The sequence below is a fragment of the Eleginops maclovinus genome, chromosome 1, assembly GCF_036324505.1.
Source record: "Eleginops maclovinus isolate JMC-PN-2008 ecotype Puerto Natales chromosome 1, JC_Emac_rtc_rv5, whole genome shotgun sequence".
Classification (NCBI taxonomy): Eukaryota; Metazoa; Chordata; class Actinopteri; order Perciformes; family Eleginopidae; genus Eleginops; species Eleginops maclovinus.
This window is the reverse complement of record NC_086349.1, coordinates 26,386,510-26,513,125: the sequence shown is the minus strand read 5'-3', so window position 1 is coordinate 26,513,125 and position 126,616 is coordinate 26,386,510. Positions and strand designations below refer to the sequence as shown.

At 41.7% G+C, this 126,616-nt stretch overlaps 9 protein-coding genes across 14 annotated transcripts in view; 5 read left to right on the top strand and 4 right to left on the bottom strand.

The window, feature by feature from the left end:
- Positions 1–16,460: 16,460 nt before the first annotated feature.
- csrnp2 (cysteine-serine-rich nuclear protein 2) lies at positions 16,461–25,642 on the bottom strand. Its single transcript, XM_063895182.1, has 5 exons — positions 25,154–25,642; positions 20,976–21,148; positions 20,555–20,817; positions 19,976–20,272; positions 16,461–19,855 (listed from the first exon to the last, which is right to left on the bottom strand). The coding sequence occupies exons 2-5, from the start codon at positions 21,133–21,135 to the stop codon at positions 19,127–19,129; spliced, it is 1,449 nt and encodes a 482-aa protein (XP_063751252.1). The 5' UTR covers positions 21,136–21,148; positions 25,154–25,642; the 3' UTR covers positions 16,461–19,126.
- A 1,072-nt stretch (positions 25,643–26,714) lies between these two features.
- Positions 26,715–38,251, bottom strand: tfcp2 (transcription factor CP2). Its single transcript, XM_063886911.1, is given in 17 exon segments — positions 26,715–29,052; positions 29,142–29,193; positions 29,857–29,999; positions 30,650–30,756; positions 30,908–30,998; positions 31,421–31,514; positions 32,340–32,415; positions 32,648–32,727; positions 33,515–33,625; positions 33,760–33,912; positions 34,579–34,685; positions 34,799–34,904; positions 35,204–35,280; positions 35,432–35,551; positions 35,554–35,582; positions 36,923–37,111; positions 37,959–38,251. Coding segments are annotated over 16 exon segments (1,506 nt in total). The 5' UTR covers positions 37,045–37,111; positions 37,959–38,251; the 3' UTR covers positions 26,715–29,014.
- A 642-nt stretch (positions 38,252–38,893) lies between these two features.
- pou6f1 (POU class 6 homeobox 1) lies at positions 38,894–51,045 on the bottom strand. 3 transcript variants are annotated; one of them, XM_063895604.1, is made up of 12 exons: positions 50,691–51,045; positions 48,440–48,532; positions 47,999–48,084; positions 47,185–47,377; positions 46,489–46,619; positions 45,970–46,195; positions 45,523–45,734; positions 45,213–45,341; positions 44,090–44,473; positions 43,248–43,377; positions 42,997–43,165; positions 38,894–42,215 (listed from the first exon to the last, which is right to left on the bottom strand). In XM_063895604.1, the coding sequence occupies exons 4-12, from the start codon at positions 47,366–47,368 to the stop codon at positions 41,870–41,872; spliced, it is 1,911 nt and encodes a 636-aa protein (XP_063751674.1). In that variant the 5' UTR covers positions 47,369–47,377; positions 47,999–48,084; positions 48,440–48,532; positions 50,691–51,045; the 3' UTR covers positions 38,894–41,869. The 3 variants fall into 3 exon arrangements, with proteins under 3 accessions (XP_063751674.1, XP_063751510.1, XP_063751593.1); XM_063895440.1 differs by lacking the exon at positions 47,999–48,084; XM_063895523.1 differs by lacking the exon at positions 47,999–48,084 and having other exon boundaries at positions 45,523–45,731.
- Positions 51,046–51,879: 834 nt separating this feature from the next.
- Positions 51,880–54,366, top strand: uxt (ubiquitously-expressed, prefoldin-like chaperone). The gene is made up of 6 exons (XM_063888068.1): positions 51,880–52,168; positions 52,309–52,390; positions 52,596–52,663; positions 52,783–52,890; positions 53,070–53,133; positions 53,751–54,366. Exons 1-6 carry the CDS (start codon positions 52,071–52,073, stop codon positions 53,811–53,813), a joined length of 483 nt encoding a protein of 160 aa, XP_063744138.1. The 5' UTR covers positions 51,880–52,070; the 3' UTR covers positions 53,814–54,366.
- A 2,277-nt stretch (positions 54,367–56,643) lies between these two features.
- Positions 56,644–75,983, top strand: elk1 (ETS transcription factor ELK1). Its single transcript, XM_063886390.1, has 11 exons — positions 56,644–57,552; positions 63,088–63,296; positions 63,376–63,558; positions 63,651–63,818; positions 63,942–64,073; positions 64,276–64,701; positions 65,233–65,365; positions 65,455–65,594; positions 65,678–65,761; positions 65,977–66,084; positions 69,508–75,983. Exons 1-11 carry the CDS (start codon positions 57,528–57,530, stop codon positions 69,604–69,606), a joined length of 1,707 nt encoding a protein of 568 aa, XP_063742460.1. The 5' UTR covers positions 56,644–57,527; the 3' UTR covers positions 69,607–75,983.
- A 3,195-nt stretch (positions 75,984–79,178) lies between these two features.
- Positions 79,179–95,705, top strand: si:ch211-180f4.1 (uncharacterized protein LOC100144405 homolog). The gene is made up of 13 exons (XM_063898704.1): positions 79,179–79,369; positions 87,563–87,722; positions 87,806–87,951; positions 88,032–88,133; positions 88,424–88,608; positions 88,871–89,113; positions 89,843–89,965; positions 90,082–90,204; positions 90,520–90,946; positions 91,116–91,248; positions 91,327–91,496; positions 91,589–91,747; positions 91,821–95,705. Exons 2-13 carry the CDS (start codon positions 87,641–87,643, stop codon positions 92,307–92,309), a joined length of 2,382 nt encoding a protein of 793 aa, XP_063754774.1. The 5' UTR covers positions 79,179–79,369; positions 87,563–87,640; the 3' UTR covers positions 92,310–95,705.
- A 366-nt stretch (positions 95,706–96,071) lies between these two features.
- Positions 96,072–105,584, bottom strand: LOC134868283 (IgGFc-binding protein-like). Its single transcript, XM_063889306.1, has 14 exons — positions 105,528–105,584; positions 103,068–103,128; positions 102,588–102,814; positions 101,823–101,979; positions 101,631–101,712; positions 101,471–101,533; positions 101,091–101,293; positions 100,276–100,401; positions 99,573–99,760; positions 99,115–99,266; positions 98,310–98,543; positions 97,813–97,972; positions 97,290–97,404; positions 96,072–97,193 (listed from the first exon to the last, which is right to left on the bottom strand). Exons 2-13 carry the CDS (start codon positions 103,111–103,113, stop codon positions 97,315–97,317), a joined length of 1,728 nt encoding a protein of 575 aa, XP_063745376.1. The 5' UTR covers positions 103,114–103,128; positions 105,528–105,584; the 3' UTR covers positions 96,072–97,193; positions 97,290–97,314.
- Positions 105,585–106,999: 1,415 nt separating this feature from the next.
- On the top strand, positions 107,000–124,621 carry otud5a (OTU deubiquitinase 5a). Of its 4 annotated transcripts, none has more exons than XM_063889969.1 (9): positions 107,000–107,806; positions 111,644–111,734; positions 117,465–117,529; positions 117,606–117,762; positions 117,983–118,167; positions 118,674–118,859; positions 119,086–119,305; positions 119,456–119,527; positions 123,183–124,621. In XM_063889969.1, the coding sequence occupies exons 1-9, from the start codon at positions 107,294–107,296 to the stop codon at positions 123,317–123,319; spliced, it is 1,626 nt and encodes a 541-aa protein (XP_063746039.1). In that variant the 5' UTR covers positions 107,000–107,293; the 3' UTR covers positions 123,320–124,621. The 4 variants fall into 4 exon arrangements, with proteins under 4 accessions (XP_063746039.1, XP_063746057.1, XP_063746031.1 ...); XM_063889987.1 differs by having other exon boundaries at positions 111,641–111,734; positions 117,983–118,131; positions 118,686–118,859; XM_063889961.1 differs by having other exon boundaries at positions 111,641–111,734.
- Positions 124,622–125,432: 811 nt separating this feature from the next.
- Positions 125,433–126,616, top strand: part of pim2 (Pim-2 proto-oncogene, serine/threonine kinase) — a 5,490-nt gene continuing 4,306 nt past the window's right edge. The window contains exon 1 of the mRNA XM_063910121.1: positions 125,433–125,684. Within this exon, the coding sequence (XP_063766191.1) occupies positions 125,627–125,684 (58 nt within the window). The 5' untranslated portion in view covers positions 125,433–125,626. The remainder of the gene's footprint in view (positions 125,685–126,616) is intronic.

Below are 126,616 nucleotides of genomic sequence, written 5' to 3'. Positions count from 1 at the left end.
TGAGAAGCAAAGCCGCTGGTGTGGATTCAGAAACTACAAAGTCATTTCAAAGAAAATCATTGAAGTTTTTGGAAATCCTTTTCACGTATAATTCCCAATTTCATACATTTCTGTCGACCTTTTTCAAACATGCCATCAGAGAATGATATGCTTTAGTTATTGGCAGCTATTTCCATGCTTTAATGTTCTCACACTGCCTGTGCTGCAGCACCTCTTTTCACCCTCTGTCTGAAACCAGAGCCCAGTCTGCTCTGATTGGTTAGCTGACCGGCTCTGTTGTGCTTAGTCAAACAGTTTAAAGATGTCCCGCCCCTTAGCCTATCACATACAATGTGTTGGAGCCCTAGCCAATAGAAGCGCAAGTGTTACACAGGAAGAAAACAAAAGGATTTCAAAGGAGAGAACCCTGAAAAGCATAATAGCCTCTTTAATCTGTAGTATTCCTGTTCAAAATTAGACCAAACTGGTCCTTTTTTGAGCCAGGACAAAATATGAAGCTGCTTGTTTTTGACCTCTTGCTACTGAAGCACTTGTTGATGACTTGTTAAGAGCAGTGAGGTTTCAATAACGGTATAAAACACTCAATGCAACTGCAGAGGTCCCTGAGCGTACGGTCAGAAATGTGGAATGAATAAATGATGCTGAGTATGCAATAGTATCTACACAAGTTGTCCCAACAGGATTGCATATCAGCGATAAGGAAACATAGGTTCAGTTCATGTTTACTGTCCTACTGGGGGATGTTGGACTTGCCCCAGAGCAACATAAACAACAACAGAGCAAAAATAAAAGGAAAATCTTACCGAATCATGAGCTGGCAAAGGTAAATCCAAACAGGAAACCGAGAGTCAGAAGATAGAATCGGAGGATGAAACCCTCTTTATCATACATGCACACAGCAGAGCACACACAGTGAAATTGGTCCTCTGCATTTAACCCATCCTAGTACTAGGAGCAGTGGGCAGCTATCGTGCAGCTCCCGGGGAGCAATGGGGAGGGGGGATTGGAGGTGTCCGGTGCCTTGCTCAAGGGCACCACAGCAGGGCCTAGGAGTTGAACTGGGACCTCTCCAAGTAGCAGTCCACTTTCCATGTTTCAAGTCTGTTCAGGGACTTGAACCGGCGACCCTACGATTCCCAGTCCAAGCCCCTACTGACTGAGCCACTGCACAGGTCACAGATACAGGTCCAAGGTGAGCTTCAGGTAACAGAACCACACAGGTAGAAAACAGCTAAGAAAGAGTGTGTGGGAACAGCTGGTTGGACTGCAGGACTGAGCAGGTGAGAGGCTGATTATGGACAGGTGTGTGGAGGGGTGAGCCAGTCAGGTGATGGGGAACAGGAGGGAAAGTGTGAGGACATCTGGTGGACGGATGGGAAATGACAATGGTTATATTTAGAGAATTACAGTAGAAGAAGTAGGGAGAGAAAGTGTTAACATTATTATTATTTCATGAAATACTTGTATTTAGGAACCGAACATTGTATGCGATATAAAGAAAAGCATGTATTGACTCCAAAGTTAGTCAATAAAGTTGAGGTTCTTTCTAAAGCCTTCTTTTGTCCCCTTTTCTAAGACTACTTGTATCACCTCGATCCTTCAGTGCACAATCATGTAATAAACATCCTTTTTTCCAGGACTCAGTAAGCTATCAGCACATGTATCCTGCAGGAATGTCACATCAATGTTTAAATAGTTATACGACCATTAACGGAGTAAAATAATGCATCAAAGGCTCTTTAAATGTAAGTCAATTCCTCATATGAAAGCAGCTCTATTCGGCTCAATTGGACATTTCCCAGACTTAGTTCTCAGGATCCGATTTAGACATTTTCCTTTTCACACACAGCTCCTCGTTGCAGTGAACGTGTGAACTGAGCTTCACTCTGAGTCAAGTTCCAAATATCTGGAACATACACTTCCCATAACCCAACTTGATGGATATCATCTCTCATCAGACCCTCCCTGCCTGGTGAACACCCACGTCTCCTTTTTTTTTTTTTTAACGTCTTCAGTCTGTAATGCAGCTTTCCACTGAGCATTTCATGGCACCGAGCCCGAGCTGAGATAACCCTCATTACATCATCCGGGTTATTTTAGACAGACTTTATAAAGCCTCTCCACAGAGGAGAGCAGAGAAGGAATCCTGAAACATGGCATGAGCTAGCACTGCCTGTCCCCTGCTCTGGAAGTCAATGGTTTTCTGAATGAGTTTTTGTTCATGAGCCTGAAATAGGGAAGATATTTTAACGTGACATGAACAACGCCCAACATTAGCCACCTTTAGCTTAGCGGTGGTGACCTGAAGTCATGTGACCGTGCTGTAGTTCCTTTATAGCCCAACATTAGCCGCCTTTAGCTTAGCGGTGGTGAGGTGAAGTCATGTGACCGTGCAGTAGTTCCTTTATGGCCCAACATTAGCCGCCTTTAGCTTAGCGGTGGTGTCGTGAAGTCATGTGACCGTGCTGTAGTTCCTTTATAGCCCAACATTAGCCGCCTTTAGCTTAGCGGTGGTGTCGTGAAGTCATGTGACTGTGCTGTAGTTCCTTTATGGCCCAACATTAGCCACCTTTAGCTTAGCGGTGGTGAGGTGAAGTCATGTGACCGTGCTGTAGTTCCTTTATGGCCCAACATTAGCCGCCTTTAGCTTAGCGGTGGTGTCGTGAAGTCATGTGACCGTGCTGTAGTTCCTTTATAGCCCAACATTAGCCGCCTTTAGCTTAGCGGTGGTGAGGTGAAGTCATGTGACCGTGCTGTAGTTCCTTTATAGCCCAACGTTAGCCTCCTTTAGCTTAGTGGTGGTGAGGTGAAGTCATGTGACCGTGCTGTAGTTCCTTTATAGCCCAACATTAGCCGCCTTTAGCTTAGCGGTGGTGTCGTGAAGTCATGTGACCGTGCTGTAGTTCCTTTATAGCCCAACATTAGCCGCCTTTAGCTTAGCGGTGGTGTCGTGAAGTCATGTGACCGTGCTGTAGTTCCTTTATAGCCCAACATTAGCCGCCTTTAGCTTAGCGGTGGTGCCGTGAAGTCATGTGACCGTGCTGTAGTTCCTTTATGGCGTAATATTAACTTTTCACTTCAGAAATCATAAAGTGGTGTTAATATGTGGAGGTTATCCTGGTGGACAAAACATGTAAGCATCATACATCATCCCCTCACCACTCTATTCTAAGTATAACAGATAAACTGATATTTATGTGACACTTTAACAACCCCCTCCTTTTCTGCTGTTAGGAATACATAAAAGTTCTTCCTGAACCCATGTTCCCGGCATGCTAACACACAGAGGCTTTTATGTTCTCACTCCTCCTTCACTGTGTGCCTGCTGCTATAATTGCTTCCATGTCTCTCAGTTGTGGTGCAGCTGATCATGATGTAAGGGAGGTGGAGGCAGCAGCTGGGTGGAGGCCATAGACTGTATATATAAAGGTGGAGGCACATCTCTCAGCTGAGTCGTGCACGTTGGTGACTCGGCGATTGAGACCTCTATGTGTGTGTGTGTGTGTGTGTGTGTGTGTGTGTGTGTGTGTGTGTGTGTGTGTGTGTGTGTGTGTGTGTGTGTGTGTGTGTGTGAGTAAGGTTTCCTTTTATAACGTGCTATTTCCAAGTCAGGTCCTCACGTCTCAACCGCAGCCTCCTGCAGATAAACACAGTCCCCACACTCTGAGTCAGGAAAGAAATAAGGTATATTCAGAACATGTAAACCTCTAAAGGCTTTTTAAAATGTTTAAATGCCAGAAATGGAAATCAGAGTCAGATTTAGATTGAGTGTTTTTATTTATCCCAGGGGAAACAGGGAGTGGTGACATTGGAAGTTAAAGTGTGGAATAAATAAAGAATTGTCAGATACATTAGAATATAAATGTGTAAACAAACAAAGTTTCGGGGACTTGAACTGGTGACCTTCCAGTACCCAGGCCAATCCCCTAACCAATTTGCCACCACCACTTCCTCATAAAACACACAAGCATCTAACACCAACAGAAAACCAGCGGAAACACAGAGACAGGAAGTAAAGCAGACATGAAGAACTTCCCAAAATAAAACAGGAAACTGGTGTGACAAAATTCTGAGAATGAATGTACAATTCTGGCTTTTTTCACCCATTTGTTCAGGTCAAAAAATATCACATGTGGCCGTAATCCCCTTTAGTTTATAGGTTAAAATAATCTTTATTGTATAGAAAGCTTCTCCTTTAACAGCTGTAAAAAAAAAGAACACTTCAAAAATTCATATCGTTTGTATTATTTTGAACGACGTCTCATAATAAATCACTTTGGTGCTTTTGTTCGTTTCCTACGGTAAGACTTTAAATGCAGGACTTTAAATGCATTATTGTTTTTCCCTCTGATGAAAACCTCTCATCTCAGAGAAACTCCAGCTGGAGGAGCAGCTTCAGGAGAACAGCAGCTGATTGTTCCCTCTCCCTGGAGCTGGATCTTTCTTCACCACGTTACCTCTGATCTCGACTGATGTTCTCCACATGAAGCGCTACCCTCAGATCATCTGCTGATCACACACACTGAGAGTATTGTCGATGGGGTTGAGGGGAGAAAGTGCTGCGAGCTGCAGATCTTCTGTGACTGTTCACTGGAGTCAGCGCTGACTCGCTCTCAGTGATGCAACTCTAACAGGCCGTTGGTTTAACAGGATGTTGTTGAAAGATCGCTTTGACATCAGCTGCCTATCTGACAGGATCAGTCTTCTCAGCAAACAGCCTCAACCCATCTGTACAACTGACTGTGAGAAAACACTTATTATCAGAAGGTCACGCACTGCTTAAAGACATAGCTCCCCATTTTGCTTAGATTTCAGGAGAAAAACACAACTTATATTAGAGCTAGTGCTTAGTATGAACACAAGCTTAAGTTATAGAACAAAGACTGGAAATGGGGAAACAGCTACCTTGTCTGAAGGTCATAAAACCCACCAAACAAAACAAATGAGCTCGTCCTTATGACTGAGGTTCATTTAGTCTCCATGCTTTAATGTTCAGAAAGCTCTTTATGTCTCTCATACTGCCTGTGCTGCAGCACCACTTTTCACCCTCTGTCTGAAACCAGCAGTCTTCCAGCAGTGGCTCAGTCAGTAGGGGCTTGGACTGGGAATCTTAGGGTCGCCGGTTCAAGTCCCCAAACAGACTTGAAATATGGAAAGTGGACTGCTACTTGGAGAGGTCCCAGTTCACCTCCTAGGCCCTGCTGTGGTGCCCTTGAGCAAGGCACCGGACACCTCCAATCCCCCCTCCCCATTGCTCCCCGGGCGCTGCACGATAGCTGCCCACTGCTCCTAGTACTAGGATGGGTTAAATGCAGAGGACCAATTTCACTGTGTGTGCTCTGCTGTGTGCATGTATGATAAAGAGGGTTTCATCCTCTGATTCTGAACCAGAGTCCAGTCTGCTCTGATTGGTTAGCTGGCTGGCTGGCTCTGATGTGATTGGTCAACCGCTTAGAGATGTCCCGCCCCTGACGTCAATAGAAGCACAAGTGTTTCATAGTGATGTCACCATGAGAGAATCTACCTCTTGAGGGAACACAGGGATTTTAGCCTTTGAATACCCTTTACATGCACTTAAATCTGTATAACACACTACAGTAGAGGGAACACTACAATAAGCAGAATGCGGCCCCTTTAATGACTGATCTTCTTAATAGGAAATACAAGAGGAAGTCACAAAACATTCATAAACTGACTGAGAAACACTTTTCTTCAGAAACTCACTATAACTGCAAGACACATTTCCACATTTTGGGAAACAATTGACAAGAGAAGTTTGACACTATTACCATTCCTCATGCAGTGATTTGTGGTCAAATCTAAGCAACGAAGCACATTTGCTTCCCAGATTGTGAATAATATTAAATGAAAAGAATGTGTTCAGTATTTTATGAAGCAACATGATTGCAAACATAGCACTAGACAACAAGTTAACTGTGTATTGCTCTATAAAGTATTTGTGCGTCACATAACACAAGTTTTTGTTTTGAATGATGAATTGATGATATGTAATTGAAATGAATGAGCCCTTTGTTTGCATTACATTGATCTGCTGTTGTCCACACGAGCACACAATGATGACCTCTCTGTTGAGCAAACCTCAGACACTTGTGCTAGGATGTAAAGTAGTGATTCATCGTGACACCTTGAACCCAAACAGTGAAGCTAAGATAAAAATCTGGGTGTGTTTTTTCCTGTTTCCTTCACACGTATGTGAGAAGAAGAAGATGTCACTTTGTCATTAAATCCTTTTCACATGTTGTCCAACACCCAGTGACTAAGCTTTGAATAACATCACGATAAAGCTTCTGGTAGCTGCAGCCGCACCCTGGAGAACATGTGACTTTCCATTTGAAGGCTTAAAGAAGACAGATTTAATGCACTTTACAGAACTAAAGGATGTAAACTGAGATGAAAAAAGCATAAGAATAACGTTGTTCTAAAGAGCACTGACTGATCGACTGTAGGTCTTCTTTATATCTACAGAAACTAAACAAATGATGGGTGGAAGCATCCTGAAATGAAGGAAGGAAGGTGATGAGTGCAGGATTGTGACAGGTGATTTATGGATGTTTAAATCACTGTCGCTGCAGGGCGTGACCACGCTGTGATAATGGCTGAGCTTTAACCCAGCAGGGGGGCTCCTGCATGGGGAGGAGATTGTGGGAAAATTGAATCAAAAAGAGCGGAAGTCTTTAGGGTAACTTTATTGCCTTTCCCTCTTTTACATCCTTCAGTGTATTAAGTCTTTCTGAGCCTCTTTAATCCTTCGAACGGTGCCTTCAGCTGAAAGAAATGAGTGACTTAATAATGAACTACTACAATAAGTCTGATTCTTAATTTTCACATCCAGCCTAAACTACATTCATACGACAACATATTGTAGATCTGAGAAAAAAGTAAACATCTGGAGAAAAGAGAATTCATTCTGTGAGTGAGACTCCTTTAAAGTGAATTTTATGATTTCAAATTTAGAGAAATAAGTATTTTCGGTCTGATTCTTAACAATGGGGGCCACTGTATAACTCACCTGGGAGTTGGCACATACTAGGGCTCCTGGTTCTAATTCAGCCTGAGACCATTTACGTGTGTCATCCCGTCTGTCTCCCTCTTTCGACTGTCTCTCCAATAAAGTTACGATGGTTCAAAACTATATGTTTAAAACATACTGTCTACATGACCACATAAATACCAGAGCCTGTCTCGTGGTCCTCGGTGCCGACCAAATAAGAAAGAAAGGAAACATGGAGGTAATGACTGAGCTGCAGCTGCTGCTCTCTGACTCACTGACTTCACCTTCAATCAGAAACAAAACGAGGAGAAAACAGACTTCAGGTGATCCACAAAGAGCTGATTCACCTGCCAGCTGGTGGGGGGGGGGGGGGGGGGGGGGGGGGGGGGGCGTCTGTGATTAGTAAGAGGCTGGACATGACCCCCCACTAGCACACACACACTCTGCAGGGGCTTAATGACGGGCTGCATGCAGAGAGAGGAACTGCAGAACCCTCTAATCTGTGTGTGTGTGTGTGTGTGTGTGTGTGTGTGTGTGTGTGTGTGTGTGTGTGTGTGTGTGTGTGCGCGTGTGTGTGTGTGTGTGTGTGTGTGTGTGTGTGTGTGTGTGTGTGTGTGTGTGTGTGTGTGTGTGTGTGTGTGTGTGTGTGTGTGTGTTACTGAATAACCTTTTCTTTTTCTGTCTAATTTAGCTCAGAAATGACTTCACATCTCTCAAAGAGTCCTCCAGCAGGCAAAGATCCAATCTTAATACTTCACCAGGAGAGGAAGAGGAAACTCATTTAAACGTCTAACTTTGTGCGACAACCTCCAGGAAACAGTGTTGTCCCGTGGGAAGCAGCAGCAGAGGGGGAGATGAGGCGGATCGGTGCTTTTTAAATCATTAACCATCTTTCATTTCACGCGCCTTCGTGTAGAATTTATGGCAGCCCTTTCTCCCTCTCTCCCCCGGAGCTGCAGGGTTTGGGTTTCTCTTGGAGTATTTTATCAGCTCCCAGGATGCAGTTTGACACGGGAGGGGAGTAAATCTGACCCGCGGCTCCTCTGATGTTTCAGGGTCGCTTCGTCGGTCTCAGTGAACTCCACTAAGAGAAGATCCCCCGCTAACCAGACTCCACTAGAGAGGGAAGGTGCTGGAGCGTGAGGTTTCCTAGGAGGTCATTAAAGGAAGAGGAGATCAGACTGGCCTTCATAAGCTCCTCTCTGCACAGCTCAGGTGACTGTCTTCTGGATCCTGCAGACACATGGGGGAGGGGGGGGTCTTTAATCGTTCGATATATGTTATGGTTTGATTCAAACTCTTAATTTATGCTCTGCTATCCTGATGTTGCACCTGGTTAGCTTTTCAGTGATTTATCTGAAGACTTAAAGGAGGACGGAGGAGGAAGAGTAAACAGAGACTCTGCATTCCTGGTCCTCAGAGAGTTTAACCTCGCCTTCATTCCTCTGATTTGTGATGCTAACACTCTGACATCAGAGCGCAGATGCAGGGCAGATCTCTGACCTCCCATTACTTTAGTCCAGAGAGGACGAGCAGTTTATTCTTAGAGGAAGACCCCTGAGATCTCTGCTAGGGGATCCTGTTTCCACGAAAACCCTCGAGAGAGCGGCTATAAATAAACCAAAGTGACGTGTAATTAATTTCAGCAGCAGTTCTCCGGTGTTATGGCAGTCACTGTATCGACCCATCACCTGTTGGACTCACGGTACTCCTGTTTCCCATTGGTAACATGAGACCCCGAATGCATCACAGGTAAAAAAAAAGTGTGGGGTGTGGGAGAGAAAACTCCTACTGGATAGAACACAGGGATTTTAGCCTTTGCAGACCATTTACATACACAGAAACCTATAACACACACACACACACACACACACACCCACACACACACACACACACACACACACACACACACACACACACACACACACACACACACACACACACACACACACACACACTATGGAAATGGTTACAGGGTGAGCATTGTTTTCACAGGTAGACCTACAGGTACTTAGGTCATTTGGATAAAGCCATCAGAATAAAAGCGCACTACTGTAGAGTGAAGACCCCCCCACACACACACACACAAACACACACACACACACAAACACACACACATCCTGCCAGGTTATTGCTTTGAGAGAAACAAAAAGCGGTGTACTGTAGCAGTATGGTTTAAATTAAGGATATTTAGGACATTTTTACATGATTCATCTAATTGTCCATCAGGGAATATGGCCAGGAAGTGATTCTACATCCTTTCCCAGATCTGCAGACACACACACACACACACACACACACACACACACACACACACACACACACACACACACACACACACACACACACACACACACACACACACACACACACACACACACACACACACACACACACATCTCCCTCTCTTTCCCATCACATCTGACCCCTGCTCACGTGTTATTAATGAGGTTTGCCCGAGGCGACAGCAGCTTCAGGATCACAGCGTTGTTAGGAAACATTGACACAAAGACACCTCTGTGGAAACACACTTTCACACACGTCTCTCTGTTTGTTCTCACACTCTGAGTGATGCAAAGACACAAGCTTTACACGTCCATGCTTCAAATTCATTTTATTTCCTGCGTTTCCCGCACAATAGCAAGCCATTTTAAGTCGTTTTCTAGTTACTTATGTCATTCATCTTGAGGAAAAGAAATCATTTCCCGTATTTTCCCACGGTAACAACTTCATTTTAAACTGTTTTCTTGGGATCACGTAATAAATGTTTCCCCGAGATAACAGCCAAACATTTAATTTCCTGTGTTTTCCTGTAAGGTAATATTATTTGCTTTATGATATCACAGTATAAACATACATTAATACTGCCCCTAAATAAGTATGCCATCATCTCGAGATGAATCATTATAATTATTGATGCAATCATCTCGCAAAACGTTTGTTGTTTCAAGATACTGACGTAAATATCCAGATAAAAAATAATGGAATTAACTTGTTTTCATGGGAAAACCCAAGGATTCAAAAGCATAGCATTTCCTTTCAGGGCTTCCATACATGACAAGAGTCTAGTCACCAGTATAGTGAACCTGGAAATGTTGAGTACACTAAAGCGTTATGATAGAAATGTTTATTAGGGGTCATAGAAACTGCAGAATGCCGGGATTATTAGGATCAAAAATATAGACTCGCCCATATTTGTACTCTTGTTGGCTGATGTTGACCTTTAGCAGTGTATTGGATATAGGGAGCACAAAATGAAAATGATTACCTCTACTGTGGAGAAATTATTTTGAGATAAATAACTAATCTTTCCATTCCACATGATCCCCTAAAACTTCCAAATCCACCCAAAATTAATCCAAATCAGCTGACAGGGAGGACAAATGTCTAGAATTGACACAACATCCTCAATAACACCCAAAACCACTCAAACATTGTCCAAATCTTCAAAGCTATGCAAGTTATACTCATTGTGCAAACTGCAAAACATATGCAGGTGAGCATCCGGTAGTTTCTATGTGCAGGGGACCCAAACTCTACCTTTCTGTTAAACCTCGGGGTGCAATTATCACCAAAATGATCTTAAAGGGATTTTTGAGTAATTTACTTTAAATATATTTTAACTGTACGATAAAACAAAGCAACCAAACCAAAGGAAAAATGTGTGTGAATACTGTGGGTGTATGAACTTACAAATCCCCCCGATTGTGATTGAGACATTTTGGTTTTACCCACCAAGGTCTCGTGGGGGAGGAGCTGAGGGAGATATTTACCACACTTTGTCTGGGAAACACCGGAGTCTGAATCAAACCGTGATGCAATCCAGGGGGAAGATGAGGAAATATTTTCTGGGAAAGTGACAATAACACTACTCATTGGAAGTGTTAGAGACATGTGGTTTGTGGAGAGACAGCAGTGTCGTGTAATAATGGAAAACATTGGATGCAACATGAGGGGAAATCTACGTTCATCCATCTGCATCTTTTATCATGTTCATGTAAGAAGTGTTGTCTTCCAATCAATCAGTCAGTCAGTCAATCAGTCAGTCAGTCAGTCAATCAGTCAGTCAGTCAGTCAGTCAATCAGACAGTCAATCAGCCAGTCAGTCAATCAGTCAGTCAGTCAGTCAGTCAGCCAGTCAGTCAGTCAATCAGTCAATCAGTCAGTCAGTCAGTCAATCAGTCAGTCAGTCAATCAGCCAGTCAGTCAATCAGTCAGTCAGTCAATCAGCCAGTCAGTCAGTCAGTCAATCAGTCAGTCAGTCAGTCAATCAGTCAATCAGCCAGTCAGTCAATCAGCCAGTCAGTCAATCAGTCAGTCAGTCAGTCAGTCAAAGTTTATTTACATTATCCAATATCACACATTCTACATCTGTCCACGACTCAAGATCCATGACTCAGGATCCAGGACTTGGAGTACACGACTCAGGGTCCACGACTCGGGATCCACGACTCAGGATCAACGACTCAGGGTCCACGACTCGGGATCCACGACTCGGGATCCACGACTCAGGATCCACGACTCGGGATCAACGACTCAGGGTCCACGACTCGGGATCAACGACTCAGGGTCCACGACTCAGGGCCCACGACTCAGGGTCCACGACTCAGGGTCCACGACTCAGCATCTAGGACTAAGGATACACTACTCAGGATCCACGACTCAGGGTCCACGACTCAGGATCATTAACTGGTCAAAAGACCTCATTTAAATCAAACCTCATTTCTAAGTTAAAAAAAACAAACAAATGGACCAATCTGAATAAGAACCAAAACCTAATGAAGGTAATCATAATTATTTTTCTCATATTCAAGCAAAACATAAATAAACCTTTTCCCAACATAAAAACATTTGGGAACGGGGTAAATTTGACCCGAGGACAACAGGAAGGGGAAAGACTGCCTGTCCATAACTGTAAGTATCCTCAGAGTCCCGACAGGAGGAGCAGACCCCTGTTCCTGCAGATGCTTCGGACATGAAGTCACCTCTTTGTGAGACAGAACTCACTCACATGACACTGCTTCTTGTTGGAGACGATGTCAGCATATAGATATTTAAACCTCCAGCTCGAGGAAAGCTGGGCGCACAGCCAGAGGCTTAGCTAATGGGATGGGTTTCATTACAGCACTGAAGCGGAAACATGTCACAGCAGAAACATGCAGCAGCAGCAGACACTACAGAGACCTCCTCAGTGTACGGATGTCAGGGATGTTGTTGTTGGGGAAGCTGGATGCATGATGGAGGCGTCCTCAGGGAGCAGCAGGCGGAGAAACACACAGCTGCAACAGTTTACTCTGTTTCCTCTAGCGCTCCAAAGCATTGTACGTGATAGGATAAGGGGCGGGAAATCTCTAAGCAGGTTCACCAATCACAACAGAGCCGGCCAGCTAACCAATCAGAGCAGACTGGGCTCTGGTTTCAGACAGAGGGTGAAAAGAGGAGCTGCAGCACAGGCAGTATGAGAAACATACATACTGATATACACCTGAACATCAGCAGGAGAGGACTCTTTAAAGTAGAGACTCTACATACTGATATACACCTGAACATCAGCAGGAGAGGACTCTTTAAAGTAGAGACACTACATACTGATATACACCTGAACATCAGCAGGAGAGGACTCTTTAAAGTAGAGACACTACATACTGATATACACCTGAACATCAGCAGGAGAGGACTCTTTAAAGTAGAGACACTACATACTGATATACACCTGAACATCAGCAGGAGAGGACTCTTTAAAGTAGAGACTCTACATACTGATATACACCTGAACATCAGCAGGAGAGGACTCCTTAAAGTAGAGACACTACATACTGATATACACCTGAACATCAGCAGGAGAGGACTCTTTAAAGTAGAGACACTACATACTGATATACACCTGAACATCAGCAGGAGAGGACTCCTTAAAGTAGAGACACTACATACTGATATACACCTGAACATCAGCAGGAGAGGACTCCTTAAAGTAGAGACACTACATACTGATATACACCTGAACATCAGCAGGAGAGGACTCTTTAAAGTAGAGACACTACATACTGATATACACCTGAACATCAGCAGGAGAGGACTCTTTAAAGTAGAGACACTACATACTGATATACACCTGAACATCAGCAGGAGAGGACTCTTTAATATATGTATGATGCAGACTCGCTGTTAGAGGGTCAGTTGGTTTAAAACAGCACTTAATGTGGAGAGGAGGTGGAAATGGGTTGGTTTGGAATCAGGCCATATTGTCTTTTGACTGATGAGATAAAAGAGAAAGTTTGAGCAGCTGTTAGTCTTGTCTTGACCTTCACTTCCAAGAAAAGATCCTCTCTCCTGATCACACTGTAAACTTTATTTTGAGACATCTCCCTCCCCAGGTCAGCCAGCATGTGAAGAGCTGGCACACTGAACACCGGGAGCCAGTTTTTATGAATAGCGACATTTAACAGCTTCTGATGCAGTAATGATGGATTCTTTCCAGCCTCTGGAGCAGCACTTTTCTTTCATTCTGCAGCTTTCCACTCCTCTTACGTCACTCCTGATGTCCAGCAGCTCAGCCTGCGGTCACAACAGTGAGAGGAATGTCCAGATAAGGCTGGAGATCTGTCAGCACGCCCTCACATGAACGTGGGAGCCATTCTCTCCTCCTGATTATCATGTTTTTATAATGTCCACAGAAAATATTTCCATGGGCGCGTTGATGGGCTCCTGAAGCTAATCGGGCCCCGCTGGGTGCTTCCGGCCATTGGAGAGGTGAAACAATAGAGAGTCGGAGCAGGAAAGGTTAAACAGATGGGGCTCTGCCCATGGTTTCTGCCACCATTGTTCCTGGGATGATGTGTTTCTGCATTGTTGTTGATGTTGGTGACTCTCCGGCTATGGTTTGTACCATAAACTGTGAATAAGAAGTGGTTGTAGTCAAAACAACAACTTTGCATGGGCCCAAACACTTGGCCAATCACTGACCACACCAACCAACACATTTGCACAACTCAAAGGGACACCACATACTGAGCAGCGGAAGATATAATTAATATGGAAATATTCTGCTCATAGCTTGATGCTATTAAAGCTGGGTACGCCGTCTCCCTGTTGAAGCCAGCAACATGTTTTAAGGAGTTCAAACTAGTGTTTTCAAGCTATTTCCTGGTGTTTAAAACAGAAAAGGCAGGCTACAGAATCCCAAAGAACTCAGGCAGCAGAGTGTAACACACACACTTGCTTGCTGTGTTTGCACTTGCTCTAAATGTGCAGCTATCACAATTACTCTATATCACACTTTATATAATAACATTTTATTTTGGGGGGAAGGCAAAGATGTCCCTACCTGTCTCACAAAATGAGGCTGCAAACACACACACATAAAGAATGTTAAATGACCACTAAAATGACAACAACAAGAGAGAAACAATGGCATACAATTCTGATGAATCAAAGACAGTAAGAGGGGAAAACTTGGTTGTGAAAGGTTGTATCACATGGCTAAAAGAAAACTCTAAAAGTGAGTTTTTAGTTACTATGATAATGTTCAACAGTAAATAATCCTCCAGGTGACAGATAGCTGAATGTTTGGAGCATAAGATTTCCAGTCTGTGGTGGAAGCATGAAGGAGAACTGAGACGATGCTGCCACCCTGTGTTCAGAGACAGAACTGCAGCCTACAGACCACGATACCGGAGGAAACACATTATGTACTTACAGAAAAGATATCTAATATAAAGACCTTTTTTAGATAAATATATTCTTTTAGAATGATTTTATTGCATAATCCTATATTTATTTAAATATTTGTATTCTATTTTTTAGAAAATAGAGGACCTTTGGATATCCAATGACCTTTTCAAGGACCTTTAGATCCTAATCAACGACCTGTAGATATTGTCAAGGACCTTTGGATATTTTCAAATACCTCTTGAAGGACCTTTTCAAAGACCTTTAGATCTTATCGAGGACATCTTGAAGTTAATCAAGGACCTTAAGATCCTTATCAAGGACCTTTGGATATTATCAATGACCTTTAGATCTTATCAATGACCTGTAGATATGTTGAAGGCCTTTGGATATTTATATATCTTATATTATGAATATAATACATTATTTGACACAAACCGAATTTCCCCGAGATAAAGTATTCCCCATTTTGATTATTCCAATTGATAACTATAATAAAAATATACAATTAACTGACTGGCGCTGCCCGGTTATCGTCAGTATCATGGAGTCACACTTTTGTGAATAAATTAAATGAAGGTAATTGTAAAACATCATCAAATCCTTTTTAAATCACATGAAATAAAGACTCAAATCAACACATCAAACGTTGTCTTTTTAAAACGAGTGTTTTAATTGTTTTTATTATTTGTATAAAAAAACTTTTTTTGTCCACTTTAGGCAACAGTTAGCATGAGAGGGTTCCTCACAGCTTTTAGATTAAGTGTTCTCCACAGTCCCACAGCCGCTCACACACACACACACACACACACACACACACACACACACACACACACACACACACACACACACACACACACACACACACCACAGAGTGAGCCGATTCATCTCATAATAAACAGAAAGTCTATTAGTGGAAATGCCAAGGACAGAAGCTTTAACAACAGGCAGCTTTGAACCATCGCCATCGGCCACAATGTAAAGGCAAGTCAAACACACACAATACATGTAAAGCCTCGCGTCTAATTACGTTTTAACGACTGCTTTGGTGCCACTTTTAAGCAGGTGTAGTGATGACGTTTCTTTGTAGGCCGACCCGGAAGTTAGCTTAGCAAAGGCTCCCTCGAAAAAAAGCTAACAGGAGTTCTCCATGTGATTTTGGTTTATTGCAGAAAATTATATCTGTGGCAAAGATTTATAATACTAACACGTGTTGTTCAGCAGGATAATGTCCGCATATTAACAACACTTTATGATTATTGAAGCTAACCTTGGGCTATAAAGGAACTACAGCACGGTCACATGACTTCACGACACCACCGCTAAGCTAAAGGCGGCTAATGTTGGCTGTGATGTTTAGTCGTCTCATTTAGACACGTTTTAAAATTCAACAGTGGGGTATTTACTGACATATTTTAGGTAGTAGAATACAAATCTCTTGAGCATGTGCTAACCACAGACCTTATTTAAGGCTAACAACCATAAACACATTGCCATAAGTAAAAACGGCTAATGATTTTTCATTTGAACACTTGTTAGCAACACACGTTTTTAAGACTCATTAAGAGGCTTTGGGTTATTTAGTGACGTACTGTAGTTTCTTTAGAACAAAATACTTAAGTCTCTTCTGCTTGTTTTAACCACAGACCTTATTTCAGGCTAACAACCAAAAACACACACTTGCCAGAAGTAAAGCGCTAATGCTAACCGCTAAGCTAACGGCTATGCTAATGATTTTTCATTTAGACACAACCAACGTTTTTACGACACATATAGAGGCTTTGGGGTATTAAGTGCGTCTTTAAGTTTATTAAGAACAACACGCTTAAGTCTCTTCAGCTTTTGTTAACCACAGATCTTATTTAAAGGCATATAAACCACAAACTGGATCAAAAACGTTGACCTTGAGACGAGGGAGCCTCAACATTTCCGGGTTTAGGACTCATTCCTGCACCACTCTTACCAAGACAATTACAAAACAAAAAGGCAGATAATCAGACATCTTCCTGTGGGCGGAGTTCATCTTTTAGGCAACAAAACTAAACATTGTGTGAGAGGAGTCGGCACATTTAGATTAAAAAAAAGAGACATTTAAAAACAGGAAATGTTTTAGGGTTACATACTCGTTAGTGATTAGCAGTTCAGCAGCTATTGCGTTTCTCTTCTCTCATTCAGCGAGAAATATCTCCACGTTTCTCATGGGAGGACAAACAGTGGATGTGTAACGTAAGCACCTTTCAGGAATAAAACACGTATCCTCATTAATATATCCCCCTATTCATAATACAGTACTTTACATGCACACACAACTTTCCCTCTCACACACACACACACACACACACACACACACACACACACACACACACACACACACACACACACACACACACACACACACACACACACACACACTGTACAGAGTAAACATAAAATATACAAATTCAGGTTGTTATCAATCTGTTTCATAAATTAGTAACTCTTTAAATGCTCTTCTCTTCATATGCGTGTTATCATCACATTAAAGAAACTATGGAAGTTAATCTGGTCTGATTTTTAAATAAAAACGCCTTCAGATTTATAGCACCGGGTAATTATGCAATGGATTTTTTTGGCTCTGAATTTTATTGGTTAAAATTCTATTTAAATATGAAAGTTGCTCAAATTTGATTGTCCAAATTCAGTTGCAAAAATATCAGGTATAACATTCAGATTCACCATCTAGGAACCCAAGGAAAAGCAATCGATTTTAGATATAATCTGATTTTATACATTGTATTTTGCAACAGAATTTGGCCAATCAAATTTGAGCAAAAAATAATAATGTTAACTTTTGATTTCTGAATTCGTAAACATTTAAATAAGGCATTAATTCAACGAATAATTATCGGCTGCACTAAATTCAATGGCTTTTTAATTTCAGAATCAGATGGACGAGATTTACTTCCAGCCTTTCACTCCAAAACAAACCCCAACATTATCTAATGCACAAAAGACACGTTACCCAAAAGGAATAAGAAGTAATATCATAGGCATTTTAACTACACTAAGTAAACTAGCTCTCTTCTTTTTGTTAATAAATCCTCCGTGTTAGCAGGAGCAGCAGCTAAGGCCCGTCTGCTGCTTCCACCTTCATCACACACTCACACACACATCGAAAACAAAAAGAAGCAGCAACCTCGGCTCCGTCTTGCAAAATGCATACAGTACACGAATAAAACAAGTATTTCCAGGATTATTAGGTCTTTTTTTTTCTCAGCGGAGGAGGCCTTCATTTGGCTTGACTACAGCACGAGGTTAGCCGTAACGGAAAGGGTATGGAAGTACATCTGATTTTTAACCTAAAAAGGCCATTGAATCTATAGAAGCAAATAAGTATGCATTGAGTTGATGCCTAATTTCAATGCCTATGAATTCAGAATCAACTCAAAAATTCTCTATGTATTAAAGTTATTCAAATTTGATTGGCCCAATTCAATTGCAAAAATATGACGTGTAGCGTTTGGATTATATCTGAAATTGATTGCTTTTCTTGGGTCCCTGGATGTTTAACCAGAATTTTATACATGAGTTTTCTTCAACCAAATTTGGCCAATCAAATTTAAGCAACTTGAATATTTATACAGAACTTTTAAAACCATTGACCAATTAAATCCAGAGCCCAACAATTCAGATGCATAATTACTCTGTGCTATAAATACAGTGACTTCTCCCATTTCAAAACCAGACGGAACAGATTTACTTCCATAAAAGTGAACGCACGATAAAAACTATCTGTGTTTAGTGTTGATAATATAACTTTACACACCACCAAACTAAAGGCTAACGTCAGCGTGTTTTTTCTGTTGCTGGAAATGAACACGACGAGCTTTTCATCCACTCCTACACACACAAGGGTTCTATGTTTTTCCATTAAGGCCACATTTACACCCCCAACAGAATTACACACCTTTTAACTGCATCCACTTAACTCCTGGGGAGTGATCTGTATGTGCTCTTAGCACCCCCCCTCGACATACACTGAAGGCAGCATCTCCCTGGTGTCCTTCACAGGAAGACAATGGTATTTCTCTGTGGTTTTGGATTATTGCAGGAAATAATCTCTGTGGAAACTTCAGCACGGTCACATGACTTCACATGACTTCACATCTCCACTGCTAAGCTAAAGGCGGCTAACGTTGGGCGTGATGGCGTTTAGTCGTCTCATTTAGACACAAAACTCTCTTCAGCTTGAGTTAACCACAGACCTTATTTCAGGATAGCCACCAAAAACACATTCAGAAAAAACCATTGAATTCCAGACCAGGGAACAGGAAGTGCTGACTCATGTCCGGGTTGAGGACTCATTCCTGCACCTCTCTATTGCCTCCTGTAATAACTCCATGATAATAAACATGTAATATTTTTTTTTCATCGCTTTTGTGCAAAATATCTGCAGAGGAGGGGCAGCTAAACTTCAGGCGGGAGAGGATTAACTCCCCCCTCCATGCACGCCTCCCCCCGGCACTGCCCCCCCTCAGGGAGGTGCTGCATCTTCCCTACACTCACCCTGCAGCTCCTTTCCTTCTCCCCCCCTTGATCCCTCACCTCCTCACCCTCCTCCCCCCCGGGCTCGAAGGCCCCCGCCTCGATGGGGCTGAGCTGGTAGTACATCAGGGAGGAGGGGGAGTCTTTGAGGAGCTGCGAGGGGCTCTCCTCCTGGTTGTCAGTGATGCAGAGCACCGTGGTCCCTGTGGGGAAGGGCCCCTGGAGGAGGACCTCGCCCGTGAGGCCCACATCGCCCGTGAGGCCCACATCGCCCGTGAGACCCTCCTGCCCTAGCTCCTCCCCCTCACGCTCCCTCCTCTCCTGCTCCTCGGCGCTCTGCAGGTGCAGCACTGCCGTCTCATTTTCCCGCTCCAGCAGGTCTTGCTCCTCCAGGAGATCCTGGACCTCCGGCGGCGGCGCCTCGCTTTCCTCCAGTTCCGAGTCCAGGCCGCCGGGGGAGAGGGTGGGGGAGGAGGAGGGGGAGGACATATGGTCGGACTCGTTGTACTGCAGCCTCCTCTTCTCCAGGTCCAGCTTCATGACGGTGTGCAGGTAGTGGGTCCGGACCCGCAGGGGGTTGAACTCGATGCGTCCGGCGGCGTTCCCACAACCTTCCCGGGAGCAGCCGCACGGGAACGCCATGCGGTCCACCTGAGGAGGAAACACAGAGTTAATTTATTACTACAGGAAGAGGGAGGCACACACACACTCTCACGTGCAGATAAAACCTCACACTCTCTCTCTCTCTCTCTCTCTCTCTCTCTCACTCACCTGGCACTTGATGCCGGCCTGGCTGCAGCCGCAGTGCCTCGGGTCGCAGTACATGCGGCAGTCGCAGCCGCACTCCTCCCTGGAGAGGCGGATGGTGCGCAGCTCCGCCTTTTCGCGAGCGTCGATGCGTGCAATGCCGGAGGCGCGCAGCAGGGCGCGGCGCCGCTTGGTGGGCAGCGGCTGCAGGAAGAAGCAGTCGTCAACCTCCACCCCGTCCACGTCCAGGTCCTCGTCCGACACGTCGTCCAGCGTCAGCAGGTCGGCCTGAGCGCACTCCACCGTGCCGTTCCTCGTCAGCTGCAGGCGACAGGAAGTGGAGGAGTGAGGAGCTATTTAAAGCTTAAGGGCAGCAGGATTATCCTGAGGACTGAGGCGTCCAGAACAGCTTCGTCCGAACAGCTCGGTCACTGTTCTTATGTTTGGTATTAGTTTTAAACAACTTGTATTTTAAGTCTGATTGTGATTCATAGATATTTGGGTTTTTTAATTAGGATTCTCCTACATAAAGCTTTATTTTAAATGAGTTACGGTGTCTACATTATGCACTCCTCCCTCAGATAAAGTCCCCCCCCCCCCTACCTTCATCTTGCGCTGCTGCAGCTTCTCGTGGCGGAGGTGCTGCTGCAGGGTGAGGCGGTGGCTGCTCTCCCTCTCTCGGGCGAACTCCCCCAGGGTGAAGCTCCTGATGGAGGAGTGGTGCCTCGCCATCCCCAGAGAACTCCCCCCCTGGCTGGGCACGCTGGTGAAGCCCTGCCGCCGCGGGAAGTAATACACCGTCACCGCGTCGAACCTCACCCGTTTCCCCCCCGCAGACACCCGCTGCTGCCGGAGGATAGAGGCTGCTGAGGGGGGGATAGGGGGAGGAAAAGGGGAGGAGAGAAATTAAGTTACATGTTGCAATTTCACTGTGTTGGTCAGTGTGTGTTTAAGTGTGTTTTCGGTATATTTTTAAGGGTTTTCTAAGTTTCTTTAAAGTGTCTTTAAGTGTGTTTCTCCTTACGGGTGTACGGGGCGCTGCAGGGGGGGTTGAGACTGTCGCAGCTGTCGGCGCTGTCGCTGCTGGACACGTCTTCATCGGAGTCTTTAGGCGTGGAGAACGGGGAGCCGGCGTCCACCTCCTCATATCTGCGCTTCAGACCAAGGGAAGAGGTCGCCTCCATGGAGACTCTCTCACTGAGGAGGAGGAGGAGGAGGAGGAGGAGGAGGAGGAGGAGGAGGAGGAGGAGGAGGAAGAGGAGAGAGGGTGATGTTAGAGGCACTGTATGATGGTGATGCAACCAACAGTCCATTGACAGAAAAATACATATCAGATAATTGATGAAGTATTCAAGTTTATAGAAGAAGGTAAATATGTTTTTCTGAGGAGGAAATTATGATTGATTATTAATATCAAATATTTCCCTCTGAGGTGTGAGTGTGTGTGCACGTATATTACATAACTAATTGGTTTTGAGTTCTATGGTGTTTGTATGTTTCGAAAAAGTCAAAATAAAACAGAAGAAAGTAATTTTTCAGGCAGAAACAAAACTTTTTCAATCTGTTTTATTTTTAGCTCCTCTTTTCACCCTCTGTCTGAAACCAGAGCCCAGTTGCTCTGATTGGTTAGCTGCTGGCCGACTCTGTTGTGCTCGGTATCACGTACAAGTGTGTTGGAGCGCTAGCCGATAGAAACGCGAGTGTTCCGTCGTGATGTCATCACGTTCCGGAAGTAAACAACGAGGCGTTGAGTTATCAGGATAATAATTAATCAGAACGTCTGAGCTTTTGTTATTTACTGGAAACCCAAAATACTGCTGTATCATTTCTCAGGGCGGCTCTGAACACAGACTCAAAGGGTGACGTAGTTTCTCTTTCATCTGAACTGCAGCTCCATCACTTCCTCTCTCCCCCCCTGCACCCCCTCTCTCCCCTTTGAAATCATGGAGTGTGGAAACGTCTCCATGGCAACTAGACAAGCTCGATTAAAGCTCCCAGCCGGAGGAAATGCTCTCTCTCTCTCGTCCGTCTGTAAACGGAGAGAGGATCATCTGAACGCTGCAGCGGAGAGGTCACTCAAGGTCATTCCTGCACATTTATGAGCTTATATTAGTCATAGTTATAATATCTAAATACTACTGTGCAGCGTCAATGTCGTTCACACAACCCTGGAACTACGCCTCTACAATTACTGTTTTATATTGAACGATCATCACAAATATCTGTCTCTAATTTGTGTTATTTTACCTTTAATTGAACATTTTTGTTTTGAATTCTCATTTTAATTTACGTGTATGTGAGATTTTATTGCACATGATTGCTTTAAATATTTAAATTCCATTTGTTTGATTTAAACTTTCATTGCACATTTTTACTTTCCCTTCTTTTATGTATCTAAATAATGTAGTTCTATCATTTATTACATATTTTAGTTCCTACATTAATGTCCATATCAATATTTGTATTCTATTTGATTGCTTTAATGCACATTTGATCAGACTCCCATTTTTTGATATCAATTTTTTTATTCTGTTTTATCTTTTTGTGCAAATTTGAATTCCTTTTTATTTTAATCTGATTCTTAATATTTGTATTTGATCTTTTATTACACATCAGATTAGAGCAACGTCTTCAATCCAGATATAGGTCATTTAGTTTCCCGTTAATTCAATGAATAAATTGTCTGTATGTAATCAGCAAATGCTAAAGCCTCGTTTTGTGCTCATTAAAGACTTGATAAATTAAACTTATTTGGGGAATTGAATTAGGAACCTTTGAAATATAGAGAAATAAATACATCAATATTAGTGTTTGAATGCACACAGATACAGAGCCATAGGTGCTGTTAAAAATACATCTATTTAGAGAGTAATTGTGTATCATAATATCTGAAAACACGATTCAATATAAAGACAGTTCATTCTGATATTGCAGACGCAGACCTTATTAGGATAGCATGCAGTTAGACGTCAGCTTAATAATAAACGCTTCAAACACAAACTGAACAGACTGCTGTACTTCTCCTCCTGAGACCTAAACCCCATCTCTGTCGTGCGGTCAGGGAAACCTTTGAACCCACAGTGAAATATCTTGAACCTGCAGCTGCTTCTGACTGACACAGCAACATTCAAACATCACTAATGCACATTGTACTGTTCCTTTGAATCCAGACTGAAACATATTTATCCTATTTTCGTTTTTTTATTTTGTAATTTCTTGGCTTTCTAATGACTGTACCCATTCACCCCTCATCCATACAGAGTAGAACCACTTGCTCTCAGGAAGCTAACACCCACACCCACACCGTTGGCCAGCGGGAGCACCTCAGGGTTCAGTATCTCGCCCGAGGATGCATCGACTATCTTTCCATTTCTTTAGTGTTGTGTATTTTTTGAGTTGCATGAAATGTGTCCCCGTGGTTGTCCTGCAGATGATTGAGTTACTTATTATCTGACTCTGCAACATGCTGCACATCTTAACTGGGTTACCGTGTCACATGCTGCGGACTGAAACACGCTGCAGCTTTATCTATACATGAGACATTTTATAAAAGTATCTAAGGGGAAATCTAGCCTTAAATATGACTTATAAGATGTGATGCGTGTATAATAACGTACGGAATTAATGCAACTAGAAAGAGGCGATGACCACGTAGTAAAATAAAAGAAATGAATTAAGGTACTGGTGCAGGGAGACGATAGTGTTTGCAACTAATAGTTAAAAGCAGCACAGTAACTCAGTTTTGATGTGGATTCGCCATCTTTGCACTGAGGTTTCCACCTAATGTAACTCACCTGCAGAGGCTAAAAAGTCCTACAGATGTTCAGTGAGGGTGTTAGTAGCATGATGAATGTGAGGTAGAGCTGTGGCAATTAAGCAATACATCAATAATAATCAAGTATTTCGAGTCATTTTTCCATGCAGTTATCTATACCTGCTGTTTTGGAACTCCTTTATTAGGAGAGCTGCTGCTTTTTCTGATTGATATCATATTAAAATGAACATATTTGGACATTTGAAAGACATCTCCTTGGACTTTGAGGAACTGGGATGGACATTTTATAGAGCAAATGAATGACTAGGTAAATAATCCTTAATTGGACTGGTGTTTTAAGGTGGATTTCCCATCTAAACAACCGAATTTGTGTCATTTTTCATTTATTACTGTAAAACAAATGCTGTTAGCCTCAGAAATGAAGAATTGGACATTTGAAGACATCTCCTTGGACTTTTAGGAGCTGGGACGACATTTAGTACATCAATGATTGATGAGGTTAATAATCCTTAGTTGGACTGGTGCAAAATCACTGAAAGCAGCACACAGGGTTTAATAGATATTTTCCATCTAAATAACCTCATTTAAGTCATTTCCTGTTCATTACTGTCAGGATCTGCTGCTTATTTCAGTTTTACATCGTATGAAAATGATTACTTCAGGTCTGGACTCACAGAATAACACCTCCCCTTGGACTTTTAGGAGCCAGGATGGACATTAAATACACCAATGCTTAATTAATAATATATTCATTGGATGGACTGCACACAAATTCCCTTTGGAGGTGGATTTTCCATCTATATAACCTCATTTGGGTCATTGTTCATGCACTAATGTCAGAAAATGCTGTTTCCAGCCTCTAAAATGTGGAGATTTCCTGTTTTTCGCTGTTATATATCACATTAAAGTGAATGTCTTTGGACATTTAGTACACCATATCATTAATTAAGTAAGTCATCGTTAGATGGGCTGCACCAATTCAGTTTCAATGTGGATTGTCTTTCTATATAACCTAATTTAAGTCATTTTTTCATGCATTAATGTCTGAAAATGTGGATTTTCTTCCGATGTAACCTGTTTACCACTCATGGAGAGGCTGCACATGTGTAATAAAGATGTAAGTGTGCTTATAGCATGATGAATGAGAGCCACCTGGGGACTCTCACAGAAATAGGGCAGACAGATTCTGATCCTGTGAATAAAATCAGACTTCCTGTTAGCTGAGTGTTACACACGAAAGTCACTACCTACAGGGACACAGAGGAGGGGTTATTTGTTAAACTGTGAGCAATGCATGCAGGATCTGCCTGTTGGGGGAGGATAGTATCAGTGTGACAGCCCCCCCCCCCCCTTTATAACACACACATAGAGACTCTGACACACACACACAATGGCAAACCGGTTAATGAAACACTAAACCCTCTTACCTGGGGCAGAAGCAGGGACCTTTGTTCCAATGTTTCTCCAGCAGAACATCCACCTCCCTCCGCCCTGAGAGAAGCTTTCTGCAGCCTGTGTGTGTGTGTGTGTCTCTGACTGTATATGAGGCTACTTGTGCTCCATGCTCATTGTTCTGCACAGCTCCAGAGATCTGTGTCACTCTGCATTGAAATGCTGCAGCTGTTTGCAGGACAGCGTCATAAAAACAGCTGAGGTGCGTTCAGGAACATTGTATGAGCGGCAGGAGGAAATAATAATGAGCTTTATGTGTCTAATGTAAGAAAGAAATCCACTGGGGTTCGTTTGTCCTCCTCACCGGGGCGGCTTCGGGCGGAGCTTACTTCTGTCTCCTCTGCCGGGTTTGGCAGCTTTCTTTAAATCATATCTTTTTGTTTGGTGTGGAAAATGTTGCAGCTGTAGAGACGAGAAGAAGAAGAAAAAGAAGACGCCTTCAGGTCCTCCTATTCCGCCCCGGCTTCCCGTCTCTGTGTAACAATGGAGGAAGGAATTCTTCCCCGTAGACGTATATATACTTACTGTGACGTCACCGGCCTGCCTTGCGCCGGGGCATGCTGGGAAATGAAGTTTTTTCTCTCCTTTCTTTCTTCTTTGTTCACTTTGTGCAAAAATAAACGTGCAGATTGTGACAGCATGGTGACAAAAACGATGTTAAAATAATCCCAACTGCATCTGATGTACAGTTATTATTACCATTACTATTATCAGTGTGTTACAGATACAGTTTCCATGGCAACGTGACTGCAGGTGAGCCCCTTCAATCTGTCATCAAAAAATGTAAAACAAAAAAAAGTTTAAAATCAGTTTTTTTTTGGTCTTGTTTTTTTTATTTGTAGTTATTCAATGTATTTTAATATGATTCCACTACTGGTTATTTCAAAGGTCTGCTTCTATCTTACCTGCAGATCAAATATTTAGTATTTAAATGTTGAAAGTTAGAACGTAATCTACGTTATTTTAAGGGCTGTAAATATAGTTCAGTATTTCCTTTAATATATACTTCAACTGCACTACATCTCAGAGGAAAATATTGTCCTAACTCTTCACCACACTTGAGATTATAATTAGAAAATATCAACTAAATGGTAAATGATCATGTTATTCCAAATGTCATTGGACTCCTTTGTTTACTTCCAGAACATAGTGACATCATTATGTAACACTCGCGCTTTTATTGGCCAGCGCTCCAACACACTGATAGACTAAGGGGCGGGACATCTCTAAGTGGTTGATCAATCACAACAGACCAGGCCAGGTAACCAATCAGAGCAGACTGGGCTCTGGTTTCAGACAGAGGGTGAAAAGAGGAGCTGCAGCACAGACAGTATGAGAAACATAAAGAGCTTTCTGAACATTAGAGCATGGAGACATGTCCCAGGAGAGACATTAGAGCATGGAGACATGTCCCAGGAGAGACAGTAAAGCATGGAGACATGTCCCGGGAGAGACAGTAAATAGTATTTGTTCTATATCAATAAAACGTTCCTGTAAATAAACGTTCAGGAGTTCAACAACAACTGTAGGATATTGTTTTAAAAAAATCACATTTATTTTTGCAAACATTAGGAGACAGCGATGTCGGGTGGGACATTGGTCAGTGTTATAATAATGCTGATCAGAGAAATTTGTAAAAATGCTGCTTTTAATTCAACGTTTGGAGTAAAAAAAGGGACCCAGCTCTAGTGTGCTCAGCAGCTCCATCACAGGTCCATTATTATTCGGTAGGGTGGTTACGTAGAAACGTTAAAAATATTATTCTAATAAAAGATTCCTCTTGGAAGTTTAATGCTCTATTTACAAATGGGCAGAAATCAGCATGATGGAATAGTGTTGTGTATTAAGCTGCTGGAGATGGGAGGCTAAATCAATTAATGCCAAAATGGATTCATTAAAGCGTCTCAAATGTGAGAAATGTTATGCTCTTCTTGATCGGATCACAAACTGAATATTTGTGACTTCTTTCTTTGTATTCTGATCTTTTATAGAGAAATTGATCAATAAAAAGCAGGTTATTCGATACTGAAAATAATCATTATTGTTGATAGAGTGGTGCAGGAATGAGTCCTGAACCCTGACATGACTCAGCAGTTTAGCACTTCCTGGTTTTTTGGTTTAATCCCCACTGGTGGATTTATTAACGAGGGCTGCAAACAAGTGTCTAAATGAGAAGACTAAATGTCACCACGGCCAACATTAGCCTCCTTTAGCTTAGCGGTGGTGACGTGAAGTCATGTGACCGTGCTGTAGTTCCTTTATAGCCCAACATCAGCCACCTTTAGCTTAGCGGTGGTGACGTGAAGTCATGTGGCCGTGCTGTAGTTCCTTTATAGCCCAACATTAGCCACCTTTAGCTTAGCGGTGGTGACGTGAAGTCATGTGACCGTGCCGTAGTTCCTTTATAGCCCAACATTAGCCACCTTTAGCTTAGCGGTGGTGAGGTGAAGTCATGTGACCGTGCCGTAGTTCCTTTATAGCCCAACATTAGCTTGTTACTTTCACAAATCATAAAGTGGTGTTCATATTTTATTCTGCAATAATCCAAAATCACACGGATAAATCCCATTGGACCAGTGAGATGCTGCCTTCAGGGTCCAACACAGACATCCCTGCACCACTCTATAGGAAACACATGCAGGTCAGAACACAGACGGTGTTTCATCATCATTCAGAGTTCATAAGTAACAGCCAGGAGTTCCTGTGTGCGCTCCACTCTACCTACACGGACCTAGAAGTCAGGAAAAAGTATTTTCTTTCTCCAAAGTAACAGATAAAACCAGAAGAATACTTTGTTAGCCTCAGCTTCTCTTAAAGTCCTTACTGTGACACCATGTTTCCTGCAGACTGACCTCAGAAATCACGCATTCAATCAATATTCTTTTGCTGCTTTTTCCTTATTTTGGGTGTTGTTTGAAGCGTACAGTTTTGGCACACCAGATGCTCGGCTAACCTTGAATCAGCAGCTGTATCGCCGATAACCCCGTTCATGATAAGAAGCGACAGAGGAGAAAGCGACCTCTAAAAAGGGAGACAGGGTCTGGAGCAGATCACTGCACAGTCACTACCTCAGGAGTAAGACAGTAAGGTAAAGTGAGGAGAGGGCAGGGGGGCTTCAGCTGCAGCCTCCAGATGTTTTCCCGAGGCGTCCTCCACTTATTCGTGTTGTTGCCAGCAGTGTGAACCCAGAAATGTTGAGGACCCGAAGGTTTTATGCTAGAAATGTATAGTACGGGGCCCAGCACATAGGAACTGATAAATGCTAACCTGCATATGTTGGTGAATTTGCAAAAGTAGCATTAATTAGCATATGCAGACAATAGCTAAACAATGTGTTGGCTGTTTTGGGCAGTTTGGGTGAGGATTTTGAGGTATATGGAGAATGCTGAATCAATTTCTGACCTTTAAAAAGGTTCAAAAAGGCTTTTTTGAGTCCATTTAAACTTTAAATAGACCCAAAATGTGTCATGATCAGCCCACCAGGACTACAAATATGGCCACTTCCTGGTTAAAACTGCCATTTATGATCCAGAAAGTGGCCATATTTGTAGTCCTGGTGGGCTGAAATGGACTCAACCCCCTCAATAACCTCCTAAATTGTCAGAAATCAGCTTCTTAAACTACTGTCTGCATATGCGAATTAACGCAACTTGTGCTAAATATGCTAATTACCCAACATATGCGAGTTAGCATCCTGCAGTTTCTATGTGCTGGGGACCCGTACTTTACATTTCCGGGTTCGGTACAGGTCTCAATGAGATGGCAAACAGGATATATTCCAGGAGCGTCGAGGAATCCGAAGCTCGGACCGGGATTGAAGAACTCCTGCCGGGCGTTCACTTCAGGATGATGTGGTAACCGTCATTCGAGTCGTCTGAAAAGCAAAAGGGAAAAGATGGGCGTGAGAAATAAACCTGTAAATGATTCAAAGCTTTAAATACAGACATCATCACGCTCAAATACCTTTCATGGTGTCCAGAACAAAACAAACTTCATCCTGGAAGTTCTGAATCATCTGTGAAAAGAGAGGAAACGGTTAGCAGGCGGCATTTTGAGGGGTTTTCTGAACTTCAGTGTTTTCTGCTATATTTTGACTTTTGCTAAATCCAAGAATCACAGTTTTGTAAAATCTCTACTGCACTTAGTTTATGAGGCAATCCTGAACACACTACCAGAGATAAGGGATTTATTTTACTCCAAATACATCCGATCTGAGATTGAGAGACTGAGATTTTTCATAAAATTAGACAATTAATGTTCAAACTCAAGCTCTAATTTCTTGCGTGCATTGTAAAACATTTTACAGCTGCAACCAGGGTGCAGAAATAACTTCATTAATGCCAATTCATCCATAGATTACCATTGTTTTTGGGCTTCAAAATGGAGGTAATTCAACAATAAACACATGTTTTTTTTCTGCCGAAAGCGGACAAATACTAACGACGCAATATTCAAAGTAATATTAGAGTCTCCTTCTAAATCCTCAACCAAATAGCCTTAATAATCCATGTCATATAGGGTTACAGAGACCCAATGTTTAAAATAAACACAATTGCTCAGCCAATAGAAGATTAATTAACTCTAACTGATCGATTGTTTTTTTCTAAAACTGGAGAAGATTCAGTCTTTGTTGTGAGGAAATCCTGAGGAATGTAAATCCACAGCGGGTGTTCGGTACCTCGTCGCTGACCAGAACGTGGATGCCGGTCGGTCCCTGTTTGAAGATCTGATTAATCTGTCGGGGCGAGATGTTGAAGAGCTGAGCGATCTTCTCCGTCAGCTCCGAGGACGTGAGCTCCTCCAGGTAAATGGCGTGATAAACTGCAGGGCGGGAAAAAAAAAGGTATGGTTTTAAATGACTCACCTGCCATTTCCACACAGTAACATCTGTAGATTTGATGCAAGTTGGACGTCTGTGTAATAAATATGAAGCTACAGCTGTTTAGCATGAAAACGTGTGGCCTGGCTCTGTCCACAAGTAACACAATCTGCATACCAGCACTTACAAGTCCAAATATAAACACATTCAATCTCTAATAAGGCTCTGCGTCGCCCATGCTTTTGCTAATTAGTATGAAACTGTTTACTAGAGTCTGTAAATATACGGTAAGCTCATGCACGACCTACTCCTTGCACTCTCTAGTTGGATACGGACTGCATTCTGTTGTATAATGTGCATGACAATGTAGTCAGATCTAATCTTTTATCTCAGAGTGATGCAGGGAGTGTGTAATGCGTCTCCTAGCTGATAAACTCTTGTGCATCCTGCCAAGAATCTAGAGTTTAATTTAATCATTTAGCTCCAATAACATGCATGAACACCAGTCCAGTCTATATATAAGTTAAAAGCAAATAAAGGTGGCTTATGTTGAGCTGATGCACCTGCAGGATTCTTGCTGTTCTGAGTATTGCACCTGGTGTAAGTCTCTCTGGATAAAGCCTCATCTAAATGTAGTGTATCATGCACTGACCGAAGAAAGTGTTAGCAGCAGCGTCTCCGTTCTCGTGTTTGGGCTGCTGCTCACGCGCCTGCTGAGACTCCTGACAGACGTACACCGTCAGCCTGGGACGCACCACCCTGCAGACAATGAATCAATCAGATGTTAGTTATACATCTCATACAGCTTAGACCCCAGCAGGAAAATGCCCATAAGAAACCTTAGCAATAACCAGATACATGTGAAGCTTTAGGTGAGGGACATATTGAAGGATGATTGAAGGAGACTCACCGTCCCTTCAGAGCGTTGAAGAGTCTGATCCCATCAGCCGGTCCACAGATCTGAATCACATCCTCTCTGGTCAGCTTCAGCAGGTCGGCTCCTGGTGCAGAAACAAGAGACCTCATTAGGAAACACACGCACAATCACCGGGGTAGCCCGTGAAGGAATCAGGTGATCAAACAGGAGGGAAAACACACAGAGACAGGAGTAAACACACTTAAAAGTAAACAGAAAACACTCACAGATCATGACCACATGTGTACACAATGTTCATTCATTATGTCTGCTTCATGCAAAACATTTGACCCATCCCATAATACCACTTATTTACCTACTAACACTACAAAGCACTGTGACGGTTGCATATCCTCTGTGTGTTTTGCATACTCCTTCTGCACGTGTTTTTAGAGGAACCTTTCCTCCTACTTTTGGTTTTATTTCTTGTAAACATTTCTCTTTGTTGTTGGATTTGATGAACAGGTGTTTGTACCAGGTGTGCAATTCCAGAGCCCGAGAAGTTACCTGAGAAGTTGGTGAAGAGCCGACAGAAGGGGGAGAAGCGGTTTCTTAGAAGCCATTGCTGAGCATCCTGCGGCGTGGCAGTGGGTAACAGATTCTGCGGGGGAGGAAACAACTGAGGATAAAAAGTGGAATTACAACCTGAACATCGTCAAAGAGCATCTCAGAGTCAGCGTGGAGAAATCACAGGTGGAATAACTGGCTTTGTTTAATAAATATTGCATTAAAAACTGAAAAGAGAGGAGAAATGTGCAAATTCAGACCAACCATACCTCGGGCCAATTCCAAACCGCTATGTGACATCATACAGATGTCAAGGTTACATCTGATTAGATCTGTGGAGGCTAAGCCAACGCTTTAAGCCACTGAGGAGCCGCCTACTGCACGTAATTGAGGCACACAATGTCAGATACTAAGGTGAGACTGAACCTCAGCATGTGTTTCGTTTGGGTGTGTGTGTGTGTGTGTGTGTGTGTGTGTGTGTGTGTGTGTGTGTGTGTGTGTGTGTGTGTGTGTGTGTGTCTGAATCCACCACATTGTTCCCTACCTTTATATCCACACTGTTAATTGGCTCCTACAATATCTATTATTTTACCTAGTCTCATATACCTGTGTCTGTGTCTGTGTGTGGTTGATTGTAAAGTTTGGAATATTTACTGTTGCAAAAACAAAAAGCAGCTTCTAAACATCAGATTTAAATGTTAATATAATTCTAATTTATTGTCTGAGAGACGCTGACTAAACCACGGTTAGGAAGAGTTAGGGCACTTCCTGTTTCCAGGGGTCGGTTTGGAATCGTGCTTTTTATGACCTCAGAGTGTAAGGGTTCTTCAAAAGTCGACTCTTGCAAAAAGACAGGGACAAACAAATCTTTTTAAGACAATCAATCAATGAATTAATGAATAAATGCTTGTATTCACACCTCGAGCGAGCACGGAGGTGCACTTACATCAGCGACCTGCACGACGGGCTCGGGCTGGTGGGTCGGGGATCCATTTCTGAGACAAAAGGGCAAAATATATCTCGTTATTACCCCGGGAAAATACAGACTTAAGTTACGACAAGGAGTTTAAACTAGTGATGAATGTCTCCCTTAATGTCTTTATTAACATGGATACCTCTGTGTCTGTGACCGACATGAGCAAACAGATAGAGACATTCTTTCTCAGTATTCAGAACTACTGAACGTATGATAGATTCAATTAAGTTTAGGATCCTAAACCTTCGTACCCTTCTGCGACGGGGAAGCTGTTGTTGAAGCCCGGAGACGGAGAGTTACTGACGTACGACACCTCAGGCCAGGGGCAGCACTGCAGGAGGAAATACATCCCAATTATGAAATAAAAAACAACACGATATCAGGGTTTAGTCTAAACCAGGTAACAGGGTCTCTGCGCCCTCAAACCGAAATGCAGATTTCCCCCGTAAAATGTTAAAGTGCTGCCAGGAAACAATCTCTCTGTTGGTCAGAAAGGGTTTAATGAGTCCAGAGATATGAAGATGGGGTCAGATGTCTGGTCAGACGGCAGAGACAGCTCACAGAGAATAAATAGGGGATGGATGTCCGGTGGGTCTGCAGGGGGACGAGCGGCAGGCAGCAGGCTGACACTGAGACTGAGATTTCTGATCCTTTCTTTCACTCTCCTTTTTTCTGGAGAGGACGTAAAGGAACCGGAGCTCTGGATGTATTTGTTGTTTGAGCTGCGATATATGACTCAGCAGCTTTAAGACATGAGGACACTATTATTTCCAGCTTCACTCAGATGCAGGATTTACACCTGAAAGTGGGCGGGGCTTAACGGCTACCTCTCATCCACTTCCATAACCACACTGCACATATTACATTGTATTATTCCAAGTACTTTGCCACGGTATACTGCACGTAGTTTCTTCGTTGCATATCCAGATTTCATGTCAGTAATTGTCTACATCTTAACGATATAATAGCATCAATTGTTTTTATTTTATGTTCTGGTTCTTTTTTCTTACTTTTAACTGTGTTTTTTCCCACAATTTTCCCCCAAAAGGTTGATGCTGTGGTTCATATTGATGACTCTCCTCTTGATTTATTACTTAAAACGTTATCGATATCCTCACCTCTGTCAGAATGGTGGTTTCATACGATGGTTGGTATTTCTCTTTCTCCTGCGGCGCTCTCTTCTCCATCTTCTCCCGGTCTGTCTTCTGCTTCCTGTCGGCTCCTTTAGGCTGAAACAGGGGGAGGCATTTAAATAAATGACTATACGTTAGTCACTACATTAACATATACACACACAACATTCTCTGCAATATTGAGCCTATTGCATTTTAGCAGAAGTGACTGATCCCCCCCCCCCCCTCACCTTGAAGACTTTGACCTGGCAGGACGCAGAGTGCAGGTGTTCAGTGTACTCTTCGTTCTCGTTCTCCTTAAACGTGTCGATCTGGATCCGGAAAGGAACACCTTTCTCTCCTCCGTGTTTACGCATCGTGAATTCTGTGCTTATGCAGTGTACCTAAAACATGGAAAAGGAATATATCAGATTTATATAGGATATATATATTTATATAAGGCTATAAAGGAACTACAGCACGGTCACATGACTTCACTTCACTACCGCTAAGCTAAAGGAGGCTAAGGTTGGGCTATAAAGGAACTACAGCACAGTCACATGACTTCACGTCACCACGGCTAAGCTAAAGGCGGCTAATGTTGGGCTATAAAGGAACTACAGCACGGTCACATGACTTCACGTCACCACCGCTAAGCTAAAGGTGGCTAATGTTGGGCTATAAAGGAACTACAGCACGGTCACATGACTTCAGGTCACCACCGCTAAGCTAAAGGCGGCTAATGTTGGGCTGTAAAGGAACTACAGCACAGTCACATGACTTCAGGTCACCACCGCTAAGCTAAAGGTGGCTAATGTTGGGCTATAAAGGAACTACAGCACGGTCACATGACTTCAGGTCACCACCGCTAAGCTAAAGGCGGCTAATGTTGGGCTGTAAAGGAACTACAGCACAGTCACATGACTTCAGGTCACCACCGCTAAGCTAAAGGAGGCTAATGTTGGGCTATAAAGGAACTACAGCACGGTCACATGACTTCACGTCACCACCGCTAAGCTAAAGGCGGTTGCTTCCAATAAATACAATAATACAATGGTCCGTGGTGCTACCTGGATGAAAACCGAGGTTCTTTTCGAGGGGTCCCAGAGGAACTCCACAGTGTTGAGCTGAGTGGGGTTTGCCCGAGGGTCGATAATGCCGACAGACATGGGGATATCTGCAACGTAAAAACAGGCTGTTCTCAGAAGAGCTCAGATTTGGCGTCTTTAAATCCATGATGATGATTCTGGTCGAGTGACATCGTCGAAGGTGCATTTTTTTTTCCCTCACCCAGGTCCAGGATGCGGTCCCCGGGTCGGTTCCAGCGCCAGCCCTCCAGCTGCTGATGTTCCGTGTACTGCAGCCGGCGGTCATGAAAAACCACTCGGATGATGCTCTGAAATCCAATCAATTCAAGGAAGGAGTTAATGTCAGAGGACAGGTTTGTTTGTGCAGACCAGTGTACCTTTCAGAACAACCTCCCCATTGATATCAGGACATCAGAGAGTCTGCACACATTCCCTCTCAGACTGAAAACTCGATAATATCTTTCCAAATAAAATAGAAGTTCTCTTCAGTACGTAGCACTTCAATGCAGGATTCCTGTTTTTAAATGTGTTTCTTTCTGTCCTTATTTTAAGTCACTTTGGATCAAATCTTCAGCTAAATTAAATGTAAAGTATGTGCGATTCTTACCTTAACCATTTTATCAGTGATTTCCGGAAGTTCCCCAATCTTCCGATTGTCAAGCATCCTTATTTCATAGGACTGCCCTGCAATGACACGTACAAACAGAGGATTAAAAGAAATCACAACAAGCTGTCACAGCTATGATTCCATCTTTATATTCCCCATCATTTTCAGTGTCATGCATGTACGTCAGATGCATGTGAACTAGCTTCGTGTCGGGGGTTGGATGCTGACCTTGATTGAGGTAGGTGAGGGTTTCATCGTGCAGTTTGACGGCTGGAGAGGTAGCGGCACAAAGAACGTACTGAAAGGGGAGGATCTTGTTTTCGTTGTCCGGAGGAAGGTTGGACTCTCCTGTTTGAAGATGGGGAGGGCGAGGACATCGCTGCAGGACAGAGACACAAAACAATCCTCAATATTTCATTCACACACAACAAATACATCACTACGGAACACTCGCGCTGCTATTGGCTCACACTCCAACACATTGTACGTGATAGGCTAAGGGGCGGGACATCTCTTAAGCAGTTGACCAATCAAAACAGAGCCGGCCAGCTAACCAATCAGAGCAGACTGGGCTCTGGTTTCAGACAGAGGGTGAAAAGAGGTGCTGCAGCACAGGCAGTATGAGAAACATACATACTGATATACACCTGAACATCAGCAGGAGAGGACTCTTTAAAGTAGAGACACTACATACTGATATACACCTGAACATCAGCAGGAGAGAACTCTTTAAAGTAGAGACACTACATACTGATATACACCTGAACATCAGCAGGAGAGGACTCTTTAAAGTAGAGACTCTACATACTGATATACACCTGAACATCAGCAGGAGAGGACTCTTTAAAGTACAGACTCTACATACTGATATACACCTGAACATCAGCAGGAGAGGACTCTTTAAAGTAGAGACACTACATACTGATATACACCTGAACATCAGCAGGAGAGGACTCTTTAAATTTCTAGATTCATCTTAAAATAAATATCAGTAAAATTGTGAAAAACATAAATTTCAGAAAACAGAAAAGCAGGAATATCTTACTTTTAAGAAACGCTTTTATTTATTAATCTCCTTTCTATTATTTTTTAGCTCACTAAAACCTTGATATTTAATGTTGTAACATCAAATCAAAGAGACTTTCACAACACATGAGGCTGAAAGTCAGTTCCTTAATGATAACACAGGAGAGGAAGGAAACACTACTAAATACCGAGGTATCCAAACAGTTCCTCTTTGCTCCTCTCAACAGGAGAATCTCTGGAACAAACATGCATGCACTTCTTCAGTATCATTTAACAAAACACTTAAGCGGCCAGAAGAGAGAGGGAACTTTTATCCGAGAAAGACTGAGCATCATAAATATATTTTGAGACCTATAAAGACTCCACAGATATATATAGTTTGCAGATATATTGATGTAGTTGGGATATGCATCAACCACCTAACCATAGGTGCTCAAATACGATCTGCAAATTATGGGATTTGGGTAAAAGTAACTCCCTCTGGAGCCAAACAGGGATTTTAGCCTTTGCAGACCATTTACATGCACTACCTATAGAACACAGTACAGAAGCGGGAACACCACAAAAAAAACATCACAGGGCCTCTTTAATAGTCTCTGCAACCAAATTTGCGCCCCCCTTTTTGCTTGAAGAATGACAATTTCCTTTCTGTAGGACAAGAAAAACGGTTTCTGATTCTGATTCCCCCAGTACCTCATGCTGTACGCCCCCGCCCCGAGCTCCTGCCCGATGCCCGACAGACTCGCATCGAAGTCCTGCACCAGCCCGGACTCGATCACCTCGTCCGTGAGAGGAAGCTTCAGAGCCCACGCCATGATGGCGAGATTGTACGGGGTGCAGTTCGGGTTAAAACCGGTGCCAAGTTTCCAACGACCTCACAATCTGTGGTGGAGAGAGTCAAAGAAGAGGCCTGTTATTCAACTTTAAGACATTCTGTGGCAACATGCAGATGTATTACTGAAGGAATTAGAGATAAAAAAAAACAAGAAAAGAGGATTAAAGTAGCAGCTTGTGTAATTGACAAAAAGAAGCTGAAAGCAAAGGTGTACTGGCTGGAAGACCACAAGATTTAGTTCTAAATATAACATCAAATGTAAGTTTAAATATCACATTTAACCCTAAAATGGTTGCTGCATCCTGGGGGGACCAGTCATTGGATAATGGGTATAATACAGGTGTTATAATGGGTATAATACAGGTGTTATAATGGGTATAATACAGGTGTTGATTTGGTATATGTGGTGCATACAGAGACACAGAAAGAACAATATGTAGGAAAATAAAATTAAAATAGACTGTTATGACAGCTATTTTAAGACATGGGTGTAATTTAGAAAAGAGAAATATATACATATACATTTCCAAAACATGTGATTGCCCATTCAAGAGTTAAAACAATCACACAACATCTGCATTAAATATTCCACATGTTGGTAAACAGCTGTTGTACTGGTAATTCTTGAGTCATGTCTTAATGTTGTATTTTATATACTTTTTGGGTGTTATTTTTAACTGTGTTTTTATGATTTCAAACATGCAACGTCTCTTGAATAAAAAGTATAAATAAAATGTATTATTATTATTATGTATTAAATAATGCAGTGTTGACGTTACACGCGCTTTAAGAAACAGTACACTGATGAACCAAAACAATAACTGGCGTAAAAGCACATTATTTGTCCTATTCACGTATTTAATTGAGTTATAAATCATATTAAATAGACCTTACCTTGAGCAGCAGATGCTAACACTGCTTCTTCATCTTCTTCATGTCGTTTCGTCCAAGAAGTAAAACAAACATCACGAGCTAACGAAGCTAACTACAGACAGACAGCTAAAATCAATGCTAACCTTTATTTGCCTTCACTAATAGAGGATTCACGAAAACACAGCGTTCCTGGTAGACATATCTTTACATAATAATTAATCAAAATTACCTCAGATTCGTAAATATATTTAATTTAATGTCTTGCTTTTGTTTGTTTATCTAGCTTCGTAGCAGGAAAAAGGAGCTGACGTCACTTCTCGTTCGCTCCTCTTCTTCTTCGTGGTGTTAATTTACGGTTGGGCGTCATTACCGCCACCTAGCGCTTATGGTGGGTACAACACAAGGCTGAGCTTTCAGTAATAAGAAATACCTTTCACAAGTTTTTAGTTATTTTAACGGGTAAACTGTTTAGTCTAGAATCAGTTTCAGTAAAATATATAAATGAATAAGACTCTTATTATATTCCCTTTTAGTATAATGTATAATCTTTACCTTTTTTTTGCATTTATTTTAAAATAAAGTTGTTGTTTTTGTATGAGACTCAAAATTCACATGAAATTTGATATAACTACAAGTTATATTATACATTGCAAGGTTAAACCATTCATTATGTAATTTGTTGTATTATTGTGGTATACTATACGATGTTATTAAACACATACAGTGTCTTATATCCCATAAAATATACTACTTTCCATTTACGGCATATTTTTTTCTCTAAATAATCTTCCATAATTTGGATTTTTATCCTGTATTTATCGTAGTTTATGTTATGTTGATTTACCTGCATTTGTTTCTTTCCTACTTGCAGATAAATGAAGGTGCACCTTGATGTAACAAAATGTTACAAATAAATAAATACACAACAAGAAATGATTAATTAAAACAGGGTTTATTTAATTTATCTGGCAGAACATGACGAGAAAAAAGCATCAAACTTCTGTTTTTTATCTGGACTTAAAATGTGGTGGCAGAATGAAATGAATTGGAACGGATATCTTATTATTATTATTATTATTATTATTGTAACTTATTTTCTCTTAACTTACTTATAACATATTGTGTTTTCTTGTTGAACAAAACCTTAAACTCCCCTATATACAAAATCCACCTTCTTCATGTCTTTCATTCATAAATGTGTGTCCCCTCCATGCCCCATTAGCCAATCACCAACCAAGGTAAGCCCCGCCCACCTGGATCTCCTCCTAGAGCGCCATTGTGATTTTTTAAACCAATCATCTCGCAGAGGGGCGTGGCCAGCAGCAGCTCATTAGCATTTAAAGCTACAGACACAGAATCAGCACTTCTGGAACAGGGCTGAAACAGAGGGGATTATGGGATGTTACAATGATCTGATGTTTCAGCCAATCAGAGACAGGTTCTGTATATATCTGAGACGTGTTATATACTGTTGATAAAGAGTATAATAGAGGATCTTTAAAGAAAAACCTTTGCAATATTAATTGTTGTGTATTTTACTCAGTGTAATATAAAGCGACTTAAAATGAACTTAATGTTATTAATGCTATATTTAATCTGCCATATTTAAAATTTCATCTGTATTAGAAGAACATTAACCATAATGATAGTTTAATTGATGATTGCAATTTTGCCGCCATTACCGCTACATGAAAATGCAGAAATTAAAATCTCCCACATAAAGGACAACCCCAATATTTAAACCATTCATTTCCCTTTGTTGCTTTCCCTGCTTTCACTAAAGTGCAAAGAATTTGCGAAGAATTGGCAAAGATACAGAATTAAAACACCCAAATAATTTCACACTGCGCATGCAAACACTCATTCAGAATTAACATATTAAAATACAGCCTTTCATTGGCTGAACAGGTCCTGACGATGTGTAATTCAGTCATTTTTCCGATGTTAGGCTTTACAAAGTATTTAAAAAACAGTTGTTAAAGTTTATAGGCAACATGAGACTGTTTCAAGTTCATTTTAGGCAAAATAATACGGTGGCCGACAGCGGTAAACACGCTGTCGACCAAAACATTTCTATTAGGAGAAACGAGCTGCAGCTTCAGAAACGATGCAAATCTAAAAACACAAGAAGAAACATCTTCAGCAGCTTGAGGAAACATGAGCAGCGTTTACTAAAAGCTGCAGAAACCAAAGCTGGAGACCAGGGGACACTAACGAGAGACGCACACAGCTGGGACCGGAGCGCTGGGTGACGTTCAGGATCATAAAGCTGGACAGCTGTCTCTGTTGTTGGAAACTCACCTGAACTCTTATTTTAACAATGAGATCACATGACTCCTTCTGATGGTCTCTGCTGTGTGCGTCTCTCTTTAGTGTCCCCTGGTCTCCAGCAGTGTGCGTCTCTCTTTAGTGTCCCCTGGTCTCCAGCAGTGTGCGTCTCTCTTTAGTGTCCCCTGGTCTCCAGCTGTGTGCGCCTCTCTTTAGTGTCCCCTGGTCTCCAGCTGTGTGCGTCTCTCTTTAGTGTCCCCTGGTCTCCAGCTGTGTGCGCCTCTCTTTAGTGTCCCCTGGTCTCCAGCAGTGTGCGTCTCTCTTTAGTGTCCCCTGGTCTCCAGCAGTGTGCGTCTCTCTTTAGTGTCCCCTGGTCTCCAGCAGTGTGCGTCTCTCTTTAGTGTCCCCTGGTCTCCGTTGTGTTTGGAGCTTCTTGCAGCGTTTGGTTTCTGCAGCTTTTAGTAAACGCTGCTCATGTTTCCTGAAGCTGCTGAAGATCTTCCCTCGTCTGCATGAGTTTTGGCACATTTGTGTTTCTATATCTGCACCTTTTCTGAAGCTGCAGCGTGTTTCTCCTAGTGGAAATGTTTTGGGCTGTTGTAGCTCATTGGCACCTGTCGGCCACCGTTCATCAAGCTTCTATTTTCACAATAACCTTTATCTAACTGAGATTTTAAAAAATGCAGCAGAAGCACCAGTGAAAACAGCAAAAAAGGAGGAAAAACAAAAGAGTATTAAAGCACATTAAAGTGTAAAAACAACACACACACACACACACACACACACACACACACACACACACACACACACACACACACACACACACACACACACACACACACACACACACACACACACACACACACACACACACACACACACACACACACACACACACACACACACACACACACACACACACACAGTATGAAAGTAACATTATAAAGACTGATTAGTTTACAGTTGTGGCATCATGGGCAATAGTCAAGTTTTTTTCTAGAAAACATCAGAAAGGATTCTCTCTGGACCCCCGATTTGACGCTGCCTTAATACATATTTGAAAGCCAAACAAGAGGAAACAAATGCTGATTTTTGTTGTGATTATCAATAAGAAATATCAAAATGATGATTGTCCCAAACCATGGCTGCAGAGTCAGGAGTCTACGGGTGGAAAAGTATTTTTGGCGTTAATTAGACGACGAATTCGGATTAAAAAAAGGCTTGTTTTTGAGTCTACAGCATCCTTTAAAAAGCTGCCAATGTAGCACAACTACTACGCGAATACAAAATGAATGAGAATGTTCAAAAACATCCATGGTTGTTATTCAAACATCAGCGTCAAGTGACAATTATGCGACTTAAATCAATGTGACTCAATGCACTGCCACGTTGTTAATTCAGAGGGATTTCCTATAAAAACCACTTGTATAAAAGTTCAAATATTATTAAATATGAAATGTTATCATCATCACTCTATATGATAAAAGGACCATGCAGTTTGAGTTGTGTACACATATCTTAAAATACCATAAAAACTTATTTTCTGTTTCATTTCTCTTCATTTTTCTGAAAAAGTTCATATTATTTTCACGCAGTTTGGCTTGTATTCTCATCACAGTCCCTCTCTGTGTGTCTGTATGACTTATCTCCAGCAGGACGTTACGCTACTGGACCTGGAAGACGTTGATTTTGCTCGTGTTTTTCAGCGTCTGTCTCCGGTTGCAGAACCAGACTCTCACCACCTCTCGGTCGTAGTTCAGCTCCCGAGCGATCTCCGTGATCTCTTGTCCCGTCGGCAGCGTGTTCTTGTCAAAGTAGGAGTTCAGGACATCGATGGCCTGCGGCGTGAAGCTCGTTCGTCGCTTGCGTTTTTTGGACGGTTCCCCGCCGACGAACTCCATCAGGTTCTGCTGGCCCTTCTGGTTCCAGTGCTCGGCCTCGGCCAGCCACTTCTCCAGAACCGGCTTCAGCTTCTGGGCGCTCTTAGGCGTGATGTCCAGCTTTTCAAACCTGTGGAGCAAAGGACAATTCAGCAGGAACAAGTGCATTTATATTACCTTTACTCAGTCAGATTTAACCTGTCTATGCGCTGTTAGCAGTTCAGGGTTTGTTAACGGCACTTTTTATTATAGCATCCTTTCTAATTTATATATTGTATTTATTAATGAATTTCTATTTATTTTACTTTTTAAGTTTAATTATTTTTATTTCCCTTCATCAATTTTTTAATAAATTTATTTATTTATTATATTTAAATATCTATTTTATTTTTAGCTTTAATCTAACTGTAAATCTCTTTATTCTATTTGTGTAAAATTATAATCCCCATTTATATGATTTAAATATTAAATATAAATATATACTTTTATTTTTAACCAGTTTTATTCATTTTCTTTACGTAAAAAAACACCCTTTTTTTAAAGCCAGTTGTTGTCAAAAGGTCAAATAATATATCACCTAGCAGCAACCTTTGTTTGTAGACTACAATTCCCACAGTGCCAACCTTTAAAGAGACAAAGTTATGGGCAACCTGTATGCAAGACGCCTTCGAGACACATATTTTAACCCATGAAATATCTTATGTACATCATATAAAAGAAGGAAGATGATCTAAGATCTGTCTTTACTACTTAACATTCTAAAAGCCTTTGTTCTCTTTTAATTTGTGATGGAAGAATCATTTTTGACCCGTCCGACCGAGTGGGAATCATAAATTAAAAGATAATAAGGCTGTATTTTTACACTATGTAACTGAGGGGTCAGGGCATCATGTTGGGGAGCAGTGAGGTACCTGCAGATGGCGGACTGGCTGTACGCCGGGCCCTCGGTGGCAGTGAGCGCCTGCCCCACTTGCGTCTGCGTGAGACCGAGCGACAGCCGGCGGATCTTGAAGTTCTTGGCGAACTCTCGGATCTCCTCCAGGTTTATCCCCTCCTCGCCGCTGACGAGCTGCTGCGGCTCTGCAGGTGGATACAGAGGGAGGTTATAAACACCGAATGGATCAGTGTGTGGATGTGAGGGGGGGGGGGGGGGGGTACGTACTGCCGATGAGCTGGCCCACTTTAGCGATGTCCCCACAGCTGATGTTCACCCCGGGGGTCAGCTGGGTCTTCATGAGGGACGGCTGCGGGGCGATGACGATCGGCGACTGACTGACGGTCGTTACTGAAGCCTGGGGAACAAAAATATCGTATTATTACAGGAAACCTGCAGAGAGGAAACGGGAACACAGTGCACCCACTTTAGTCTTCCTAATTATTCTATTTTTTTACACGGTTAATGCAAATGTATGATAAGAAATAAAACGCAGGCCGTCAATGTTCCCATAGCTTTCCTTTCAAAAATATATTTACCTTTTTTTACTTTTATATTTGATTGTTAGTTTTTTAACTGTAAATTCTGTGTATTTATTTAATTATTTATTATATTAATTACTATTATTTAACATTTTCCTTATATTACAATATTACTATCTGTTTTAACCTTATTTTTCATGTTTATATATCTATATTTAAATGCCTCAACCTCTGATATTATTTATTATTTGAAAATAAAATGACAAATATTTTATTTGATTATTTATTCATTAATTTAGATTTTATTGTATTATTTAATATTCTCTATCACCATAAGAAAGGGACATAAAGGAATATTCATAAATTATATTAGCTTGGTTTTTTTTTTATCTGAAGCTGCACAAAACAGATCACCTGAGCCACTTTAAGGCGGTGTTTAAGGACCTGAAAGGGCGTTTTTTAAGGCGAGGAACAAAGGTTTAATCCCTGAAAGAACAATTAAACATCTGCCAATAAATTATCAGTAGCTTCGGTGTGTTTCGAAGCAGAAACCACTCTGTATTCCAGCCGAACACACACACTATGTACCTGTGAGATGGGTTTGGTGAGCGTTGGAGAAGCAGCGACTTTGGGCAGGACTGCCGCCGACGTCACCGCACATCCGTTTCCCACTGTGGCGATGATCTGACCCTGGGTGTTCAGGACCAGCTGGGGGGCCACGGTCTGGAGCTGCAGCCCCTGAAGCCCCTGGAGCCCCTGCAGACCCTGGAGCCCCTGCAGACTCTGGAGCCCCTGGAGACCCTGGAGTCCTTGAAGCCCCTGAAAACCCTGGAGTCCTTGGATGCCCTGGAGACCCTGAAGACCTTGGAGTCCCTGAAGACTCTGGAGCCCGTGCAGACTCTGGAGGGTGGGTGCCGCAGCCCCTCCAGCCAGAGAAGCCGGGTTTAAAAACAGCGGGAGGGTTCCTATGACCTGTAGATGATGTATAAAGTAATATATAATATTTGATCGTGAAGTCTGTGATATCTTATTCAGGCTGCATGAGTGTGAGAACTCCATGAAGTCAAGGAGAGATGACAAGGGGAATTCATGAGGAAGAAGAGACTGCCCTCACATCAGACCAGGGATTACGCAACCTCTGCTGCAAGGAATAGAGTGTCGATGTGGGACGATGTAATCTAACCGAACGCGTGTCAATTAAAACGTCATGGCAGGTTATTCTCATCTTGCATGGTCCTCCACCACCTTCATGTTGAAATTAAATAACATTTGGCTGATGCTTTTGTACAGACGGCAATAAACCATGAAGATACCAACGCAGCAAGAAACATGCAGATGAATTTGCTTCAAATAAGACAACCAATGGTGCAAATTTAATGGCCAAGGTACAAGCAAACCAGGTGTTAACTTTGCAACAGAAGATGTGTTTAGGAGCCAGGACAGCAAACAGGTGGGTTTTTGTTCAGGGGTTCCAGGGTCACACTTGCACTGAGGGAGCAGGGAGCCGATTGGCTGATGAAGACCACCACAACACTGAATCCTTGTTGCTATGTAAACTGGAGGCAGACTTCCCACCGTGGGAACTTAAAAATGCATTGCAGTAATATCACCTGAAGTAAGTCACGATATGTCAGTTTTCTAGCACAATAATAACCAATAGCCCTCCTTTATGACGCTATTAAAGAGAGTGGGGTTATTTGGCGGGACCCACCTGTCCCTGTGCGTTGGTGATGATCTGGCTGGTGATGCCGGCCATGTTGGACATGTTGCTGGTGATGATGGGGGTGGAGGTGAGGGAGCTGAGGAACTGAGGCTGAGCTCCCAGAGAGGCAGCGTTGATCTGAAGAGGAAACCACAGCATGTTTAATATAACACTCACACACACTCACACACCGTGGGCCATCGGGAGAAACTAGGGGTTAAGGATCTTGCCCAGGGATACATCTGCTCTCCCTTTCAGCCACAGCCCTTAATGACATAAACCAGTACAGAAAGTAGAACTAGCAGAGGGTCAGTCTTACGATGGCGGGGTTGATGGAGAGTCCTGCGCTCTGCAGAGCTGCCAGAGAGATGCTGGACTGGGAGGCGGTGGTGGTGGCCTGAGCTGCAGACACCTGTGTGACTGGGGGCGAAGACGTCACCTGTACCGACTGTAGGGAGGCGGCCTGAGGCTGGAACATGGTCTGAGCGCTGGTCTGGAGCTGAGGCTGCACCGAGTTCAGGACCGTCGCTGCTGAGGACAGAAAGCAAAAGCTTAAAAGCACTTACATTTGGTGTGGACTTCTTTCCTTGAGGAATTTATTTATGGAATTCAGACCTTAATCTTGGAATTCTGACTCTAATCTAGGAATATTGACTTTATTCTTGGAATTCTGCCTTCATTGTTGGGAATTATGGCGGGAGCACAGGGATTTTAGCCTCTGCAGACCATTTACATGCACTAAAACCTCTGCCTCTGTGTGTTTTACCCTGGAGGCCGGCGAAGGGCAGTTTGAGGAGGTTCCCGGCAGTGTTCGCTGCAGTGAACCCGGGGATAGTGGCAACGTTGGTGGTGGGTAAAGTGAGGACAGCCAGACCCCCCCCACCCCCGATGGATCCGGCCATGCTGAGGGGGATCAGCAGGGGCTGGCCCAGGGACCCCGTCTGAGCCATCATGCCCGTCATCAGGGAGGCCAGACTCTCCTGCGTCAGCACCTGAGGATGGAGAGGACATTTTAGAATATATTCTTACCTCTTATCTGGCCTTCTGATGTCCTTACAAGGGGAATTTTACCAAACTAAACTCAAATACTACAACTTTCAACATTTCATAAGAGAGTTTTTGAATATTTGGTTTCGTTCGTTGAGAAAAAGGAATCACTGTTGGTGTTTTTATGAATTAAAATAGGTTCATAAAAGCGCTCCCGTACAAACACCTTGATCATCTGTCTCCTAAGACTTCAGATAAATACTAATAAAGCTCTCTGTGCGTGATAATGGACTCGGACCTGTGGGCAGCTCTGCACGGTGATGGGCATGGCGGCCTGTGGATGAGACAGGGACAGACTGACAGCGGGAGTCAGCGTCTGGACGGCAGGAGCAGAAACCTCCACAGAGACGAGGTGCTGCTCCCCCAGACCTGCAGGAGCACAGCGGAGCTTAAACAAAGTATTGCAGGTGTTTTTAACTTGGGTAATAATACAGAGACAGGGAATATCCCAGGAGTATAAATCAGAATTTCCTCCTTTTTCGGGGGATATTCTGAAATGATAACCTTTATATTTAACAGACAAAACTCAAGAAAATTATAAAACAATATTTTTTCACTAAGATTCAAATAATAAGTTTAAATGAAATGAACTCCGACTTAGAAGACAGAAAAACTCGACTATTTAAGAGAAAAAAACTCAGAAATTCCACGAGATTAAAGTAAAAACACAAAGTTATAGGCATGCAAGATGTATTTATGCATTTCATTAAAGGTGTTTTACCTTTTAAGTGGCATTAAAAAACATAAATGATATGCAGCAGAGGGGTGTAACAATAACACAACTGGGTAGTAAAACAGAAATCTGAAATAAGGAAAAGAAAAATACCAAAATCCTAAATTAGAAAAAATGTCTTCAATATTCTCTGAAACCTTTTCATGCACTTGAATAATAAATATATAATAAGTAATGATCTGATATATGAGCAGTATTTACCCACTCCCCCAGTGTTTTGGGGCCCCTCCTGTGTGCCCCCGGCCTCACGTTGCTCCGCAGGTCGCTCCCCCGCAGGTCGCTCCCCCGCCTCAGACTTCACCTCGCTCTTCTCCTCAGGGAGCGACGACGGCAGAGACGAATCCACCTCCACCTCCAGAACCCGGATCGTCTCGTGGCCCGACATCACAATCACCTGCAGCGATGAGGAGAGAAAGACTGAGGTGACGAGAGAAACGTGCAAAAGAAACTAGCTACACTATTCTTCTCCGGATCAGGGTTTTATAGATGCATTAGTTAAGTTAATAAGGGCTGCAGGGTTTAAAAAATAAAGGTATTTATTGCAAAATGATTCACAATAATGGAGGGATATTCAGTATCATAGTGATTCTTTTACACATCTTATCTAGAACAATGATTGTGCTTCCTGAAATTTAAATTATTGCAATTCCAAAAGATAGCTACAGAAGAGAGTCTAAACATACAAACTTTAAATTATAACGAATGAATTAGAATACTCTAATATCAAAATCTACTAAAAGGGACAGAAACATATACAAATAATGTACTATACACATAAGAAATATTGTGCACAGTTTTTAACTTAAAGTATCTTGTGAAGTAAAAGTTGCCGCAAAAATAAAAACAAATTAGCTAAAAACTAAATGGAGTATTTTCCTACTTCATAAGTACCCTTAACTCACTCAACCTCACAACCCGTGTTAAATCTGATGAGTCATGATGAGCGATAATGAAGGAAAGGACAGCGCTGTTGGCTGCAGAGAGACGGTGCAGGAAGGGAGCGGAGGGTGCATACCTGGTGGAGTTTGTCAGGGAATGTCAAAGTGCAGGAGGAGGATTTAAATGGCTGAAAAAAGGCGTCTGCAGTCAGACAGTGAGTGGCTAAGGAGAACGGGAAGCCGAGCACATGTTAGGACACAAAACAGAACAAACACAAATGAAAAGTGCATATGAAACAATGATGGCCAACAAGCAGCTCAAGCAATGCAGTCTGTGTGTAGAGCACCGCTTAGGGGTTGTCTTTATTAAGCATGGCAGGTTAAAGACTGACGAGCATTAAACAGCAGGTATTATTAGGGGACGAAACACAAAAACAGGACCTGCTGATATAAGTTAGGGTGCAGCCTTATACGGAAGACAATAATGGTAATGTTATGTAGGCCCATGGAGGGTGACAGCAGCAGAGGGGTTATATTAGAGAGAGAGGATGGTGCGTTAACACACAGGTGAGTGTTACCTGCTCATTGACAGTGAGGGGGCCATCTTTGGCGGGGGGGTCCTGGGAGTTCATGGCTCTCTGCACCGCCACCGTCACTGTCTTCCTGACATCCTGCGTACAAGGATCAAAGAATTAGTATGCTTTATTTGTCAAATGCACGTTGGATACAGAGTAGATTTGGAAATGGCTCCTCCAACAATGCAACATACAGTGTCTCTACTTTAAAGAGTCCTCTCCTGCTGATGTTCAGGTGTATATCAGTATGTAGTGTCTCTACTTTAAAGAGTCCTCTCCTGCTGATGTTCAGGTGTATATCAGTATGTAGTGTCTCTACTTTAAAGAGTCCTCTCCTGCTGATGTTCAGGTGTATATCAGTATGTAGTGTCTCTACTTTAAAGAGTCCTCTCCTGCTGATGTTCAGGTGTATATCAGTATGTAGCGTCTCTACTTTAAAGAGTCCTCTCCTGCTGATGTTCAGGTGTATATCAGTATGTAGAGTCTCTACTTTAAAGAGTCCTCTCCTGCTGATGTTCAGGTGTATATCAGTATGTAGTGTCTCTACTTTAAAGAGTCCTCTCCTGCTGATGTTCAGGTGTATATCAGTATGTAGCGTCTCTACTTTAAAGAGTCCTCTCCTGCTGATGTTCAGGTGTATATCAGTATGTAGTGTCTCTACTTTAAAGAGTCCTCTCCTGCTGATGTTCAGGTGTATATCAGTATGTAGTGTCTCTACTTTAAAGAGTCCTCTCCTGCTGATGTTCAGGTGTATATCAGTATGTAGAGTCTCTACTTTAAAGAGTCCTCTCCTGCTGATGTTCAGGTGTATATCAGTATGTAGTGTCTCTACTTTAAAGAGTCCTCTCCTGCTGATGTTCAGGTGTATATCAGTATGTAGAGTCTCTACTTTAAAGAGTCCTCTCCTGCTGATGTTCAGGTGTATATCAGTATGTAGTGTCTCTACTTTAAAGAGTCCTCTCCTGCTGATGTTCAGGTGTATATCAGTATGTAGAGTCTCTACTTTAAAGAGTCCTCTCCTGCTGATGTTCAGGTGTATATCAGTATGTAGTGTCTCTACTTTAAAGAGTCCTCTCCTGCTGATGTTCAGGTGTATATCAGTATGTAGTGTCTCTTTATTTTTCTCAGACTGCCTGTGCTGCAGCACCTCTTTTCACCCAATGTCTGAAACCAGAGCCCAGTCTGCTCTGATTGGTTAGCTGGCTGGCTCTGATGTGATTAGTCAACCGCTTAGAGATGTCCCGCCCCTTAGCCTATCACGTACAATGTGTTGGAGTGCTAGCCAATAGGAGCGTGAGTGTTAGGCTACATAGTAATGTCACTATTTATAGACCTGTACTTCAATCTGTTTGTGTGATAGAGAGGAGGCAATATTTTTAGTGTCTGTTGATTGTCCACCCGAGGACTGCAGATGGAAATGTTCTATTAGCTCAAATCTGTTTTTGTTTCTGAGATAAATGTATGTTATGCAGGGTCCTTAAAGACATAACTATACTATTGCACACAGAGACATGCAAAAGTAAGTTACAGGAATAAGAAAAATATGTACATTTAAAACGGAATAAAACAGAACGTTAATATTGTAACACTGTAATAATATATTAGTATTTGGAACAGATAAACACTGTATTCTGGACATACAGCATGTGAATGGTGACACTTCAGAAATAAGTGTCACCATTCAGGTGTGACAGCTTCTTGAGGAATAAAAATAAAGAATAAGTTTGAGGATGGTGTCCTTAGTGTCCACACTTCGGGGGTTAAACGCTGCTTAAATCAGACCCTCGTGCAGAGGACTGTTGTTTTATATTCATGGCTATTCCTGTCATTGCAGGACCCGAGTGTTTGCAGGGGCCTGAACACACGCTATGCTGTGTGTTGCACTCCAGCTGCAGGAAACACACAGCTCCTACACACACAGTAGTTGCATGATCATCGCACCAAAAAGATTCAAGATGGTGCATTTCCTGCTGTTAGAAAGGAGGATCTGTCAGAAACTTCAGCGGGTGTTGAAGGGCTCCCCACCCCCATCCTGCCCAATAAAAGTCGACCACTTTTTTGGAGACAATCAGCGAGCCCAGGCGACAGGAATCCTCTCTACCCGTGCCTAGAGACCCGATATTATGTATTTCCCTCTCTTTATCATAAATATATAAATTATGCTAATTACGAACATTGCATATTAACCCAAACTCATTCTCTCTCTCGTGGCTGTGTAACCTCGAACACACTCCGGTTATAATGTCCAACTTACCGCGGAAATGCAGCTTATTCTCTGTAATCCCCCGCTTTTATTCAAGGTCCTTGTCACAGTTTCTTTCAGTCACACATAATTAAAAATGCATCTCAGCTCCCAGACGGGCTGTGGTGCACACAAAAGAGGTATTTGCATTGATAAGGAGGCTTGCAAATGTTAGGATCTCCCCTGCCTTAATATTTAATGACGTCGCCCCTTCTGCAACACTTCAGATAGTCACAAGTCCTCCAGGTGTCTAACTGAATCCCATATGAGCTGCAAAGTCGCGCAAAATTGCCACAAAATTGGCCTTTTGCACTACGTCATGAACATAATTTATGCAAGGAAAAATCTTGCATTGAAAAATGTCTGCCTCGACTGCGAGGAGCCAGAGCCTCTTAAAGGGGACGCAGCGCAAATAACAGCCGGGGGATCAGGGGTAGAACACAATGATCATCATGGAAACCGAGGGGAAAAGGTGTCTTCCAATGTTCTTTTCTGTGTGATTTCCTATCTACTAAACCTACTAAACATCTTTAGCAATTTTAATAGATGAACTATGTTACAGATTAGGCTTATAGAGTGATATTAATACAATAATACATTCACTTTTTAGAACATTGCTGTATATTTGGCCACTATAAAACTAGTTTGGTTTTTCGTGAGTGCTACCAAATCTTTGTAGTCAATGTACTGGGAAAAATACTGAATTGGACCCCAGGCTGCACTGGTTGTAGGGTCATTTGGACCAGTTTGATGGATGGTCTCCATAGGAACAAACTTTGCATTCCTGAGTCAATTTACATTTTTCATGGCACCATTTTTTTTTCTTCAGATTTAGAAAATAATGTAATAATTATAATTTCAATTAAGATAAAGATAATACGACAAGATATACTTAATTCATCTCAAATTAGGATGTTTTTTTCATACAGCAGCATCTTAAATCCCTGCATTGCACATCATTTGAAAATAAAAAGAGCAGAAAATAAAATAAAAACCTTTAAAATAGAAAATATAACAGAACTAAAACGGTAAAAAAATATAAAAGGTTGACTGTGAGGAATATAAATGTGTAGACTATCCGACAAATAAACGCTATGAAGAGCAGCCATTAATTTAAGGAACATTGATGTGACTTTTTCTGATGTATTTAAAAATAAAATGGAAAAACATAAAACATATCATACGGCTTTTAATTTGAAAACCCGGAAGCAGTTGTGAATCCACATCCGGTTCAGATCCGTGTTTACTTCGCATGCTGTCTGTCTGACCTGGGACTTTGTGGATTAGTAATGAATCAAAAGCGTTAACGTTTACTTTGATTAGACTTTTTGTGCCAGTTAACGGAGGAGGTTTTCTTCCTCACGGTGGAACTTCAACGGAAACACAGAGACGATGTCTGCACCTCTGGATGCTAATGCTAATGCTAACGTGGATCAGAAGGTCCAGCAGTATGAAAACTTCATCCATGAAGTTCTGAAGAGAGACTTACAGTAAGACACTTTCATTCATAAATAAGAATGTTATCCAGGTTTTACGACAGTTTATTATTTGGTATACATAATATTATAATAACAGAGGAAAGGTTTATTATTTGTATTCTTAATACTGTTTTGTTTGTGTTGTTTGACAGGAAGGTGTTGGAGCAGAGGGACTCAGTTTACGAGAAGATCTCTCAGTATCTGCAGCTGAAGAACACCATACAGAGTCTGCAGGTACACACACACACACACACACACACACACACACACACACACACACACACACACACAAGTTGTATCTGTTTGACATCATAAGTTAACTGTAGAAATTAATGTAGTTTGTGTTAGAAGAAACATCAGATTCCTCTTTGTCAATATCTGTGACAAAAAAATGTGTGTGTGTCTGTGTCTGTGTCTGTGTGTGTGTGTGTTACTGTAGGACTCAGGTTGTCAGAAGCTGAAGACAGATATTGATCTCGGCTGTAACTTCTTCGTCCAGGCTGAAGTGTAAGACTAGTCACTGTTCATACTGTCAACCATGTCACCAGCCAGAAGCTCGTATTACAATATTATATTGAATACTATCGAAGGCGTCTGTTTTAATTCCCTCTCAACTTCTTTCTCAGCGAGGACTCGTCTAAGATTTTCGTGGCGGTCGGTTTCGGCTTCTTTTTAGAGATGACCCACGATGAAGCTCTGAAGTTCATCGAGAAGAAGACGAGTCAGCTCACAGCGTCAGTTCATCTTCGTCTCACAGAAAACATAAACCTTTCTCTTATTCAAACATCTGTATCTCGGTACATTTAGTGAAAAAACGGACTTCAGGGAAACGTAGTTGTGAGTTAGCTTGACACTAGTTGTGTCCATTGATATGAATGAGAGATGCTAACTGTGCTCACGTTTTGTGTTTCAGCTTCACAGACCAGCAGACCAAAGACTCGGCTAAGATTAAAGCCAACATCCGCATGGTGCTGGAGGTCAGTGTGTTATATAAACAACTAATGATTAATCTACCTATTATTTTCAATGATTGTGCATCTTGGATGATAGTAAATATGAATCAATCACAATAAAAGCTACTCTTTCAACCGAAGCAGTGGTGGAGATTTAGGGGATGTTACCAAACATGTCACACTGTTCTCAATATTTTCACTATAGAAAACATTTTTGTCTCATATTTGATGTTATACAAAAAATAATTCAAGTTGAAATGTTTATTTATTCCATTTATTTGTTTATTTTTTTGACATTTTCAAACATAACTTTTTTTACATATTCTTTCCCATTTTTACTTGATATTTCTGAGATATTTTACATAATCTTTGAATTTTATTTTTGCTTTTTACCAATATTTTGGGTGTAATTTTACAATAATTTTACCAGTATTTTATCTTATATCTTCTGTTATTTTAATCATATTTTCCAGACATGTTACTGATTTTGTTTCTGATTTTTTTTCCCCACAAAATATTGGGACATTTACTATGTTGACGTATTCTGATATTTAATTCCTTAAACACTGAAAATATGTTGTTTGTGTTGTGTTCAAGTCTCTGATTGGCCGCTGTCTTCTTCTCCTCTTCCTCTTCTCCAGGGTCTCAGGGAGCTGCAGGGTCTGTCAGACATACCAGAGGACACAAGGAGAGAAATTCATTAGACTTATCTGATGTGCAACAACCGGCAGACTTTCAGATAAATACACAACAATAATATAACGTGGTTTCTGCTGTAACACAGACAAACATCCGAGGACGAGAAATAAACCTCCACTTTAATTTAGCTCTTTGTCCAGGGCAATACAACCATGGTGAAATGTTATTATGGTATGTTGTACCGTAATAAACATGGACACTCACCGGAGAGGAGGCAAAGATCCTGCAGGAAGGGAATCAAAGTAAGAAATCTCAATCCTCTTTTGAAACTCAGAGAAATGTGAAGACAGAGCAGATTGATGTCAATCAGTGTGAATTATACTTATCGAGGATTTCCTTATTCCTGAATAGATGTCTATAAATCTACTCTTTTAAGATGCTGCAGGACTTCCCAGAGAATGAGCACTTTTAGGTTTTCCTTCAGTATCAAAGTGATGTTATTTGTACATGTATAGGTGCACGTAGAACAGGAGTTGCCTAAAGAGCTTCATCATACTAACAGTGGAGACACTTTGACTCAATGTGAAAAATATAGTCTAATAAACATGTCAATTTTCAGTGTCTTGCTCTGCTGTTGACTCTTATTTTTTCTCTTATCAATCCACCTCCTCCACGGACATAAATCCAGTCTGAATGAATCTAAAAGTAGATTATGTTTGGCTGAAATGTTCCCTCTCTAAATCAGATTATTAGTCTGAATGTTTCTTAGTTTATTAAGGGATTCAAATGTTATGTTTTCAACTTGAATTTACGTTTGTGTGTGCAGACAAGAACATCCCCTGCTGTGAACTAACTTCTCTGTTTTCTAAGAGACTTTAGTTTGTTTATATTCTGCATACATATTTTCCACTATTCAGAAAGAAAGAGCAGTTTAGAGTTGTTTTATAACACTTGAAGTAAAACAAGAAGCTGAAATATAAAATAAAGCAACACTTTGACAGATAACACGATGCAGAGCTTCACTAAATATAATATACACGTCAAAATATGACACCGTTTTTACTGTAACATAAACACTACGTCAACAACAGTGAGCCTGTTGCCATGGAAACTGGATGCCAAACGGGAGAAAGAAGCAGCTGAGAGATGACTCCTGAAATAGACACACACACACACACACACACACACACACACACACACACACACACACACACACACACCTCCTGTTTGGTGAAAAACGTGATGCTGACTAAAGACTGCAGCTGATTCACTGCTGACACTGTTTTTATTGGGCAATTAAGGTATTAATTTAATTTAAATTGTGACCCATTAAGCAGGAAGAGCTTCATTGCCAATAAACATGTCCTTAAGAAGTATGGGTTTGAGTTTGTGTTGGTCAGTAAATGCAGCGGCAGCACAATACACAACGCTTTTGACTTTCAACATCACAGTTACATACAGTACAATACAAGCATCACTACGTAGATTTTCAAAATAAGACTCAGGTCACATCCCTGCTTAATCAAACCTTCCACAACATGATGAATGTTGCTTCTCCATCTCCTTAAATCCACTTATTAAAAACAATAGAGACCAAAAAGTGAGCGCTTTAAGATTTCCAATGTACCTTAATGTTCCATGCAGTATCTACAAATATGATTTTCTGTTAAATGAATGTGAACACGTTATAATACATGACAAAAAGTTATTTTGAAACACTAGTTGGTTCGGTGCCTTGCTCAGTGGCTCCTCGGCGGCAGAGAGTCCTGTCGTGATGACGTCACCTCCCTGCTGCTGCAGAAACACACGCTGCGTCAAGTCTCCCTCAATGTACCGGAAGTCGCTATTTTCCTTCAAGATAAAACGATTTTTTACATTTTCTAACCCAGATATTTGCTTGTGTACAAAACAATAAAACATATATAGGAAGGTGTTGATGAAAAGGTGGAGATTCTGAAGCGTTTTGCATTTTAACCTTTAATGCAGTCCCCTGTTCAAGTTCAAGCTTATATTTATTATTCTACGTACAACCATTACAATTGTTACAATGCTCCTACTAAAATATGTATTAAAGTGAAGCAGTGTTCAAAGTGCTGTAGAAAATGCACATAACAATTGCTCTACAGAAACCAACCTCCTGTCTATCCCCACAAACTGGAAATCACTCCAACAAAAGATCAGAGACTGTACTGACCTCCCCACCTTCAAAACACTGACAGATATTCACCTTTAAGACTAGATTTTTATAGTGTAAAGTGTCTCTGAATACAGTGCTTGATAAATAAAATGAATTGTTATTATTATTGTTCTATGTTGTATCATATTGTGGTGCACCTTATTGTAACCTCTATATGTTGTATTATGTTGAATTGTGAATTGCAAACTCAAGTATTGTAAGATTGGGCAACCAATAACTTGCCCAGGGACTGCAAATGAAAAGGAACTCTTTAGCTATCTCTGGAACTATGTGGTGAAAACATAAAATAAATTCAAGAGGATGCAAAGGCTTTGTTGTCATATGCTAGTGTCGATACGGCAATGCAAATCTGCCAGGCTCTGCCAACAATGCAACACAAATACAAATAAGACATTAAACAATAAAACACATTAAAAAATAAACAGTGCAAATTATATTAAATAAATACATTAAGCCAAATATTGCAGAAAATGACCAAAGCGACGAAGAAATGTAGATTAATGTACACTTTCACTTTATATAAACAGTCTACCTGGTCAACCGATGATTTACTTTGAAATCCACCACCGGAAGTGGAGCTGTTTTAATGGCAGTTAACCTGACAGTTGAGAAAAGTAGTGAGGAGGCGTTCGTCCAAACAAACAGGAAGAAACGAGGCAAACACTCCGAAGAGACGGACACTGCTGGCCGTCAAACTGATTTAAAAATCTGTATTTTTTTTATTTTTCAAATGACTTTTCCTCCGTTGCGTGAGGGTGGTTTCTGGTGAACTCCAGTCCGCAGTGAGAGCGCTGTTTCGGGACTGACGCACCAGCAGGAGGGCGGGGGCTGTCACTAAACTAAGCTAGGCTAGTTAGCACGCTAGGCTAACAGCTTCAGCCCCCAGAAAAAAAAACCCCCCTTACCTTGGGAGAAACTTTGTGAGAAATCAATCGTTTAATATCGACTATAATGGAATATTATGATAAGATAAAAATAATACGTTTTTAGTGTAAAACAAACATAAAATGAAGCCTGGCAGTGTTGGCAGTGGTAGTTAGCTAATTAGCTCCTATTAGCGTGTGTCAAAACATCCACTGACAGCAGAGGGATGTCACCATAACTTATATTTCTATAATAACACAAAGTTATTAGACATGTGTTATCATGAGAATATCAATTAGCATGAAGTTACGTGGGACGAAAAGCTGTAAACACGCCTGTTGATGGTGTCTTTGGGGTCTGTTTCTGGCGGTTTGTTTTTGTGGTTCTCGGGCTGAGCTAAACTTTTTAATTTATTCTTGCTGTGAGGAGAGTATTTTGTTAGCATGGAGGCTCTGGAGCCTGGCAGCGGCTACAGCAGCAGCTCTCTGCGGTTACATAACGCCAGCAGGTCGGGGAAGAAGCTGCTGAACGTCGCCTCCTCCTCAGCCTCCTCAGCCCGGCTCTGACAGCTGTAAACACACAAACCCCCCATCAGACAGACAGACAGACACACTGAGAGACAGACAGATAAACAACAAGAAGCACACAGCAGCATGCAGGAGGTCTGAGCCTGCTGCTGGGAGACAATCTGCAGGAGAGACTCAACATTTCGCTGGAGATGGATTCAAACCCGCTGATAAACGGTAAGAGATGCTGCTGCATGCTGTGTTTATATACTGCAGGTGTGTGTGTTTTGCAGCCCTGCGTGTGTTTTTGTGCGGTTTGGAGGGAAGAAGCTGCAGCAATAGCGTTTCAACAGGTGTGTGAATGCTGCTGAGGCCTGCAGCAGCCTGCAGCTATTTGTGTGTGTGTGTGTGTGTGTGTGTGTGTGTGTGTGTGTGTGTGTGTGTGTGTGTGTGTGTGTGTGTGTGTGTTTAAGCAGCAATTGTCCTGATAATGAATGTTTGTTGAAACTGATTTTTTTTTTCATTCAGCGTGTGCTTACTTGCCCCCTGAGAGTTCATCTTCACTGAGCCAGGTGTATTAAAGTAGAGCGTCTTTAGTTTATAATTATCTCTTTTCTCACTGAAAGGTATAACACTAGACCCTTGTTATAAATTTAGTTGAGTTCTGTAGTTTCGTTATCCCAAAATCTTTTCAACAACCCAAACCTACAGGAATCTGTTATTCATTTCATTGGAGTCATGTCCTCAGCTCCTACTCTTGAAGAAATACGGGAAAAACCAGATGACCCATCAGGGAGTGAGGAAGGAAGGAAGTTAGGGAGCCACAAAATCGAAGAGATAGGGCGGAGAGCCGGTTCAAAATGAGAATACAATCCCAACAAGGCCAGCAGGATCCCAATACAAAGGTTCACTTAATGCAGGAATTATAGTTTAGAGAAGTGAGAGTCATGCACACTGTCGCTTATTTGCAATAAAAGTTTCCCCCCGATTAAAGTCCAAGGGTGGAAATGTGGTGTCACTTATTATTTGTTATTAAATTGGAAGTAAAGGACAGTATGCTGGAAGTCCTTATTCTCTTACTTCTCATACACACCTGTTTACAAGATATTGAGGGTGTGCTTCAGCCTCTGCAGTCAGAATTTAAAGCATTAATGACTTTCATAATCGACAGAATGTGAGGAGCTTTGAATAATTAACTTCAACAGCTTTGGGCTGAAAAAGTGTGCATGCATGTTGTAATTCATCCATGGTGTTTTAGTCGCAGTGACTTAAACCAAGTGACAGTAGCAGAGCTATTGGTAAGGAGTATTTTGTTACCCAATAGACTAATTTATGCAGCGTTAACTGCTATTCACTACAACTAATAGTGATGACAATATAATCGAGTTGCAAAAAAGTCACACCTCAGCATAAAAAATGTCAAGTAAGCACAATTCACTCAACTGCATCATGCTTGATTCAAAGCTTGAACGTTTGTAAGTCTCCATGACTGCTATAAAAGAGATTTCTGTCAGGCAGAACACAATTTAATTCAAGGCTTTGCAAGCAGGGAGGGACATGCAGGCTCTGCGTGCAAAGGGAACTACTGATCACAATCACCTTTTCATTTATTAATCAAACAACCGGAGCAGGCTCGGGCTGTTGGTGACCATATTCTTGAAATGAGCGAGGAACATGAGAAAAGGCTAAAGGAAATACACTGTCAGCTGTATAAAACTGATCAGAGAGATGTGCTTTTATTCAGATGCTCTCTGCTAGAATATCCCCCTGATATTCCTAGAGTTATTATTTCTTTACAAACATCTTCTGAAATGAATCTGGTGAAAATGTCAAATATGGTGCAGTCCTTCATTCAGTACCAGAATCTTTCCAACCAGAGTCTGAAATTTAAATGAAGAGATCCTCAAATGCCTCTGCGGCTGCTCACTGAACATTTCTACTGGCCTGTTTTTTCTGCCTTCCTCTACGTTGGACACTTTTGAATGGGTAAACGAAAGTAGAAATGAAGAATATATGTCATGTAACCTTAATCCCTGACTATCTTTCAAATAACGAATTGCTTTAATTTCGTAATATATACAAACTGAAGTGGTTGCATGTGACCTGAGTTTTTCTACAAGCCACGGCCAACATTTTCCTTTATTTGGCAGCCGACAGGTGCTAATTTATTCAATATATTCAACCCACTCTTCATACCCCCTGTTGAACCCTGAGTCTGCGCAAACAAAAAGTGAAGACGCTGTCGGGCCCTGGTGTTGCATAAAGAACTCTCATGGACATCCCGTTAACAGGATGAGAAACATGTGAATATTAACTCAAAGTGATCGATGGAAAGGACCTCATTACAGACGTGATGCTCGAATTCAGTGATGATATATTCACATGTTGTCACGGCAACACTGACGCACTGTGATGCCTTAGTGTTTGAATAATGTTTGAGCGATGTGACACGTTTCTGACGGGAGGTGGGGCGAAGGGCTGAGTCACAGTGGTGTTGGTAATTTCAACAGAATTATGGGAGTATTACTGCAGAATTATGGAAGTTTTGGGAGTTTTGGGAGTTTTGGTAATTTTTAAGTTAATTTCAACACGTTTTGGCCCTTAAAGCTAATGTACTAGCCTTCAAAATGGTTTGGCCCATTTGAAGCTAATATACTAAAATGGTTTAGCCCATTTGAAGCTAATCTAGTTGCACTTAAAATGGTTTGGCCCATTTGTATCCTCATGGTTGATTAAACCCATTGTAAGTGGCTTTGGATAACAGTGTAACATCTGTAGTGTCTTCTGTCTGCAGTTCAGATTTGATTTGAGTGACGGAGTGATGTCAGGAAGTAGAGAAACAGCCGAACAGGAAGTGGTCGGGAAACCACGCTCTTCTTCTATGGTGGAGAAAGTGGTCTGGATTTTCCTCTTGGTCTTGTCTCTGTTTCCCTCTGCTCTGTGTGAGCCGTTCAACAACACATATTTAAAACACCTCTTGAATGCAGGCTATGATATGAATGATCTTTAGTTTAAACTCACAACTTGTTGATGTTTACAGGCTGATAATCAGCAGATGTAGTGTTTACTGTTCCAATCTTAGCGTATAATCCTGCTAACGTTTGCTAATTAGCACTAAAGAAAGGTAACATGGAGGCTCACGGGAATGTTATTACACGGTGTGGAAGTAAGTACACCTTCAAACACCGTCCTACGAGTTATCATATTTGTGTGGTTTTTCTCCACATTATTGCTGTTGCCGGTGTCTGTGGTTGTTCTGCTGGTCAGCTCCCAGTGCAAAGTGAATCATACTGGGATGAAAAGCAGCGAGAAGCTTAGTGAACGTCTCTGTGGAAATAAACCATAAACACACTACCTTTTGTTGTAGAGACACCGGGGGGACGGAGATAAGCTTCTGCCTCCATTCACCGCCTTCGTGTGTGTGTGTGTGTGTGTGTGTGTGTGTGTGTGTGTGTGTGTTGAACCTGCAGAGATCTGGTTCTGTCCTCAGGTTCAGACGGGAGGTAAAGAAGCCTCCTGCTGATGCTTTTGCTTTAACTGTGTCCTGACTGAGTAGGCTGAACGTTTGTTTCACACAAAGGCAGAGTGTCAGTCAGACCCAGGGGCTGTCAGAGCTGAGATTGACTGATTAAGGCGTAGAAAATATTCATAATCGTCAATCTGATTATGAATTCTGAGTCATTCCAGTGTGTGTCCGTCGGTTTTGACAGTCTGTTGAAATCATACAATGTGAGGCTTTCTATGGTTCCCATTGTTGGTCTAAATCAGCATGAGAGCTGGAAAATAAAAAACCTTCTAAAAAACGACGTGTTTGGTGGCCGTCTTTCATGTAGTTGGAAGGATTGAGTCAGTTCAGGACCAACTTACAAATTCTTTTTCACATTGACTTACATTATCATTTTTTTGATGGAGCTAAATAAACGACCTTTTTTACCCTTTATTTAAATGGTCCTAAAATGTGCTTGAATTCGAACAGTGTTATTTTCCCTCTCCACTCAAACACACTGGCTCAATTCCAAACCGACCCCTACACCCTACCCCTCCGTTTGCACGTTCCCGCGGAGGGTCCGCCACATTAAGTGCCGTTCCAAACCAACGAGTGTGGAGTGGGAGTGGGTTATCAAGCCCTCCAACAGCGAGTCTGCATCGCACCTGAGTTCACCTGCTGCCCTACCTGACCGGACTCACCGCTGTGTGTGTCCGTCAGGAAACACGCTGTGTACAAACAGTTCCTGCAAACATTTAGACGGGTGAACTGCGCTAATGAAGACACACATTACATATCATACAGATGTTGCCTGTTGTTTTGTGTTTTACTCAGGAATATTAACAGTACCTGTGAATTTAATTATGAAGTTGTATATATTTAGAGACTAGTGCGAAAACAAAGCAGCTTATAAACATCATATTTTAAAAAGAAAAGAGGTTTGCAAATAAAGAAACGCCATTAAAGATTTGTGGAGTTTTATTTGAGTGATTATTTAATTTTTTGTCCAGAGATGCTGATTTGAAACCGTTGTTATGAAAAGTTACGGTATTTCCTGCTTCGCCCGGAGAGAGGGGAGTTCGTCCCAAAGCTTGCCGCTGTATCTACACCCTCCACCGGGAAGAAGGGAGCCTCGTTCAGCTGCGAGTGAGACTACAGACGGAGCTCACTCCATCACGGAGCGGGAGTGGGTAGGGTATGGTTTGCAATTGGGCCACTGTCTCTCACCTCTCGTCGATCTACCTGTGCGGCGGCGACTTATTGCATCAGCAGCTCTGTTCTGATTGGCCTGCAGTGATTGCAGTAAATTCATGTACTTGTTGAGATTTATTTTGCTTTACAAGCAGCAATCTACATACTGTGTATTCCGGGTGTGGCATGAATAAACTTCTTATTAGAAGAACTAAAAATATAAAAATGCAGAAAACATTTTAAGCAAAACTAACAAATCTTAGTAAAATGTGACTAAAATTAGGAAATGTTTTTGCCAAAAAGCGTCTTGAAATCAGGTGCTTGAACACGTTTTTTAATATGAAATAAGTCCCAAGCAGAATAACTGAGGCACATGCTTTGCCCAGCTTTAGCAGGCAGAAAATGGCACATATTTACTCAGCACTTCATATCTTTATCTAATATTCAGGCTGCGTCATGCTTGAGTCATCCTGAGCCAACAGAGAGCATCAGTAGTTGTGTTGAAGTGCCTTTAAGCAGGGCACCTCTTCACATCCCTCTCTCTCTCTCTCTCTGTGTTTGGGTTAGAACCTCTCTCGCCCACCGTCCTCTCCCTTGGTTACCATTGATGAAAGGTCTCTCACCATGGCGATGGTTTCTAAGGTGTTTGATGGGTTGGTTGTGTAACAGGTCAGCAGATGGTAATGAGCCTCATTAGCATCTCTCACTGTAATCTGTTTAGTGTGACCTTCTCAGGAGAGTCCCTGGCTCATTTATTTACTACTGTGTGTGTGTGTGTGTGTGTGTGTGTGTGTGTGTGTGTGTGTGTGTGTGTGTGTGTGTGTGTGTGTGTGTGTGTGTGTGTGTGTGTGTGTGTGTGTGTGTGTGTGTGTGTGTTTACCTGTCTGTCCACCTGTCTAACTCTGTGATTCTACCTCTATGATTCCATGTCCTTTAAATGTATTTTTTTTATGGTCTCATAGGTAAGTTACCTGAGGAGATATGAGGGGAAAACCTATACATCACCCGACAGGAAAGGGAAAACCCCCCAAAAGCGTAATAGGGCCTCTTTAATGTACTGTGGTATTGATACCGAAGCTCTGTCTGTCCCTCAGCTATGGACCCGTCCATCACGCTGTGGCAGTTCCTGCTCCACCTGCTGGAGGACCAGCGGCAGCGTCACCTGATCTCCTGGACGGGTGAGGACGGAGAGTTCAAGCTGCTGGACGCCGAGGAGGTGGCGCGGCTGTGGGGTCTCCGCAAGAACAAGCACAACATGAACTACGACAAGCTGAGCCGAGCGCTGAGATACTACTACGACAAGGTGACCCTCATAATAAATGCAATAATGTCATTTAATAATATATCATTTTCTGACAGTCGTTTATTTATGTTCATTTCAGAACATCATAAAGAAGGTGAGCGGTCAGAAGTTTGTCTATAAGTTTGTCAGTCAGCCCGACCACTCCATGGCTGAGGGGCTTCGTAACGGAGAGGAGGGCCAGAGGAGGGACTCCGACCCTAACGGCCAATCAAAATGCCTCGGGGGCGGGACCTCGACCTGTCCGTCAAAGGGCTTACCCCAGGTACACTTTGACTTCCTTCCTCTCTGTATTTCTGTGCACCATATAACTCTCTGACTCTCTGATCACTGATTGGTTTCTGTTTCGATCCCCAGCGCACGTCACCCTGCGGCTCTCAGAAAAGTTCCCGTAACGACTACATGAAGTCTGGCCTCTACTCCACCTTCACCATCCAATCACTGCAGTCCTCGCCCAACCCACGGCCAATCAAAACAGAGCTGCTGATACAGCAAGACGCCGCCGCCAAGGTCGATCTACAGGAGGTGAGAGAGAGCGTGTTTGAGTTTAGAGAGATGCAGAGAAAATATTATTTTAATGATAATTATAACCTCCTCCCCTCCTCCTCCTCCTCCCCTCCTCCTCCTGCTCCTCCTCCTCCTCCTCAGGTCTGTGTAATATCAGAGTCTCCTCCTCGTTCGATGGACTCTGCTCTGCAGGTGATCGTCACTCAGCCGTCTCCGTGTGCGACTCCAGCTCTCAGCCCGCAGATACCCACCTGCACCAACAGCCAATCACAGGTCAGCATCAGGTCCCGCCCCCTGACTGGTCATTTGAATGAAACCCTAAAAAACATTTCAAAAAGATAAAAGTTTATTCTCTGCAATCCAATAATCATCTCTGCACTGCTCTATTTGTCCCAGTAACTAACTGGTCCTTAACCACTGCTTGTTGCACTTCGCCATCCTCTGTGTTCAAAAGTCCTCGTCTCTTTTTTCCCAGAATCCTCCTGCACCCCCTCTAAACGACCCTCCCCAGATTTATCTCACCAGTGTCGGTGATCCGTCCTCCCTGACCCCCCTCATCCCCATCAGTGGGTCCAGTCCTGTGCCTCCCCCTCACATATCGATGGCTTCTCATGGGCAGGACGAGTGTGGGGTAGTCACCAGCCAGGCCAGTTACCCCCCTCAGCCCCACTCTGCTCCTCACCCGAATCATCAGCCTGTCTTCGTCATCATCAACCCCCCTCCCTCACAGCAGCAGCAGCAGCATCAAGCGGCCATGGCGGCTGCTCCTCCCTCCGTCGCTCCTCCTCCCCCATCTAACGTCCGTCCCCCTCCTCCTCCCATCGTCATCAAGGAGGAGAACCTGCCGTCAGAGGAGGAGCTGCTGAAGATGGTGTCTCTGAAGGAGAAACAGGTGGAGGAGGTGAGAGTGAGAAATCATTGTGATCCCTAAAATAAAATGAAATGTTATTTTAGGGATAATTTTACTTTAATACATAAATTCTTTAATATTTTAATGATTTTTTGATATATTACTTGAGTTTTGGGATATTTTTACTTATATTGTTTTACATTTAAATTATATTTTTTAGTTATATATTAAAATATTACTTTTTATATTTTCACATTTATGATTTCATATTTTAAGGATATTTTATAAAATAATGTGTGTATTTCTGATATTTTCAGATATTTACCTTTTTTTAAATTATTTTACTGATAATTACACTTTTTTATATTTGTACCTTAATTCTTTTATATTTCTATTATATTTTTTTATATATGACTTTTGGAATTTGTGGATGTTTTCAGATAAATTCTTTAATATTTTAATGATATTTTAGATTTTTTTAAAACTTTTAAAATATGTATTATTGATATTTTCTGTATTTTCTTTTAACGATAATTTTACAAATATTCACGTAATATTTTATGATATTTTTCTTCCTTCCAGGTCCCTCAGCTGATCTGCGGCTCAGGGGAACCAGAGCCCCCCATCACTATCGTCGAGAGCCCTCCCCCTCCCTGCATGGAGCAGGGGGTCACAGGTCAGCAGCCTGCAGGGGAGGGCGAGGACATGCAAACAGGTAACGGAGAAGTGTTTTCACTGAGGAGTTTCACACTGAGAGAACATTTACCGTGTTATCAACCGAGACTGAGATTTTCTGTCTCTCAGATCCCCCCGCCCCGGTGACCCACTCCCCAGTGGTTAATCCTGCTGTGACATCAGACGCTGTTCCTCCTAAACCAAAGAAGCCCCGAGGCCTCGAGCTGCCCTCCTCCCCCTCACTCCCACCCGGCCTCTCCCTGGATAAGGTTTGCATGAAACACTTACCTTTGTTTTGATAGAGGTATAATTGACATGAGCCTGTGACATCACTTCCTGTTTCCCTCTGCAGGTGAATGCAGCTGTTAACAGTTTATTGGCTCCTGGATCTGCGACCAACACACTCACCCCGACCGTCTTCACCTCACACTCGCTGGTAAGCACTCACCTGTGTGTGTTTGTGTTTGTGTGTGTAAATAAGTGACAACAAATTACTTTTAGGGTTTCTACAAAGTTTGTAAAGTTAGGAAAATGCCTTATTTTAACTGTGTGTGTGTGTGTGTGTGTGTGTGTGTGTGTGTGTGTGTGTGTGTGTGTGTGTGTCTGTGTGTCTGTGTCTGTGTGTCTGTGTCTGTGTCTGTGTGTGTCCAGGTCCAGACTCCGGTCCTGTTGACTCCCAGTCCTCTTCCCTCCACCATCCACTTCTGGAGCACCCTGAGCCCCATCGCTCCTCGCTCTCCGGCCAAACTCTCCTTCCAGGTAATAGACAACCCCCCCATCATCACAGCCAGGTGTGACCGCACTAGAATATCTCACATGGTAAATTCAGTTTAATCCAGGTTTCACAAACAACACTTTCTTTATAAATTAAGAAAAAACACAATACAAAATGTTTTTCAAAATAAAAGCATCAAAGGAAAGCAGTTATTATTCTCTTCGGGTTGCTAGAGGAGCTTTTTATTTTGAAAAACCTACAAAAAATGTGTTTCATCGTTAGAAATTTAAAAGCGATGAAAAAAACAGCAACGTGGAAGCGATAGTTTTAGATTTAGAGACGAGAAACAAACAAATGTACCACTTTATTCTACTAAAAAGATCAAGACAAAAGGTCAACATGAGGAGGAATTGTTGAGACTTCTAACTAAAATATCATCTGAATATAAAAAGGTGGATTTAGAAATGACTCCTGGTTCTCCCGCTCTGAATGAAGGTTATTTCCTGTTCATTAATGCTCTTTTCTGGTGTTCCAAATCCCTCTGAGAGATACTCATAGTTTGAAGCAGTAGTTTTAGCTCTCCTGTATCATCGGTAAAACAGAAAGTATAATTTGGAGGTTGTTCACAGGTCTGCAGAGTTCACACGTTAGTTCACAGCTTCTGAAGGTTTCACACGTTTCTCCTCGCTGTTAACTGAAACTAAAACAAGAATCAACCTTTTGTTCTCAGGCTGAAGTTGAACTTGAGCTGTAATGCCTCCAAATATTTGGACACTATTCAGAACGATTGTTGATGGTACAGCACGTTCTATTCTTAATTTCAACCTATTTTTATATCATTTATTTACCTTACAAGCACACAAGCACACACTGCGCACTGCATGTACCTGTACCTCTACCTTTATCCAGGTTGCGCCCACTCTCTCACACACACACACACACACACACACACACACACACACACACACACACACACACACACAAACTGCTGGTGTCTCTGCAGGTCTCTGGCTCAGTTTGTCCTCCATCTGTTATCTGATAACACACAATAATTAAAGGTGCAGTTCAGCCAAATCACAATCAACCTGGTGACTGTGTTCAGGTCTGTCAAAACATTTAAAACCAAACTTATTGGTTTAATAATCCACATAACACAGTTTTTATGGGAGGTAATGTGTGATAATAAAGTACTTCTGATTCTGGTAAAGATTTGTCACAGCAGTACTAAGAAGACGTCCAGGAGCGTGGAAAATTACAACCTCTTCATCATCAATTCGTTATTATAAACATCATAATAATCTCAGCTGAGTCAGAGAAGCTTATGAAACGTTTGGAAAGGGTTTCATTAGTCTTCTTCCTCTGGTGGAAAAAAGAACAGCTCCCTCTGGTTTTATAAAGCAGTGCTTGTGGTTGTTGGTGCGCGTTGTCGCCTCCTGCTGGTTGAGCTGAGCATTACAGGATGACACCAGACAGTATTTAGTTTATCTGCAATTGAATTATTTATTTACAGTCAAATAATTCAGGAATAAACTGTTGATATATACTGCATGCAATTAATGTATATAAATATGTATTTCTGTTACATAAAATTAATACAAATATAAAAAAATAAACCCTGAAATAATAAAACTGGCTTTTAAATATATTAGTAAGAAGGCGGGTGTTACCTTGGGTGGTTAGTTTTTGGGTATTTTGATGACAGATAGCCAAAAAGCATGACTGTTGACAAACAATAATACTCCAAGTGTGTTTTGGTAACGACTGAGCTCTTATGTGTTTGTGTGTGTGTGTGTGTGTGTGTGTGACAGCATTACTAAGCATTACTTAAAATTAGGAAAGCAGTCAGTACGACACGTGGGTTTAAAACTCTTCCGGCTTTACGGTATGTTTGATTACGTCCCAAAACAAAAGTGCTTGGCCGCCTCACCGTCCAGGAGATTTAACACACCCTAGCTTCCGGCACGATGAAAGAAATACCAAAAAATATGTAAAATGAATCTGTTTCTAAAGATAGATATGGAAGAAAAATGGAAACGGAGTCAATGAATATCAGAAAGAAGGTATCGGTGTTATTGCAGAGTGTTTGTCATACATTGCCTCTCTTAAATACAACTCTCAATAAAGCTTTGTTGTTTTATTTTTAGAAATGGGAAGCAGATATTCTCTTTGTCTCTGAGTGACTTTATGTAATATCTGGAGATTTGAGAGACATAGAGCAGCTCTAATCCTATACTACTTCTTACACACACAGTTAAGCTTTATGTATATCGGTATAATCTGCTCTGAGTGTTTCATCTGTCCGTAAAGCCGCCACTGTAGACTGCTGAAGACTGAACCATGTGATGACCTGTCATCAGTTTATCTACGGTTGTTAGATAAAGTGTGAAGATCTTTTCACCGCTCTGCTAAAACAATCCTTTATCAGCCTAAATCTTTAGACTTTAAAGAGTCCTCTCCTGCTGATGTTCAGGTGTATATCAGTATGTAGAGTCTCTACTTTAAAGAGTCCTCTCCTGCTGATGTTCAGGTGTATATCAGTATGTAGAGTCTCTACTTTAAAGAGTCCTCTCCTGCTGATGTTCAGGTGTATATCAGTATGTAGAGTCTCTACTTTAAAGAGTCCTCTCCTGCTGATGTTCAGGTGTATATCAGTATGTAGTGTCTCTACTTTAAAGAGTCCTCTCCTGCTGATGTTCAGGTGTATATCAGTATGTAGAGTCTCTACTTTAAAGAGTCCTCTCCTGCTGATGTTCAGGTGTATATCAGTATGTACTGTCTCTACTTTAAAGAGTCCTCTCCTGCTGATGTTCAGGTGTATATCAGTATGTAGTGTCTCTACTTTAAAGAGTCCTCTCCTGCTGATGTTCAGGTGTATATCAGTATGTAGTGTCTCTACTTTAAAGAGTCCTCTCCTGCTGATGTTCAGGTGTATATCAGTATGTAGAGTCTCTACTTTAAAGAGTCCTCTCCTGCTGATGTTCAGGTGTATATCAGTATGTAGAGTCTCTACTTTAAAGAGTCCTCTCCTGCTGATGTTCAGGTGTATATCAGTATGTAGTGTCTCTACTTTAAAGAGTCCTCTCCTGCTGATGTTCAGGTGTATATCAGTATGTAGTGTCTCTACTTTAAAGAGTCCTCTCCTGCTGATGTTCAGGTGTATATCAGTATGTAGAGTCTCTACTTTTAAAGAGTCCTCTCCTGCTGATGTTCAGGTGTATATCAGTATGTAGAGTCTCTACTTTAAAGAGTCCTCTCCTGCTGATGTTCAGGTGTATATCAGTATGTAGTGTCTCTACTTTAAAGAGTCCTCTCTTGCTGATGTTCAGGATTTGGTGCTCAGCGTTGCAGAGAAGGCGAGTTATTTCAAAGTCAAACTGCTTTAAAGGCATGTAATGTTTTTCTAATATTTTGGCATTTGTGAAATTAAATCATTGCTCTCTCTCTCTCTCTCTCCCCCCCCACCCCAGTTCCCCACTAACGGCAGTAATCAGATCCACATCCCGGCTCTGAGCGTCGACGGCCTCTCCACCCCGGTGGTTCTGTCCCCCGGACCCCAGAAGCCCTGAGCCGTCTGCCCGCCCTCACGGAGCTCCTCGCTGGGCTCAGAACTCGCCTCGCCTCCCGGAAGCAGGAGATCTGGAACTCCAGTAAAAACCGGGAACCACGTAGTGTGCCTCACTGGTAAGACTGGGAGAGTGGTTAATGGGGACGTTTCACTGGTGGGGAATCGTCGTCGTCAGGAGTCGTTGGAGATTTTAAACCCCTGTTCTGAAATTGTATTTAAAGGTGCAGAGAGCAGGATGTCTGGGCTTCATCCTCCTTTAACTTTCATTTCTGTCAGAGGTTTTATAGCGATGATAGATTGGGTGACGCTGGGAATAACGGAACACTTGAACGCAACTTGAGAAGCTGCAGAAGACGGACGAGGTGAAGGGATCTATTTTTTTGTACTTCTAACGGGGCTGCAACTACGACGCATCTTGAGGATATTTTTAATGGATGTCAACAAGATTTATAAAGAGGTAAAACGGAGGCAAAGCGGCAAACTGGAACCAGAGTTTTTACTGGAGAAACTTTACATTTAATACGGATCGACTAAACGGTCGAACCTGAATCCTGTCAGACATTTTTAAGCGAACCAGAACTAGAAATCATGAGGAAACGTCTGGATTTTTCTCTAAACACGTCCTTTTCGGGGCTATTTATCGTCTGTTTTTTTCTAAAAAGTGGTTATTTATTCCTGTTTGAGCGTTTCTCTGCAGGGCGAGCTTGTTGAATCTTTCATTTTATAAACCCCCCCCCCCCCATACTGGATTCCATCAGACTTTTCGGGATGTTTAAGGGGACTTGCTTCGCTGTTATTGGCCGCTTTTTTAACGGCCTCGCCTTTTTCTCCACTTATGCATGGCCTGTTATTGGCGAAACTCCTCCACATGACTTTTGAACGGACCAATCACAGAGGAGGGATCGATGGAGCTGAGCTGCAGGCGCTCAGATTTTAACAAAGCCAAGTTATTTCTCTATAAAAGTCTCTCTTAATGTGACAGATTGTATATTTTCTAAAAGAAGAACATGAACTGAAGTCCCTCTGCACGACGAGAGTCTTATTGGTCACATTCCTCTGGCTTTACAGCGTTGATAGAGGTGTTTGTTTTAGAGATGAATTACCGCTAACCGTTTTAATTTCAGCGTTCATTCCAGGCGTGAGTAGATCTTTGTCGAGCAGCTTCTAGCGGTGAATGTTTTTTCTGCGTATTGTTCCTGAAAGCCTCGGATTCGTGGTGTTGTACCTCTGCAGGGTGATGTTGCCTGCAGGTTTTCATCAGTTTCTGCCACAAAGTAAGGTCCAGTGTGTAGGATTCAGGGACCTTTATTGTCAAAGAGTCACAAAAAAATATAAGAAACGTGTTTTTGTGAGCTTTACGTGAGCCCTTCGTTTATTTATGGAAAGCTCTTAAGGTGACTGCCATGTGTCTGCAGTAGCCCAGAAGGGACAAACCAAACTCTGGCTCTTGGATTTAGAGCTGCTAATGCACCAGTTAGAGGAGGAAGAAAGGGAAAGTAAGAGGACTACTTTTTTGTTCAGTGGCTCCTCTGAGATGCACAATGTGTTAAACTTGTGGCAACATCAGAACCTGCAGAAACACCCTAAAAGAGAAGCTGCAGTTCTCTAGAAAAACATGACCTGTTTTTGTACAAAGTAGGGCTGTACCGAAGAGTTGGAACGTTATATTTTGCATGTGTATTTATGGTGTTTAAATCGAGTTTGTGCACACAAAGGTTAGAGCTACTCTAAAATGTGCATACCAAGAACTCCAGAGGGTTGTAAAGACTTAAAGATTCTAATCATTTCCAAAATGTTTTTGATCCAGTGAAATATTTGTCCATATTTGTTGGCGTTTTTAAAAACACAGTATTTTTCGCTAAAAGAAAAGCTGTGCTCTCCCGCATGCTGCAAACAAAGGGAGGCCACGGTTATATGCATTCAGATATAAATAATGGATTTCATTTTAAAAGTAAAGTCAAATTAATCATTTTACTCAGACTTACGATTTGGTTTGGAGTATTTTCTACCTTTTTTATGAGGATTGATGTCCTAAAATAAGAGGACAGACATTAGGAGGACAGACATTAAGAGGACAGACATTAGGAGGACAGACATTAAGAGGACAGACATTAAGAGGACAGACATTAACAGGATTAGGAGAACAGATATTAGGAGGACAGACATTAGGAGGACAGACATTAGGAGGACAGACATTAAGAGGACAGACATTAGGAGGACAGACATTAGGAGGACAGACATTAGGAGGACAGATATTACGAGAACAGACATTAGGAGAACAGACATTAGAGGACAGACATTAAGAGGACAGACAGACATTAGGAGGACAGACATTAAGAGGACAGACAAACATTAAGAGGACAGACAGACATTAGGAGGACAGACATAAAGAGGACAGACATTAGGAGGACAGACAGACATTAAGAGGACAGACATTAGGAGGACAGACATAAGGAGGACAGCCATAAAGAGGACAGACATAAAGAGGACAGACATAAAGAGGACAGACATTAGGAGGACAGACATAAAGAGGACAGACATTAGGAGGACAGACATAAAGAGGACAGACATTAGGAGGACAGACATAAAGAGGACAGACATTAGGAGGACAGACATAAAGAGGACAGACATTAGGAGGACAGACATAAAGAGGACAGACATTAGGAGGACAGACACTAGGAGGACAGAAGCTTTGCATTTGAATAAAGACATTCGGTACAGCTCTAACAGAAAGGCCCAAAAATCGATTTTCCACAAAGTAACGTTTTTTTGGGTCTTTAAGCTAAAACTGACCCTTGTTATGATTCCTCTGAACAGACTGTTGTAGTTGTTGTTGATGTTGATGTTGTTGTTCTTACTGATGCTGGCTTAGCTCTGTTGTTGCCACGGTAACCTGACCCTGACTGTTGTCGCCGCCGTCGACGTCGTTGTTGTTGTTCTTGCTGCGGAGCATCTGACGCTCCCCCCCCCTCCCGTGATTACGCTGTTATTGACGTGTTGCTATGCTACTGTGTGTGACGCCGAGGCTGAAGACACACACACACACACACACACACACACACACACACACAGGAACTGACGCTGCAGTTTTAACAACAACAACAAAATCACAGTCATATCTGAGGTTGTTGGCACGCTGCAAAAAGTCTAAACAAGCCAAGACCACTAGCTTAAAAAAAAGGACACGCTGAATAAATGACGTCCAGGGCGACATATCATCAACTACAATGGGATTAAAAAAGCACACACTGCTGAGAAGTTAGTCAGCGTGAAAGATCACGCTTGATTGGGAACCGTCAGATGTTGGTATACTAAAATGTAAAGTAAGTATTTAATGCTTTAAAAATATACGTTTTGGGGGTTTGTTCAAGGTCTTGAAAGTGTGGAAAAGGCCTAATTTGACCAGTTATTTTTTCAAGATCAACAATTTGCTTTATTTTAATATAATATAATAATTACATGTATTTTTAGAAGCAAATTCAAATCGACAAACAAATGTATAATCATTTTGAAACAATGAATTAATGTTTACATTATTTTAATATTCTCCTTAAAATAGATTTTATTTGAACCATTTATCTTGTAAAAAATGTTGGCTAAAAAAGTACTTTTTTGTGGCCAAAATAAAGAGGGACAAATAGTTTAATTCATAGATAAAGAAATAAGTACACGGTCAATAATCATCGCTTTTTCGGACTGCAAATCAAAAAATCCAGATGCAGGTTTCAACAGTGATTCCCCCTGTTGCGCAACACTTTGGGGAGGTCTGCTGACCTTCTTCTGAGTTCAAAAACTATTTGAAATACCTTGTTTTTCTAAATCCCTTCCACTTCCAAACCTAATAGCAGCTCTTGGCTTGTGAAACCTTTCAGCTGCTTTCAGTGTTGTTGTTATTTACTGATCTACAGCTTACATACTGTTTGACACTCTGTGGTGTCTGAGCTCCAGGTATTTAATCAGCCTGGAAAGAGACCCACAATGTCCTCAGCTGTCACCTAACCTGAGACATTTCCATAGAAAAGTCTGCACACGTTTTAAACTACACCTCAGTTCCTGACGCTGTGATTTCCTAGCCTCGGCGGTGATGTGAACGCAGCACCGAGCCATCGTGTTTCGACTGTTTCTCCTTCTACGGCATGACTCTATTTTTCTATCACAAACGCCTCGAGTTTAAAGAGCGACGACGAAGCCTTAAAGAGCTGCATCTTCATCGCGTTTTTAAAAAGAGACATCCTCCAGATGATGAAGATGAATCAAAATAAGCCATTTTAAAAAAAGAAAAGCTGAACTTGGGACGAAGGTTTTTGAGTTTCTCTCACCAGCAGAACAGGAAGAATGTTTTTATATCATCAAGAATTGTACGCTGTAAAAAATGATGTGCCACTTTAAACAGGACATGATGTGAAAACTGGAATCAAGTGAAATGATATTCAGACATTTTATATTTAGTTTTTAAAATGTGTTTAGATATTCAAACGTAACAATATAAAGGTCTAATATCCCATTTAGAGAATCCCTGATTAATTATACATGTATTATTAATTCATATCATTTTATGGATTCATTTATTATATTTCTGTCTAGAAAATGTAAAGTAATAAAGTCAAATGTTCCAAAGTGACATATCAAATAATTCCTTGGATTTATTTGTTTAATTAAAAGATGACCAAAAAAATTCAGCGCTTAAATTACAAAATGAGGTCTTAATCAGAAAACCTGTCATTTCTATATTAAATCAGTAAGCTTGTATTAATTACATCTCCTATATAAGATCATTATTAAAACATGACTTAATATATATCAATACGGGATCAACTCTGCGCTGCCCTTCTTTAGAATTGAAATAAATCCACTTTTAGGAGAAAACTCTGGAATACTTTGATCAGGATTGAGATTGTTAAACACCAATTGTTTGGAATATTATGAAGTAACTGGATTATCCTTTTAAAATGTCTTTTCACCAGTGGATATCCTTTAATTTAAATATAACTTAAAACCAATTCCAAGGAAGGTTATCTTGTAAACAGTTGATGGAAGCCACCGTCACAATCACAGAAATCTCCTCTTTGTCATTTAGACCCCTCTTCATTTATATATATGAAGTGGAAATGGAGAGAGGTATCGGTCCCCGGTTTATTTAGCTTTTATTTTAATGTTGAACTTATTGGTTCGTAGTAAAACTGGCACATTATTTTGAACACTTGTCCAATAATCCAGTGAAAGTCGAGCGGTTTGTGAGATAAATGTTTGCAGCGTTTCATAAAAGCTTGATGTTCTGTGAAGACGACCCCATGTTGTGAACCACAGCTCTCGTTAACGTGTTCGTTTCATCCTCTGATCTCTTGAAGTCTCTCTACATTTATATATTTTAAAAAATGAACAGATCTGTGGGAGACATCTGGAGCTTTCTGTCTGACCGGCTGTGGAGAATCAGAGTCTGAAATCATTATGCAAAATCTTTCTGGTTTTTCTACACGTCTTTCATCCTGTCACGTCCTCACACGGCCAAAAGTGTGTGGACATCAGTGGAGACACCGGGGTCTTTAATCGCACAAATGTCATGCTGCTTTTCCTGTTGTCAAAAAGTGCCCCTTTGTGTCTGTTGGGATTGTTTTTTAAATGTGAAAGGCTTTGCATGACTTTAATGGTAATTAACGCCTCACATTTTTCATCAAGCTACATTTGACATTACGCATTTATAAGATACTTTATTTTATTTTTTTCGGGCAATCTGATTTATTGAGCACTTTTGAAATTAACAGAGAATTTAAACAAATATTTTAAAAATATTTATAAATGTTAAAAAATCCCAACCCTAGTTTTTTTATTTTTAAAAATCATCTCTAAATTAACAAACGTCAAAAATATTCCCAGAGATTTACGGTTTTAGGCCCTTAAAATGAATCTTTGACGTAAAAAAACTAAATATTTTGATTATTTTTTACATTTACTGAACTGATTGTGACCTTGTGCTTTTGGCTGTGAAATTATTTTCCAGTTACTGATGTTAAAAAAACAACAACCTGTTTTCCCAGAGTCAGACAGGAAGCTCCGGAGTCGGGTGATTGACAGGTCCTGCTAAGAGCTAACTTCGTACTGTTTTTTATATCAGATGTTTTGTGTACATAGATGAAATATAATCTGAACATACAAATATATATATTCTGTACGGCTGAGGGTATGTTGATGACGTGCTGTTTCCTGTGGCCAATCGTCGCTGTCAGATCCTGCGTGGTCCCGCCCCTCCTCGGCTGTGATTGGTCGAGGGGTTTATTGATGTAAAGGGGCCGGGCCTGCTTTTATTTTTCTGAGACAGAGTTCTATGTGTCATTTACTGGAGAAAAATATTAAAAGAAAAGCTATTTTTTATGGACATGACTTCATTTTGTTGGAGTTGATGATTTACAAATGATTCCTGTTGTTCTACAAACACATGCAAAACAAACAAATACCACAATAGTTTTACTACAAATACCTCAAATGATCTACAAATTAGGATTTGTACATGATATATGCAGTATCACATGTTTATATATATAGAAAAATGTGTTTTATTGTATATTAAATGGAACAGTTAGTCGCGTCACACAAAATGAATTGGAAAGGATCTGATGGTTAAACCAACTTAAAGAAAATGCGGTCAATTTCTTAAAAGTGAAAATATGTCAGAAAACTTCCATAAAATATTTCATATTAATATTGTTTTCTACTTTTATTTTGTTAAATATTTTAACCAACTTTAGTCCTGACTGATCCAATTATACATTCATATATTTTCGGAAGTTCAACTCTTTAAATGTTTGTTGGTTTTCAGTTTTTTATTGGGAACAACAAAATAACAGTAATGGATTTTTCTGTAGATTTCTGATGCTTTTTAATTTTTGGTGGAGGAAACCTTAAAGGTGTTTATATTTGACTGAATTGAGAAGAATATAAGGAGGACTTTATCTTTTCATAAAGACTTTAAATCTTATATCTGATCATAAAGTGAATCTGTGTTTACGTCTGATCTCCGAAACGTTTTTAGGGGAAGTCATCGTCATGTTTGAGATGATTCATAATCTGCTGACTCATCACTTATGATCTGAACCCAGATCAATAACACACACACACGCACACACACACACACACGCACACACACACACACACACACAGTGTAGTTATTAGGATAGGATTACTCCATGAGTTGAAAGGAATCTGCTGACAGCGACATAAGCGGGGAGTCACCACAAGAAGGAGGTTACCCGTTACTATTGTAAATTATTAGTATTATTATTATTGTTATTATTATTGTTATTGTTATTATTAGTATTGTTGTTATTGTTGTTATTAGCTATGCTTCTCTTCCATAAATACAAATATACAGTCAAAAGAAGCAGGGATGAAATAATGTTACATAAACAAATAAACAGAATAATAATAAAAATAATAACATTTTTTAAATATATTTTTCAAATTTAAATAAAGTTTTTTATAAAAAAATTATGATGAATTTATTCTGAATGAATTATGATTTATTTATCATGTTTGCTGCTGAGCTACCCTCAGACAAAAGATGTTTACAGAAACAAAAACACTCACATGAAGACACACACACACACACACACACACACACAAACACAAACACACACACACACACACACACACACACACACACACACAAACACACACACACACACACACACACACACACACACACACACACACACAAACACACACACACACACACACACACACACACACACACACACACACACACACACACACACACACACTTGCACTCCTGATGGGAGTTAATGTTTACTTCAGTGTTAATCCAGAACTAAGCTGGATTTCAGAGGCTGCAGGATTGTTTTCACTCAGCAGGAGTTCAGTCTGGGAAAAACACACACACACACACACACACACACACACACACACACACACACACACACACACACACACACACACACACACACACACACACACACAGGCTGAGTACAGGCTGACATACATTTACAGATAAAACAGGTTGGCAGGAAAACAGCACTGCATTGTGGGAGTTTCTGGGGTTGAGTAAACAGAAAGGTAAAACAGCTGCATTTTTATTAAATATTATTCACAGTTATTTAATTCTCTGAAGTTTAAATAAATATTGTTGTTCATATTATTTAAAATCCATTTCCCATGAGGGGTGAATAAGTGTTCCTGAGCTTTCACTCACTCATAACTATGTTGTTGCTGCTCTTCTACATATTTGAGGGAAGTATTTGACTATATTTATCTGACAGCTTTTATACATGTTTCCACTTTGCAGATGAAGATTTAACAAATAATATAGGTTATTAAAATAAACAACACCTACATCAAACCCAATATGTTAATATAAGAGGCTCTTAATCCCCTCAATGTTTAATAGACATGACAGCAGAGCTTCCATTTTAAAATATATAACACAGTATGGATTTCATTCTGTAACATCTGAAACACAAACTTATTAATTGTACATTTTTTTTGCCATATTTTTATTTCACATGTTCTCTTTTTTGTAGCTATCTTCATAAGACCTGTTGTCTTCTTCATGAGGGTAAAACCTTTCTCACTGATCCTCTGACGACCCCTCAGATTCATCTGACGACCCTTCAGAGGGGTCCGACCCATAGTTTGGACACCACTGTACTACAGCAGCAACAACACTGACATCATTTTACACTGCGAGTGCATCTTCATCATCTTCATCTTACTCAAATGTCTCATAGTAAAGAAACGCTGAGTCAGATTTACTGGACCACATGAGGACAGCAGCCGTCTCACATCACAGACTTACTTGATCTGTTATGAACAGCATTCTCATTGTGTTTTCAATTTTTGACATGTTTTATAGATGAGAACAGGTTTTATAGATGAGAACAGGTTTTATAGATGAGAACAGGTTTTACTATTTTATTTTATTGCACAATTCATTTCATTTAAAAATGTCTTTCTGATGTTTTTATGTAATTTAACACAATAATGCCAAAAACGTCTCACTTTCAACTTCCTCCAGCAGCATTTCTCAAACTCTTGTCTAAATTATTATTTCTTTTCTTGTTTTTTATACATTTTTTAAACTGTTTTATTTTACTTTATTTTTGCAGTTATAATTTCCAGCTTCACAGTTTTGATTTTTTTTAACTATTATATAACAGCATTTACATTATTTTAATTTACTCAGTTATATTTTTTATAGTTTTCATATTTTTATTGTTTTTACAGTTTTTATATTTTCTCAAGTTGAATTTGAACAGGGTTTGTTCCACAGTTTTACAGTACAGGCTAAATGTTGTGCTAAAGTGATGAAGATACAAAGAGACAACTCAGAGACAGACAGGAGAGAGACAGACAGGAGAGAGACAGACAGGAAAGTGTAAGCAGAGAATCGCAGACTCACAGAGAGTCATTACAAGAATCTGGAGCATTACGTCATGTTATCCCCCCTCCCTCCATCACCTCTGTGCAGCATCTTGGCTCTGATTGGTCCATCTCCCAGTGGCCTACAAAGCTGATTGGCTGATGGGGAGTCAGCTGCTGCAGACCTGACAGAGGACAGGGGGGGGAGAGAGAGGGAGTGATGCTTCGGATAAAAGCTCATCTGGATCCACAGAACCTGAAAGAACCAAAAATCTTTTAGCACTTTCACACCGGACACCGAGGATTCCACCGGACTGTGCCCGGCCAGGAGCGACTTTTCCCGGCCTGAGATCCCGCTGAGGTCCCGCTGCGGCTCGGAGCTCCGGAGGAACAAGGTGAGAACATGGGCGTCTGTCCTCCAGCACACACCGGTCCGCAGGATGCTGTGGCAAGGATGCTTTTTATTACAAACACTGAAATGATTCTTATTATACACATTAGTATAGTTTCTAAGACACTTTCAGGTCGCTGTGAGGTTCAAAGTCCTGCTGCAGGATTGTTAGGATAGTATAACCGGACTGTTGGAGTGTCATAAATACAACTGTCCCTGAATGCATCATCCAGCTGGTTTTGCAGACCATGGTTTTACATTTAATTAAATTCAAGTTTTCGTTAGAGAATATGCTGCTAGTGGTTATTGCTTTATTTCAGGATTAAAAAGCACAACGTTTAGTATAAACAGGGACATGTTTCAAGGCACAGACTAAGTATTTTAAATGTGTTAGGACTATTTCACTTTACATTTGTTAAATCATGATGACACTGTTGTATTGTTATTTACTCTTAAACCAGTATGACCAGTATAATGGAGGAATATAATGGATAGATCATGCTTTCAAACACTTATGTGTCTTTGCTAATAGCTTTCCTGAGTACTTTACTCCTAAAACAGCCTAATATTAGGGAAACAACCACAGTGCTATTGCTATTACTGTCAGAGTGTTAATACACACATCATTCAGCAGAATTTACATTACATTAAAGTTAAATTAAAGTCCAAACTGTTTGTGTTTATTATAATATTAGGGGATAATTTAGCAGAAAATGACACCACCTTTAGCGTAAACACAACAGTGACGTTTCTAATAGTGTACTGGTAAACAAACATTCTACAAATAAATAAATCATGATCAATTTGGTTTTTCAACGAGGACAGTGTTCTCATTACTACTGGCTAATCAACTAATATGTTGATTAATATAATAGCCAAAAATACTAAACTAGTTCCTCTTTTCTTCTCACAGTTAATAAAGCTTGAGTAACATAATATAAGATACACAACAACAACGATGCTGCTGTGGCCAATTTGAAATACTCAAAGTTCAACAGCAGAATAAAAACAATATATCATTTTTTTGTTTGTTGTGAACAAACAGCTGATTGAGGATGCAGTTAGCGTAGCTTAGCATAAAGACTGGAAGCAGTAGGAAACAGCTAGCATGTCTCTGTCCAGAGTTGAACACACACCAGCGCCTCTACTGCACAATGTCTGTCTCTTGTTTGTTCTGAGTGTGTTTCTGTTAGCTCTGCTTCTTCTGTCTGCACAGGTCAAATGATAGCATGGTTATTTCTGAGGGTGTGAAACAACGTGGATTTTTTTGGGGGATATTGCTCGTACAGATTGAAGCAAAGCGTGTTCAAAATTCACAATATTTTAAAATCATTTTTCATCTTCCGATCGTTTAGAAACGTGGGTTCCTTTTTGCGCTGGGTTCATTTGAACAGGGTGATTTTAGTATGACATCATCGTCACATCTGTCCAGGTAGCAGTATGGCGATATATATATACAGTATGTACAGTGTGTCCCGTACCTACGCCCCCTCCTGTTCTCCCAGGTTAGCGTGTAGCTGTTAAAGCTGTGCTAGCATTACATGAACTGTCCTGAGTCCATCAGGTCCATTAGATGGACCATCGATCCCTCAGTATCAGCCCGACTGCTGGACATTATTCACTACATCACAGTCTTCAGTCCTAAGGGTCCGGGCGAGGAGTTATCCGTCAGTCTGGATAACCTCTTGTTTACTTGTGTTGTGTGTAAACAGTCAGTGGTAAATGTCCACAGAGGACTGAACCACTGGGTCTGTTGGTTTGGGACGTCCCACCTGCTGTTGATGGTTTGTGTTTGAAGTCTCAGGGCCGGAGCTTTAGATCACATGCTGGTCATCAATGGAGAACAACTGAGCAATCACCAGTAAGGACTCTCTCCTCTCTCCTCTCCTTGACTCTTTCCTTTCCTTGTCTCCTCATCTTCTTTCATGTCTCCTTTCTTTCTCTCTCTTGTCTACTTTTCTCATGTCCTTGTCTCCTCTCTTGTTTCCTTTCCTCGTTTCCACCCACTCCTTATCTCCTCTTCTGTACTTCACTCTTGCATCCTCTCTTGTCTCCTCTCCTATATCTCCTATTGTCTCCTCTTCTTGCCTAGTCTCCTATACTCGTCTCCTTTCCATATCTCCTTGTCTCCTCTTTTTGTCTACTTTCTTATCTCCTTTTTGCTGTCCTCTCTTGGTTCCTCTTCTGCCTGTCCTCCCTTGTCTGCCCCCTTTGTCTCCTTTTCCTCATCCCTCCTCATCTCTTTTCTTGTCCTCTCTTGTCTCCTTTCTCATCGTCTTAACTGTCTTCTACTTGGTCTCCTTTTCTTGTCTCCTCTTCTCTCATTGTCTTTTAACTTTATCCTTCTTGTCTACTCAACTTCTCCTCTCACTTGTTATCCTTTTTGGTCCTCTCCTTATCTCCTACCTTGCCTCCTGTCTTGTCTCCTTTCATTATCTCTTCTCCTCCTCTCATCTTCTTTTCCTCTCTTCTCCTCTCCTTGTGTCTCCTCATCTCTCCTCTCATCTCTCCTCTCATCTCCCCTCTCGTTTCATCTCCCCTCTCCTCTCCTGAGAGTCTGAGATGAAGACCGTCAGCAGGATCAGTAAACGTTGTGTAATAAATGAAACTTGATAAAGTAGGTCGCAGAGTTTCCTCAGTTTGTTTCACTCTCAGGATGTTTCCACGGCAACAGCCACTCGGCTTTATGTAACGAGCTCCTTCACCTCCTCACCTCGTTAGCGATTCCTCTCCGGTGAACGTTCCTCCAACAGTCAGAGTAGAAATACAACGACGTCATCGTTACACTCAAGGTCAATTTATTAGACTGATATCATAGGTTGTAGAAATCCAAGAAAACTTCAAACAGAATCAAAGAGGATTCAGTTTGAAGTTTCAGATGTGAAAAATATGAGCAGAAAATATTTGATTTTAGGATACGATAAACTTTATTGATCCCTTGGGTTAGTTAACGAGCGGAACTCAAACTGAATATACCATTCTGAAGTTGTCCACCTGCACAGCTAGAGACCAGGGGACACTTAAGAGAGACGCACACAGCTGGAGACCAGGGGACACTAAAGAGAGACGCACACAGCTGGAGACCAGGGGACACTAAAGAGAGACGCACACAGCTGGAGACCAGGGGACACTAAAGAGAGACGCACACAGCTGGAGACCAGGGGACACTAAAGAGAGACACACACAGCTGGAGACCAGGGGACACTAAAGAGAGACACACACATCTGGAGACCAGGGGACACTAAAGAGAGACGCACACAGCTAGAGACCAGGGGACACTTAAGAGAGACGCACACAGCTGGAGACCAGGGGACACTAAAGAGAGACGCACACAGCTGGAGACCAGGGGACACTAAAGAGAGACGCACACAGCTGGAGACCAGGGGACACTAAAGAGAGACGCACACATCTGGAGACCAGGGGACACTAAAGAGAGACGCACACAGCTGGAGACCAGGGGACACTAAAGAGAGACGCACACAGCTAGAGACCAGGGGACACTAAAGAGAGACGCACACAGCTGGAGACCAGGGGACACTAAAGAGAGACGCACACAGCAGGAGACCAGGGGACACTAAAGAGAGACGCACACAGCTAGAGACCAGGGGACACTAAAGAGAGACGCACACATCTGGAGACCAGGGGACACTAAAGAGAGACGCACCCAGCTGGAGACCAGGGGACACTAAAGAGAGACGCACACAGCTGGAGACCAGGGGACACTAAAGAGAGACGCACACAGCTAGAGACCAGGGGACACTAAAGAGACACACACAGCTGGAGACCAGGGGACACTAAAGAGAGACGCACACAGCTGGAGACCAGGGGACACTAAAGAGAGACGCACACAGCTGGAGACCAGGGGACACTAAAGAGAGACGCACACAGCTGGAGACCAGGGGACACTAAAGAGAGACGCACACAGCTGGAGACCAGGGGACACTAAAGAGAGACGCACACAGCTGGAGACCAGGGGACACTAAAGAGAGACGCACACAGCTAGAGACCAGGGGACACTAAAGAGAGACGCACACAGCAGGAGACCAGGGGACACTAAAGAGAGACGCACACAGCTGGAGACCAGGGGACACTAAAGAGAGACGCACACAGCTAGAGACCAGGGGACACTAAAGAGAGACGCACACAGCAGGAGACCAGGGGACACTAAAGAGAGACGCACACAGCTGGAGACCAGGGGACACTAAAGAGAGACGCACACAGCTGGAGACCAGGGGACACTAAAGAGAGACGCACACAGCTGAGACCAGGGGACACTAAAGAGAGACGCACACAGCTGGAGACCAGGGGACACTAAAGACAGACGCACAAAGCTGGAGACCAGGGGACCCTAAAGAGAGACGCACACAGCTGGAGACCAGGGGACACTAAAGAGAGACGCACACAGGTGGAGACCAGGGGACACTACAGAGAGACGCACACAGCTGGGACCGGAGCGCTGGGTGACGTTCAGGATCATAAAGCTGTCTCTGTCTCTGTCTCTGTTGTTGAAACTCTCCTGAAATGTTTTCTGCTCTTATTTGAACAAAGTGATCACATGACTCCGTCTGATGTCACTGCAGATATTTGACCCCTGGTTATTGGTCACGTTGATGACCGGCCCAAAAAAAATAGTTGCTGCAGAAAAATTTGGTGACTGAAAAAGGACAAACATGAGAAGAGAAATGTTGGCAACAAAAAAAAGTTGATAAAAAAAGGCAGGGGAATCTGTCCTGATATATGCCCTGTCCTCTCAGATATATTTCAGAGAGTCTCGGGCAGCCACCGTTGTGAATGAGACCGAAACGATGAAGTGATTTGACTTTGAAATTAGTTTCTGTCTCCCAGTCTCTGACTGTCCTCTGTTTGGCCCGCAGCAATGTTTAGGATTGGGGCTGAAAATCTAAATGAGTTTATCTATGAAAGGATTATAAGACCTGAGAACATGAAGGATGGCTCACGCTTTTACTGTGTGTGTTTAAAGCTTATTAAGAATACTGATCGAATTGATCTCGTTTAGTTTTGGTTCTTTAAGTATTGTTGGTAATACTCTCACCTGGTTCTATTTGTAGTATAAGTACTTTTACTGATGAACTTCCTCCACCTTCATGTTGTTATCTGACTAAAGAGAGCTCATTAAGAGTGTGTGTTTGTTCTATATTTATGTCTCCACCCACCTGTGTGTGTGTGTGTGTGTGTGTGTGTGTGTGTGTGTGTGTGTGTGTGTGTGTGTGTGTGTGTGTGTGTGTGTGTGTGTATGTGTGTGTGTTCAGAGTTAATTAAGCGCCTCTCCTCCAATCACAGCCTGTTCAGCAGGACACTTAACGAGGCGCTCACAGCTCCTTAAATAATTAATATCAACTCATCAATATTCCATCTGCTTCAGCAGCAGCAGCAGCGGGGGGGGGGGGGGGGGGGAGCAGGGGAGGAGGGGGGGGGAGTGGTGTTTAGATGTCGGAGCAAAGAGACGAACCTCCTTCATTCTGTCGAGAACAAGAAGAAGGAGGTTCACATGTTCCCACATCTGTCGCTGCGCTGCGTTCAGGGTCAACCTGGGAGGGTGGGAACTTGGTCCTGTTCTCTGCAGAGAGCTGTTTCTCCTTCAGTGTTGGTGAGAGGATTAAACGGGGTTTAGTCTGTAGTAGGAATGTTTCATACGTGTTTGTTGATGTATATGTGTTGCTTTCTGTATGTGGGTATGCTGTGTAGCTATTTTTATATCTGTTGCGTACCAGCTGGGAAAACAGATTTCCCCCCAGGTCAATTAATCATAATCTAAACCCCTCACTCACACAGATGCTTATCTCCCCCTATAGACAAAACACATTACATGTACATATGCATTATAATAATGCACAATATCTCTGCAAGCCACACACTCTTCTGAACTGTGAGCGTTTGAAAATATCTCTAAAAAAGTTGCACAATTCTGCAAAAATACTGCTAGCTTTAAAGCTGCACAGCCAACATATGTTAAAAAATATGAGTATTACGTAATGCAATGTCAACATATTTATGTATTGCTTGACTCTCAAACTTCATCACCTTAAATCATATACAACGTACATCCTTTTGAGACAAATGAGTTATTTTTTTGAATTTCTTTTGAATATTTAGGATTTCTTACACATTTTATTATTCAATTATATATGTTTTTATTACATTTGAATATTATTTACATCTTGTTTTTTTCCTACATTCTGTTATTTTTATTAACAATATATTTCTACTATTTGTTAAATATTTCCTTTTTTAATTTCTATGACGGTGTTTACCTTTAACACATTTCTTGTGTGTAAAAGAAACATGAATGAGGATTTATTGCTGAACCTATTATGTCTTTAAATCTGGTATAAACTTACTTTACAGAAATATCTAAAAGAAACACTCAGACATTTTAGAATAACATGAGAAATCACTCTTTTATTAACAGTCAAGAGTCGAGATTTTTGGTAAATGAGTTTTAAAATGTGCTTAATAAACATATTCCGTATTACTTAATTGATTTCTAAACTTGCTTTCACTTTGGAAATATACCTAAGTTGACAAAAAGGATGTTGGGATTCACATTTAAATCTGAGTCTAAAATTGAAGCGTTCGAGGTTAGATTGAGTCCGTGTTAGACACTGAGATTTCCCATGATGCTTTGCGAGAAGCTCTGTTTTTCTCTCTGAAGTCACGTGCACACCGATGGACACGTGCACGCTCCTTCAGGGGGGACAGCAGGTAGATTATCCCCCCCTCCACCCACGACCGGCCAGCTGTCTGCAGTTGCTTCACTCAGTAAAGCTCAGAGACTGTTTTTAAGAAAGCTTTTATTCTGAAAATCAACAATGGATTGGTTTTACTCAAACAGCTCATAGTCAAATGCCAAATAATAGGACTATAGGACATGAAAAAAAGGGGTAAGATCTTATTGCAATTGGATGAAAACATTAATATGTAATGTCATATTATTCTTATTGGTCTTTCACACCAGATGTAAAAACAGGTTGTGAGATGAGATTTAATTACAGTCAATATTATTTAAAAAAGGGTTGAGTCTTTTGTTGGTTTTCATTAATAATAATTAAAAAACCGACATTTATAGAAAAAAATATAATATGTCCCTTTTTCTTTTTAATTATAAAATAAAAAATGTCATCTGTAGAAAAAAAAAAATAAAATTAAAAAAATAAATAAAATTAAAAAATAAATAAAATTGGTCTCAAAATAAAATAAAATAAAACCTTTTTAATTATTGTTCCGTTAATAAAATAATAATACTGCATAAATAATATGTTCCGTAAAAAGTTAATTTTTCGACTAAAATAAGACTATTGGCACATAGTTTTGTTTCAACATTGCTCCAAATTGAAAATGTAAAACAAGTAAATGATAAATAATGTTCTACTGATGCAAAATAATATCACATATACCTGATTTGTATTCGCTGACTCTTGAATCATGATGACTGTCGGCGATAAACTTATGAATGAGTTCAGACTCAAACACTGGATGGAGATCGTGTCAGCCAATCAGAGAGCAGCTCAGAGGTCGCTCCAGACTACTATGTCACTTCCTGGCAGGTTGCCATGGCAGCAGAGGCAAGGTGGCCGTGTGTGTGTGTGTGTGTGTGTGTGTGTGTGTGTGTGTGTGTGTGTGTGTGTGTGTGTGTGTGTGTGTGTGAGAGAGAGAGAGACTTTGATTTGATTATACTTGTCCCCTGGGGTTCCTCCTCGCTCACAGTGTTGCTGGTGTGTGTGATGATGGGTGCTGCAACAAGAGCTAATGAGCTGTATGAAGATTTACTGCGTGTGTGTGTGTGTGTGTGTGTGTGTGTGTGTGTGTGTGTGTGTGTGCTGACATCGACTCTGAGGTTAACCCTCGCCTGACTTGTGCCAGTGAAGCCTACAAAAGACTAAAATGTGCCTTAAAGGGACAGTACGCCTTAAAAACAAATCTAATTTTATATTTTTCTTTCAATCAATTCTCCAACACCGTGACTAATACAACTATTATTTAAAAACGATTAAACTTCATCTATAAAATATGTAATCAGCATTGGCCATGAATTCAATGCTAAATTTATCCTGTTTATTATTTGTAACTCAACTTTTTAATTTGACATTAGCTTTACACAACATATTCAACCTTTAAATCAAGTGTGTAAATTGTGTTAACGAGTTAATGACATCACTTCCTGTCTGTTTCCATCCAGCCATAGATGTGACCCTGTGGAGGAAACTTTCGCCACGATTTAACCAGCACTTCCTGTCTGCTTCGCCCCCAGTGCACCATGGGATTTGCAGTCCTTCTCACGCTGCTCCTCCCCCTGGTGACATCATCAGTTTGTGCCGAACTGGGCGGGGCCAGTCAAGGTAGAAATCAGTTTAAGCGACGATACACAGATGAAGATAGAAGTGAATCCCGAGGTTTGATGGTGTGTGTGTGTGTCCTGCAGGTGGCGCTGTGCTGTGTCCTCTACAGTGTGTGTGTGAGACGAGGCCCTGGTACACCCCGCAGAGTGTGTATCACCAGGCCAAGACGGTGGACTGCAATGAACTCCACCTGCACCGAGTACCAGCCAACGTCTCCTCGGACACGCAGGTGAGGATCACTCAACACTTTGTCCTTTAAAGCTGTAGATGTTGTAGATGTTGTTCACGTGTTGTGTTGACGTGTTCCAGGTGATGCTGCTGCAGAGTAACAACATCTCGTCCATCACCACAGAGCTGCAGAGTCTGTACAACCTCACAGAACTGGACCTGTCCCAGAACCACTTCACACAGGTAACACACACCTGTACTTTGAAACCTTTCACAGACGGACTGATTTTAGGTTCATAGCTTCTCTTGGTCTGCCTTTTGGATGGTTTAGTTTCATGCATACGTCCTGATTTCAAACAAACGTCCTGTAGTTTTTGTTCCCGCTGTTTGTGTTTATTATTTAGTTTGTTTGTTGTTGTTGTTGTTGTTGTTGTTGTTGTTGTTTTATTGCATTGATAGTGTGACAGTTTATGTGGGTCTCTGTTAAGAATTTCGTCCCAATAAAGCATTTGTTTCTGTGTCTCTGTTTCCAGGTGAGCTCGATGGGTCTGTCCACTCTGGGCCGGCTGGTGACTCTGTACCTGGAGGAGAACCTGATCCAGGAGCTGGAGGACTTCAGTCTGAGGAACCTGTCCAGCCTGGAGGAGCTCTACATCAACCACAACCACATCTCCTCCATCGGACCCAAAGCCTTCGCCGGACTCTCCAACCTGCTCAGGTAACTCTCCTACTCTACTTCTTCTTCTTCTTCTTCTTCTTCTTCTTCTTCTTCTTCTTCTTCTTCTTCTTCTTCTTCTTCTTCTTCTTCTTCTTCTTCTTCTTCTTCTTCTTCTTCTTCTTCTTCTTCTTCTCCTCCTCTCCTCCTCCTCCTCCTCCTCCTCCTCCTCCTCCTCCTCCTCCTCCTCCTTCTTCTTCTACTTCTCTTCCTTTTGCACGCACCACCTAAATTAATATCAGTATCTGATTCTCTGCTCCTCCAGGCTCCATCTGAACTCCAACCGGCTGGTGGCCATCGACAGCCGCTGGTTCGAGTCCCTGCCGTCTCTGGAGATCCTGATGATCGGGGAGAACCCCATCCTGGGTCTGGAGGAGAAGAACTTCCTGCCTTTGTCCCGCCTCCACAGCCTGGTGCTGGCCGGGATGGGTCTGGCCTCCGTCCCGTCCGCCGCCTTCCTGGGCCTCGACTACCTGGAGAGCCTGTCCTTCTACGACAACAAGCTCAGGTGAGTGTGAAGGACACAGGTTTAGTAAGACGCGACAGAGTCCATGACAACCTCAACACTACAGTGCTCAGTTCAGCCACTTTTTAGTTACTTATGTAGGTGACTACAAGAACTGTAGCGCCGTCAGGGTTTGAGACCTGTTGTCCCGGGACATAAAAGGTCTTTTAAGCACAGTAAACATGCTCCACGTCCAGGGCATGCACCTTCTATTTCCTGGTAATGGCACCAATCGGTTTTTGAAAAATCGCACTACCAAAGCTAGCTAGCGTTAGCTATTAGCGGTTAGTTGCATGCTTATTGTAGCTGGTGAACAGAGGTTCCATTGAGTGGCATTGCAATGCGTTTACGCTCGATTGAGTGGGATCAAACGAGTATCCGGGGAAGGTCAACTATTACTATGTCATGATGTGTTCGATGCAGTCTGGTCAAATGCAGTTTTACAGAAATGCTTTCACAGCAATATAAATAGATTTTACAGCAGGAATTATTCCCTGCTTTACTCCCTATGCTGAAGTACATGGGGTCTATATATAGGTTTAGTTAATTACCTGGCTTACATACTGGTTTTGGTATGGACTGGTATTGGTATGGACAGTAAACCTCTCTGGTGTTCGGACACATGGTCGTATCCTCATGGTTTATTGCGCTGTAAGTCGTTTTGGAAAGCAGCGCTGACTCAATGTGATTTAATCTCTACAGTGTACTCTCTCTGGCTCTTGTTCCCGGCAGGTCGGTTCCCCGGGACGCTCTGAGCGTTCTCCCTAACCTGAAGTTTCTGGACCTGAACAGGAACCCGATCAGCCGGGTCCAGCAGGGAGACTTCCAGAACCTCCTGCACCTGGAGGAGCTCAGGTGAGGACAAAAGAGTGACACAATTGGGAGTGCGTGTGTCGTCTGCATACAGTGACTCATTTTGTGGTTTTCCCAGAACCTGAGGCAGTGGAAGGATAACGCTGTTTGTGTTTCAGTCTGAACAACATGGACGAGCTGCTGATTGTGGAGCGAGCAGCTTTCCAGAATCTTCCAGAAATCGCCAAACTGGAAATCTGCAGCAACCCCCGACTGTCCTACATCGACCCGCAGGCCTTCAGGTGAGGAATCAAACGTGACCAACAGGAAACAAAGGACAGAAGAAGAGTGTGAAGTGAACCTGGTTCTGATTTCTCTTCTTCATCTTTTTCCTCTCTCACTTCCTCGCCTCCTCTCCTTGCTACCTTTTCTTGGTTCCTTTTCTCTCTTCTCCTCCCCTCCTCCCCTCCTCATACTCTCCTTGTTTCCTCTTCTTGTTTCCTCTTTTGTCTCCTCTCCTCTAATGTCCTTGTTTCCTTTACTTATCTCCTCTTCTTCTTATCATCCCCTCCTCACCTCTTCTCCTTTCCTTGTTTCCTCTCTTCCTCCCCCTTCAGTGATCTGTCCTCCCTGCGGACCCTCCTCCTCCACAGTAACCAGCTGAGCCTCCTCTCCTCCCCGCTCCTCTCGTCCCTCCCCTCCCTGGAGGAGCTTTCCCTTCACACTAACCCCCTACGGTGTGACTGCCTCCCCTCCTGGGGGGTTCATCTGGGCAACCAGTCTAACCTGAAGATGCTGGACTCCCCCCTCACCCTCTGCTCCTCCCCCCCTCACCTGCTCGGCCGTGAGCTGCAGGAGGTGGTGGGGGCCGCGTGGGGGGCTGAAGAAGACAGTGGGGGGATCAACAGCTGCCTTCCCCACATCTCCCCCCACGCCTTCCCCCCCGCCATGAACGTGAGCGGCGGGCAGCCAATAACGCTTGAGTGCTGGGCCGACGCCGACCCCCCCCCACAGTTCTACTGGGTGACGCCAACCGGAGACAAGGTGTGTGTGTGTGTGTGTGTGTGTGTGTGTGTGTGTGTGTGTGTGTGTGTGTGTGTGTGTGTGTTTCCTCTTCTCTCCTTCCTTTGTTTCCTTTCCTTTTCTCCTTATTTTTCTCCTCCTATCCTCGCCTTGTTTCCTCTCTTAACCTTTTTTTTTTACCTGTGTTCAGGTGAGCTCTGAGGCTGTTGCTGCACCAATCATATCAGAGGAGGGGCGGGGCCTAAGCAGGACGAAGAAGAAGAAGCACCGGATGTCTGAGCCTGGAGCGCTGGTGATCGAACACGCTGAGCTGTCAGACGCCGGTCAGTCTGAGTGACTCTATCATGTCAGAAATCAACACACAAACAAACATTTCATAACAGAGCAACTCTCTCCCTCAGGTGTGTATACCTGTGTGGCGTGGAACATGGAGGGCGCCGACACAAAGAGTGTTTCGGTGTTCGTTGATTCTCAGGGCGGGGGTGTCCGTAGGGGCGGGGAGCCCGGCAGAGAGCAGCCCTGGCTGGGGAACTTGTCCGGAGCTTCAGCCTCTCTGGTGGTGCTGGCCAAGGTACCTGCTCTGTTTCAGAGTGTTTACCTTTACTTCATAAAGTATATTTACGTGGGTAATGGTTATGAAACTATTCTGGGTTTTCTTTGCAGGTGGTGCACGCCCAGTCGGTGGTGTTGGAGTGGAAGTTGTATCCCAGAGGAGGAGCTTCGACTATGGGTCAGATCCAGCAGGACGGCCCCTTCCCTCTGACCCGGTGGACCAGCGCCACGGTGCACATCGACAACCCTCAGATCAGCTACACCGCCAAGGTGAGCACACACACCCTCAGAAAACTATAAAAAAGACATAAAACCAGAAATATTCACTCCTCTCTCTCCTCAGGTTCCAGTGGATGTTCAGGAGTATAATCTGACCCACCTCCTCCCCGCCACAGAGTACCACGTCTGCCTCACCGTCTACTCCTCCCCTCTCTTCCCTTCCTCCTCTTCCTCCCCTTCTCCTTCCTCCCCGGTCCACACTTCCTGTCTGAACGTCACCACGAAGGAGGCGGGTTTCTCGGTGGAGGCGGTGGCGTCGCGGCGCAGCAGCGTGGCGTTGGCCGCCGTCATGGGCTCCATGTTCGCCCTTTCCATCATGGCGCTGCTGGTCTTCTACATGGGCCGTCGAGTGCAGCAGCACAAATCCTGCGGCCACTCGCTGAAGAAGTACATGCAGCACGCCACCTCCATCCCGCTGAACGAGCTCTACCCGCCATTAATCACGCTGTGGGAGAGCGAGGCCGAGAAGGACAAGGAAGACAAGGAGGACGGGGATAGAGGGGAGGAAGCCGGGGGGAGTCAGATCGACACCACGAAGACGTACATGTGGTAGCGGGAGGAAGGGGGGTTTAATCGACAGAAAGACGAACTTTTGAGGGTTTAAAGAGGAGAGCGGCAAAGAGAGAGGTCACATGACTATAAAAGGAGCCTGACAGACAAGCAGATGGGTAGAAAACTCCCACGATGTCAAAAAAAACCACACCTGGAGGAGGAGATAAACACAAGCCTTCAGACACCAAACACAACACGACTACCAGCAGAGCCGATCTTTAAGGAGCATTCTGGTGTTTTTATTTATCCATTCATTACAAACTCTGTTAATATCCAGATGTGTTTATGTATAAAACGTTACTGAAGGTCGACTAGACGTTATATTGTTTAATAAATTATTGGCTATCGCTCCAACGCATTATACTTGATAGGCTAAGGGGCAGGACATCTCTAAGAGGTTGACCAATCACAACAGACTGGGCTCTGGTTTCAGACAGAGGGTGAAAAGAGGTGCTGCAGCACAGGCAGTATGAGAAACATAAAGAGCTTTCTGAACATTAAAGCATGGAGACATGTCCCAGGAGAGGCTCTACATACTGATATACACCTGAAAATGAGCATCATTTGGCCCCCTTTAACTTTATAAGCCCGTGTTCAACAAATTAAAAGGAAACCAGACTTTAAAATGGGTCCTACAGATTTAAAAGTTAACAGGATTTGTGGTTAATTTGCTCAAATATTAAAACACCAGAATGTTTCTTTTCCTTCTGTTTCCATTGCACAGGTTTCTTATGAACTCACCTCTTAGGTTGCAAATCTGAAGGACCTCAGGTGCTCTGGAGAGATCTCAGAAGAAGAGTTTGATGTGTTTCTCAAACTGTGGGTCGGGGAACGGTTGTCAAGCGGAGTCTAAATGTTTTCCACTCTGCAGATTTCCTCTCTTTGTCTCGACTCTTCCCTCTGTCTCTGTCCAGCACACTGACAGTAGCAGTACTGTTTAAAAAAAAGAAATCTAGTTATTGTAATTAGGTTAATCTGATGAACATGAATGCAGCACTTACACTCAGCACAGGCAGCCACATGGAAATTCACACTGAAGGTTTTCAGAGTGGCACTTAAAGGTCCCGTATTCAAATCTGTCGTTTCTTAGATGAAGTTCAAACACTTCGAACTATTTCAAGTAAATAATATTAAACTAGTTTTTCATTTTACAATGCAACGAGATGTGAACACCGTCCCTACAGATTCACATTTAACCGTTAGCTGGAGCTCAAACGTCCGAGTAATGCAAACCTCCAACATGTATCAAGCTGTATGCAGATGACATGCCATTTTACACATCTAAATACTGACTAAAAGAGACTACGAAACCCCAAAGTTAGCCACCTTTAGCTTAGCGGTGGTGAGGTGAAGTCATGTGACCGTGCTGTAGTTCCTTTATAGCCCAACATTAGCCTCCTTTAGCTTAGCGGTGGAGACATGAAGTCATGTGACCGTGCTGTAGTTCCTTTATAGCCCAACATTAGCCACCTTTAGCTTAGCGGTGGAGACATGAAGTCATGTGACCGTGCTGTAGTTCCTTTATTGCCTAAAGTTACATTTGAACTTCTAGCAATTGCATTTACGCTTCGTGGAGATTATCCTGCTAAACTAAACGCGTTAAGCATCATAGCGTGTGGTCGCCACATAGCTTATTCTCTCCATATCAAATCGGAAAAGTTTTGATTAAGTTTTGGCTGACCTACAAAAATACGTCATCACCATCAAGTAATTTGAGGTTCTTTCTTTATAACTCCGGTCATAATTACTACAGCAACTTGTGGAGGGCACCACATAATAAACCTTGATTATCTTCTTCAGTGAGAGATAATAACGGCCTACTGAGCCAATTAGGAGGTAGGGTATGGCTCAATCACCTCATTTATTTGCTCCTGATAGCAGTTATTTAATGGGCGAATACAATTCTAAGCAGGTGCAGAAAAAAGCTTGGGTTCATCTCTGTAACTTCACATAAAATGAGTTAAAGGGCCAAAGATGAGGATGGTCTAGTTGTCAGTGTTCTGCCTCTGTGCTGACACTGTTCTGCACACCAATGCAGTGATTTACTTCTGTGTCTCAGCCTTCAGTCTGCACATTCAGTCACTTTCAGTTCAGCTTCAAACCAAACAAACTTCCTCTCTGAATCCGGGACCTTTAATCTTCCAGAAACTTCACTTTACTTGACACGCTGTCTTTATCAGCGCAGCATGAATGCATCACTCTTCTATTTTATGATCTCTGTTCTGTACACGGTGGTCCTGCTTTCAGTCCTGCAGCAGGATGGATGCAGGTGTAAGCTTTTGTATTAGTTTGTTCACAAAATGCAGAGTTATATTATCTGTTTTATAACTTGTAACACTTCAGAGTTATTTTGAGTTTTTAGCTGTTAAAGAAGTTGCACTGGAGGTGGAGGCGGGTGGTGCTGCATGCCTTTGCACTCATATTTACGACTGTTTGTACAAAACCACGTCTGTGTGACGACCTGCAAACTGGAAAAATGAAAAATGCAGCCATTACCGGATACACACAATTTAGACCTCTCAGAATATTGAATAATTCTGCAGAAATGTCACATACTTATCTCATAATTACAAGAAATGTGTTTCATAAAAAATCTGTTAAAGATGTCACAATTTTAATATAGATTTCTAGTAAGAATGAGATGCAGATGCCCAAATAGTAAAAGCATTAGTATTAATAGAAGATGCATCAATTCAATTGTAATTCAATGAAAAAGAGCTGCATATTTTGAGAGGAAGTCAGATATAAATTGCAGATAGGAACAAAACTGAATTACATTTGAATTTCTGGGACGAAAAACTGAATTTAATTAGAAATTCTGTGAAAAAAAAACCCTGAATTTGATTCGATTTTCTGGGATTCAAAAATAGTCTTTCTGTGCGTTGATCCGTCAGATTGCAGGTTTGTCGTTCAGACTTTTAGCCAAATATTCCCTCAACCGTCTGTCAACCAAAACTCTTCAGGAACAACAAACACTCAAAGGATGCTCTGGGCATTTCAAAGAATATATTCTGTATATATTTACATTCTACGAGGTTATGAAGACCTTTCTTGGGTTTCTACACTGTGAGGAGCTTTCTGTTTTTACACTCAATCTTTTTGGGGGTTTTCCACATTTAAGAACGACACTTTGGAAATCAAAAAAGGACATGAATTGATATAATGTGATTTTGATGAATTGATAATAGGTCTGCAGTGTGAAAACAGAGTGGCGCCCCCCGGTGGCGATCAGAGAAACGATGACATCACTCTTTCCTCATGTCACTTACATTACTTTTACTCTTAATTCAAACTTGACAGTAATATGCAGGGTATTTTGTATAAAGTGTATCACTCTATATTTGAAGACAACTATTGCTTATATTATTATGATTACTATGATTACTCGACACTGAGCACCAACTGTAACTAAAGATGTGGGGGGGCGGGGGGGGGAGATAATATAAATACACACTTTGTCACCGAGCAGCCTGGTGTCTGATTGTTAACTTGTAATCATCACATACAAAGCGTATGGTTTCCAATTCACAACATCTGTTATTTATTTTACTGCATATTTATTTCTTACTTTTGAAACCTTGAGTAGTATCTTAATACAGATTATAATCTGCACTTTCCTCAGATTTCAGGATAATATTCAAAGTAAAACCTCTCTGAATATGATGACCTCTGGCTAAAACTACCATCTTGATTTGTATTTTTACATTATCATAGCACCAGATGCTGTAGAGGGGACTTATTGCAGAAGTCTGTCTGTATTTAGTTTTTTTATATTAGTCTTCAGCGGATTTATGAAGTTGTATTATTTCAAATAAATAAAAAATAAAAACAACGAAAACATGAATTTACAGAAAAGCCAAATAAAAAATGTTAAATGTTAGAACTTTTCATCAAGGGGAAACTATTTGATAAATGAACTAAAATAGTTCAATTGAATTAAATAAAGTATGTAAAGTATTTAAAGGTACAGTATATAAAAGTACATTCATTTGAGTGAAGATACTTTTGGTAAATGGTTTCTGTATTATATCTTTATTCTTATTTCAAACTTATTTTCTGCTTTTCTGTACTGATAAATGTTTGTCAATGACCGAATAACAAAGTGTCTTATCCCCACATTTCCAAATTGTTCAAATTAATTAAAAAACTACTTTAATGTTTAAAATATGGTTTAAAACGAAGACATTTTCCGCCTTAAAGAGACACAAATTTAACAAACTGAAGACTTACAAAGTGACCCAAAAAATCACCCGAACTCGAATGTCTTTTACCCACATTCCCATTTTGTATTTATTTTTTGGTGCTCGACAAACACAAGCAGCAAGCCTCCGTCACTGGGATGGATTTGTTCTCATGTAAACATTCATCACAAAGCTTCTCTTACAGCTGAGATAAAACGGACATGCAGTTATAAAGACCTGCAAGCTCTCCAACAAAAACACAGACATGCAGAAGAGGAAACAAAACGTGATCCGCAAGAACGGGAAAAAGAAAGTGCAACCAAACAACATTCAGTGGTACTTTGGAATTCTAACAGTTTTTAATATAATATTGTGTGTTTTTAGTTTGTCCTTTAGGTGTTGTGCTTTTAAACAGAAATTGTATTTATCCTAATTTAACTTCTTATCAAATCGCTCGATGATTGTTTCTGCTTTTTCGTAAAGCATCTTGAGACTTTGCTATATCAATTAAATGCACCTTTTGTTCAGCTTGTTGTTGCACTACAACTGAATGAAGTTCGAGTGGCAAGTTAAACATAAAACATAACCCCTTCTCTGAATCAGGACGAACAATTTAGGACATTATTAGACTTGACTGAATCTCGATCGGGACGAAGCAGAAGTCAAAGTCGCTCTGAAGGTTGACAGCTGATCAATCGGTCGATCTAAGCGGGAGAAACTACAATTAATCACAATATCCAAAATCTAGTCTCATATCATGACTCAATAGCCATATATTGTATAACCGCATTTGTGTTTACCTGGATCCCTGCACAACGATCTTTCCTAGTTCCAGTCCACGGAGACCATGATGACGTTCTCTTCGTCTTCATTTTGAGAAGTTGTAGATCTCCCTCTCCGTTTGCCTTTACATTGCTGGTACAGATACAGACAGAGACGCAGCTGTTGTTCAGTGTAAAAGTAACAGGGGTGGATGAAGTACTCAGGTCTTTTACTTAAGTAGAAGTACTAAACAAAGTACAAATACTTCGTGAGAATCAAAAGTCCTGCGTTCAAAATCTTAACTAAAAGTCCAAACGTTTTTCATACTCATTTATTTGCGTTGTATAATGCTGCTGGATATCTTATCGTACAATAATATATATCATTGTTTCTTTATTAGTAGTAAAGTAACTTAAGCTATCGGATAAATGTAGAAAATACAATATTAGCTTTAAAAATGTAGTTTATCATATTTATTTGTCTGCTAGTAGGTCAACCAGCAGTGTGTGTGTGTGTGTGTGTGTGTGTGTGTGTGTGTGTGTGTGTGTGTGTGTTCTTTACCGGCATACAGCTTTTGTTGCTCTTCAGACACAGCTTCATCTTAAAGCCCAGTTTCAGGGCACTGTTTTCCCCTTTGAACTGAAACATCTGGAAGGCTAAAACGCTTCCCCCGTTTTTGTTTATCCCAATCTTCACCGTATCTTCCTGCGGGTTCACACAGCTGCAAGATAACACAGAAGATTATCTACTGAAAAACTACAAATGGAGTGGTGCAGTGTGTTTTTGTAGGCTGATGTTAAAAGGACTTGTATGTTGTCCCCATAAGGACTGCTAACCCTGAAGTTAGCATCACCCTGGTTAGCTAGATAAAAACCGATGGGATTTTTGGATTGGATTCGGGAATATGGGATAAAAATCAGCTGGATAAACGTGACATGTTCACACCAGTTTTATGATTTAAGCTTAAATGCATCTCCAGAAGTCGAATGCTAACACGGTCACATGACTTCAAGTCCCCTCGCTAAGCTAAACAAATAATAGAAATGTCCACCACTAACCCGCCGTTGGCAAGATAGTATTTCTGTCCTTTGCCCCCGATTGCAAAGGCATCCATCACAACCAGGACGATGATGCTGCCGTCCAGCCCAAAGGTGTCCAGGCTCATGTAAATGGTCTGGTCCATCTGGATCCCGTTAGAGAAGTCGAATTCTTTAGTGCAGGACATGTCCTCACACATGGTCATAGCCAGAGTGTAGTTCCAGGATCCGGACTCAATCTGCGACATTGCTTTGCTGCAAATCACACACACACACACAGTCATGTTTTAATATATTACAAAACACTATTTGACTTAATCCAACCATTACATTAAACAGTCTTCCCCCTGAAATGTAATCATTCACATTATAAGGACTGTATGTCCCCACAACGTGAGTAATACATACCTATTCACACAGTCATGTTTCAATCATTTAAAAGGACATAACATTGACCTATACTTGACTTCCTTTAACCATAACCAATACTTTACTGATCTTAATCCCATAAGGACTGTGAGTCCCCACAATGTGACTGTGTGAACAAATCTATGTCCCCACAAGGCGAGGATTACATACCTACACACAGTTGTGGTTGAATAATTTAAGAGGACATTACATTGACGTACAACTATTTAACTTCACTTTAAGTAGACTGCTTCCTAAAATGACATTATTATAAGGACTGTGTCCCTGTGACTGTGTAAAAAAATACTCATCCCCACAACATGAGTAATACATGCACACACACACAAAACATTGCATTGACTCTAAAGTGTGTTGCAGGTTTTGTCCAATTCTTCCCTTATGATGTGTATACCCTTACCCTCCTTTGATTTTGAAGGTCAAGGACTTGGTTGTCGGCTGGTTGAAGTAGCAGGAGAAATTGACTCTTAGCAAGTCACTGCGAAAAGTCCCACTGGAGGCGTTGTTGTCTATGTTGATGGCATTTTTGTAGGTGATCTTTTGGTCTGTGGCCTGCAGGGACAGAGCTATTCAGTCAGTTATTTTCATTTTGAATTCTTAAGGCCGCTTTACAACAAAGTTGTTGTTGTTGTTGTCGTTGTTGTTGTTGTTGTCGTTGTTGTCAGACTGCAATTTTTCTTGACTGTATGGGGATAGCGACAACAAACTGTGGACTGTCCTTTTGGAAGCTTAGGTAAACTGCCTGAATTGAGACTCATTGTCAGATTTTCAAGTTTTGGAGAGTCTCAAAGGCAACATGAGGCTCGAGACTCTGACAAGCACTTTATATGACACCTTTAGGAGAAAAGAGACACCCACCAAGATCTCCCTCCCACAGGGGCTGCTGCTGTTAAAGGTGAAGGTCACCATGTGGGTCTTTTCGTCCATCTGCCCCCTGCAGGTGTCATCCTTCAGGTGTAAAGCCCTGTAGTCGATGCCTCTTTCCACCAGGAGACAACCAGCCAGACTGACTGAGGCACCGTTCGTGCTGCACACTGTCAGGTTGCCTGAAAACCAGCAAAGACAAGGCAAGAGGGAAAACATAAAGAAGCAAGATATATCTCAGGGTATATTATCTGCTGATTCATAAACTTTAAAAGACTGTTGTAATCAGGTCAGTTTGATCCATTCTAAGCGATGAGTGATGAGGGCTTATTTCGACTACTTGCCAAAACAATAACATGGATTGTTCTATACTAGGTTCTTTGCAGTGATTTATTTCCTATGTAAAGCAACTGTGTTCTTCAGGTGTACATTTTGTGATTTCTTTGCCTTTTATATAAAATGATGTTTACTTTTGTGTACATTTGTTTAGGGGGTGGGGGGGACACAAAGGATGCACATTTGACAGGAATACAACACGAAGGCTGAGTCAAATTTAAATTAGAGCATTTTTTAAATTGAGTTTTGCTGCTTTTACTTAAGGATAAGATCTGAGTCCTTCTCTACGGTATCTTTTATTTGTTTGCCCCAAGAAAATCCCATCCATGAATTGTGAGGTCTGTGGTGTTAAAAGTCTTACCTAAACCGTCTTCCCATTTATTAGTGGCGGCAAAATTCGCCCGACAGAGGCAGCCGGTGTCACCGCTGATGTCCATACCGACGAACTCATGAGCGCTGCAGAGCACGTCCTCATTTACCTCGTCAGCTGCAGAGAGACTCAGATTACTCTCAGAAAACAGGAAACAACAACATCAAGTTCCTTAACTTATCCTAAAGAAGTAAATGCTCATAGTGGATGCAGGATTATGACACCAGACGTCTTTGCCTGATTCCCTTTAGGGTGGTGCAGGAATGAGTCAGCATTTTAGCGTCATCGTCTCTCGGTTAGATGCCTTATATTAAATGGGCCCTATTCTGCTTTTTGGGTTTTCCCTTTCCTGTGGTGTGTATATAGGTTTTAGTGCATGTAAATGTTCTGCAAATGCTAAAAATCCCCCCCCCTCCCCACCTGCCTAAAATGCCTCCATTGGAGTCCTTTTTTTACTTCCAGAACACGGTGACATCACTAAGTAACACCCTTCTATTGGCTAGCGTTCCAACACATTGTAGGTGATAGGCTAAGGGGGTGGGACATGCTGTGTCTCCAATCACAACAGAGCCGACCAGCTGACCAATCAGAGCAGACTGGGCTCTGGTTTCAGACAGAGGGTGAAAAGAGGTGCTGCAGCACAGGCAGTATGAGAAACATAAAGAGCTTTCTGAACATTACAGCATGGAGACATGTCCCAGGAGAGACACTACATACTTTTAAATGAAGAGTTTGATTACGACCTGCATTGAAAGGGAATTACTGTTGGTAAGTATAAAACAGAGGTTGGTGATGGACGCTCTTACAGCAGCCGGTCTTTGTCCGCCAGTCCGTCACATTGTGATCACTCTTCAGGCTGCAGGCTTCAGTGTACGTCTGCAGGAACTGGCAGTTGACTCCATCCAGCACTGGGTATTTGCACAGCATGTTGGTACAGGCTTTGATGTAGGGCGCCGGGTCGATGAGACTGTGACAGGAAGTGAACGGCGCCTCCTTCAGGAGATTACACCTGTTGTGGGAGAAGCAGGAAAGGTGGGGTTGAAAAGTGGTGGAAACACAAGGGCTCAGATTTACAAATATCTATATTTATTAGGATGGATTTGAGTAATAGGTACGAGATAGATCATTATGGCAGATCTAGAAAAACTGCATAACTGCATCGTTGTGTTCAGGTGTCTCTGCTCACCGATCAGTCATTATGATGCAGTCGATCTGGCTGTCAGCGGGTTCACTGACCAGTGTCCCACAGCTAGGGGGCGACAGACAAACATCAGAAGACAAAAGGGACGGTAGCGATGGTATGTTGAGAAGAAGCAATCAGTGAATTTTCAGGTGTGGTCTCTTACCTGCTGGGGCTGAACTCAGAGACCTTCATGCTACTCAGAGAGCTGCTTGAGTTCACACATAAACCCTGCGTCGGGGGCGTTCCTGCGTCCAGAAAAAGTATGTTAGTACCTCCACACCCGTCCCTATGATCCCGGGTTGAATCAGGAGGACATATATATTTGTCTCTCATATTCAAACACTTTTTCCTGCACCTGTCACAAGGATCTGTGCGGTGGTGCCGTCGAACACGATGGAGGCAGCGCCGTTGGTGGTGGACACTTCGGCGGTGACTCCGTCCACGTCCTTTGAGAGCTTCACGCCCTGCACGGTCATCGGGATGGAGCTCAGAGTCAGCGTCGTGCCGTCCTGCTGCAGAATCAGACAGAGTTGAACATTTTGTAAAGTTGAGTTTGATCCTGTGCTTATCAAACGTCTCAGAATCACAACAATGAATCCCTTTAACATTTTAGTAAGGGCGAGAAACACTTTGGAGACCTCGTTCACGTCTTTGTTGTTGTTTTGCATCGTTTTATTGGTTCTTTGTGGTAGTTTGAATCTTTGTTGTGCTTCTTCCCATCTCTCTTTTGTTTGTTTGGTATATGTTGGTTGTGTGGCACCTCTTTGTATTTTATTTAAATCTCTTTGTGGTCGATTTGCATCATTTTGCATTGTTTTTTAGATATTGTATCTTAATCTTTGTTGTTTTTGTGTGGTTGTTTTACGGCTAGTGAGTCATTGTTGTTGTTGTGGGCCTGTATGTGTTTGTTTTACGTCTCATTGTGGATGTTTTAGGTATATTTTGGGTTGTTTATCTCATTGTATGCTGATGACACACAGTTGTTCCTGTCTTAAATAAACATAACTCTTTCAGTCTACACCCCTTCAACACTTTGGTCACGTTATTCCATTATTCTCCAAAGTTGGTCACAGACTTTTAAAGGTTTGAGCATTGGAGTCACCTTTTGTAGGTAACTTACTTGTACTGTCCCACTTTGTCCGAGGTTAAAGTTAACGCCGCTGACACGCAGAATCACTTGGTCTAAGAAACTGACGTCTTTGCGGCGGCGCTCCTTGAAGATGGCCGTCAGCTCGAGGCCAGAACCGGATATCAGAGTGTACGCACAGCGATCCGGGATAAATTCAGTCTTGCCGCTGAAATCGATAACAGACGGGCCAGACACAGTGCAGAGAGTCGGGGACCCATCTGAAAACAAGCAGGGAGAGCTGCAGATGTTCGGCAAGATAAATACAGTTGTGATTTTATGCCCAAAAGTAATGTGTTTTTTCTTAATAAAGAGATTCATTTTGACATTAAGATTCCAATATTTGTCTTTTATATTTTCAAAGGAGATTTATGGTATGAAGATTTTGAATTGTATATCTAAAAATGTCAAAACCAGATTATGATTAAACTCGAAATATTGTAGGTGGAGTTGGATTAAGTCAGGTGTGTTTACCTGTCAGCTGACTGAGTGCAGCCAGATAGAGTAGCAGGTGGATCATGTTGGTGGGGGTCAGCTGGGGGAGGCACAGACTTGTCAGATTCATGCTAACATCATGCTAACTTTGTACCATCATCATTTTAAAGTCATGCTAAACTCTTGCTCATGCGAAAGTAATGCTAATGTCCTGCTAACATCAAGCTAACATCATGCATGAAAATGTCAGGCTAAAGTCATGATAACAACATGCTAAAGTAGATCTAACCATGTGCTTTAGTCATGCTAATGTCCTGCTAACATCATGCTAATGTCCTGCTAACATCATGCTAATGTCCTGCTAACATCATGCTGAAGTTATGCTAACATCATGCTGAAGTTATGCTAACATCATGCTAATGTCCTGATAACATCATACTGAAGTTATGCTAACATCATGCTGAAGTTATGCTATCATCATGCTAAAGTTATGCTAACATCATGCTAATGTCCTGCTAACATCATGCTGAAGTTATGCTAACATCATGCTGAAGTTATGCTAACATCATGCTGAAATTATGCTAACATCATGCTGAGGTTATGCTAACATCATGCTGAAGTTATGCTAACCATCATGCTGTAGTTATGCTAACATCATGCTGAAATTATGCTAACTCCTTACTGATGGCTTATGCTAACATCATGCCTGAGGTTATGCTAACATCATGCTGTAGTTATGCTAACATCATGCTGAAGTTATCTAACAATCATGCTGAAGTTATGCTAACAATCATGCTGCATTTATGCTGTAACATCATGCTGAGGTTATACTAAACATCATGCATGAACGTCATGACTACATCATGCTGAGATTTATGCTATCACATCATGCGAATTTAACTAAACAGCTGAATTTATGTAACATCAAGCTGAGTTATGCTAAACTCATTGTCTGATAGTTTCAAATCGGAAACAATCATTAATTATTCAATGTACTCTTCAACAAGCTGAGTTACTCTAAATATTAATTATGTGACAGCATGTTTCCCTTATTTATGATGTTTGATCAGTGTGGGTATAGTTGACTTTGGAAGTAGTTAATTATCTCTTATTAACTATTAATTTTATTAAAGTAATCAGTTACGTATTTACAAAGCGTTACCGTATTTAAAAAGTAACGCTTAAGGTACTCCTGCGTTACGAAAATCTCAATCTAGAGCTTAAACGAGAGACGAGTCGACGAGCATACTTAAAATTCAACCGAGACGTCCGACAAGAGAACTAAACAGCTCAACCAAATTTGACTTTTCAAAAGAATAAACACTAACGTCAGTTTTATATGACCTTTTAGTTTAAATCACGGAAACAATCGAGTTAATCTTTCAAAATGTACTCTTACTGAAGCAAGCCTGAGTAATACATCTAAACAGTGGCGGTGCGTCAATAGTGGGCGCTTGGGCGCCGCCCACCCTGACTTTTTGAGTTAAAAAACGTTATATATACAACATAATTGAAATAAGAAATGTACCGTGTTTATGGGTTAAATGTGTATGGGAGACCACTGTCAAGAACCGCTAAAATGTGTCCGGACATAATATATTGCCATTCGCCTTTTCTGAGAATAGGCAGGTCGGCTACCGTCCGTGGGCGCCGATAACATGGGAGTCTATAGGAGAGCTTATACTTTTCTCAGTCATTTGAGCAAGGATAGCTTTTCATTGGAGGATGAAACTTAGATCTGTGGGCGCAAATCTTTGCGCCCACAGCCAATGGCATTGTTTCTTAGTTCAATGTGACATTCTTAGATACGCGATTGGACTATTTCGGCGAATCAGCATCGTTATCATTCCCTAACCACAAGCGTAAAGAGCAGCACCGTAGCTAGCTGAAACTTAGATTGAGTGAATATGGCGACATCGATGGCTGAGAACTCCGTGCAAGCTCTACTTAAAACACCGTTTCATCGACTATCAGATGTCGAAAAGAAGAAATTGAAAGACTTGGGACCCGAGCGTCCGGATTTAAACATTCAACAGACGACCACTGATCGCGGGAGAACCTACACTCGGACTTTCTCCTCAAACTTGTATGCTAAGCGGAATTGGTTAGCTGGTTGTACAGTGAGCAATGCCCTTTTTTGTTTCCCTTGTCTGTTATTTCAAAGTCCTGGGACTGAAACACTTTGGACTACAACCGGGATGAAGGATCTAAAGCACTTCACACAAAAATGTAAGAAGCACGAATGTGGCCGCAGCCACCTAACCAACTGTCTTAAGCTAAACCTCTAAAAAAGTGCTATTTAAACCGTGCCGCCCAACTGCGCCCCCCCCCAAAAAAATGTTCACCAGCCGCCACTGTGTCTGACAAAAAGCAGGCTGCAGTCGGGATAACTAAGTTACTGATTACCGAACGCACGAAACTAACGCGTTACGTTACTCGTTACTCGATAAAAGTAATTAGAGTACTCTAACCCACAACACTGTTCCTGACAATACTTACTTTTTAGGAGAAACCGTTTCAATGCTGAACTGTGAGGAGAGACGATGAGTGGACGCCTCTGAGTACACCAAGTGATGTTCTGTCTCTTGAGTTTTACACAAAAAACTCTCCTGATGTCCCCACCCACCCACCCACACACACACACACACACACACACACACACACACACTGTTCTCACAAATTCCTGTCAAGGTGTTCTGTCCACAAACTGGTTCAGTCTGATGTTTAGTTCAACCGACAAGAAGATATTCAGTATGCAAATAATGTCAGTGACAACTTCTGCTCACCATTTCAAAATGATCACTTTTTTCCTAAAAATCCTGACTTTTCTTCAAATTTTGACTTTTAAAAATGTCCCACTATTTTCTCATTATTCTAACTCCTTCTTCATGTGGCCGTCTTTTAAAAATTCACACTTTTTGTCTCTCAATTTCTCATGTATGTGTATATATACAGTATCTGTATATAAATAGGTGGGGGTACAGGTGTGTATATGGGTTATATATTGGATCAGAATAATATCTCTGATATGTTTTATAATGATTGATCATTAAAGTGTTCTCAGAGCTGGTAAAGGTGCAGCTAGTTTGAATGGCTTTGTATACTGCAGGGTAGCTGCTGGATTTACTGCAGGTGAACTAAAGTCTGATTTAAGGGAGATTATATTTACCATCATTCATCCTAATCTGCCTAGCAACTAAAGGGATTAAATACATGTAGTGAAGTAGAAGTACACCATTTACCTCTGGGTTGTAGTGGAGTAGAGTAAACAGTAGCATAACATGGAAATACTCAAGTTAAGTACAAGCACCTCGACATTTTACAAGTACGGTACTTGTAAAATTCACTTACAAAGAGACACAAACTTGAAAAAATGACCACAAGGAGGAGCCAATCACTAACAATAAACATAGATCACCACAAACAAACACAAAACCACTACAAATGAGATGCTAAATAACGCCCCCCCAAAAAACACAAACTTAATACAAAGGTACACAAAGCTGCCAAAAATAGATGCTGAACAAACACATTTACAATACAGTAAAAATGTCAATCCTGAATAATATATTGATATAACATATACAATAAAGATGAAACAAATAAACCATATAAGCCATATCATTCTTATAAACATTATATTTACGTATATATACACACACACACACACACACACACACACACACACACACACACACACACACACACATATATATAACATGTAAAATGATCACAATAAAGATCTGATGAACGAAAAGAAATACAAATTAAAAAGCAGAAAAATAAACAAAGAATGAGTACAAATACAGATGTAATCAAACACTATTTCACAATCCATATAAGTCCTATCCTAAATAAACAGAGTCTTTGTTTACTAAATGCTTTCCTGAATTCATCCCCACAGACATCTGATGAACAGCCTGACGCAAAAAAAAAATCCCGTCGAGACCAGGAAGTGACGTCACGGCCCTCCGTCAGATTGTGTTGATGTTTTGCGGACTGGACGAACGGCTGGAGAAACGGGAAGATGTTTTTGTTCCTCTAAACCATCGAAAAGAAGCCGAGTCGCCGGTCCTCTCGTCGGTTCCGGTTTTATAAGAACCTTAAGTCGGTGATTCGATCCGAACAGCCGGGCCGGAGGGCGTACACACCGAAGCATTTGATCCAGAAAGGGAGGACTCGTCGCCCTCTGACCCCCCCCCCCTCACATATACACACACACACACATACACACACACACACACACACATACAAACACACACACCATGACGATTCTCCCGAAGAAGAAGCCCAGTTCTGGGGTCGGTGTCTCGGATGATGACAGTAGGACCGGTTCGGACCCTCACCCCGGTCGGTCTGGAGCCAGACAGAGAGCTTCTCCTCCGCCCTGGTCCTACCCGCCCGCTCCGCCCTCAGACCGGCGGGGCATCGAGGCGAGCTCCCGGCCGCAGCAGGCCTCTCCTCCGCCTGTCGGCTCCGTGTCTCCTGGAGGACCGACAGACAGCCCCATGGTACCTGGATCGCTGGTGGTGTCGTCTGGCGGTTCCGGAGGCAGCTGCTGTTCGGGGCCCGGGCTCAGTAAGAGGAGAAGGCAGACACAAGGCAGCTGCTCCGCCGGGGTGGTGGCGGCTCTGGCCGGAGGAGGCCAGCCTGGGGTGACCGGACCCGGGGGGGGAACCAGTGGCCAGGAGACGGAGGAAGGAGCCGGGAACAACAGCGAGGACGAGTACGAGAACGCGGCCCGGCTGCAGTCAATGGACCCGGCGACGGTGGAGCAGGTAGGGAGCTAACGGTTGATTAGCACAAAGCTAAAGCCTGTGCTAAGCTAATGTTGCTAAACAGCTGGTATATAAACAAGGATCACATGAAACCGTAAACTGCTGTATTAGCTTTCAGGATTCATAACTACAGCTTTCTTTTTCGGTACCTTTCATAATATAGAATGCAGCTAACGTGTCTCTACAGTTTGGTTATTTGGAACAAAAGCCAATTATAAAACAACAACATAGAAAAAAGTGAATAATTAGGCTAATAAAGGCATGAAATTGATCACGTTATTAGTGTGACAGCTCTCATTCAAAACTCAATAATCCTGAAAGTCAAAAGAGTGAAAAAATAAAATAGACTTTTGCAATTACACAACAAAGTTATTTAAATCGGTTAAAATAATCACTTTTATTGGCTAATTATGTAAACATACCTCACATGGAACAGTTGTATTGTCCTTCAGGATTCTTTAGTATAACCTTTTTTATCTGGCACCTTTCATTATGTAGATGCAGCTCTAATTTCTCCACAGTATGGCAGTTTAGATAAAAGCCAATTAAAACAGCAACACAGGAAAGTGAATAAAAACAAAGATAGTAATGCTATATCAACTCAACCCTGTCTGATTTAGTACATCTTCTTTTGCCTTGTTTTTAAATGTAAAGAGCTTGCGTAACGTGCCTATTGTATCAAGGTGTTGTTAAATGGATCAATGTGACCCTCCTCATTCAAAACTCACGGGCAAATGACACTCAAAAGGTGCAAATTAAATAGGTTTTATTGGCCAATTATGTAAACAAGGATCACATGAAACCGTATGGCAATTTGAAACAAAAGCCAATTAAATAAACATAGAAAAAGGTAAATAAAAACAAAGAGAAGTAATATCCTTTATCAACGTAACGCTGTCTGATTAAGTACGTCTTCATTTACCTTTTTAAAACGTCAACAGCTTGCATAACGTGCCTATTGTAGCTGCAGGGTATTTTGAAATGTTAATTAATGTGATAGTCCTTATTCAAAACTCACAAACATAATACTGAATGTCAAAAGAGTCAAACAATTAATAAGTGGAAGAATTTCACTCCATAGTATGATTTAAATACGTAAAATAATCACTTTTTTGGCCAATTGTGTAAACAAACATCCCATATATTTGCATTGCTCTCCATGTGTTAAAACACGGCAGCGAGACAAATACAGGGAACCATTAGACAGTACTGTGTATGTGTGAACATAGCTTTACAAGTCTGTATAAAAAGGACCAAGATTAACATAAATACATAAACTAAATACATACATAGTGAGTAAACATGTACATACAGCTCTGGGAAAACATGTAGAAAGCACTCCAAATGTTTCTTAAATCTTTCTCTCTACATGTGTGTCAGTTATTCCAGTGTCTGTTGAATTCCAAAGAAATGTTGTCAATAGTTTATAGAATACAATATAAAATAATTCAACTCAAAGACATACCTATCTCAACATCCGGGGCTGTATATGTCTACATTTAGATTCATATTGACAGCCACAGATAATCTGTACGATTCAAGAGCAAAGTAGTGCCAAAGAAAGTGTTGGATTGTAATCTAAATGCCAGCTGTTTTGGTTCTGTCGGGATATTGATCGTGTCAGACGGGTTTTACAGTTTCTGGTTGTTCGATATGTGTGCCTGTAGTGCCTAACACAGGGGGGGGGGGGTAATGATTTTTGATTCAACTGGGGCTGTTAATCATCCACTATGAATATTGCTTTTTAATCTAAATCATATTATATACCAAGCTATAGAGCGCCACAGGGATGACGTGTTTTTTAGGCCGACCCAGAAGTAAGCTGCGCTTGGGTTCCCTCGACAAAAAAAGCGATGTAATTTCTCCGTAGGCTTTATATACAAAATAAGATCTGTGGAAAACGAACCTGTTTGATAAATGCATGTTTTGTTCTCCACATGTCTACCCTACTATAATAATTTTCAAAGCATAAATCTAATCGCCAGAAGCAAAGTGCTAACGTTATGCTATAAACGAACTACAGAGGAGTACAGCGGGGTCGCACGACTTCAACGTCACGCCAACTTAAGATCCTTTCAACTGACTTTCGTGCGCTGGCATATTTTAACAAAGCTTTTCCTTTTAGCCACACGGAGTTTAACTAGAAGTACTTCAAGCAGAACAGGGGCAAACAAACTTAGCGGGGGTGTTTACGTGTTCGGCGCAATGACGTACAAAGTGCTCGACAGCTTCTGTAGTCCTATTCAGCCACTTGTTAACAACCATCGTTTTTCAGACATGTAAACTCTTCAAAAATCAGTGTGTGTGTGTGGGGGGGGGGGTCACTGCTGATGTATTTAATGTCGTAGAACAAAACGTGATCCTTCTGTTAAATTTGTGTTGACCACAGACCTTATTTCAAGCTATTTTCCGGAACCGGAAGTTGTAAAATGCTAACTCACGTCCGGGATTTAGGACTCATTCCTGCGGCACTCTACTGAGATACACAATTACTCTGAGTGTTGTTTAAATGGTCAGCTTATATGAACTTAGATCAAATGTAATCAAACCAGTTAAACCAAACTATGGTCTTTTTGTGGATTTGTGTAAACATGATCCTTTTATTTTGAAAAGGTACATTTATTTATCTATAACTTCCCTGCATCGGTTGTTTTTGCTCAAGTTATTATCATACGAGAAAATACTCAGAGAGCCTTGAAGCATTTCATCAAAACATAATTGGAAATCAGAAACTCATGTTGAGATTATGTGATGGGTTAGCGTTAGTTTTGAAGTGTGTATCCATGCATACATCCATCCTCAGCATTAATAACTTGATACAAAACATTCAGATGATCCGAACAGATTTAGCGTGGTGTTCTGAATATCTGCTATATGTCTCATTTAGTAAGATCGATGAATACGTTGTAGAGCGACTGTGAGATACAAACCCTGTCCACATACGATCTGATTTTCTGATCAGCTGTGCTCGTGCCTTCGCCTCAAAAATAGTTCAGACAAATGTTGAACCACTTTCATTAACCTGCAGCTGCTTTGATAATTGATTATATGGCTGACAGGAGGACAGGAGACATGGGGAAATGTGGGACTTGTAGGTGTCCACGTAGAGATGATCACGTTTAAATGACTGATATATGAATAAATAATTAAATACACCTGGGCTTCGCTCTCTGTCACTAGAATATAAAAAGTAATATATAAATTTATGTAAGATGGACATTTTTTGTATAATGTTGAAGATATAGTATATTGTCATTCAGCCCAGCCCTATTCACCATTATATCAGTGTTGTTTCCAGCAGTTTGAACCCGGAGATGTTGAATACCTCAAAGTGTTATGTTCGAAATGTATTGTGTAGATCCCAGGCACAGAGAAACTGCTGGATGCTAATTTGCATATGTCTGGCAATTTGCACAATTAGCATAATTAGCTGATGCGAAATTGCTTTGCTGATTTGGAAAGTTTTGGAGTGGGTTTTTGAGGTATATTGAAGATGCTGAAGTGATATACGACAATTTCAGGATCAGAAATGGAAGTTTCAACCGGGAAACAGACACATTAGTCCTCTATATTCGGCTTCATTTATTTACTGTCGAACATAGACGCTTTTCATGGAAAAATAATACAAAATCAATGAAATCAGGTTCCTAGATGTAATAAAATAATATAAATCAAATGTATATTTTCACAAATGCATTCCATCTAGTCAACTAAAATCAGACTGATTGGATTCATGCATTTGGTCCTCTTGATTCAAATCTGTTTAATGTTTTGGTGTCGGACCTTGGTGGGGAAATGGCAGCTTTTCCATAACATGTGTGTGTGTTTGTTCAGCAGGAGCACTGGTTTGAAAAATCTCTGGGGGAAAAGAAGGGCTTCGTCATCAAGAAGATGAAGGAGGACGGAGCGTGTCTGTTCCGAGCTGTCGGTGAGTCTCTCTCACACACACACACACACACACACACACTTTGTTTCACTCAGGTGTGTGTCGGCAGTTCCTCTGGTCACCAGCAGGGGTCAGTGTAACACCAGGTGCTGCTGTGTGCTGATTGGGTAATGACGTGTTTCTTCTGATTGATATGAATAAGGAGGACTGTGTCAGACTGAATCCATAGATATATTTAGCTTTTGGTTTATTCAACAGAGTCTCTGCTCTTTTTGTCTTCTGGACATGTTACAAAGCCACTCTTGATTACAAAAAACAAGGTTGTATTTAGAAACCTTCAGAGAAATACTCTTACTGTCTGCATACCTCATGCCTTTCTATGTCTTTCTATAACCTGGATGGTTTTCCTGTTGTTAATTTAGTCAGCCATTGTTTTTTGAGATGTCCTTGTTACTTTTTATAAATGTATATACTGTATCTAGTAGTTTTTATTTTTAGTTGACTTTGAGTAAGCATTTTGGGCTTATTTTAGATAAGATGTTTGATTACATTTGTTTTACTCATCAAACCATATTCAACATGTTGCTCAATCTTACCTTTCAGTTTCCTTTTTTCAATATTGTTGATATTGTCACAGTTAGTATTCAATAACATTGGTGATGGTTCCTTATCGTGAAATCTCTGGAAAAACATCTTGAGTCATAGTTTTTAATCAGGAAGGGTCTATAATTGGATTCTCCAGTAAACTACAGAGCATGTCAACACACCGTGCTGCTGCTCTGCACCGACAACAGGGGGCACTGCAATACTGTGTGTGTGTGTGTGTGTGTGTGTGTGTGTGTGTGTGTGTGTGTGTGTGTGTGTGTGTGTGTGTGTGTGTGTGTGTGTGTGTGTGTGTGTGTGTGTGTGTGTGTGTGTGTGTGTGTGTGTGTGTGGTTTTACACCTGAGTTTCCTCCACTTCTCACCTCCTTTTCTTTTTCCTCTCCTTGTTTCCTCCCTTTACTCTTATGTCATCTCCTTTCCTTGTCTCCTGACTTCACCTGAGTCCTTGTTCTGTGGCATGCAATCGTGTGTGTGTGTGTGTGTGTTGGGACTGACAGGTGGACATTAGCGTCTTTAAGTCTCGCCTCCACTGACGAGAAAAAGCCTGTCCAACTATTTATTTAGTTGACCTTTTTCTCTGAGTCGGTTCCTCTCACAGTTTCAGAGACCGGTTTCTCTGCTCCGAGTCCCATTTCACAGAAATCACACACACACACACACCCATCTGCCCATCTGTGTGTGGTTTTACAGCCGAGTTTCCTCCACATCTCGCCTCCTTTTCTTTTTCTTGCCTTGTTTCCCTTTCTTTTCTCCTCTCCTCATTTCCTCTCCTTGTTTCCTCCCTTTACTCCTATGTCATCTCCTTTCCTTGTCTCCTGACTTCACCTGAGTCCTTGTTCTGTGGCATGCGATCACATCTGGGTGTGTTTCCTGTCGTCTGGTCACATTTCTGCTGTGGGATGAAACCAGTCTGAGCTGTCAATCATCCCTCTGAGTGACAGCGTGACAGACCATAACTCAGGTGTTAATTAAAGTTAATTGAAGCCCCCTTTGTTCACTGTTCCTTTTGCCTTGATGACCGCCTCGCTGCACATTATCGCCCTGAGGCAACGCTCAGTGTCTGTGCATGAGAGCAGCGCTGCATCACTTCCTGCTAAACCGACGGCTCGCCCACTTTTCCCAGTGAAAACAAAGAATTGGCACCAAGAGGAAGAAATGGTTTGATCACGCGTACAGCTGCTGTGTCTTGTTTTCAACGTTAAAAACCAAAACAGATCCAAAGTTAGGATTTTCTGTACTTTAACTTAGGAAAAGGGCCGCTTCAGGACACTTACAGATAGTACAACTATCATACTTTCTTCCTCTTTTGCTTCATTCTGTTTGTATTTTATTCTTATTTGTTATATTTTAACTCCTGTCTGATAAGGACATCCCAGTTTTAGTGTTAGCATGCTGCCTGCAGGACATCAATCCCTTATTTCCTTTAATTTCACCGCCATGACGCCACTCATTGTTTTCCAAAGACACTGTGCAAGTACTTGTCTGATAAAAAATGCACGGTATTTAAAACAAAACCCCAACACATGATGTCTAAAACAGGAACTGTTGACACTTCCATGAACCATGAGAGGGGAAATTAATATTTGTTGGTGTAAAACACACTTCAACCTTGTAACATAGACCTCAAAATGTGTGTTTGTGCCTTTCAAATTACTGGAAGACGCAGAATTGAATACCCAGTTGTTGGCTCTCATTTAAAGGATGATAAAGTTGACGGGATTACACTCAGCTGATTGAAACTGTCCGATCGGACTCCTCGGGTGGAATCATAACCATTAAATCCTCCGTTAATCCGCTGATACACACCGATAGTTATTTTCTACATTATTGGGTCATTAAGACAATGAAATTTGAGAAAAATGCTTAAGAAAATATCCATCGCAGTTTCCCAATTCCTCCGTCTTTTAACTTCCTGAGCGTTTGGCCCTCAGAAACTTTTGTAACGGTTTTTATTTTCTTTTAAAGCAACCTTTGAAACTCTTTCCCCCCGGTAAACACAAAACGTTGAGGTCACAGCTGACCGTAACAAATAAAAGTCCTGAGTGTTGACTTAGTGATTTGTGATTTTGTCACAGGTCAAACTGTAGGGTCACCTGAGAACCTGCCCAGAATATCACACACACACACACACACACACACACACACACACACACACACACACACACACACACACACACACACACACACAATCACTCGCATCCTAAATGCATACAAAAATATCCTCGTCAACTGCCGGGTTAATTTAGCCTGGGAAAAAAACATGAACCTTTTGACTGTCACACACTCACACACTCACACACACTGAGCTGTGCGGTGGCGGCTTTGGTTGCGTCAGTGATTACATACACAGATAAACTTCTAAAGAAAGCGGAAACATGAGGTCACAAAAAGTTAATAATGATAAATTACAAAGCCAGTGAATGTAAGCGTACTAAAGTAGAGTTTTTAAAGTGCTTGTTTCTGATTCGATTTCATTACCACGGTACATCGAAACATCTTTATTTCTCGTTGTCTTTATTTTCTCCACTTCCCAGCATTACAGTACCCAGAATGCTTTGCAGGTTGCAGGCTTGGTGGTCAGGGTGCTGTTACAGGCTGTGGGCTTCAGAGAAAACCGTTATCATCATCAGTAATAAGAAACAGGATGGTCGCAGTTCCCTCTTGCTATGCCTCGCCCCTTTCTTAGAATTCTGTCCAGGCCGACCAATCGGAGCGCTGGCTGTGGTTTCCTGTGTTTATCAGTGTGTTTGTGGTTTATTATTAATTTTGCAGAAGTCTATCTGTGGTTTTCGTCAACACATGCAAATGTAAAACATTTCCTACCCTTTTTTTTATTTTCATTGTGTCTTATCTGGGTTCCTCTCCTTGTTTCCTTTCCTTTTCCCCTTCATTCAACCCCTTTCTTTTTTTCTTGACAGAGGGGTTTTCTCACCTCCTTCTCTTTCAACTCATTTCCTATTCTGTTTCCTCTCATTTTCCCTCTCCTGTCTCGCTTCCTTTCGTTTCGTTTCTCGTGTCATTTCCAGGTTTCCTCTCTTAATCTCATTGTCTTTTCCTTTGTCTCCCCTCCTTGTTCCCTCTCGTTTCTCATCTCATTTGCTTCTCTCCTTAATTCCGATCTTCCTATTTTGTGTCCTCTCCTTTTCCCTCTCATTTCCTCTCTTTCCCTATCCTCCTCACTTTGTCTTCTTTGTGTGTCACCTTATTTCATGTCTTTCTCCTTCCTTTTCTCCTCTACTTGTTATCTCTTTGTTCTCCTCTTTACTCATCTCCTTTTCTTCTGTCCTTGTGTCCTCTCATTTAGTTTCCTCTCTTTACTCATCTCCTTGTTATTTTTCATTCTACTTTTTTCCTTTTTGTCTTCCTCTTTTATCTTCTCTTCTTGTTTACTTTTTAGTCTCCTCCTTTTTCTCAGTTCCTTTTCTCCTTTACTTGTTTCTGCTGAGTTCTCCTCCCTGTTTCCCTCTCCTCTTCTCCTGTCTTTTTTTAATCTCCTTGCCTCCTGTACACTACTTGTTTCCTCCTCTTGTCACTCATTTGCTATCTTGTCTCCTTGTCTCCTTGTCTCCTTTGCCATTTCTCTTGTCTTCCTGTCTTTCTCCGCTCTCTTTCTTCCTCACCTCTTCATGACTCCTTTCTGCATCAGTGGAAATGTAAAGTGTGTGTGATGAACTTAATGACTCACACACACTCTGCAGGGTTTTTCCCTCAGTTTATTTCTGAAAAACACCTGCAGTCTTCAATATTTCCCGAGTATTTGCATCAAAAAGCCCCAGTGACTTCAGGGCTCACAGTAAATATAGACCAGATTAAATAGATAGGTATCCAGATATGGCACACGTATGCACAAAAAGGATGCACCTATCTCTGTATTCATGAAACTCATCATTAACACACTTTTTTTATACATAGTAACTTTAGATTTTATGCACTCTTTCCTGCAGCAGCTTTTTTTTAGATCCAGCTTGATTTAAAAAAAAGGCATACATATTTCCTTCCTCAAATATTCGATAAGAAGTGGAACTAAAATATTCCTAATTAACTTAAGTATGGACCCGTTGACTGACACACACACACACACACACACACACACACACACACACACACACACACACACACACACACACACACACACACACGATTGCTTTGAGAGATTCCTTCTGTTTCTGACACCTGCTGCTGCTCAACCATATGCGTTAGTTTTGATATAAGTGTGTGTTTTCGCTTTCTGGGTTTGAGTGTCCGAGTGTCGTCCATCAGTCAGCAGCTTTCACAACCTCACACTGAATCTGACACACACACACACACACCAACAAACACACTCTGCTGATGATGAGAAAGAGGAAGTTGTCGGGGAGGTTCTGAGAATCTCTGTGGCGACAGATCATGTGACTTGCTGGAAATCAAACCAGAGCGACACTCATTTGCATACCCCAAGGTGTGTGTGTGTGTGTGTGTGTGTGTGTGTGTGTGTGTGTGTGTGTGTGTGTGTGTGTGTGTGTGTGTGTGTGTGTGTGTGTGTGTGTGTGTGTGTGTGTGTGTGTGTGTGTGTGTGTGTGTGTGTGTGTGTGTGTGTGTGTGTGTGTGTGTGTGTGTGTGTGTGTGTGACCATTCTTGCTTAAATCAACTGGTCTTGAGGAAGGTGTCCGTGCGACCTAAGCGTCTTCTGACTACTCATTGAGGACAAAGATAAACACTCAGCATTAATAGCCATATAGAATACAGAGAGATGGTAAACAGGGCAAAGACCTTATTTCTTATTATTGTCTGCAAATGTTTTCTTATTGTCCAAATTAGAAATGTAAACATGCACATCATATTGTCTTCCCTCAGAAATCTCATTAGTCCATAAAGTGATGGACTCAGCTGCTGCTACTTTCCATCGTGCTTCCCTAGAAACATACAGGACAAAATGACAAGCATTTCAGTTTGGATATACTTCCCAAATAAAGCATTTTCCCTGACTAAAACATCCCGTTAAAGTCAGCGTTTTAGACAATATAGAAAACAGGCAGGTGCACATATGACCATGTGTCTGTGTCTCCCAAATCGAATCTATCTATAGGCAACACATGCACGCTGTACCACTATTATTCTGGATCTGTTTTACTGGTGAAGACTTTGTTTGTTAAACTAATGAAGAGAACATGTCCCTCTCTGTGTTTCAGCTGATCAGGTGTATGGAGATCAGGACATGCATGAAGTGGTCAGGAAACACTGTATGGACTACCTGGTGAGTCCCTCTCAACTCTTATTACTCTCATTTGTTCCTCCTGTCTGGGTCTTAACAAAGTTGCTTTTCCTTCCAGATGAAGAACGCAGACTATTTCTCCAACTACGTGACGGAGGATTTCACCACATACATCAACAGGAAGAGGAAAAACAACTGCCACGGCAACCACATCGAGATGCAGGCGATGGCGGAGATGTACAACAGACCGGTGGAGGTTTATCAGGACGGCACAGGTGAGTCAATCAATCGAGTTCACTTTGAGACACGGGAACCAAAAGTGCTGAAATGCTAATTTCATCTTTTCAGGATTCGTTCCTGCTCCACTCTTTTAATTCGGCTGTCCGATCGTTACTGGGGCTTTAAATTAAACAACAAAGGAAAACACGAACTCTAGATCTGTCGGCAGCCAATTATGTCTCGCCAAACTAAACCCCGCCCCTCTTTCTGCCACAGAGCCAATCAACACGTTCCACGGTATCCACCAGAACAACGACGAGCCAATCAGAGTCAGCTACCATCGCAACATCCACTACAACTCTGTAGTGAACCCCAACAAGGCCACCATCGGGGTCGGGCTGGGCCTGCCCGCCTTCAAACCCGGGGTACCAAAACCTGACACTTTTAAAAACCACAAAACTGTGAGGATCTCCGCAGGGGTGGACGGGGGGGTGGGAGGTTAAAGGGACGGGTGCATGCGAGTGTTTTAACAGGAAGTCCTTCGTTCTTGTTTGGCTGCTGAATGGAGGAAGACTGATTGGGAAAAACTGAATGAAATGTGTTTTTCACAATGACTGTTTTTGAATCCACTTTGCTTTGTTTACTGAGTTGAACACTGATAGGTGTCTTTACATTCATTGGTACACTGCAAACAGGATTTAGATAATTCAGCATGCTTTGAATTGTGCCAATTTGTCATTATGTTAACAAACACAACTCATTTCTGCTGTTCTCGTCCCCAAAGCATCATGGGAACTGTAGTTTATAAGTTAGTACAGTGCCTGGAGTTGCAGTAATTCAAACTGTTTATATTAACCACTTGTTAGCAAGGACAGGTGTGTGTGTGTGTGTATGTGTGTTCGTGTATTAACTGACAGAGGAATCCCCCCCTCTCTCCTCCGCCTCCCTCCGCCCTCCCTCTCCTCAGTACGCCGAGCAGACGCTGATGAAGTCGGCCATCAAGACGTCGGAGGAGTCGTGGATCGAGCAGCAGATGCTGGAGGACAAGAAGCGAGCGACGGACTGGGAGGCGACCAACGAGGCCATTGAGGAGCAGGTCGCCCGCGAGTCCTACCTGCAGTGGCTGCAGGACCAGGAGAAACAGGCCCGACAGGTAGGCATGCTGGAGGGAGAGCAGGGTCACTGAACTGGTTGTACCGGATGTGTAGAGCGTTATCTGAGCAGTAAACTGAACGCTGCCTGCAGGGCTGTAGTGGAATAATAACTTCAAAACAAGGAAGCGTTCAGCAGAGGGGCTAACCAAGAATGACTCATTCCTCCCCCCTCTATAAGTCGGTATTCATCTGTTAACAGAGAGTGAATATTTTCTCCCTTTTCAGCCCCGGAAGGCGACGGCCACCTGCAGCTCGGCGACGGCGGCCGCCTCCAGCGGACCGGACGACTGGAGTGGCCGGTCGCCGCGGCAACGCGACTCCGACCCCTCCCACTCCCACTCTCACGCCGACCTCCCTACGCCCCCTACGTCGACCAACAACAAGCCCCCCTCTCCCGCCGGGGCCGCCCTCATCCTGAGCAAACCCCCCTCCCCCTGCGCGCCAGGTAACACACACGTGTTTTTATTTATGCCTTTGTGAGGACCATTGACACAACACGACCCTGAAAGTATTGCTGCATGTGGAGCTTTAGCTGAAGTGTGTGTGTGTGTGTGTGCGTGTGCGTGTGCGTGTGCGTGTGCGTGTGTGCGCGCAGGTCCCAGTAATCAGAGTCGTCATCATTTGGAGTACAGAGCCATCATGCAGGAGATGTCACCTACAGCGTTTGGTAAGATTTATATCTACTTTTTTATATTAACTTCAACTTTTAAATTGTGGTTTATTAAAAAGTACACATATCTTATTACACGGCTCAGCTGAATGCTTGATTCTGATTGGTCATTTTGGACGTTTCAAAGGCCTCTTACGGAGGATTAAGGGGTTATTTTTTCCTTAATGAGCTCCTTGCTTTACATTATCCCTCACATATTATATTATATTTTAGACAGTCAGAGGCCCTTTGCTTTATTGTTCAGTACAAATAATTGATATACATTTAACTACTTACAGGGTTTTTAGAAAGACATCCAATTATTTTTTCAAGAAGTTCTTCAATCTTCCTTTGAGTGAATTTGGCTTCTGAATGAAAATGTTTACAGCCTTTTTACCCTTCAAACTTTTGTTTTACTACAGTGCATTTGTTCGTGTAAAGGCATTTTAAGTATATCTTTGAATATTTGAGGTGACAGTAGTTTACATTTTCTAGTGGCGGTAAGAAATAAGTGCTTAGATTTATGGCAGTCCTCTCTTGAAAAGGATTTATTTCGATGCCGTTGGATTAGAAATGCGAGTATAGACCCTGGCCGTGGCGCAACTGGCTGGGGCACCTGCACCGTACGCCGGCAACCCGGGTTCGATTCCCGACCCGTGGTCCTTTTCGGATCCCACTCCGACTCTCTCTCCCACTTTGCTGTCACTCTCCACTGTCCTATCTGATTAAAGGCAAAAAAAAAGAAATGCGTGTTTAGAGAAAGTTACAGGAGTTCTGACTGAAAGAAAGAAAGTAAACCTGAAAACGAAATGCATTTGCTACCAAAACCCACGTCAACATCAAGTAGTTGCTGCTGCTTTGTTTACTTCTACAGTTTCTGCAGTGTGCTGCTATTTCTACTATCAACAAAGCTGCTGTCAGTGTCTTTGTGTTGTTTACAATCACCTCAACAGGAAGCACCAGTATGGGTGTGAGTGAGGTTATCCGAGGTGGAGCGATGTGACAGTTTCAGTATCTGTCTTTTATCAGATGTTGTTCAGCTCAGTTGTGAACACTGGAGTCTTTTTAATCAGAGGACAGAACAGTTTTTGATGTCTCTTTACGTTTCATTTTTATTTGGGTTTTCTTGGAAGATAATCTGGATGTTACACACTGCTGACCTCAGGGCGTTTCTCTCAGCTGGAGTCCAAATCAAATCTAAACAATAAACTTCAATCATGCAGTGCTTTACATCTTTGAAATGGGATTAAACATTTCAGATGAGATGATATAAAAACAATAATGTCTATAAAACAGACAAACGTGTTAGAAATAAAACCTAAAAAGCTGTTTTAGGTGATAATATAATGCTTATTTGTTTAATTAACAAGTAAATAAAAGCAAGAATCTGCAGCTCTGTGATGTAGGGGTGGGCGATATACCGGTATGATAGTAAAAACCGGTGTTGTGCTGCGCCATGATATGAATTTTGGAATATCGTTGATACCGCGGTATTCATAAATTGGCGTTCATATTGGGTCGCATTCCTGAACATTCTTTGTCTTCTGAAGTATATTCAAACGGGCTTCTGAAGATTAACCTAACAACAGATCTCCGCTGGATTAATGAATGCCTGGACGTGTTCCTAAACAGCCTGTCTGTTCCTAAAACAGCTGTGCACAGAGTTCTCGTGCACCTAATTTCCATAGAAAAACGCTCCACGAGCTCCTTATAAGGGCATGCTAGACCTGTGAACAATCCAGACTCCACAGGCAACGCGAAAGCAACTTTAAACGATCAAAATCATGACATTATTTTAGGACATCACGATGTCTAGTAGAATCATGAGTGTAGATGTGAAACGGAATTTCTTAGTCCGCGATAAGCATAATAGCGTGTTTAGAACAAAGTTTGGGAAATCTTTCCCCCGTGACTGATTTCGTAACTTCTAGCAAGCAGGGGCTGGCTTGAGCGGAATGGTTTTTCAGTGAGGAGACGCACAACGCTAAATGCATATGCAGTGAATGATATTAGCCTACTGTAATTATGCCCATTATTTGATTTAAGTAATACAATACAACAGAAGGTAAGCAAGAAAAAAGGCCTGGTCCATATACAAGCCTGCCCCAAATAAAGGCCAGTGCGATGTGCAGCCTAAGTAAATGAAAGCACTCGGCCACAATTTGAGGATTTACGGTGTAGACCTATTTTTATGAGCGGACGTTGCAAGCATTTTTTGCTGCGCGGAAGTAGTGCTAGCAATAGTGGATCCAAAACAAGAAGAAGAAGAAGAAGAAGACGAAGACGATGACATTGAAGAAAAAGAAGACATTGAAAATTGAAGATGAGTCAACAGGCAGAAAAGAATACCCAGGTGCAGGATGACGAATTGGTGAAAAAGAAAGGGGGCACCTCTGTCGTGTGGAACTGGTTCGGTTTTAAGATCTCCGACCTCGAACAAAAACATATGTTATGTAAATTGTGTCGCCGTGCTGTTTTAGCGAAAGGTGGAAACACCACCAATTTATTAAATCACCTTAAAACGATGCATGTACGAGAATATGCAGATTGCATCAAAATGCGAGAAGCAATCAGCCCAGGAGCTCGACCAAAGACAAGCCAGACTTCCACTCAATCGCTTCAGCAATCACTACAAACATCATTCGCTGCCGGTACTCGCTATGAGCGGACAAGCAAGAAGTGGAGAGACATCACGGAGGCTATAACCCATCACATTGCGAAGAGGACATGGTACCCATCCAAACTGTGGAGAAAGTGGGTTTCAAAAAGTTACTTCAAACTCTGGACCCAAGGTACGAGATCCCAAGCCGCAAGTACTTCAGCCAGAAATGCCTGCCTCAACTGTACTTGGAATGTCGGGAGAGAGTTTACGGCGAAGTAAGCCAAGTCGATTTAGGATGTTAGAACACATATTTTACCTCAACTAATGTCATGTAACTCAGAAGGGCTATTCAGATGTGATTCAGATTGTTTCCCCCTCGTATATCGTGATATAATATCGATATCGTCTGGACAGTGAAAAATATGGTGATATGAATTTTACCTCATATCGCCCGCCCCTACGGTGATGTTGTTCAAATGATCAAATATTTACGGTCAACATTCTACGATTTCTTTTCTTTTATTGCTTCCTTTTTCCAAATGTTTTTTTTCCCTTAAAGTCCCTTCTCTTATCAGTGATCTGGCATATTTAACTCTGGTTTTAAAATGCAGTATACATTTATTATTATTATTACTTTTTCAAACATGATAATGGGTAGTTCAATCCCCAGCCCCTGCAGTCTATTTGTAAAAGCTCCTTTGGGCCCGGATACTGAACCTTCAATTTTGAAGTAGAGGTGTTTTAAGGTGCCGCCAAAACTTTGTATTAAACAAGCGCTTCATCAGGTGCTCAAAGACGACTAACAGAGGTAAAAAAAAAACTGATAAAATATTCCAAGGGGGTGGTGTGTGTGTGTGTGTGTGTGTGTGTGTGTGTGTGTGTGTGTGTGTGTGTGTGTGTGTGTGTGTGTGTGTGTGTGTGTGTGTGTGTGTGTGTGTGTGTGTGTGTGTGTGTGTGTGTGTGTGTGTGTGTGTGTGTGTGTGTGTGTGTGTGTGTGTGTGTACATTGTGTGTACTGTGTGTGTGTGTGTGTAACCATTTGTGTGTAACCATTTGTGTGTGTGTGTCTCAGGTCTGACGGACTGGGAGGACGATGAGATTTTGGCGTCGGTGCTGGCCGTCTCTCAGCAGGAGTACATGGACAGCATGAAACACCAGAGCACCTCCGCCATGCATCGAGAGCGAGAGCCGTCACCGGACAGCAGCTGATAGCTGGCCGACACACAACCACAAACACACAACACAAGAATGACCTTTTACCTCCCCACCTTACCCACTTCTCCCCTCCCCCCTCCACCTCACCTCTGTCCCACAGAAGGAGATCGACCAGGGAAAAAAATAAAACATCAATTTGAAAATGCACACTTTGTTATTTTCTGCAGACTTTTCAACTCATCTGTTCATCACTCCACCTTTCCCTCCTTCCTTTCCTACCTGTCTCGCCCACCCTCCCCCCCTCCTCAGATGGAGCTTGGTCTTAATGCTACACTGGGATCATATGAAATTCACAGACACCCTCGGTTGAAATTTTAACGTTTTAGTTTTGGTGTCGACAGTTGTTTGGCTGTTAGCTTTGCGGCTACCATTGCCATTGGTTTCAATGAGGAATGCTCTTCAGAACCGGAGCTACGTAAGCGGGCGAGCTATCACCTGAAGTCTTACTCTGTTCTAAAGCTATTTCCTGCTAACAAACCGTGTTGCTGTTAGACTTCACGGTCTGTAACGTCTCCTCTCTCTCCTGGTTATATTCCTCCTCTTCCTCTTCAATGCGATCTTCATCATCATCATCATCGGACTTATTTAGCTGCATGTTTAATCGACCACGACCAATATCATAGAGAAAAAAGCTACAAATTTAAAAAAAAGATAAAAAATGTGAGAATTGTCATACTTATCCTCTTAATGATTGATTATTATTGTTGTTATTATTAATAATATAAGTTTGTTTTATTTTATTTTATCGTTTGGGATGAAAATGCCTTTTTTTCTTGGAATAAAAAGAGGAAAATGTTTCTGAAAAAAATGTCTGGGAGGTGTTATTGTCTGCACTCAAAAACACTGAGGGTCTTTTCAAAGGGTCCTCTTTGTCCTTTTTAATATTATATATATATATATAGTATTTCGTTCTTACCTTTACTGTCTTTTTTTTGTACCTTTACACTTTTATTATTCTGTTTTTTCAGCTCTTCCTTGTACTCGCTTTCATTTACACTATGCATTTAATTCTCCGAAGCAAAACAACGTACTGTTACGAAAATCACCTTAATATGTATTATTATAAAGCATCCCAGGTGCAGTAAAAGCGGACTAAAGTATTTCAATGTGTTGCTTTTACATTGTTTCCTAAACTCTCGAGGTCACAGACTAAATAAATAAAAAGAGCAAATGTCTTCACAGCATTTCTCTTCGCACTGTAAGCAAAGTAGAGATACCGTTTTCTGTTTCCCAAATCAAAACGAGGGCGAAGAAGTGAATGAAAGCATAAATATGTGGCTTTTATTCTGATTTTTTTACAATGCATTCATCTGACAGTTTGAACGTTTGTGATGAAGTGAATGATAAAATAAAAACTGTCCTTAAGCTAAATAAAGTCTTTAAAAAGTCTCTTGATTCCGCTGGAAAATGCATCTTTACAAAACTGCAAACGGGGCGCGTTTCTGAGAAACTCGTGAAAAGCTGACTTTTTAAAGATACGTGGGTTTCACATGCAGCAGTAATAACAGTCCTGAAATGTCACGTAATACTGAAACATTGACAGGGAACCTTTATCTGTACAATCAAGTCACACTTTAAGTAATGCACTCGATTTACTTAAGTTATGTTTTAAATGCAGGACTTCTACTAAGGTGGTTTTAGTAGGCCCACCTCTTCCAAAGAAAAATGACCTAAATAGTTTCCCCCCTACTACTGACACACTTCTTTGTACGAGGAACAGGAAATACATTATCACTTATTTATAAAGTCGTTTTAAGTGAATGGGTGCATGTAGTGTGTGTGTGTGTGTGTGTGTGTGTGTGTGTGTGTGTGTGTGTGTGTGTGTGTGTGTGTGTGTGTGTGTGTGTGTGTGTGTGTGTGTTTAGGGGAAACCGTCGTCTCGTCTCCCGTAATCATCAGCGCGCGCAGCTCTTGAATTCTACGAATTCCTAAAGCGGGGTTTGAGTATTATTCATCAGGTTGACTCAGAGCGGTATATAGCAACCGCAACTTGAATCTGATTGGTAGAGCGGTTCAAAACATTGGGCACACGTCTCCGCCCTGATTGGACAGTAGGTAGGGGAGTGGGCGTGTTCGGTAAGAGGGGTATAAATACGGAACAAAACAGTAACGTATGGCAGCAAGGCGGTCAGTGTTCGACTCCTTCATTAGGATATTAAGCAGAATTTAGAGCAGTAACTTTTATAGTAATTTCCTGAAATTGCACAGAAAGCCTAAAGCAGGAAATACAGACTTCCAGAGGAATTCAACCAACAACATAATGGATTCTATCAGCCTTTACTAACCAAAAACTTCCAGAAAATGTTGGAGAAAAGATCTGCGGAGCTGATTTTGGAGGAAGACGTCGGAGGGAAAAGCGGTAAGAAAATAAAACAAAAGAAAGACGTTTCGTGTTGAATAAAGAAGTCGTTTACTTGACTAAAAGTACTAATACCACACTGTTAAACTACTCATTTCTGAACCAAAGTACTGCATTGACAATGGTACTGAATTTAAAGTACTTAGGTACGATTAGGAAAGTGTACTTAAATTATTCCGAGTAAAATATCTAATATTTTAAAGCAAAAGCAGCACATTTTCACATTTAAAAAGCTGGAACTATGAAATACAACACTTCTAAATTGCTGCTCATGGTTTCCTGTTTACTCACTCATGGCCTTATCTGCTCGAATAAAATGTTGGATTAATGTCTACCAAATAATTTAATTACCAAACTATCGACTATTATTGTGTGTCAATATCTGAATCTATAAAGTAACTAAAGCTGCTAAATAAATGTAGTGGAGGAAAAACTACAAACTTGGCTTCCAAAATGTAGAAATAGAAGTGTATATATTGTATACTATACAAAATGTATGTGTATTTCAGTTCAGCAATTAAGCTAAAAGTGACTTTCCTGCAGAAAGGCAGGTTAAAAGAGAACCATGTCACGTTTTAGGAGTCCAGTTTCACCTCACATGAACTCTAAATATGAACTACTTTTAATAATAGTTTAATTTGCTGTGTTTTGAAGACTTTAAAATGGGTCAATATGAGATTAAATTACGAAAATAACGGTTTGTTTTTTTCAAAATCCGGATTAATGTTCTGTTGACATAACGGTCGTTTCAATAACCGTTTCCATGGGGACTGAGTTTGAAATTAACGGTTAAACGTCTATTTTTTTTAAAAAATTGTTGACTTTTCATGTATTTCTTAAACTGAAACTGTTTTAAATCTTAATTTTTATGAAACAGGAATAAAGACCCTCATAAATTATTATTCATCCACTAATTTTATTCAACAGATGCA

Excerpts from the sequence above, each read along its gene's own strand:
- csrnp2 (XM_063895182.1), bottom strand. The coding sequence starts at position 21,135 with ATGGAGGCGACCTCTTCCCTTGGTCTGAAGCGCAGATATGAGGAGGTG. Across the intron at positions 20,818-20,975 it reads CTGCAGCGCCCCGTACACCC|CAGCCTCTATCCTCCGGCAG; the intron begins GTAAGGAGAAAC and ends TCCCCCCCTCAG. Across the intron at positions 20,273-20,554 it reads TGCAGCAGCGCAAGATGAAG|CTGACGAGGAACGGCACGGT; the intron begins GTAGGGGGGGGG and ends TGTCGCCTGCAG.
- pou6f1 (XM_063895440.1), bottom strand. The coding sequence starts at position 48,493 with ATGAACTCCCAGGACCCCCCCGCCAAAGATGGCCCCCTCACTGTCAAT. Across the intron at positions 46,620-47,184 it reads CCAAAACACTGGGGGAGTGG|GTCTGGGGGAGCAGCACCTC; the intron begins GTAAATACTGCT and ends GTGCTCCTGCAG. Across the intron at positions 46,196-46,488 it reads CCGTGCAGAGCTGCCCACAG|GTGCTGACGCAGGAGAGTCT; the intron begins GTCCGAGTCCAT and ends CTCCATCCTCAG.
- uxt (XM_063888068.1), top strand. The coding sequence starts at position 52,071 with ATGTCTGCACCTCTGGATGCTAATGCTAATGCTAACGTGGATCAGAAG. Across the intron at positions 52,664-52,782 it reads TTCTTCGTCCAGGCTGAAGT|CGAGGACTCGTCTAAGATTT; the intron begins GTAAGACTAGTC and ends CTTCTTTCTCAG. Across the intron at positions 52,891-53,069 it reads AAGACGAGTCAGCTCACAGC|CTTCACAGACCAGCAGACCA; the intron begins GTCAGTTCATCT and ends TTTGTGTTTCAG.
- elk1 (XM_063886390.1), top strand. The coding sequence starts at position 57,528 with ATGGATTCAAACCCGCTGATAAACG. Across the intron at positions 63,297-63,375 it reads TGAGATACTACTACGACAAG|AACATCATAAAGAAGGTGAG; the intron begins GTGACCCTCATA and ends TGTTCATTTCAG. Across the intron at positions 63,559-63,650 it reads CGTCAAAGGGCTTACCCCAG|CGCACGTCACCCTGCGGCTC; the intron begins GTACACTTTGAC and ends TTCGATCCCCAG.
- si:ch211-180f4.1 (XM_063898704.1), top strand. The coding sequence starts at position 87,641 with ATGGGATTTGCAGTCCTTCTCACGCTGCTCCTCCCCCTGGTGACATCA. Across the intron at positions 87,952-88,031 it reads ACGTCTCCTCGGACACGCAG|GTGATGCTGCTGCAGAGTAA; the intron begins GTGAGGATCACT and ends GACGTGTTCCAG. Across the intron at positions 90,205-90,519 it reads ATCGACCCGCAGGCCTTCAG|TGATCTGTCCTCCCTGCGGA; the intron begins GTGAGGAATCAA and ends CTCCCCCTTCAG.
- LOC134868283 (XM_063889306.1), bottom strand. The coding sequence starts at position 103,113 with ATGATCCACCTGCTACTCTATCTGGCTGCACTCAGTCAGCTGACAG. Across the intron at positions 101,713-101,822 it reads CGCACAGATCCTTGTGACAG|GAACGCCCCCGACGCAGGGT; the intron begins GTGCAGGAAAAA and ends TTCTGGACGCAG. Across the intron at positions 97,973-98,309 it reads TACTATCTTGCCAACGGCGG|CTGTGTGAACCCGCAGGAAG; the intron begins GTTAGTGGTGGA and ends GTTATCTTGCAG.
- otud5a (XM_063889961.1), top strand. The coding sequence starts at position 107,294 with ATGACGATTCTCCCGAAGAAGAAGCCCAGTTCTGGGGTCGGTGTCTCG. Across the intron at positions 118,168-118,673 it reads CTTTTAAAAACCACAAAACT|TACGCCGAGCAGACGCTGAT; the intron begins GTGAGGATCTCC and ends CCCTCTCCTCAG. Across the intron at positions 119,306-119,455 it reads CCCCTCCCCCTGCGCGCCAG|GTCCCAGTAATCAGAGTCGT; the intron begins GTAACACACACG and ends GTGTGCGCGCAG.